Source organism: Nesoenas mayeri (genome assembly GCF_963082525.1).
Source record: "Nesoenas mayeri genome assembly, chromosome: 2".
Classification (NCBI taxonomy): Eukaryota; Metazoa; Chordata; class Aves; order Columbiformes; family Columbidae; genus Nesoenas; species Nesoenas mayeri.
Window position 1 is genome coordinate 147,934,363 of NC_137543.1, and position 144,179 is coordinate 148,078,541.

At 41.3% G+C, this 144,179-nt stretch overlaps 1 protein-coding gene across 1 annotated transcript; it reads left to right on the plus strand.

Moving 5' to 3' along the window:
• Positions 1-31,539: 31,539 nt before the first annotated feature.
• SVIL (supervillin) lies at positions 31,540-104,634 on the plus strand (the record flags this gene model as incomplete). Its single annotated transcript, XM_080340371.1, has 41 exons — positions 31,540-31,600; positions 34,486-34,552; positions 39,610-39,701; positions 46,037-46,094; positions 46,244-46,395; positions 46,811-47,495; positions 52,239-52,322; positions 54,338-55,222; positions 55,555-55,725; positions 56,380-56,414; positions 57,676-57,737; positions 58,109-58,248; positions 59,009-59,104; positions 60,325-60,577; positions 63,158-63,728; positions 64,973-65,186; positions 70,675-70,804; positions 74,329-74,376; positions 74,911-74,988; positions 75,600-75,668; positions 81,608-81,761; positions 84,407-84,496; positions 84,581-84,667; positions 85,724-85,901; positions 86,192-86,364; positions 87,597-87,752; positions 88,502-88,638; positions 89,147-89,294; positions 89,419-89,564; positions 90,963-91,138; positions 91,235-91,376; positions 91,721-91,997; positions 93,884-94,035; positions 95,223-95,328; positions 96,140-96,347; positions 97,004-97,137; positions 97,816-97,971; positions 98,358-98,501; positions 102,676-102,797; positions 103,606-103,761; positions 103,887-104,634. The coding sequence occupies 41 exons, from the start codon at positions 31,540-31,542 to the stop codon at positions 103,971-103,973; spliced, it is 7,080 nt and encodes a 2,359-aa protein (XP_080196497.1). The 3' UTR covers positions 103,974-104,634.
• Positions 104,635-144,179: the final 39,545 nt, after the last annotated feature.

Below are 144,179 nucleotides of genomic sequence, written 5' to 3' on the forward strand. Positions count from 1 at the left end.
CGGCACATGTCCTTGCCAGCCTTGCATGTTGATGTTTGGCAACTTTTGTGAAGTTTGTTTCGTGTTTTCTTAGCGAGTGAGTGTTAGGTCCTTTGGAAAAGAATCTTAGCTGAAGTGAGAAACTTTTCTGAAACAAGAGTTATGAAATTCCTGACTAAAGAGAGCTCCAGGCATTAACTGTAACTATTTTGAGAAGACTTTGACCCCTTCTGCTGCATCCGTACCTTCTTTCCTCTCTTGTGTAAAGGCAGACAAGTGGATTTTTTTACAGGATTCTGAAGTAAGTAGCACCTCACTTGGAGAGTTTGCATGCAGTCACTCGGGCCAGTTGTTTGGGAATATTTGCGGCTTTGTCAGGTTGAAATGTGAGTGGGTTTATTCCAACCTGTGCATGCCAGTCATTCAGCCTTCCTTAAGGCATTTCGTGTTTTTCTTCTTGTGGTTTTGCTTAGAGGATGAGTTCATTCTACCATGAATGGAAAGTCCTATCGCTGGTTGGTTAATGTGTGAGGTGTCTCTCCTTTTTCAATTTTAATACATTACCTTTAGCAAACCAACATTTTTCTGTAGAAATTTTCTCTTGTGTTTAAGAAGTTCTATAAACACGTGTGAATACTGTTGCATTAGGTAAGTCTGTTGTATTTTGAGACTAGGAGCATTCTGAAGAAAGCTTCCTGCAGCTTTCCATTCTCTTATTTTTAACATTACTAGGACACCACAGGTGTTACTGGCACTGCTTTACTTTCCTCTCCTGCAGCATTATCAGCTGTTAAAAGGGGAGAGCATAGGGGGCAGGAGGGGTGGGAAGAGGACGTTCTTTGATTTAAGGATGTTCCAGGTATTGTATTTTAATCTCCAAAAACAGAAGAAATGTGTCCTTGCCAAGGAAATATTTTTTCTGGTTTTCAGTTTCCCTTTCAGGAACTAGCAATTTAAGGCCATTTTCCATTTTATTTGGATTACAAATCTGTATTTCTGTGTCAAATGGATCTAGAATTTTTATTCTGTCTTACATAAACCTGTGTTTTAACCTCGGGAATACCAGACAACAGAACATGCCTGGAGAGTTACTGTTTAAAAACTGCTTTATCAGTTCAAGGATAAGAATATTTTATTGGAATAAAAAACTTCCATATGTTCAATCTTTCCCACACAGACCTTGTTAGATATACATTTAAATGCTCACCTCTATGTACATACTTTATAGAAGATTGAATACTTCTACTTGCAGAGGCAGTGAGGCTTAGTAAGAAACTGTCCAATCAATATCCTCCTTCAGACAGCCTGGTAATTTTTGTCCTGAATTAACAGATATGCGCTTCAGTTTGATACCTGACTTCAAAACTTTTTTACATTGCTTCCAGTAGAAGTAGTATTTTTAGTAGGCATCCTTTTTTATATGATCTGACTTTTTTTCTTTGTTACTTGCATTTTAAAAAGCAAGTTGATATAAATTACTCCACCATTTTAGAATGACTGTGTTTTACTCCTGTAAACCTGTTTATGTCAATGCTTTAAAAGCCTTAAAACAGACCACAAAGACATCAGTTTTGGAAGTTAGGTAGACCAGAGTCTGCACAAGAGCGGGAAGACACTGTTAGAGCTTATAACTTGCATTTTGGGCTCAAATGTGCTAAGGGTGTAATGCAGGAAACATTTGGATTGATAAGAGGTAACAATATCAGTTCCTCTTTGTGCAACAGATGCTTAAACTTGTTGGACCACAGAAACTTTCTTCCCTGCTATCTCTGGGGTGTTAGTCAATTTAAGCGTTAATTCTACCTCTTCCAATGTCGTTTTGTCTTGATTGCATTGCTAAATTACTTTATTGGCAAACATTTCCAGTGGGATAGAAGATTTCAGATTTCTAGGAGGACTATAGCTTCGTACTTGGCATTTCTTCGCTCAAATCCTTGTATTTGATAGTCTGGCATAAAGGCAGTGGGGACAGGCAACCACTTTTAATATAGCTGTGCCACTTTTACTTTCTTTATAGAGAAGAGAGGTGACACTGTATCTGTATACAAAGCTCCCCAAAATTATCTAGTTGAGGAAACATGAAATGGCATTACACATTTCTTCTTCACAGCAAGTCAAGGTAGAATCAGAGATGGTGGAGTTGAGCCATTTGTGACCAAGAAATTTCCAGACAGGTCAGAGGAGTATTTTGCCAGTTTTCTGTGTGGAAATATGGTTTGTGCACTATCCTGCAGGCATTATAACACATTATGAGCCAGGGTTTCTCTCTTGTTTAGATTTATGTTGATGAAGTGGTTCAAAAGCTTTATATAGTGCTAGTATACTAGTTTATGCAAAACATTCTTAATAATGTGTAGAGTTTGTGGGTTTGTTTTTGTTTGTGGGGTTTTATTTTGTTTGTTTTGCATTTTATTTAATGCAACATTGTCATTTTCCTTGCTTAGAACACGTTCACAAGATTGGCTCTTGTCTATAAAGTGTAGACACACAGTGTGAATTTTGGCTTGTGCTGTGCAGGGACATGAGTTGGACTCGATCCTTATGTGTCCCTTCCAACTCAGGACGTTCTATGATTCTGTGATTCTAAACCTTTCATATAATGAACGTAAGTGAAAACTGCACAAGCCATTTAGTTTCAACTGCCATTGTTTGAATTCATGTTTGCTCCCCAATGTGTTAATTGTTGTGCATGGCAATTTCACTATGATTTTAGAGAGGCAAAAGCTCTAGGTTGGTTGTAGTAACTGGGTGACTGAGATTATTCACTTTGCAGAGGCATGGCAGTTTGCAGTGTCTTTTCTTGCTGAATGCATAGGCTCCCGTTTCTCTATGAAAAAGCCTCCATTTGACATAATGGAGAGGAATAGTGAGGTCTCCAAGGAAGCACTGTGCACAGTGGTCTCACATTATTAATTCACTGGTTTCACTGCTTTCCCAACTAGGCACTTCAGAGTTAACAGACATATTGGAAGGTCGTGATTTTTAATGAGCAAAACATGTCCTAGTTGGAATCTGCCTTAAGCAGATAAGAATGCATTGGGTAACTGGTGATAAAAATGCTTCTGATGTCACTTACTCACATGGTGGTATGTTGAAGGGAGTCTTTCAGTAGAGAGGGTACAGCAATTATACATTAAGTCCTTGCTGATTTATTTGGATTTAGTTGATGGGATGGTCTCTCCTTGCCCTAACGATGCCAGTTTTCAGAGTTTAAAAAAGATAATCTGTAAAGTAAGATTTCAAAGACTCAGATTAAAATTATTGAGTTTTCCCAGCATGTGTCTCTTCAGGTATATGCAAAAGCATCGTGATGCACTTGGACACAAAGCATCACGTGTTGTAATAACTAAGGCCAGATACATTTCTAAAACAACTTAGGGCTCCATCAGGCTGTTATGCAGGAACTGTGTGATTTCCCCACAGAACTGAGCTGTTTGATGCCAAAAGCTGCCATGCTGTTACTAGTGGTCTGGTACAAAGGAACTGCATCCAGGTGTTAGCTGAGAGATTGCATGGCAAAGCACTGTGAGAAGTTAATATTACTTCCTTGGAGTTAATGACTGCCAAATGTGCTCCTCATGGCTTATACCTGTAAACTCTTGGCAGTCAGCAAAGACCCACACGATTTCATTCTTGCTCCATCACACAGACACCAAAATAAATCCCTAAAATAAAACAAAGCTAACACTGTCTCCTAATAGCTCACTGTGGAAGGAGGGAGGAGTGTAGATTAGTGTTTAAAAATGGTTGCATCAGATGATCTAGGGAATATGCAAGTCGTATGTGCTTCACATGTGACTTTTTCAACTTACCCTTTCTGACTAGAAGCCCAGTTAAGCCTCAGAGACAGCTAGAATAACTCTTTAACTCTTAGAAAATAAGTGCCCCAGCTGTTTATATTAGAGTCAAAAATGGACAGTATTTCAATGTCATTTTCTATTAAGTGCCAGCTGGCCCCAAACCCAAGGTGAGATCCTACCAGAAGCAACGTTCTGGGCAGCTGTTGGCCCTTCAGCGGTGATTGGGGCTGGTGATGCTAACCCTGTAGCCACAAATCAGGGCTGGGAGTTGGGAGACCTGGGTTCAGTTGGCTTTGGTGTCAGTCATTGTAACATCTGCCTGCCTTCAGTTTCCAGTAAAAAAAATGCCTGATTTTTAACACAGGCAACTGGAGCTGAACAACCGAGGCAGTTGTTGCTCCAGCAGCATTGGATTTCACTTTTTCTTCTTCATTGTCAAGACAAGTAGCTATTTTTTTGCACTAAGCAAAGTTGACCTTCAATGATATGTTTGAAAGAAATAGACTTAAAGGTTCCATGTTGGTAGTTCTAAAAAACATGATAAACTCTTGAAGCTAAGGGAAATTAAGCTTAGTGCATGACTTTAAAAGCCTAATCAAGAGCTAGTTCATACTAAAACTACTTCAAACAAAAATCATATGCCAACTACCTGAGTTGCACTCAGTGAAATATGTATGAATTGCACAAGCTGACTTTGAAAACATAGCTCAATCTCCATCCTTTCAATCTGACCAGATAGTAAGGGTCGTCTTTGCAAGCAAGGAATCTTTACTTTCATAGCTGGAGGATGTGTTTCAGAATGGGCAACTTAATTTTATAACTGTAAAACGAACTCACGTCTTTAAAGACCACATTATAGTTACAGGTTTAAATACTCAATTCTCAGGGTGAGGTTTCTCATGTTTTCTTACTTGCATTTCTTCTTAAATTATTATTGGGGAAACATTACTAGAAAAAACCTATACCTTATAAAATAGCACAGAATACATTTTGGTTATAGAGCTCTACATACTAAAATATTCTGATTATCAGCACACAGATGCATAAAGGTATGGTACAAATTTAGTTGTTGCAGGTTTTATATTTTTTATATTGTCAAAATGCATTTGTTAGTTTATATCTGCAAATATTGAAGTCACAGTTGTCTTGTTAGTATTTGGAGTGGGATGAGTCCTGCCACTCAGACATTTAGAACTGAACTGAGCAATTAACACCAAAATGTTTCTGCACCTTTGCAAAAAATCAAGAATTTTGGACTTTCAGTCAGCCTTAACCAACTGTACTGAGAATGAACAGAACTGTTAGAAGGTTTTTTTGCGTTCAGTTCTGCTTATAAAGTGATCATTTAGAATTGTGCTTCATCTGGTTACAGTCATTTTATACCTGAAACACTAGTGAATCAGAACACCTCTAGAAGAAATGTATTCTGTTTGCAAAAATTGTTTGTATTTGGTGTGTGGACAACTTTGATATTTTTTTCCTAGTTGAAATTTCTAGAAAGGGTAAGGGTCTTTTGTCTTATTCAGAGCAAGAAAGACTAACTGAACTAACTACATATACTGACACAAGTAAGGTCATCTAATTTTATGAAATGCCATGTAAATCTACCCTTGACATCTCCTGAAGATTTTGGAGGAGTATGGATCAGGCAGTCTTAAGGGCACGTATGTACAGGTACATGTGTCTGTAAAGGGTAAATAGACTTATGTGAACATATTGCCACTTTTAGCAGATGCAAGTCATGCAGTGAAGAGCCAGGCAGGCTAACAGTGCTGGTGCTGGCAGCATTGGCATGTAGGAATCTGCACTAAGTCTTCATCTAGCTACTGATTGCCATGAGTATTTGAGGAGTGACCTGTCCAGGTAGACATCTCACAGAGATGGAAATGGGATATTTAAGCTGTAGAAAACCTGGTTTGGTTAGTCTCTTTGAAAGGGTAGCAAAGAATTGGTTGCCTTGAAGTACCTCAGAACAGATTTGATGATCATATGCTGACATGTAGCATGTTGTGCCAGATAAGAGAGTGTTCAGCTCAGAGGAACTCTGGTAACTCAGAGAGCTGCAAAGCCAAATAAGCTCCCATATATGCAAATGGTTGGCGTTTATCTTCTGACCAGAGGCTGGAAGCCTTTGCTGATCAGTCATCAGATGAAATCACTATCTGTTATGTGTAAGGATTCTGTTCAGGTGGGCACAGGGAAAATGGCATCTGTGCCATCCTGGCACTTACTCAGAGCCATAAAGGCTTAGATTTTCCAGTGTTAAGCTGTTTCTGGCTATTTGGATTATGTGTATTTTGCTGTCTGTAAGGATTTGTAATGGTTGAGTCAAAGGAGAAAACATAGCATCAACACACTTCACCCCAACATTTTGTACTATGACCAAGTAATGTGTGTCAGATATATTAATTAGGACGATTTAGAGGAATTACTAATTGCAGAAAAAAACAGAAGATCATCGATAAGACTTTGTGTTCTTCGTAGCTGCCCTGCTTTAAGCAAAGGAGGTCAAGAGCAGCCTTGCTGTTCACTTGCCTGTAGACTGGTGTTTAGGGCTGTCTTGAAGCTGGTTCAGGTTTCAGGCTGTGGTGAGTTTCAAACTGAGGTCTCCTCATGTCTTTTGGAAATACCTAGGCACTTCAGGCACCATTTGGTGAGGCCAGCCACATTCTTTCCTACTGCTGTCAGGAATGATGGTTTTGTCTACCTACGTTAGACACGCACACCTACTGGATCATGTTTCTGCAAATGTTTAAGGCTAGTGTTACCAAGTTTGTTCTTCTGACTGCTTTAGGCAGCTGATGGTTTGGATTGACAGATGAGAATAGTGGAAGTGGCAACATCGCTTTAAAGTACCAGTTTAGGAAAACCTTCCACTTACATCCCTGTTCTGTTTGCTCCTGAACCACTCTCTCCATGTACATCAGTTGGCTGCATGGCTGCATAGATCAGAGAGCTGCTCTGTCTGAGATTTTTTTCCCCTTCCTCTCTAGCCCCGTGGTTCCCCAGTCCTGCTCACCATGGTCATGCCAGTGCAGGCACTGATTCAGTGGGAGTGGGAGAAGTCAGGGTTAGAAAAGAGTGGGAGTGAGAATGAAGGGCAGGTGAGTAGGGAACACTGTTGGCTCTGCTTAGATGGCAGAAGGGACAAAAAATGTGGGCCCTATGAGCTGTAATGTACGTCAGTGCTTTGCATCCACATCGGGTGGAATGTCAGCATCTAAATGTTTGTAACTTGAGGTCTGTCATACTGTATTCACAATAACCTCAGTCTGCTTGATGTAAAGGCTTAAACATACCATGGTAAGGCAGGTAGGACAATGTGCTGTGCACTTGTTCTGCTGATATTCTAATGCCAAAGAGAACTTATCTCATCTCTTATTTTAGGACACCACGTTGATTCTTGGACCAGGCCTACTGCTGTTTCTTCTAGGCCAATGTTGAAATCACCCAGTTATCTAGTTGTCTTTGTGCCATGCTACTGAGAGCGCATCACGGGGACTTACGTCTGAACAGTCTTCTGCTTAAAATTAGCTAGTTCTGCACCTTTCGTATGAAATTTAAGTAAACTTTTGTATTACAAGGCTTATAAGCTGCCTCTGCTGGAATGTTTGGACTTAAGTAAAAATAGATTTAAGTAAAGCCAGGGTGTAATTTTGAAGTGCAGCTACCAAAGACTTATGTTTGATATCACACAAACTTTGCCACTTGATTGAAGCCAGCCCAGAAGTAGCTAATTTCTAGGAAAACCATGAACAGATGTGAATTTCTGAATTAAGCCGAGGGCCAGTAATCGAGTAGACTTTTATGAATGATTCGCTATTGTCTGTGATGGTGCGAGACTGAATGCAGACAATGAAATGTCATGACAACACAACTCGGTGGAAGTTAATTGTCAGGAAAAACAGTGACTCCACACACATCCCTCTCCACAAACACTTAAGATGAATCAAGAACTAGTAGGCTTAGTTGCCCTGGCTTGTCTTTCTGGTGTTGCAAGTAGCCTTCTGCAGCAGGCCAGTTGCTTCCTATGCAAGATTTTGGAGAGAGAGAGAGAGAGGAGCGGAAGCAGGAGTTGAGAGAGATCAAGGATGAGGGACTGGTCTTTGAGATGGAAACCTAGAGCTGGTTTCAAGGACAACCAAGGGAAGTACTTCGAGAAGAGCTCTCTTGGGCTTTTCTTTTTACTGTCTTGATTGGATAAATGGGCTAGTTTAAACAGGATCTTCAGGTCACTTCTCTGCTGGGAACAGACAGGGTTGAAATGCTGGGATAACAGTCTAAGATTTAATCTGAGTATTTCATCATGGGATTACACTCTAGGAGGTATAAATGACTCATTCTCAATGTGACTTCACTTACATATCATGTACCCTGACAATGCCTTGCTCAGTACCTTGGAATATTTTACTCCTTATTCATTTGACTCAGTGGCTGTGGAACACAACCTACTGTTTGACTTTAGAGTCTTACAAATGGTTTGATTTGAAATGAACTCTGGATCAATTAACATTTCTGAATTGTTTCTGTCTTGTGACATGTGACAATCAGTTGAATTACCAAGTAGTTTTCTGGTGTTTGTGTTGCTTCCACAAACCTGGATTTTTGTGTTGAACGCTATTTTCCTGTTAGCAGGGGAGCAAAACTCAAGCATGGCCCTTGCATATTCTAAGACTGGTGGGCTGAAGCCTGAGCATGAAAGCCGATGAAGCTGAGATGTGCCCTTCTGCCTGCAAAGGGATGTTTTATTGCAGCTCCCGCTGGGCAGACATCTGTGAATCTTCCTGACACTGAGGAGTAATTTTGTCAGTTCACTGGGGTTAAGTGTATTCAGTAGAGTACAGTAAAAAACAATGTAGTTGGTGGTACTGTTCCCATGGCCATCAATCTGTACTTTCGGTGGGTGGTCTAGCAAAGCAGACAAGCTCTAAATGTTTAGAAGTATTTACATAATTCGGGACCCTGACCCTGGCCAACATGGCTGTGTATATCCTATTGAGAGTATCAGGTGCCAAAAAAGATTGGGCATTCAGCTTTACCCAGCCTATCATGTTTTCCCTTGTAGCTAGAAGTCCTTCCTACAACCACTTGCCAAGTGTTGTAGCTGTTTAGCTTTAGGTGTTGACAGCTATCCAAACCTGGTTTTGTTGCAGGCTAGAGATTTAGCTTGTAAATCACTAAAAATATATAAATAATTTGGGAGGGCTGGGGTGTGGGGAGCAGAGAGGAGGGAGTAGAGTTTTGTGGGGCAGACCTCAGGTTGGGTGTTGTGTGGGGTTTTGTGTGTGTTTTGGTTTTGCTTTTTCCCCTCCTTTTGGAACTCTTAAAGCAAAAATCGAGCTTTTACCTCGGGGGTTCTTGAAGTAAATTATTTATTATTTTAACGTTCTGTTGTTGTTTAAAAAATAACAACAACAAAACCATTCTGCTTCTAAAGGGGATCTCTTGTAAGTGAAAGGTCCCCCTCCCCCACAAAGGATCTGTCCCTCTTAGGCCAAACAGGCAGCTTGTGACTTTGACAATAGGTCTTTGTGTTCTGAAGACATAGGGTAAATTATTCCCTCCCCAAAGAAGGCTGGGAAAGAAAAAAATAAGGCCAAATAGCCTGGTTTCTCCACAGAAGCAAGCCAGGAAGACTGTAATTTAACCACAGTGATGCTGTGCCTGCTGTACCCTGACCAGTGTCAAGAACTGCCAGTAGTACAAAAGCTTTTCATCAGGTTTTGGTAAGCGTTTACAATTCTGTTCCCAAACACTCTCTCCAGCCAAAGCTATGGCCTGGGATCTAGAGGAATCATCAAGGCAAAAGCTGCAAGTGAAGATGTTCTGTAAAGCCATTTTATTTATGGTACTTCAGACTTTCTGGACTGGCCAATAGATCATTGTATCAGTCCTAACTTTAGCCTTTCACTTTTCAAAACAGGATCATGATTCCATCCTTCAGGACTTCTGACCTTTCTTCTTCCCTGTTTGAGTTGCTGGTCTCTGATTTCCCCTCCCCTTCCCTTTGAGGATTGCACCCTTTTTTATTACCGAAGTCATTCTTTATTTGTATTTCTTTCCTCCTCTTTCCCTGATAACTGTGAGTAGTCTACAGGTTCCTTTTGGAGGCACCTTAAATACTGCATTTGCCAAATGGTAATGCTGGAAATGATTCTTCCAAATTGAGAGGTTTTCATCACTTTTTAAATACTTGGAGCAGAAACAAAAAGCAGAAACTTTGAATGCTTCTTTATGACAGATCAAACCTCTTGCCATGTTTGTTCTGAAGTGGTAGTGGTGAGGGCAAAATCACATAAGTGCATAAACTGTTCTAAGGGAAGGTTTGATGCCTTCAGAATGACCTATTTAAATTCATTTTGTTAGTAGTTCATTTTCATTAGTAGTTCTGAGCTTTTTTGAGCTGTCTCTCTGCTGGCAAAGGAGAAGCATAGTCAAGGAACAGATGAGAGAAACGACAAACACTATTTGGCTTTCTAATTTTGCTTTCCAGTGAGCATGAATATTAGGAAGCTTCTAAATAACTGACTAAAAATAAACATCTGGCTTAATACATTTAATGTACCCTTAAATTTCACATGCCTTACAAACTGTGTTCTAAACATTTGTTGCCTGATGCAAGTTCAATGGGGTTTCTGATTTACCTGCACTATGAACTTTTATTGAGCTCTCCTTTCAGAAGTGGAGATGCTTTACACCTGGGGCTGGTTGGGTCACAGGTCTGTGAAATACAGTGATGTCCAAGCCAGTGGTTCGAAACTGCAGCACCGTCACAGTTCTGAAAAAAATAAACACCTCTCAAACAAGTTATACGTTCTGGTACGGAAGAACTGTTTATGCTTCATGCCTCTTCGTAATGGAATAATGTGTCATAAACTTTATTTAGATGTTGCAGTGTGCCAGTTTCATCTGACTTGTGGCACTTGCTGAAGCAAGTTGACTGTGTGAAATAGTTGTCTGTACACATCTCATAAACCCCTTGTGGTATGGGCGACTGTTCTCTTACAGAGGAGCAGCCTTTGAAGGGCTGGCTGTCACATGCTTGGCTTTTAATTCCAGTGGCATGTAGGAGGAGAGGAGCAGGAGGAGGTAAGGGAGAAAAAGGTTTTATAGGCTAGAACCGATGAGGCCTATGAAGAAGCATCACGTCCAGCGGAGGTATTAATAGGCATCCTTAGCAGTAGCACTCAGATGTCTTCTGTGTCCATTAATCTCTATGAAACAGCCTAGATGGCCGCACCAACTGCAGGCTTGATGCGCTTCCTGACAGCATAAAATTGGCTTGTAATAAATATGCCAGGGAAGCAGCAGGAATAATCGAACCTGTTTGGGAACTGACACACCGTTGGGTTTTCATAAATCCCTGGAAGTATAATGCTGGCAAATTAATATTCATAAACCAGGCTATTAAAATTTTAAGAGAACCTTGAGGGGGTGATGATGTCAGACTCCAGAGTTAATTATAGAGATGGTAAAATTCTTGGCTAACTAGGCTGAACGTGCTCTCACAGTCGTTTTTACACAACACAACAATCAGAGGGAGACACAGTGCTGGATGTAGTTTCTGAATCTCTTGATACATTCCCTGAACTGCAAGTCTTGCAGTGTACAGAAGACGAAGTATTTACATCCAGCTACTGCATAAATAACTCAGCCTCGGGTGGTTGAGTTGCTGATCGTTTCTCTTGTGCTTTTTTTTGTTACCGAATTGGTCACAATTTCTGGCTTGCTTGCTGTAAAGTGCCCTGCTGGGCTGGGAAGTGTGTGGTGGCTCTCTTGAAAACTGCCAGGTGTTAAATGCAGTCTGTAATGTTCACTAACTTAAAGTTACTGCAGTAACTTTATTTACTCAAGGTAGCAATTAGTTTTAAGGATTGTTGCTTTGTTTTAAGATACTCTGTTCCTCTCAAAAGAGTTATGAAAAATATCTGATTTCTGTTTTGTAGGATTAGCAGTGTTTTATAATGCTGTCAGAATTGCTGAGGGGTTGAAGGGGAGCTACAGAGGCCACAGTTCTAGTCCCACTTAGCAGAAATTAATTGAAAAATCTCTAACTCTTGGTAGCAGTCAATGTACTCTTATTTTTCCTATTGCATTTTTTGCAACAGTATTGATTGAAACTTTAGAAGAAATGACAAAGCAAATCCCTCATGTGTCCTTGTCACTTAAGGTTCCTGGTACAATGGGAAAAAGCACTGAAGGGGATTGTAGCTGCCCTGGAATCAGGGTAGTTAGAGTCCTGAATTTTAGTACCTTACTGAAAACAATGTTACTGTTCCTCTTCAATTAATACATACTTCCTTTCATTCTGAAATAGAGTGAAAAGGAAGAATATGTTACTGTGTTTCTTGAATCAAGGTCAGTAAAACAGGGCCCTCTTAACAGCACAACCTGTAGGAGGAAAAGGAACAAAATAGTATTTGGAATTCTTTTTAGATGTGGTGTGAAGTTAAAATCTAAACCAGACTAGTAATTTGTTTTGGTCAAGCAACTGTAACAGCTGATTACCCCCTTTATTTTGCCAGACTACGGAAGAGTAAACACTATAAACATAGCTAAAGCAGTTCTTAAATCCCAACAAATAGCATGGAAACAACTGCAAATCTCAAAACATGCTAAGTAGGATTCTGAAGGTTTGAGAGGATTCAGAAAATCATTCCAGCTTGTTTTGAAATATAAATCTCTCCTCTTAAGAGGCAACTCTTCAGCAGTCAGTAAGTCTAATAGAGGTGATATATGGCCATAACAATGCAAAAAGTCTTACATTTTGAAATTACTTTATCAGAAATAATGTTTTCAAGAGCTCTCACCACTTGGGGGAGTGCAACAGGAAATCGCTGATGTCTGGTGAGACATGCTGCAGTTTTGAGAGAAGGAAAATTCCTTATTAACCCCAGCTTTCAGCAGCCCTTGTTGGAGAGTGACTGCCTTTGGGTGTGAAACATGGGCTGCCTTTTTGACAGAGGCCTTTGGAATCCTCTGAGAGGAAAACTTATTTATCACTTACCTAATCTTGCAGTTTGCATGATTAAGTTAGCATGTATTCTTCTGCACTGACTGCTCGAGTCCTTTTAGTATAAAGGGACTTGTGCTACAGAAACTCTTGCACCCACACTCCTCTTCCTGCTTTAAGCTTACCAAAGATGCTTTAACTGTGTGTCCTCTCTACATGAGATCAGGCAGGAAAAATAAAAATATACATTTGGAAAACCAAGTTCAAGACTGTTCTGGATGAGAGCCTTTTAAATGCCACTTGCAGGCAGGCAAAGTTGTGTTGATCGCATCCCTGCAGGAGACAGCAAGGCTACTTGCCATGGAGGAGGAACTGAGCAGATGCCAAACAATCATCACAAGTCTGTCCTCTGGGAAGAAAAGCCTTGTTTGCTTGAAGTCCAGGCTTTTCCTTAACAAATTAATTTTTTTAGTACGTATTCCCCTTCCTTTCTCCCATAACTGCCTCGTTGTTATGTTGCTATTGTACTTAGTTTTCTTGTCTGTGTTGTTCAGACTTTTTAGATGGAGAATCTGCATCTTCATGCAGATGCAGACCATGTCTGGTTCATTATATTCTTTGGTACCCTCCCAAGGTGCCCAGAATCCACAGTCCTAATGACTGATACCATCAAATCAACTGTCCATCAGAGGATGGATGCAAATGGTTTCTGTCTTTGTGGCCAGGTGTTTCTGTGAACATTGTGGTCTAAAAAGGCTGGAAGTGAGAGGCTGGTGTGGTGGTGATGGTCCGCCCAGCTCCACTGCTGGGCATCTGCAATGCCGTGGACATTTTTCCCCAGATCAACAGCACTGGGCTAACGCTCCAGAAGGAGCACAGGGAATAATCGAAGCTAAAGATTGTGCAGAATGTGAACTTCAACCTCTGGAACAAAAGTTCTTTTTCTGAGGAAGATGAAAGTACCTGTATATAGATAGCTCTGTTTTGCTTTAATGCCTTTTTGTATGGTTCCTGTATCTGACCTTGACAACATCTGAGAGGAAGAAGATGGGGAAGAAAACATGAATAGAACTTGATCAGCTCTTTTTTTCCAAAAGAAAAAAGAAGAGTTATTGAAGATATGGTAACTTTCCTAGCTGGGAGCATTTCTTGGTGTGGGAGAAAGCAAGGTGGAGAAACGAAAAGCAAACAGATTCTGATGTTGCACTCGTGGTCAAGTTATAATTTAAGATTCCTGGGGTCTCCTACTCTCACTTGGTCTCCTCTGCTGCTAATGTTGCAGAGACTCCTGGAAGACAGGAGTATCAGGAAGATGGCTGGCTTCAAGTTTTAGTTCTGTTTATTTTTGTCAAAGTGGGCTGGTCATTGGCTGTGTAAAAATAGTCTGTGCAATGAAGAGGGATGTGATCTCAAGGAACCATCTTGCAGGTATCGCAGTGAACAAATGAGTGCTGACACCGATGTGAGCCACATCTTATTCCTCCATTTTGGTCCATTGATGGTGCCCAATTTGAAGTTTTATGTCCAGTCATTTGTCAGCACTTCAGATGGCTCCCTGCCCCTCCCTCATTGAGAGCCAGTGCTTGCCTGTGCGTTTCATATGACTGTGCCCTCTGATCTGGAGCCAGTCCTTGCTCTCCAGAGCAAACACGCTGCAGGCCTGAAGACAGCACTGTGATACAGGCAATAAATGTCCTAAAAAGTGTAGTTGTGTGAGCTTCAAGTTTAGCAGGATTTATGTGGAGCTCTGGCCCCTGCCTAAAATCTGATACTTTAATTCTCTTTTTTTTAATCACTAATAAGCAATTAGAAAGTTGTTTGTTGGTGGTTTTTTGGTTGGTTGGTTTGTTTGCTTGCTTTGTCAAACCGTAATCTCCGCATTTGTTTTTGTACAGGGTTCGTTAGAGGAGCGTGTGGCTGTGTTGATTGTGTGGAGCTGCCACTCATTTTGCAAAGTTATTGGTTTGCATGTGGCCAGGCAGCATTTATGAAAAAGCCCTGCCCGGCCCTGCCTGCTCCTGCATTGTTTCCAAATAAAGGCATGTCTGTAAGGGGAGTTAAGCCTCCAACTGCCCGACTTTAAAAGAAAAAGAAAGGACCTTTTACCCATGGATTGAAAAGGGGTGATTTATCTGCAAAAAACTGTTCCTTCCCCATCCTCCCCCGCCCCGCTTTCCTTTCTCAGATTAATAGAAAAATTTGCTTTTAAATTTAAATAATGCAAACTGGTTGTTTTACACTCATGCTCTGTAGCAGACAGTTTAGGAACCTGACCGTCAGCCCAGGAGTCACCTCAAACTTCTTAAAATATCCAATCAATATATATTTTTTTTCTACATTTAGAGCAATTTAAACAGAAAATGCTTTTGTTCCTGGTGGGTATTTAATAAGTGAGTCTTTCCTTGCATTTAAACTCTCATCCATGTGATGAGCAGAGAAGTTGAATGGCTGCCTTTATTATGCAAGGTATTACAGCAGTTTGGCTGACTTTGCCTTTTGTTATTTCTTAAGCCAGAAGTACTCCTTATCAGAGTTTAATACAAGTTTGAACTGACATAATGGTGTTTTACTGTGTATGATCTAATGACATAGCTAACGTGAAGTTCTTAGGAAGAAGTAATTTATTAGACCAGCTGGTATGGGGGGAAAAAATGAGACAAGCTTGCAGGCACACCATCGCTTCATCAGGTCTGAAATAGAAGCAGCAGATATGAAGGTTAAACAGAAGTTACAAAAAACTACCCAGTTTAATCAGACACGCGTCGAACTGTCAAGAGCACATTGGTATGATATTCCTTCAGTGAAGGGTGAGAAGATGATCGTTTTATTGGAGAAAGAAATAAGGAGTTTACAGCCTGTTGAACAGGGGGGAGACTGTAAAACCAGTACCTGATGAGGCCATGGCTGTTCTCAGTATCATGGGGAACTGGGAAATTTTAGTTCTTTGTCTTCTCTTTGGAAAGTTTTATTTTTGTAGGTCTTTTTGAGAATCAAGATTGCAAGATTAGTCATTTGTAGACAAATAGTATCAGGTTTATCTAAACTAACTTTATCAGTCAAATCTAGTCTCAGGCATTCTTTGTCAACTGTTTTCCATCCTTATGCTACACTGCTAACTTAAGGAGTTATAGTTGTAAAAGTAATGGCAGAAAAAAAAAAGAACCTCTCTATTGCTTATTCTTAAAATAAACAAACAAACAAACAAACCCCCCAACAACAATACAAAGTATTTACTTCCAAAATCAGATCAAATCTATTCTAACAAGAAGCCCTGAATGCTAGTAGTTTCTTAATCTACTATTTTCCTCAATCAGAAACAAAATTCAGAGTTGAAATATTAAAGAACAATTTTAAGGTTTTGTAGAAGGACAGATTCTTTAGTTGTGCTGCTAATATAGTTGGCATGTGCCGTTTTTAAGCCTTGAATTAGGATGCTTTATCAATATGGATTCAGTTCACCTCTGGTGATGCACCGTCCATACATATTGGACTGTACACTGCGGAGAGCAGAGGAAAACTGCTTGCTGCTCTTTTTCTGAAGTTTTTCACTCTTTTTCTGTAGTGCTGTATTCTAATATAGTTAATATTATAGTTGAAGCATTGTCAGATTAAACATGTTAAAGTAGAAGTCATATTCTAACTTGCTTGTCTGACTTCTTAGTTCCTTTTAATGGGCTGTCTGTACAAATGTGTTCTAAATTAACCTTTGTATATATTAACAGTTGCTTTTAAAGTTCAGGTATCTGGCTCTATTATGCAAAACTGATGTTCAATAGCAATTATAATGCTCCAAACAATTGATACTGTTTGGTGTCAGGAGTCCCAGGAACGAGCCTGGGTTTTTTTGGTTTGTTTCGTACTTTTTTTTCCCTTAGTCTCCCTGCTGTATGTTAAGAGGGCAGAGCTGTTTACTCAGCTGTGTCCTGTTAGTACCAGGGGCTGGATAGGTAACCCTTGCATTTAACCCAGGCTCTGGGGATGTGGAGAAGGTCAGAAAGGCTTAATCTAATTTAGATAAATTACTTGCCAGGAAAGGGGTGTAGCTGTGCTAGCATTTGTCTTCCTCTGCCAGAAGCCAGTTTCCTCCGGCCTACTGAACCAACAATTTAAAAAAAGGTGTCATGTGTTGAGAGCGGTTTAACAGCAAGTGGGATACATTGAGGGAAAGACCACAACATCCTCCATGATCCTTGATATGTAGGATATGGTATATCTGTGTCCCAGCTTCCTTGGAGGCAGTTTCACAGAAACTTTCAAAGATTAAGGTATGTTAAAATATCCCTTTCACTCGGCGCTTCAGTCATGTAAGCTTTCAGTCACGTGGCTAGCATTGGAGCCAAGGTTTTTGTGTTTTGCTTTCAAATTTTTCAAGAAATTACCTGTAATTAGTTGTTAATGCCCTTCACCACAACCACTTCAGTTAGTAGTACCACTACTTTAGTAACTTGTCCAATGGGCCTCAGGAGACTGGCTGGAAACTGAAGCTGGACATCAGGTCACCCTAAGACTGGTCTTGAGGTATTAAGTGGCTTAAGTGTGGCCTCTGTGTAGCAGTTTCACAGAGAAGCTGATGTTAGAAGCTGATTTAATATTTGTCCAAAAAGAAGTAGCAGCACTAGGCATTCAAATAATTTTTGATGTGGAACAAGTTACAGAAAAAAACTGTAATCTAACTGGAGCTTAATGGAGTGGCTCAGTTCTAACAGATAAGGTCTTTTTTGTATATTGGCTGCACATTGCCAAAAATGCAAGGTACTTTTACGAAGGTAGCCAGCGTTCTCTATAAAGGTGGAATAAGAGTATTTACGGGACCCCATCCTGATGCGTTAATACTACTAGTGCTTGGAAAGAGAGAAAATAAACTGGCATAATGACGAGATTAAAAATGCGGAGGGGGAAAAATGGTATTTGTAACAATCCCAGTAGATAAAGATGGGTAGAACTGTATATTATTCTGACATAATGAGATCCAAAGTCTGTTCTGAGTTCTTCTTACCATCTTATTTTCCAAACTCTATCTCTTAGCAAAGAGAACTGAAATGAAGTCAAAGTCCTGCTGCAGTCCCTAAACTTGAAAACTGAACTATCCTGTAAGGAAACCACACTTGTTTATTTTCTTCACAATCTAAGATTGTAAGGGAAAAAAAAAAAAGGTCTACGAACAGGAACAGTTAAATCTTTAGATAAGGGAATAAAAACAAAACCTAAGTTTTATTTTTCTGGGGAGGATAAATTTGTTACAGTATTTAACAACGTGTATTACTGGATGTTCCTTTTAAGGTGTTTGCCACAAAGCAGTGAATGTGGAACACCCTCAGGGTTGGCATGCTTCACCCATGAGAAAAAAAAGGACTGCAGCTAACAGTTCAGCAGAGAGAAACACTGCTTGGCTTTTTAAATAAAGCAAGGCAGTGGTCTACATGGGTGTAGACTTCTGGCATTCCTGGTGCTGATTCACCTCGTCATCCCTTAGTCTCCTCCTTTCTCTTCCCTGCCTTTCTATGTTTGGAGGTCATTTTTCAAGGTTACTTACCAAGCTGCCTGCCTGCCTTCTGCTTCTCTTGCTTCCTGATTACAGGACAAAAAGATAGAATAGGTGAATAAGATTCTTTTATTCAAGAGTTGTGTGTTTATTCTACCGGAAAATTTTCTTGCAGTCAATAAATGAAAACAAATCTTAAAAAAAATCTCAAACCAACCAAACTTTTCCTGTGAACACTTTGTAAAATCCATTTTCTATGCAGATGGTTTTTATATACCCTCAGACCCTTGAAATATCAGAAACTGGATGTTCTCACACTGTTCCTCATAATGACTTGCAAGAAATACATATAACTCTTGGCAAACAAAAAGCTCCCAAAAAAGCAACTAGTTGCAAACTTATGTATGCCAAATTGTTTAATAGAATACTTTCATACACACACACACACACCCTTGAGGGAAGAAAGTGAGAATTTGACTATAAAAATTATTATAAAAATTATGCTTTCCAAGAGAAAACCCTGTATAGTGTCCTCTCTAGGAGCAATCCTCTAGTTTTGTTCAGCCTTCATTAAATAACATTCTAATGCTCCAGATCTCCTTGGATAGGATTTTGTTATTTTACTGCATATTACTGCATATTGTAAGCTAATGCAACTCCTGGACATACTCCAGTCTCTGCTGTCTTGACATCTAGACTTTGGGTATAAGCTGATGATTATGGTTTCAGACTTCCCAGGAAAGGAAAATAAGAGCTGAAGAAAATGCTGCAGCTTTTCACAGTGATCTCATGCGTGGCCACATGCTGTCAGGATGTTTAAGTTTCTTGTACTGGGTTTTAATGCAGGCATACTTTCCATGGGAGTTTAAAACACTGCTATATTTTGACTTAAAGCCATTGGCAAACAATACACTTACAATATGGTCTAAATGTCTTGAATTGTAGCCTTGACTGAGCTTTTTTCTGTTTACTTGACTATTTAAGAATTTGATTTTTTAAGTCAAAGCAAAGTATGTTTATGCCGAAGTGCCATGCAAATTGTTCAGTCATTTATTTAGGGAAGCTGCTGGATTACGTAGCTCTTGTACTGATTTATTTTATTCAGTTTTTCCATTAGCACTTAGAAAAATCAAACCAGATGTAGGAAGGCAGTGAGGAAAACAAGCATCTTGCTTGGACTTCAAAATCCTTTCTGTGGGGTGTTGATATAGAACTTAATAATAAATGTGCCAGTAGTGCTGGTGTGCTGAAATAAAGTTCCCAAGTGGCTCTTGGGGGCTCCCCGCTGTAGGAAGGAGGACTGTTTTCATGCCATAAGAATACCTTTTGCAGACTCTGTGAGCAGGTCACTGTGCTGGCAATGGAATAAGTGCATTTCAGTGAATTTCTTGTGTACCTGTCCTGTATATTCTCTGATAAGGTGCTGAAGTTATTTATGGCTTGGATCATGAGCTGTGACTATGGTGCCTGTGTGGATGATGGGCCATTTTAACGATGAAGCTTCTCAGGGTCCATGCACTCCGAAATTCCCCAAGGCATGTGACATCTCATTGCTCCTGAGAACTAGAAGTTCCTTGATTTGGAGAGCGTGGCAAAGAGAAGTCTTGCTGCAGAACTTGCTCCGTTTCCCTGCTGGGTTTTGTGCCCACCCTGAGCCCTGTCCTGCAGCAGCTAAGCGTGGTGTGGTGCCTGGGCTGAGCTGGCTGAGCGTGTTACTCAGCACTAGGCTGTGTTCACTTGTGACAGGCCCCTGGTCGCTGAGGATTTGGTAGCATCACCTGGCACAGGGCTGTGTCCCACTGTGTCCTGCTGGCTAAGAAGCACTACACTGTGCGTGTCCATGACTTCAACGGTAATGTGCTATTCCTCAGCAGTGGTTTCGCCTCACTTTTAAGGAAATACTACTGTAGGTGTATTTTCAAAACCTGGGTTGGAAGGCCTGCCTTGCAAGGACCTAGTCTGGCACCCTTTCTGTAACTTGCTGTTAGTGTAATATATTACTATGTTAACCAATGACCATCAAGAGATCTAGGGAGTCCTTCATTCTTTCCAGCTCTAATTTGTTCAAGCTGCCTGCCTTTTCTCTTTTAAGGGATGTCTCTTTTTTCCATTACACACACTCACTGCTTCTCTTCAAACAGCATAGCATTCCTTTAGTGCTCTGCATGGGACAAACAAGTTGATGGATGAAGGGAGTTTACCTGCAAAAGAAAAGTGTCCAAGACCATCAGCATGCTTACACCATCACCCTTCGGTTGTTGGCGTGCTCTGTAGTGTGGTGCTGAAGTTCAGCTTTGTGTGCTCTGGGTTGGTTCAGCTCTCACAAATGCACATCCTCAGTTTCCCATGTGCAGATCTCACCTAGTGAAGGAGGGAGTATGTATTGAGTGCTAGATTGGACAGCCCTTTATGGAAACCTCCTGGAGAAGGAAAACAAAGCCTGGCTCAGAAAGGTGGCCTGGTTTGGGGAAGGAGTGGAGTGGGCAAAGAAAGCCATTGGAATGGGACTGGATCTCTAATGGGAGTCTGCAGTGGGAGCTGGAGAAGAGCCAGTGGAGAGTGTAAGTAGATTTGGGAACACTGAAGAGTACAAGTGTGGTGGGATTTCCCATAGGGTGGGGTACAGGAGGAAGGTGGAAGTATGTAGAAGGCAGCAGAAATTAAATTAGAGAAGGTTTGGTAAAGATGAGAGCTAGGACAGAAGAAGAAGTGGAGCTGGGAATGGCAGTTGTAGTCTCAGCAAGATGTGTGAACTTTGGGCCAAGTACATCTGAGCTCCTCCCGTGTGGCAGCAAAAGCTGTGGTGTGGCAGAGCACTCCTTCCCACCCATCACCCAGGCAGTAAGGTTGCACCAGCCTTGAAGGCTGTCCTCTCTATGTCCCCAAGGTGGCTCAGGGAGGCTGGACTATAACAAACCTCCCAGCTCCCCAGGCGACTGCCCTTGTTCTTTCATTTGTAGGCTGTTTGCTCACTACATTTCATTTGAACAAAGTCATGATGTTTTGCTTTTGAGCTTGAACTGGCCCTCTGTACCACCAGGGGAAGAACACCTCCCAGTTACCTCACTGAAACCCCATCTGTCTTCTGGGCGGTGCGTGCCTGCAGCACATTATTGTTGATTACGTGGTAGCTGTGTTTCCTCCTGTGTGACCGAGGCCTGGGGTGGTAGTTGACTCTTGTAAGGTCACCAGAGGAAGTGGCCTATTTGGCAGAGTGTGCGGGGAAAATATTCTTCAGCCTTGATTTAAAGTAGAGGTCTTACACGAGCCATTACTCTGTTCTTTCAGCATCGCCTTTGACATGCGTAGATTTTGCTGAATTTACTTTTCCACCCTGTTCTTGAAGAATTCAGTGAGAACTTTACTCTCTATCTCTGTACCAGTCGGGTAGACCCGAGTCCAATAACTGTACTTTGTCCTGAGCAATGAAAAAGCCATGCTTCTTTGTGAGAGTGACTTTGTACCACTTACGTGTCCTTGTGCATTTAGGATATTCAGAAGACAGATTAAAAATGTTAATTCTTTTTTCATTTTTTTTCCATCTTTAGCACAGTGGATAAGATACTGCTGTATTTCTAAACTGTCCCAAAAATTCCTTCCTGAAGCCTGTCTTTTTGGAATTCTTAACGTCTGTGAGTGAAGATGGAAAATGGGAGTGTTACAATGGACAGAAGTCAGCTGTTACTTTACCTCCCATTTAAAATTAAAACTGCAGAAGCATAAAAGCATTTGAAAGCATTTGCTAGCATGCAGTTACACAAACGGTCCTAAATTAACTGGTGTCAAATAGGCAGTAACCTGTGAGGGTGTCACAGTGTTTTTTCTGAGTGTCCCTGAGTTTATTGAGATTCTCTTTTTTAACCAAGAGGAGAGACATTGTTCCCCCTGGTCCTTTGAGTTTGTCAGTGTGTATTCTGAGAGACTAGAACTGAATGGGTGGACCCGTGTCCTCTAGCAAGTAGTGCAGACCTGTTAAGATTTTTGTTGTCCCATGCTGGATGCCTGTGAAGTGTGACTGACTTCCATAGTTCAGGGCTATCCTGACTTCTGTTAACAGAGTTTTAGGAAGATCTAAAGTGCACAAACCAGTCCACCTCATTCGTAGTGTGTTGCTTAGTTTCCTACAGCATTCATTATTAATATTAGTCAGAAGAGCATACTGCTGATCTAAGCAAATTGGACACAAAGTGAGTTAGCTTAATTTAGAACGACTTGTGTGTAATCGTGTCTGACTGGCTCTTTTTTGGATGTGTATGCCCCATTTCTTTCTATTAGTGGAGAATATATTGGGTGAGAATCGATTTTTAGCAGAAAATCAGCAGTTCTGAGCCAAGATCTGTGTGTGCATCTGAGCGCAGCTTTGGCTCAATATGATAATGACTGAGCTTACAAACTCTAGCATGATTCTCAGCTGCAATTTTTTAACATGCACTATTTAAAGAGTGAGTCGCCCATATATGCTATCACTTTTTAATTATAATAGTGTGAACCCTGGGTTCATTGCAGGAACTGGACATCACTGTTGTAGTTTGGTTTCGAGTGGGCTGATAATGATGGTTTCGTTTTACTCCCAGTGTGTTAGAGATTTTGAGAGCTCTGAGAATTGTTTGGCAAATGTATTGTTGCATCTGGTAGTACTAAGTAGGTATTTAAGCCTTACAGGGTGGTGTTATTTTTTGAAGGTGCTGTGACATGGAGTTGACAAAACACAGGATCTGAAAGTCTTCAGGGCAGTGTGCAGGATCCTCCATTTGCTCTCCAGTGCTCTCCTGCAGAGCTGTGCCCGCTGTGCCTGTCCCTGCTGCCTGGGGACAGTCCCTGCCAGCCCTCCGGCAGCGAGCTCGCTGGGATGCTTCATTCAGGGCAGCAAAGCGCTTAGAAGACTAGATGCTGATTTTAGAAATATGAGGGTACAAATAACATCTGAACCATCCTGGTATTTTACTGTTCAGTGCCGGACATGGGGGAATGAAGGAGAGGATTGCACCGTGTGTACTCACCTGTAGGAAACAGGCCCCCCTGCGTGGCCATGTGCAGGGGCTCGGGGCAGTGCTGCTGGAGGGGTGGCCTGTGCTGTTCTCTGCTGTCTGCAGCTCTGACCGCAGAGAGGTCTCGTGGCTTTCCTTGCAGACTCTCTGCTGGGAAAGAGGATAGGATGGTGTCCAGATCTGGCATCTCGAAATTGCCTTTGGAGAGGCAATAAAGGAAAAACTAGTCTCAATCACAGGAGAGGCAGCAAGCAGCAGAAGCAGGGCTTTTTTGCCAGATAGCTATTTTGGGGAGAGTAAATAATTACTTTTGAAGCCATCTGTCTGAATTGCCGTGAATCTCGCCATAATTGATCAAGAGTGTTAAATAATTGAATAGTAGTGTTCAAATGAGTATCTGTACCTAGCTTTCATCTAGTTCACTTGGTTCTAGTATGTGACAAGTACCTGTCTGCTGTCTTGGAGCTGTGAAGGTGGCTGTTTATCCCTGCGCTGCTGGCCTACTTTCAAGCAATTCATACAGTGAGAAACCTGATTATTTTTTCAGTTTGGTGGTCCTAAAACGTGCTGTGGCGAAAACTGTACCTGAACTTGCTGCAGTGGTAAAACGGAAGCGTGATCTCCCTCAGCTGTGAGCTGCTGGCTGAGCTTAACCTCTGGTGTAGGAGCAGCAAGAGCTCCTGACCAGCGCGGATCTGCCGAGATTCCCGTGGCTCAGCCAGGCCGGGGGCGGCAGAGCGGTGGCACGGCAGTAGAGGAGGGCTGGCCGAACCCCCTCCGCCTGCCCAAGGGGAGGTCGGCTCCAGCTGCCGCTGCGCTGCCGGCTCGCAAGGTAAACACTGGGTGACCTATAAGCCAGCCAGTCAACTCGCGTGTGGCCTTATTAGGCAAGTTGCTGCGGCGGCGTCTGGGGACGGAACATGCTGGATGGCGGCAGAGAGTGCGCAGCCCAGAACGGATCCAGCCCAGACCCCTCGAGATACGACCCAGTACTGCGACGCTGACAGGGAGCTGCTGCTGCTGAGTGCAGCTGTCAGACTGAACTCTGCTTGGCAAATATCAAGTATTATGCTAGACATAGCTTTAAAAAAATACATATCCTTCCATGTAAATGTTAATAACTGTAGTTCTTTTTCCTGACATATTTTTCATGTGCTTGGTTATAACCTTAGGATGCCAGTTCACACTGTCATTCCATATACGGGAACACTTTGTGGTCGCCTTTGTGAAGTATGTTTTCATTCCTTGTGCTGCCTGCTTTCAGAGGCACACCTGAACTAAAAGGAATGATTTTTTGTGTGTGAGAGACTTCAGGACTTGTTTCTTCTCTCTCTCTTGTGCAGTTTTATGCCCTTTATTGGAAGACTGTTACTAGCTAAAGGAATGACCCTGCTCCCAGGAGAAGGGGAATACTGACATGTGTTACCTATGTGCAAACCAGTACTTGACTAGCTTGCTTTATACCCACCTCATAATAAACAACGTTAACATGGAATAAGACTTCAAAAAAAAAAAAAGGTCTGTGTTTTTCCCTTAGTAAAATCTCCATATTTTTAGACAAGTACAGTACAGGCAGGTGCTGTACAAGCTTTCATGTGCAGCTCTAGAGAAGCTCTTCAGATCTGACTTGTGATTAACTGTTATTAGTGATGCGTACCCTCCTGAGCACTGGGCACATCTGTGATTTTTGCAGGGGACTATGGAATCTATGAGGGCAATAAAGAGTAAAGGCTGTCGCTGCTATGAATTTAAACCTGCTCTCTAGAGAACAGGCTCCAGAACTGCAGCATCACTGTGCTAACCAGGCTTGCTTTTCTTATGAATTTTTGCTTAGCCATGCTGGTTGCAAATGGAGCCTGATATGTGTGCTTATCTGTGGTGATGTTATTTTCAGTGACAGTACTTGTAGTTGAGCTGTCCTACCTTGACCATCAGCTCTTGAATAAAGCACATGCTTTTTCTTTATTTCTTTCACTAAATAGTTACTTTTCTGAGAAAGCATTGCAACATGCTATAAACAGGATGAGAGCTGGGGTCATGGGGTTTTTTTGTCTGCCTGAGGCTTGAAAATGCAGTTATATTTCAAGGTAAGTATGCAGGGTTGTGATGTAGCCTGCAAAATGTCACATCACAGTGGTAAACAAAATTGGTGTTTTCCTTAGATGACTATCGAGAAGAGCTAAAGAATTTTGTTATAAATTCTTCCTTGTGGTATGCGTGCCTCTCTCCGCTCCCTTATTGGGCTCTTATGAGCACTGATAGCAGCGCAGAGGTGTTCAAGAGCCGCCGGGTGAAAGCTCAGGAGCTCTGTACTTTTTGTGTCCTTAACTGCAGGGGGCCACTTGCTACTCCAGGCAAGGAGGCAGCTTTGTGTTGTTTTTATTGCACTCTGTCAGAAACTTTTCCACAAACTGAAAAGACTAAAATTATCTAGAAATGGGGAAGTCTGTCCTAGAAACCCTGGCCACTTGTTTGGCAGACAGTTTTGCAGTCTCTCCCAGCGATGGCTTATGCCATCAGTCGCTGCAGCGGCAAAGCTCTTGTTCACTGCAGCAGGAAAGAAGAAGCTGCTGCTTGTGTCGTGACTTCAGTGCCGGATGTCCACAGAGCTGTGCCTGACCCTGTGCCTTCATGTTCTGAACTGCAGCTGCTTTACAGTGAGCCATGGTGGGAATGCTCTCAGATGCTGTTTCGCTAGGTAAAAACCTGTCTTTCCCTGGACTGTTTAATCATTTAGATTGTACATACTGCAGGGATGTGTTCCTGCGTTATTCCTCTTTCCCAGCCATTTGCTCAGTCCATGCCTAATCCTGGCCCTGTGCACACCTGACATCTTCTGTTATTGTTTCAGGCCTGCAGACAAATAGATCTGACTCAATTCAGATAATGTGCCTCAATGGTATATCTGATTACCGTATGTGAGAGGGTTATGTGGCCTTTGAACTTCCTTTAAGGAGCTAGTCTAGACTGATGCTACTCCTAAAGAGGAAAACCTTGAAGATCTTTAATTATGCTACAGTCTTGCCATATGGTTTTGTGAACAGTGATATGAGATGTAGTCATGCAGAGGGACATTGCCTTCATGTTCCTTATTCTGAAATGTGTTGCAAGATTGAAAGGTACCCAAATCTCCTTTCAGGAGACTTTGAGTGCTGTAATTAATGACTTGAGTGAGATTTTTTGAAATCTGAAATAGTGATCCAGAGACAGTATGCATGGAAAAATAGCTGTTATTCTCCCTTTTCCCAGAGCACATGAGTACATATTCAGTACAAAAAGACCATCCATATTCTTCTAACACATCTGTCACCTTCTCCTAAAAAAGCTTTGTCCCCTGTATGATGCTTACTAATAATCTTTTTTAATCTCTTTGCACATGACCTGTTTTAAAGTACACCACACAGGTAACACAGCGCTGAAGTTTATCTGAAAACTTGTCCAAAACATGATCACTACCCAAAAAGCAGAAATCTTCTTGCCAGGATCATTATTCAAAAAAGTGGAAGTGGAGAAAAAAAGCAAAGTAAAAAGGATTAAACTTGCTTTTCACTGGAGAAATGATACCATGTTATGAAACTATTCTAGCTTAAAAGTCTGTACAAGTGACCTCCATTTAGAAAGGAGAATATCACTTTGCCCACATATATGGAGTTTGCATAGAAAAGAGAAAACAGAGAATATCACTTTGCCCACATATATGGAGTTTGCATAGAAAAGAGAAAACAGACTGGCATTGGCAACCAAGAACATATATTATTTTTGCAAGCTAGGACTCTTGAACATGACTTGAGACAATAACTTCCTGTTAAGTGATTATGCTACTGAAGTAATCTGTTAGATTTTTGACCTATCCTTTAGCTTTAGGCTAAATGATTTCTTGAACACTTTGGCAGAATTTGCTGGAGGGTGGGGGAAAGAGAAAATAAGGAAAGGAATGGTCTTCTAGTGCCTTACCACTTACTTCTGGAAATACATTACCATGTGCTAAAACCTGACAGGGTGGCTTGTGGTGGGCAAAGAGGTCAGATGGAGCGATGGAAGAGAGCGGTCAGGTTTAGCTCTTTCTTCTGACCTTCATTCCTGAGATCATTCACAGCATCTCAAGTCTCGGCACAGCTCTCTGACTTGCTCTTTCAAGTGCCCTCTCTCCTCGTCCAGGAGCAGAGCAGCGAAATAAAATTCATGAGCTCCTTTAGACCTCTACCTATGAAGTGTGGATGTAAATATGATTTCATCATCATGTTTATACAGATCATCTCAGTTTTCCGTGCTGCTCAGATTCCTGTTTACCTAACTAGCATATTTGCTGAAAGTTTCTTTGCAGTCACTGTTGGTTTTCTTTCCTCTGCATTCTTGATTTTTAATTTTTTAGGCTTTCTTCAAACAGCTGTCACAGGCTTCTTTGATTTTTTGTTTTTATAATAAGTGCAAGCCACAACAAAGTATCTAGTTCTCCTTATCACAGAGGAGCACTTCTAAATATAAATTCATAAGCAATCAAAATTCAGAAAGAAAAAAGACTTGATCTTGGTGGGACGCTGATTCATAACTCTTCAGTGCTTTGGGGCTGACAGCCCTGTAAGTTGGGAACAGCTTTGCAAGCTGTTTAAACTCCAGTTTTGATTACAGTGATTAGTTTTGCCAGACAAAAGGAAGATATTTTCCTTTTCTTCCTATGGGAAGCTTCAGAACGACATTTAGCTGCCAGCTGGTCTTTCATGAGCAGTCTCAGATTTGAAATGTATGCATGCTTAACCTCTAGCTCTTTGCCCAGATGACTGCAAACTTAGCTTCCAGCTGGGCTGCTCCCCTTTCTAACGGCTGAACTGTTGTTCTCTTTTTGTTTGCTTATGTTGGAGGCTGCTAATACTCAAGAATTAATGATGGCAGAGGAGGACAAGAACATTACTACTGATTTGTAACACAACTGTGATAACATAGTTTGGCTGAGCATACTTCTAGGTCCTGGAGAGTGGATCACTTTGAAGGGCAAAATCCTCTTCCTTCATCCCTCATCAAGTATTTGTAGTTGAATTTATTTTCTTCTGGGAAAGACTTGTTCTTAAACCTAAAATTTCCGAACAAGCAGCAAAAAGCTAAATCTAAGACTTCATTTCTTTATACCATTGCTTGACCCTGGTGTCTATTTTTATCAAGGTGTCTTTTCCAGTGCCAGAACTGGAAGGGAGAGAGGGAAGTTGTCAGTTACATACAATCATCTTCCCAATGGGCTGTGCGAAGTGATTAGCATTGGTGAAATACCCTAGGACTCCAGCATCTCTTGGCTTCAAGAGTTTTAATGTTGGAAGCAGTGTTGGCATCTACCTCTCGTCTTGAAGTGAAGCAGAACAAGCTCTGAGGTCACAGATTCTGCACAGTAGCACAGTTTTAGTATTAATGGCAGTGGCATTAATGTGAATTCATAGATACCATGCACAGAGCCATAACCAGTGATCACCTTCCACCCTAACATGAAGAGAGCTTGAAACAAGACTTTACACTGTGTCTGGGATTTTTTGTGAAGACCTTGATACAGGTGTTCCTTTTATTGCATATTTTACTTTCATCTATAATAATTCCCTTTGTTCCCATGAGTAGGCCCCTGTAATCTTGACCTGGCAGCCGTAAATAGTAGGGAAAGGAGTCCTACTTGTACCAAAGCCTGTCACAAGTATTCCTCCCCAGGTGGTAGCCAGAGCTGTTGGAGAAGCTGTCCTCTTTCTGTGTCCTGTGAGTAGAATTTGAACAGCACAAGCAAGAACCTGTTTAAAATATACACATTTGTGAAAAGCACTCTATAGAGCGTTTCTGTGTTTGTGCAGTTCTATGTGCTTTACCTTCTGTACCTTGTTCAGCAGAAGGAGGTTGAGGACAAAATGTTGGAGATGATTACAGCAGAAGAATGTGGGAGCCTGTTCCCTTCCCCCACAAATACAAACACACCTCTCCTTCTCTGTCATATGGGACATCGCCAGACATGGAGATGAAAACCAAGCTAAGGTCACCTCTTTTGTTAGCTTGAAGGATTGGTGCTTTTCCTGGTCATAAGATCCTGTGCCTTTCTCTTCGTTCTGGCACCTCCTGAAAAGCATACCCAGCAAAAATAAAAGGGAATATTTACTAGCAGTTCAGTCATATGACTGAGTCAGTAGGGGAGCAGGAGGTCCTGCAGGGTGGAATGGGTAGGACTGTCTGTCTTGGCAGCTGTGAGCTGTTGCATTGGCTCAGCTGTCAAGTCCAGCTTCTCCTTCAACCTTGCTAGACTGCCACCACGAGATTTATCAAATTAGTGTTATTTATCTGCACTTTATCCAAACTGTTCCCTTAGTGTGCACCAGGATGTGTTATGGGTGCTTAAAAATGCTCCAGGTAATACCTGTATTTACAAGATCAAGTAAACGCTCTTCCCACAAGCAGGGTTCAGGAAGAGGGGACCTTTTTAGAACTGCATTTCTCTTATTGATATACCCACACAGATACTGGTCCAGAATGTCCCCATTAGCTGTTACCAGCAGCTTGTTATTTTTGCACTGTCTCATTTTTGTGTTTTAAGCACACCTGCACTTATGTCTAGGCCATAAAGCGGATTTTCAGGTTAATGGCAAGTTTGGACCGCTGTCAACAGATTTCATTTTTTGTTAGTGCTTTTGTGTGTACTAGACTCAAGTACATGGAGACCTTCACAGCTGGTCAAGAGAGCACTGCTGTGTTCAGTTTGTGTTCAATGGGTAGTGCTGTGAAGTGGCTAGAAATAAACACAAGAGCTAGTAAGCTTACAGGCAAAGAAAAAAATGTGGTACGTCCCATCAAGTGTTTCTGAGCAGGGGATATTACTTGATGAGTCAGGCTTCAATGCCATATTCCATGTGTTGGGTGACTCTCGTTCTAGGGAGCTCTGGGCTGTTGAAAGATTGGTTAATAAAAGGTGCTTCGGTTAAGGTCTCCCACATTATTCACATTTTAAAATAAATTAAAAAATAATACAAATAGCAGGGGCATTACACAAGGTGGAGTACGTATTCTTCTATGCACTGCAAGAACTTGTTGGCATGAAAAGCTATGTTTTGATGACCTAGACAGGCTAAATACAACTTCATGGTAAGCCAAAAGAAATTAACAGGTTTTTGCTAGATTATATTTTTCACTTGTGGTTAAGCAGTCTCTTTCAGAGCATCATCGCTTGTATTTTGCCTGTACATAGAGGTTCCCAGCATGGATCAGGGTCTTGTTGTGCCAACTACCATAAAAGCAGGCAAGAAAAGCCAAGAACTTCTGTCTTGGGTTGCTAAGCTGCCTTTTCATGGTCCTGACAACCCCAGCCTTGTGATGAGTTTTCTACTGGTACTAGTTTAAATCTCTTTGTAGGCAGGAAACCTGTTGGAGGGAAGCTAGTGGGCTTTGGTTCAATGGGGTTGAATGCGTGGACCTGTTTCAGTCACATATTTAATGCTTCTTTGTGTTAGACAATCAGGTACTTCAGTGTAGAAGGCTGAGCCAGGGTTATTTGCACCATTTTGAGCAAATACTTCCAGACTTTCAAATTTAACTATAAAGGTTTCTGAGTCTTCAATCCAAAATCCATCAAATATACTTAATAAAAAAATATGGTAGCTAGACAATACTTCTGTGCAATTTTTCACCTTCTGTCTTGAATTAAAATATTTGAAGCTGTGGTATCTGTTCTTAAATCTCCACCCCCACCAGTAATTTTGCTCATATGTTATCCACAGATCTTGTCTGTTTAAAATGTTCCAACTAATAGTTAGGCAAAATATTTAGCATAATGATATGATTAACAGAGTCACTTTTTTTTTTATGGCAGCCTGGATGCTGCTTTTCTCAAGCAAGCATTGCAGTTTATCCTGATTAGAGATAGGAACTAATTATTCCTCTTCTTGGAGGTGTGGTGTTCTGTTTTGGGGGTTTTTTTGTGTGTTTTGGTTTGGCTTTTTTTGTTGTTGTTTTGGTTTTTTTGTTTTTTTTTTTAGTATGAGGATTTAGGGCTTCTGCATTCATTTTGCAGGAATATTATGTGTGATTTGGCTGGATCTTTGAAGTGGTAATATTATAAATCTCCCAATCACCATTGCCCAATCTGTTTTAGCATTCATGTGCCTAATTTCTGTTTGTAATCTGATTACTGGCTTGAGCTGCTCCAGCTTGCAGCCTATTGCTATGCATTTACTATACTCCCTGGGACGCGATAGCCTGACAGCTCCGGTCCTGTGCTATGAAAAATCTCTACATGATATTGCTAAGACAGGCCTAGGGCTGTGGCTGCTTGAGAATTAGCTGCTATTGTAGTTTCTCTTTGCTGAATCCTTTGTTTGTGCAACCATGTTCAGAAATCCTTGGATCTCCAGCTATTTGGGAAATGTTAAATACTCTGAGGAGCAAGGTAAGAGTTGCAAGTAGACAGAAAAAAATGCAATTAATTTGTGTGTGTTTCATTTCTCTTATATATATGTATGCATCTGTAAATATTGTTTGACTGGATCCTCTGCAGCTATGTTAGCTACTTTAGCAATCGGTATGCAGTTAGTCACCTAGGCTATTTCATTATTTCCTAAAGGACACTTTTGAAAGATCCGATTAGATGGATCTTTTAATTAGCTTAGCTTGCCACCGACTTAGGGCCTTTAAATATACTAAGTAACACTGCAAGGTTGCATCTACTTTTTTTTCATATATTCAGCATTTTAAAATTTCCTATGTATTAAACTGTGAATAGTGGTTTTCTCTGGTAGTTTGTACCTAAGAGGGAGGGGGACTATAAACTGAACAAATGGTTAAACTTGTGAGCAACTGTGATTTAGACCTCAGTAAATATACTCTTAATTTTAAATACAAATATTTAAAATTGTTTTAATGTGAATATGAGCATGTTTAGAATTCTTCAGTGAAAGCAGGAACAAAATGCTGTTGCAAAGATTTTCCTTCTGTGTATCAGGTTCTGTGAGGGTGGGTTTTTTCCTTTAAATTAACCATTGAATTAAGACTGCATTAAACTGATGTTCTCTCGTGGGCATATTTATTTACTTTTGAAGCAGAGTTGTTTTACTTTTTCTCCTGTGTTTGCATTTAATTGTAAGACTTCCATATTGTACTAAGTAAGTTTTATTGGACTTTAATCCCCACTCATGGGGTTTAATTTGAACAGGAGGAAATACATAAAATATCAAAACTGTATAACAGAATGTAATTTTCTGGTTGGGTTTTCTGTGTCGGAGTGGGGGGCAGGGAAGAGAGGAGCTTGCACCTATGAAATACAGTGAAGTTTTAAGATGTTTTTGAGGCATTTTAGATGTGGTGTGTATAAATATTACTGAATATGTTTAATGGGCAGCAAGAGTCAAACCAGCTTGTGTCCCTCTCTTAGCAGCCCTTCTCCCTCCCTTCTCCCCGCACAGCCATGGAAGCTGCTTTCTTCCCTTCTCACGTCCCCTCTCCAGTTTTGGCCGGGCTAGGGAGAATTTCTCTGTGGTCTACTTGTGGTTTTCATAGCGGACAGCTGTTTTAGTGCCAAAAACTATAGGATGGGTTGTATCCTGTTAGAACGGCTATAAATTTCAGATATGCCTGGTTCTGATTAGCTAAGCTGATTCTGAGATGGGCTTTTTAAGTTATTGCATACTCTTCTCACAGTAATGTAAATCTGGCCTTTTTAGAGGATACTTATGGCATATGGACTATTCTTTTTATTGTTGTAGTGTAAAATATAATGATTTATATACCATTCACACTGTTTTTCTTTTAATACTCTGTTTTGGTCTAACAAGATGTTTCTGTGTAATCTGTGTGCTTTATTCTCCATTTACTTGGAAAGAGAAAATGAATGTTAACAAAAACAGGAAAAAGTTGCCTATTAAAGTTGAAGAATGCTGTTAGTAAAGCTGCTTGAAATCTGCAGTGACTTGTAGCAGATGCCTAAAAATGCTTTTTTGCACATTTTAAACATCTTTATCAAGCCATTAAAATGGTCTTTTTTCTTTTACTTTTTTAGAAAATATTTTTATTTTGATTATTTTGTTTACCTGGAGAGGTGTCAGATAGAAGTGGAAGAGCAGAGAGGGCTAAAAAGTTTTGAAAAGCATAGACAGAAGATATTCTATAAATTAAGACCCATGTTGTCAGCTATAGTAAGTTTCATTAAACTCTTTTTGCAAAAATAAGAAACATACTAACTACATTTAAAAATATTTTGTATAAGCAAATAATATTCTTTTTGCCAGTTAGCTTTTCTTTGAAATAGTTAAATCTCAGTTCTGAGGTAGAGTAAAAGGGATATTGCTGCTTTTGAATCGTTCTAAAGTCCAGGTTGTGTAATAGTGGTCTGTCTTTGAAAAATAAAGTGAACAATGTGTCAGTGACCAATTGTTTTTTAATTTAGGGTCTGGGGGTAGTTGATGTAATACAGATGGAGATGGAAGGCAATTTTCCCATTGGGAGTAAATTATTAGTAGCTTCATGTGTTTTTCAACAGCACTCACAGACCAGGTGCTCTTCTGCTTCCTGCTCGCAGTTCTCCAAGGTCTCTTAATAGTATGTGCAATGTTGAATGGAGGCAGCTGGTCCTTGCAGCACTGGTCCCACCTTAACACTTGGTCATCGTTTAGACCGTCTCATGATGCTCATGACTGCAGAAATGAAAAAGTTGAATCTGGGCCTGGGAGAGAGAGGAGATTGCCCATTGCCCTCTCTGAGAAGTAAGCATGTTCTAAGGCTATTCAGGAAAAAAAAAATAGAGCTCCCAAATAATAGACAACCTGTAGAAATATTTCTGTCATAGGTGGTGTAATACTGTTGTTGCAACAGATCCTCAGCTGGGCATATCCGACTTCTGCAGTGAATATGCAGTTTTTATGGTATTGCTAAACTGCAGCCAAAAAGGCTCTTGGTGCTTGCAGCATTTCTCATTTGCGGAGTGCTTCTGAATGTGTCTTCCACCCATTTAATAAGCTGGGAAATGGACTCAAGGAGTTTAAACGATAGCACCAGACTGCAGTGCTACACTGTGAATACTGAGATTAGAGCATGGCAGTTCCATAAAGTGTTGACACTTTTGATATGTTTACTGTCTATATGTGTTTTTGTAAGGCTTTGGTTTATCACCATCTTGAGTATTCCAGCTTATTCTACTTTGACTAGAGGGGAGGCCTTTGTACAGTCTTTTCCAGTGGAAAAGGACTGTGATTGGAGGCCATAAACCTAATTTCCTAAATGTTCCCCATTTATTAGAGCAAATTTACTATGGTGTTGTGTTTGTTTGTTTTTTCCCCACAGATTTTGACAAAGAAAACTCAGTCAGATTCAAACCTTCACGACTGCTCCATAGGAAGAGAGCTCTAAGGTAAGGTGAAGTTTTTCTTGTCCAGTGAAGATGACTGGTTGCATGATTGTAAGTTGCAGTCATTCCTTGAATCTATGTTCATTCTTTCGTCAGGGAAAATGGTTATTGGTTCTCTAGCAGGTCCAAGCTTTGGCCTATAGGAGATGCTCTGAACATACATTGAAAACACCAACTGCCTCCTAAGTAATATGGAAATTTGTAGCTGGCATTGCTTAGGGAAGAGTCCCACCCTGCACTGAGCCTCCTGCTGCTGCAATGCCAATTTTTCCTTGCGTGGCACAGAAACAGTGCAGATATTTAGTGCGTCAGCTTGGAAAACTGATGTCTGAAAAAGAAGGTGCCTGAAGTGGGTGAATTAATTATACAGCCATGCAGAGAGCTTCATCAGCACATGGGAGGGGACATGATGGAGATGAATGAAGAGGTGACGTTGCTGCATCCTTGCAGGGTCATGCTGCCTCACGCCTGCAATCTTAGGGCACAGTTCCACAAGGCTGAGTAAGGGGATACAGTTCTCAGTTGGGCAAGGTGACAAGTCACGTCCCCTCTGTCTTCCCATCCTCACTCCAATCGTTCTTGGTGTCCACCTTTGCACTTACTGGACTTATTCATAATGGTGCAGAGAGGAGGCCAGGGGGCTGCAACCAACTCTTTCCCCAGCAACCAGCTGTTTTGTTGGTTCAGCTGCACAGGAATGCACTGGCCTTAGCCACTCAGGCTCAGCTTTGCAAGCGTCTTTTCAGTCAACACACCCTGATTCTCTGCCATGTTGAGAGATGACAGAGGTACTGCTGAGAGATGGAGGGAACAGGTGTACAAGACACATTGTGTTATGGAAGGCAGGTAGGGGAAAGGAGGAAAGAGAAGAGAAGAATGTGACTGTAGAATATAAGAGCCCAGGGAAGGAGATTCTCCTGAAGGCAGAGAAGAGAAAAATGAACATCAAGCACCTAGCTTGAAGTGGATTTTCATGCCTATATTTCAATCACAACATCTCAGTATATCTCATAGCTTTAATCCAGATGGCAGGGCAGTGTTTACAGTGGCATTTGGATCAAACTTCTGCCTCTTTTGGGCATTTAACTAGGTTAGTGGGACAGCTATTTAGAAACTGTATGCTGCTGCTGCAGCAGCAGATGAAGTTTTCAGCCTGGAATCCCTGATGTATAGAAGCAGCCCACACTTACTTTGGATGTTGCAAGAGCAGTGTAACTGCTGAGACTGTCAAATAACTCTACTAGTGCCACATTATACATTGTTTTCAAAGAAAGAAATGTGGAGGCTGTGAAATATTGTCGCCTGTGTTTTAACAGGATGATTTCCTGAACATTGGCCAGTATTATGAGTTAGTTAGGAGCCTGAGACCAAACCACACACAAATCCTGTGTGAAACAAACTTGTGGAACCTCATGCTGTTGATTGCATTTCGTGAACCATGATCAGAGGCTGCATTTCAGGCAAACAAAACAAAAGTTCCTCTTTCAGTATCCAGATTTGACAGGGAATTTAGGAAGAAAGAATTTTTGCAAACTTCTACTTTTTTTTTTTCATTTGGAGAAACTCAAGTATGCCTTAAATTATTTTAATAATAACTGTGCATAGCCTAACTGTTAAGTGCAGAAACTGCTGGTGATGCTTCTCAAAATCTGCACATAAATTTATAGCATAACCTGAGAAATTAAGAAAAGCAAAGATGAGTGGATCTAGTTGTGATACTTCTAGGATAGTTCTAAATTATTGTTGCAGCTGCTTCATTAGCAGAGAAACTAATAAAGCAGGGAGATATCTGGATAGATCCCTTTGAGAAAAATGGGAAGTTTAGTGAGGAATTCCTTATAAATGTATTGTTTTAAAAGCCTTATAAGTAGTGTCCCGTCTTTTTTTTTTTAAACTATTTGGAATTGCTCTAGCATCATTCTGATTCAATGTAGAGTCCTAATGAATGTTCTTATTGAATACTGTGACATGTCCTAAATATGCCTACTTTCATTTTTAGAATTAATTCTATGTATGTATCTATAAATACCTAATTGTTTGGCTTGCCTGTATCATCCTCAGAGCAGTTCTGTCTCTGAATTCTCTGTGCAAGTGAAAGCAATGTAATTGATACATCAGTTTAAAACATCGTGTGTCTGTAATGTCTAAGTATTCAAAACAAGCAATACAAACTGCAGCTTCACAAGAGAGAGCAAAAATGCCTCTGAAGAGAAAAGAAAAAAACCTTAATCAGCATATGAAAATACTTAATCATCTAAAAATAAACAAGTACATAGAAGCTGCCAGTCTGTCCAGAGGGAAGTGGAAAATTAAGGCAGAAGGGAGACTGTGAAGGGACTTTCGGAAAGCAGATAACCTGTGGTGCTGTATAGCCCAGCAAGGGTTAAGCTTAAGAAGCTTGTTATTAAAAGAATTTTAATGAAATCTGCCAGTGAGCAAAGGTTGGAAGCCACCCTTGGTACTAAGGAGGAGGGAGCTCACATGCAGGAAGGACTGGATGTAATGGAAGAAAAGGGTTGTAATGTAATGTAATAATGCTGAGTGCACAGTTGTGCATTGGGGGCTGATAAATTTTTGTCACTTGCAGCTGATGAAAGCAAAGCCTTGGCAAATCAGTTCCTCATGCAGGACTGAGCAACTAATATAGTGTAGATATAAAAAGGGAAATGTATTGTAGATCCCGATGTTCATCTGGCTAGTCATATTATAATGCTTTCTCTATCAAAATTCCTATTTTTATAAGACACTGATAAGACCCATTTCTGGAATCAAGACTATCCAGTCCTGTTTGCCATATACAAAAAAAAAAGATAACATAGAACTGGAATAGACAACTATTTACAGGTAGTCAGTGAAACTGAGAGCCTGTCTTGAAGTTGAGTAGAGGAGGAAAACTTCTGTTAATAAAAGTAAGGTGACTAACACTGGCACAAGAACAAACAGAAGAAAACGCAGTGAAAGACATTTATACTGGATTTAGAGGGTCCCTGGAACTCCCTGGAGTTTGGAGGAATGGGCAGGACTGAAGCTAACTAGTTAACAGGATTTATAAGTTTGTTGAGGCTCCACAAGCAATCCAATAATACAATGCTTTTTAGAACCAATGGGCTAGTGCTAGTCCTGATTCTGTATGATTTTACCCTTGGAAATTTGTGTGGGACTGGAATGTGGTTACGGATGTTAGTGCACAGTTAAATTAAACAAGGGTCTTGCTGTATGAGTGAATGCTTTTCTGTACAGAGTCCCATGTTTATGGAAACTAAAGGTGTTACACTGTCACAAGCATTATGAAACTAATTGGAGATGCTGCTAAATAAAGCCCAAACGTTAAAAATTCATGAGCTTGGTCCCTCAGCACTTTTGAGACAAGTTTTAAGTAATCAAATTGATTTGACAAATTTTGGTTTTGCTTTATAGCCTTCAGCCAATATTCACATTTTTCAAACTCATCCTCAGCCAAAAGGAGTAGAAACTGCTTTCAAATGGAAACTGTGGAATCACCTAAGCATTCTCTAGAATCTGTGTCTGTAAGAAAATAACATATTGTGAGGCTAATAAGAATCACAAGCCTTGGCAATGTGAGGTTAAGCATATAGAAACATGCAGTTAACTGTCTGAGTCTGCCCAGCCTCAGATGACACATGCACCCATTTACCTGTGGCTGCTGTGGGCTGTTTTTTAGTTTATTTTTGTTTTAATTTAGTTCCATTAAAGTGATTTTGCCTTGTTAGGATACAGAGTTTTCTGTAATGGACAGCTTATTGCAGCTCTTCTGTTTGCTCTTTTCTGTAGTGGCTAACGTTGTTTTTCTTGGCAGTACCTGGAACAATTTCTGTAAGTGCAGTTGTTGGAGAGGATTTGCAGCAGGTGGCACAGTGCCTGAATGTGACATACCCCAGTTTCTTGTCATTTCAAGGGTTTCATTGTCATTTCAAGGGTCTTGTTCTGTCCTCAATGTCTTACAAAGGAATACTGTTTATAAATGATAAAGAATCAAATACTTCTTGGAGTTAATGTAAAATTTTACTTTTCAATGAGAAATGTTCTTCTGGAATAGTACGTGTAATAGTAAGTGCAGAATAGTTATATATATTTGGTGTTTTTACTATTTTTTTATTTTCTAACCAAATACCCTTAATGAAAAGGTATTCAGTTCTTTAAAAAGCCAATTAGAAATTGTCCTAAGGAAGGATTTTCCAAGAGCAAGGCTGTGCAATTTGTCTTATTGCAATCATGGCACTACCATGGCCAAATGAAGACCCTAGGATCACTGTGGAGATTTGTATCTGTTACACCTGTCTACACAGTTTACTGAAGGTTTTAAGACTAGTTTAAGTTTTCTTATGCCTGACTTGGATAGTTTAGAAGTTGTAATGACAGAAAAGAGTAGTTGTCTCTCAGTATTTAATCTCTGGAGAGAAAAATCTCACTTTGTATACCTACAAGATAATAATCTTCCTCCAAAAAGTCTCTGTAGACAGTATCTACTTTAAACCATTATGACATCTACATTTTACAGTTAAAATTTGTATATTTAATGAGTATATTTGAAGAAATATTTTGTCTCATCTAAATGGGCATTTTTGCCGTTTTGAAAAGACAAGGTATAAAACTAGATGATCTGCTGCTTGTATCACCGTATTATTTTATAAGCCACATAAGATCCAGAGCTCAGTGCAGTAACAACAGAGCAGTCATCCAGAAAGCTTCTAGGTGGTGTGTACAATACAGTACTGCATTTGATGAAATATGTTTTAATATTTATGGAGAACTGTTTGATACGGGTTATTTCAAATGTAATTGCTAGTGAAGCATTTTGAAGACAGTCTCTGGTCAGTAATTTAATGCAAAAATGTGTCACAGTCAGTTCTAAACAAGTTTCAAATTATGTTAGGTTTGGCTTTGTGAATTTCTTGGGGTTATTTCTTATTTCATTCTTCTGGAAAATATTTTCTTTGGTATCTCTGTTTGACTATCTTGCAATAAATTGGTTACATCTTGGCTTTATTTGATTTGTAGCAGAAACATCCACAGTTCTGTAAACCAGATGTTGCTTTCAGTTTTCAGAAGGAGTTCTCATTTGAAGATAAAGAAGAACTTGCAAATAGCACAAAGGATATCGATGCTAATCTCTTAGCAGTACTTCCAAAAGGTAGGTAAGGGGGACATGTTATGAACACAAGTGGTAATTTAACAGCATGTGAAGTTTAGTCTGTGCAACTGCAAGGCACAGTTAAAATCACATAGGCAGAGATATTTTGTAAATGAGTTTTCTTTTCCCTGTGAAGCACACATAGGGGATGGAAGAGAGGACGAACCACAGTGCTCTTTTACAAGGCCTTGTTGCGTCCCTGCTTCAGCTTTGTTTACCTAGTTTTCGATAGGTTAAGAAGTAGTTGAAACTCAAAACTTCAGAGAAGAGTTTTTGTACAGTTAGATTAATACTGAAGTCAAAGGTATTAACTTGGCTGATAATCACAGACCAGTCCCCTTCAGTAGTTGGTATAATCAGTGTGCTTCCATGACCAACTGACTACACACTGAATTTTAGTCTTGCATACTAAAGGACCTGCATTACGTATCAGGTTGGGGATTATTTCTTTAGAACTTCTGTCTTAGTCTGATTAATTTATGGAGGAAACAGCAGTTCCATCTTTGTCTTTTAACACAGTTGAGGTGGAGGCAAGAATTAATTCTCTTGAATTATTTAGAGGAAATGACAATCTGCTTTGAAATAGTTCTTGTCCAGGATGACAAGGGTGACATTTGACTGAAGAACTACATGTAACTGGCATCCCTTCATTCAGGGATGTTTTGGATCTCAGAACTTTGATTAAAACTGTGTGTGTCTTCTGATGTTATTTTTACCCTTTTCAGAAATACTGCAAGGCTAGATGCACTAATCCCAACATAAAGGAACTGGTTTGTTCTTTTAATGTCATTTGTTGCAGAGTTCCTTCAGAAAGGAGCACTTCTTCTCAGCATAACATTTAAGTGATATATAAGTGATGTGCTTGCTTTTATAATGTAGTCATTACAGACATTCAGAAAGAGACTTCATTGACACAGTGATGCAATAGAGTGATATACAGTTATGCATTACAGACTTCCTGAGAGCACTAGTCAGCAAGAACACATGGACCCTCATTATTCCATATACTTAGCCTTACAGTCATGCTAGCCAACAAATTAATTGTGAGACTCTTCAACTGAGAAACCTTCTTTGTATGTTGCTTCTCAGTGAACTCAGTTTCTACTTTCTAATAAATTATTATTATTATTATTATTATTATTATTATTATTATTATTATATCTCATAATAAAAGCATCAGATTTGGTGTATATCAGACTTAAGAAAAAGTTAGCAGTGAGAGCTGATGGTTACATTCTGAGGGGACTACTTGAGGCAAAACACTTTCTGAAAATTCAGATTATTCGTCCCATCTAGGGCCTGCTTTTGATCCAGATTTGCACATGTTGGAAAATTGAAGGAATATATTTAATTTTCAACTGATACTGACTGAGCTGAGGTTCAAAGAGTCTATCTGAAGTCTCACATGCTGCTTCACAGTATCACAGTATGTTTGGGATTGGAAGTGACCTCAAAAGATCATCTAGTCCAATCCCCCTGCTGGAGCAGGAACGCCTAGGTGAGGTCGCACAGGAACATGTCCAGGCGGGTTTTGAATGTCTCCAGAGAAGGAGACTCCACAACCCCCCTGGGCAGCCTGTTCCAATGTTCTGTCACCTTCACTGAAAAGAAGTTTTTTCTCAAATTTAAGTGGAACCTCTTGTGTTCCAGCTTGATCCCATTACCCCTTGTCCTATCATTGTTTGCCACCGAGAAGAGCCTGGCTCCATTCTCAAAGGGCACTCACCCTGTATATATTTATAAACATTAATAAGGCCACCCCTCAGTCTCCTCTTCTCCAAACTAAAGAGACCCAGCTCCCTCAGCCTTTCTTCATAAGGGAGGTGCTCAACTCCCTTAATCATCTTTGTTGCCCTACGCTGGACCCTCTCCAGCAGTTCCCTGTCCTTCTGGAACTGAGGGGCCCAGAACTGGACACAATATTCCAGATGTGGTCTCACCAGGGCAGAGTAGAGGGGAAGGAGGACCTCTCTCTATCTACTAACCACCCCCCTTGTAATACACCCCAGGATGCCATTGGCCTTCCTGGCCACAAGGGCACAGTGCTGGCTCATGGTCATCCTGTTGTCCACCAGGACTCCCAGGTCCCTTTCCCCTACACTGCTCTCTAATATGTAATTTCCCAACCTATACTGGAACCTGGAGTTGTTCCTGCCCAGATGCAGGTCTCTACCCTTTCCCTTGTTAAATTTCATTAGGTTATTCCCTGCCCAACTCTCCAGCCTGTCCAGGTCTCTGGATGGCAGCACAGCCTTCTGGCGTGTCAGCCACTCCTCCCAGCTTAGTGTCATCAGCAAACTTGCTGATAGTGCACTCTATTCCCTCGTCTAAATCGTTAATGAATATATTGAATAATATTGGCCCCAGTACTGACCCCTGAGGCACTCCACTAGATACTGGCCTCCAACTAGACTCCGCTCCATTGACTACCACTCTCTGGCTTCTCTCCTTAAGCCAGTTTGCAACTGCTTCCTGCAGTTAAGCATTGAACATGTTAGTATGCCTCTGTTAGCATAAACAGAAGATAAATGCTTCTCCAACCTGGTTTGTAGACCATCATCTTTGCAGCTGAGGAGAGGAGGTAGGGATCAGGCTGGTAGGCTTCACTGTTGTGTTAAATTTTCCTCAAAATGAAAATGTGTATACCTGCATTGCAATGGTTATTTACTGTCTCTGAGAAGTTAATCCTCTGGCAGGTAAGCCTTTGATCAGTGTCTGCTCAGGTTTTGCAGATGTGTGTGCTCACTCTCTGCTGAGGACTTTTGGAAGGCTTGATTTAGTTTTTACAGCTTCTGTATTTTAAAAATAAAACTTCTGTCACATGTCTGCAACTTTATTCTCACGTTTAGTCCTCTGCTGTTATCAAAGAGTGCTTTCAGCAAAAATGTTCATATTCTGTAACAAATGTTTCTGAAAGATTTCCGAATTCTATAAGAAATTTTTCACCTTAATGGGTTTTTTGAACATTTTTATAAGACGCACTCTGAATGTACTTTTAATTTTTTTATTCTGGGACAAGACATGGAAAAATACTGCTTTTACTAAATGCTGGTATTATAAAGTAAATGCTGCTCAGAAGGTCTACAGTTACCAAAATTAATGTGTCTCCTGACAGTCTGCCTTAGAGGGTATCCTACCATGGCATCCTGCTCAACATCCTAAAATAAAGCCTTGAAGTTTAGGGCTGTTCCTGAACTGTGATTGTTCTTCCTGTTTCCCTTTACTGACCAACACAGTGCTTACAAAGTGTGTTGGCATGAAGTAACTTAGATAAGGAGCTTTTACTGTGAAATTAATTATTTTAAGCTTCTTAGTCTCTTCCTGTGTGCTGAATCAGATCTCTGTGCTACCTTTTAGGTAGAAGTGTTGTTATTCTTTAATGCTGGTGTGGGTGTCTTTGAAATGGTGTAGTTTCTGATGGTCATGTGGAAAAACACCCCATGAACAGATGGGAAATCAGCACAAACTTATTCAAGTTGCAAACTGAAGAAGATAAAACTGATCACCCAAGCTTGCAAGGTCCAACCAGTGTCCTTGGGAGTGAAATTTCTCCAACTGGGTTTCATGTTTTGGCATCAAATACTTTATTTAGCAAAAAGCAATCACTAGAGGAGAAGACTTCCTGCATTTTATCTTTTCTTTTTTTTCTCTTTTTTGTACTTCTTTTCCCTGCCTCCCCAGAGGAAGAATACTGCTGAAACTACTTCCACAAAAACCTCTCCAGGTGTTGGCCAACCTAGCTGAAATTACTGTCTGGAATCTCAAGTGTGGAAAAAGTGTAAGGCAGCATAGAGTAGTCCCATGCTATTTTCGTCCCATCTTGTTTGGGAAGGTGTTGGAGAGATGCTTCATGAGACCAGTGCTCTTTTTAGGACTGCGAAGCAGTAGTAGAATCTCTGGAACTTCAGCTAACACGTAGCATGAGGGTGTTGAGCTGCTGGGAGTTCTTTGGATGTTCCACATTTCTTGTATGCAGATGACTTATAGTCAAGTTTCCTTTTTTGGGGGCAAGAAATAAAAAGACAACTTTAGTATGTGAAGCTATGCTTTAGAGCTGTGTAAAAGACCTGTTCTCCAATGATGGTTTTAGGGACTGTATAAATTGGTGACTAGGGAAGAAAAATGATCAGGATTTGGATGGAATGTGGTTTTATTAAGTGTGAACTGTGGAGGCCTTTGACTTGTCTGAAGTGGCAGAACAATTATGGGGTTTGTTTTGACCATTTTATGTATGTATAGCCAACAGATGGAACAGAAATCTGTAAAAGTCAGAGGGAACAAACTTAAACAGAAGTAGATTTGGCAGAGGTGAGAGCGAACTATTTATGAGAAATCATTTCCTTTGGTGTGACTGTGAGACGAAGGCTGGTTTCATATGGATATGTTCTCTGTTTAATAGAGTTCCACTGTTAGCACAGCTTGAGTAGACAGGACAGCAGCAGGAACTGCTCATGTACTGAGAGAAAAGTCTATAAAACCAAGACATAATGGCTCATCTCTGCTTTGGTGTTGGTTGGGGATGCAAATTTTGCATTGCCCAGGTCCAGTTCCCACCCATCTCCAGAGGTCAACCTGGTCAACAGCATAGGCTTCCATCTGCTTTGCTGCAGATGCTGGAGCGACGCATGAATGAGGTGTCCCTTGAGTTAGCACTGTTAAGTAGCTGTATATTTAGCTACTCTGGATTGCTAGTTGAATCAGATGTGTATTATTCGATTTTTTTTTTTTTTTTTTTTTTTTTTCATGGCATGATCACAATCCGAGCTAAATTGGCTTGAGAAATTGAAGCAGATAGCTTGAGTCTCTGTAAAAATGTAGACTAAAGGAGATGTTTTGGAGAGTGGCCAAGTTGATTTCTTTCCCCTGTTCATTGCTCATTCTCAGTAGGCCGTCATCAGACACTGTATTCATACCTCGTTCATTTGCTTCTCTGAGTAGTCACAATTCATACATTCATTCCTACTGATCCAAGACATTTTACCTGAAGTCCTAGTGGCATTTCAGCACATAAGGCTGATGTGACAGCCAATGTCAGTAGTGTCTCTCTGTATCTGAGGTACAAGCACTGGTACTGGCTACAGCAAACTTCCTGGGTATGTGTCAGATAAGCTGAAAACCTGACTTAGCTATGCATGTATGTTCTTGCAGTAGAGGAAAGGGAGAGAAGGAGAAGGTGAATCTGACTTTTGAAAGGGTAGTGTTTCAATAATGTCTGCCTTGTAAGTAGAGTGATAAAGTCTGGTAGGGAAAAGGTTGATAGATTTACTTCTGCAGTGATGTGGAACAGTGTCTCGTAGACACCCCTGACTCATCAGCTGTTTCTAATGGCAATTAAGGGCTGATTTAGCAGGCTGTAGATTGTAGCTTGCTTTAACTGTTGATCCCTGGGTCAATAGGATCAGAACACCAGAGGTATGCTGCATCAGAATAGGTGCACACAGCTTTTTGCACCACATCTTTGCCAAGGAATGATACAGAGGAGGTGCAGGGGGTGCTAGTGTTAGCACACACACACATTCCCTCCTGTCTGCTGCGTCCTTTGACAGCCTGGATGGGTTCTCTTCCTGGCGGTAAGAAGTCACACCACACTTGTTTATGTAGCAGTCGCTGCTCTAGTGTGGTTTGCAAATAACACTGATAACTGTGTACATATGTGTATATATAGGGATTACTTAATCTGTCATGCCTCCTGTTAGTTCACTACTATTTTGTGGACTGACTGATGTCTGCTAGCAGATGCCACCACCAAACAATTCAGAGGGAGAGAAGAAAAGTATGTCCAATTAAAACTACAAGGGAAAACTAGTGAAGTAGAAAGTGATTAACCATGCAGGAATATCATGAGGGCATACAGTAATTTTCACTCCAATCATAAGTCACTAGGATTCTTGGGATTTTCTTAATGGAAGGGAGAGGGGGAAAGTAAGAAATGTTTCTCTTTAGACCTGGTAAGCAATGTAAGCAGTAATTCTGTACTATCTGCTTTTGAAACAGATTATTATGGTGTGTAAGCTTGACCTCACCTAATCAAAATGCAGTTTTGCCCAGTTTATATGAGATCTTGGAAACTGCTGGGATGCAGAGTGGATTCTAAGTTAGACTGGAAGTACCTGGAGGGGAGGGCTCCTTGGTGTGTACACCCATGTGCCTAGTGCACTTTTGACAACACAAGCTTAATAAACTAGGAAAACAAGAGGGAAATGCTTGTTTCCTGAAAAAAAAAGCTGATTTAAACCTCTTTGACTGTTCTTTCTTATTCTAAAGCACTTTAGCAAGTTTCTGTGAGTTTCTGAAACTTAGTGGCTTATAAACTGTATAATCTTTTGTTGTCTCAGTTTCAGAATTAAGAAAACTGTTTGAACCAAACAACCAAGATTTTTTGGAAATGAAAAGGTAAAAATAAAAAAAGTCTTTGGCCTGTAAAACAAAACACACAGGTTGTTTTGTTACCTCCTCTTAGAAACTCTCCCCTCTAATCTTCAAAGATGCTCGATTTCACATTTTTCACCTTTTTTTTTCTTTTTTTTCTTTTTTTCTCCCAGAAAAGAGAGAATAGCCAGACGCTTAGAGGGAATTGAAAATGATGCACAACCTATGCTTCTCCAAAACTGTCCTGGATCGGTCACACACCGTTTACTAGAGGAAGATACACCGAGATATATGCGTGCAACTGATCCATACAGTCCCCACTTAGGTAAGTAGTATGTATCAGTCAACCTTGCACTGCTGCATTACTTTGTGTTTACTGGCCTATCATTTGTGCAGTACATGGAGAGGACTTTTATAGAAAAGCTGTGGTCAAGGTTTTTTTGACTTACCTTTTAAATTCTCTAGTTGTTGTATTTGGAAAAGGTTGATTATGCATATTGTTCTAGAAGAACAATAATTTGATAACGATTCTTAACAAATTATAACTTATACACATTTCTTAATCATTTGTATGTGCTTTTGGAGACAGAAGTACAAAAATGTAATGTATGGTAAGTGTACAGTCCCTAGTACACTTTGTTTTGTAAGAAAATGGGAAGCTTTTAGTTCATTGGATGCAAATGCTGGGTAGGGTCCTTTGGTTTTGGGGATGGACTTGCTCATACTTGTACTTTTGACAGGAAGATCAAATGAAGAGGAGGAAACTTCAGATTCTTCTGTAGAAAAACAACCCAGATCATCCAGATACCGAGCAGAAATCACAGGAGGTAATACAGAGTCTTTGTATAATACAGGAAACATGGATGTCCAGGAACTAGAGTCAAAAGCAGAAAGAATAGCTAGGTACAAGGCAGAGAGGCGGCGCCAGCTGGCAGAAAAATACGGATTATCTCTTGATTCTGATTTGGATTCTGACTACTCATCCAGATATACACGGGCAAGGAAAGACCCCGACAGTGTGGAAAGAAAGGGAGTGAAAAGTGAAAGGCAAGACGATGAGAACAAGGACTGTGGCTCTCTGTATTTGTCCAGGACTGAGACAAAGGAGTCAAAGAGTGTGCTTTCTGAATCCAAAGAGTACTCCAGCCATGAAAAAGATGGTGTTCCAGGTAAAGAAGACCTTTCAATTGAAAAGAGTGATAGAAAAGCAGATGACAACAGTGCCATTAGACAGGTTTCTGACCCTTCAGCAGCCTTGGATAGTTCTGTCTCCCTTTCACTTTCTGGACGAGAATCTTCCTCCCATAATGAAGTGCCAATATCACCAAAGCAAACCCGCAGAGAGTCCCGTTCTTCACCGAAGCGGGCAGCCTCACCAATCCATTTGCAGAATGACCAGCCCTTGCATAGTAACATCAGACAAAGGTAAGCATGAATTTTAATTGTTTTTTTTATACAGTAGATTCCTTATTCACCTTCTGCAGCAGCGTCTACAGTATTTGTGAGAATGTATTTATTACCCTTAAGAATATATTTAGTGGCTTTGGATGTCTCAGGCTGAATTGATCTGGTTTATTGAATCACAGTGTGTTTCTGATACAGGGAAGTGGGTATCTATTTCTATGATTAGGTATGCCCTTGGATGCACTTCATATTTGTAGAATTTATGCTAAAATTAGGCCCTTTGGGAAGGGAGTGCAATAACTGATGTTAATATATTTACACAAAGTAGAAATTGAAGCAGTTATGGTTCTAAATCTGCTTTTTTTTTCATAATTTGTTAGAGCAAGCCTTTAACTTTTTTCCTCTGTATCCTGTAATTGCTTGGGTTCAGGCTTCCAAGTAAAGATTTGGGTAGCTTAATGACAGCTTCTGCCAAAATAGAACAAGTCTCAGAGTTAAAAGCTGAAAAGCATCTTGGGTCAGTTCAAATAATAGTTCATTTATTTTCCTGCTGTGAAAGGGTAAAAACCCGTTTGAACTGTGATAGTTAATCTTTCAGATAATATCAGGGTATGTGTGTGAAGGGGCAGAGGAGAGAGCTTAAATTTTGTGCTGAATTTGGAAAACGTAGCCTCCCTCATGGTGTGCTGAATTATTTCAGTTTTGACAAATTTACTCCAGAGACACGGTAACCAGATTCTTCCAGAAGGAAAAAAAAATAGCTTTCCCTAGTTTCATATTGTAATTTCACACTGTAGTGCAAAACCAGACCATCAAACTTTTATGGTACTGAAAACAACACATGACTAAGAATTTTTTTTAAACTCCGATTTTTCTCCAAGTGTGATTATTTAATTTCTAGGTAGGTGGATAAATGGAAAATAATAACTGTAAAAAGTTAAAATGTTACAGCTGAAAATGATGTAAATTGTAAAGTGAACTTATTCATAAACACATCTTCACCATGCTGAGCAGTGCTGACTGTTTCTAAAAACCTGAGATGAACTGTCATAAACTGAACCATTTACACTTTTTGGTATTTTTCGCAGTAGGTTCAGAAACAAGCTACCTTGACTGGACTTCTTTATCCTTCCCATCAAAATCACAAAACTTGATTCTTATTTGTTGTGGCCTTTCTTATTAACTCACATAAACCTACCTTAAAGTTTGAATGAGGAACCAATCCTCCATGTCAAAGGTTAACCACCTGGTGGATTAATTAAGTCATAAATTTACAGTGCCTGTGAACTGCTCAAATGTACTTAGTTACCTTTTTTGTTTCATTGTGTTGCATAGGACACAACCAGTAGTTGCCCCTGAATATTTTTTTAACAGCTTTCCATTATTCAGGTGACTTCTCATCCTGCCGACCTTTTTTTGTGTGGTTACCTGGCTATTTTTGCTGCCATTGGACTCTCCCAATTAAGCCAAAAGTTTAAAGGAATATTGTCATTTCAAACAAGCCATCAGAGGGGAAAGTAAGTTGACATACGTAGGAAGTACTAAATTATATTTAGCTTATGCTTTAAGCTTACAATTCTGCTGCTACATTAAGGAAAATAGTCATCTCAGGGTCATACATACAACTGAGATCAGGGTTGTACTGAAACTCCTTGAGCGGACTAGGTTTATTCCAGGCTCCAAAATCCTTGTCTCTGAAGCAGTCTCAACTCAAATGCTACAAAATATTATCCCCTATCTTCACATGGTCAATTTGAGATAAACCTCTTGACTAATCCAATTACTGATAGGAAGGGATATTGGAGCAATGAACCTTTGGCAGGTTGTTTTCTTCTTTTTTGAGGTGAAGGAAGGGACGAAGTTTTCAGCCTTAGGAAAGCAAAGAGAATAGCCCATCAAACTATATAACCAAGAATGTGGCTGCTGCAGTGCTAAAACAACTTTTATTTTCTTTACTCTCATAAAGCAATCCCAGTCCCTGTTTCTGTGAGAGGAAACCAATGAAACACTGGACTATGAAATTCCTTCTAGGCTCTTCCAACTCAGGAGAAGCTGAACTGCACAAAGCAGTTGCTCTGGTGAAACAACATCCTGGCTATAGAGAGACACCTGAATCTGCTCATTCACAGATTAGCCTTTCGTGTGGAGAAATCAAATCTCCTTGTAGCTGGCAAATGTGTGTTTTTTCTAAAGCAGCTCTGTAAACCAGTTACAAGTTCAGACTCAGCAGGCGGAAGGCATTACCAAACATTCACAAATTCCAGCTGTTTCTTTAAAGCCACCACTTCTGGCACTACCTACTTTTTTTTTTATAATAGAAGATGGTGTAAAATTTGGGCAGAAGTGAAATATTTAAGGAAACTGGTTTTAATAGGGGCATACTTTTTCATTTGTTGATAATTATATATCCCTATGGGATCTAATGCTATGTGAAACAGTAAGGGATCAGCTGTATTTGGCAAGCACTGGAGACACACCTCTTCTGCAAGGTCTTCATTTTTTTTGAGACTTAGTTGCTGTTCATTTCCAGATAATAAAATGGATAAGATCCATTTTCAGGTGGGTTCTGATGTTAGGACAGTTCCAGAGTGTAAGCTCCATCCTATTTGTGTTACTTCTCTGCTTTGCAGTAGTGCCTTACTAACAAACGAGATTGGGGCAAAAGCAGCAGGAATAAGTCATAACTTAATACAAATTGCTGGCTGCATTATCATGAATTTCAGATTCTTTCTGGATGAGGTTTGGGTCAGTATTTGTGCAAAGACAGGTTTTTCACAATTACTGTCTGATCCTAGAGAAGGAAATCATTTGAACCCACCAAGATGTGGTATAGCTCTTAGAGCAGCAAAGAGTTTAAATGTAGGATTTGATCTCATTTGGATATGTCTGTAGGCAATAGGTGGTATTTTAAAGGCCAAGTTGTGAAGAACCTGTTCTTCATTTTAATATCCCTGACAACTTCCAGTGTGTACTCACTACTGTGACATTCAGAGATTTAAGAATAACCTCTCTGAAACTCTTGTCCCTGTTTCTGAATGGTAAAGAAGTCATTGCCTGTTTCCATGCAGTCTGAAGTTACTGTGTGGTAGTCTCCTAAAAGCATTTGCACAAGCAATATAAGGGCTAATGCAGCTTAAGTGGCTGCTGGCTTGAAGTCAGTTCCACATTAGATAGGTTGCAAAATCGTTTTTGTTAAATTTAAATTTGCTGAGTTCACATTGGAAAATAAATGCAGCTTGCTTTGGAATACATATGAAAGCTTTGTGCATTCAGTACTAAGAAGATTTAATAATTAATCCTAGTATTCATCACTGAGAGGACAACAAGGTGCTGTGAAGGTATCATTTGACATCGTCTGCATTTGCATGCTGAAGTAGCTGATTAACTCAAATTCAAAACATGGCTTGCATTCTTCTGACTGCTCTCTTCAAAGGATGAATGATCAAGTACAAATAATTGCAATTTGGGCCATGCCCATTATAAACATGTGCCAAAGTACACATTGAGAGCTGAGAAGGAAGTTTGCTTCGAAGCAATTCCAGCTACTGTGTCAGCTCTTGTGAAAGGTTTTTAGCTCCTATTTGGTCAGTTCCTTTAGGAATTCAAAATGTGGAAAAACAAAAGGTGTTTTAACAGTTGGTGTTTGACTTTGTTCTAAGCTTGATTTGGATAAGGTGACAACTGTAGGTGAGTTCTGAAATTTAAACTTATTTGCAGTAGATCCACTGTTATCTTAAGAGCAGTTGTTGATTTGACTGTTTTCAACTATTTCTGTTAGAAGACTAGCTAAGAAAAATTGAAGTAGATGACCTGGAGCTTAATTGGGGATTTTCATCCCAAATAGCTCTACTGCAATGTGAAGAGCTCTCTCAGATGTACGTGTAGGTAATGGAAAGCAACCTGGCTGCTTGTCACCTCCGGGGCAGTTGTAGATGTTGGTGTGGCTGGACAGTCTGTGCTGGCAAGGTTAAAAGTATTTGATGTGATCTACTGTTGCTGAGGGACTGTAGATGAAGGCAGGCATTAGGAAAACATTTGAGAAACTGTACATCGATGGTCTGCAAATACCTTTTCCTTCAGGGCTTTTAAAAGTTTGCAGTGCTCTTGTTTCTTTTTATGCTTTCATCCCCAAAATGGAAATAGAATAAAGTCAAAACAAGATCAAATTGGGGGATTACTTTGTTTTTTGAGCTTTTCCTTTCCCCTGTCACACAGTGGCACAGCAAGTTTTATTTGAGCTAACTGGGTTTGCGTTTCTGAAGCTTTTGTGATACAGGGATACAAGAGGATCCTGAGAATTTCTTAGGAAGTATGATTATAGCCACCTGAATTTCTAACTTTGTTAAATTCATATTACTACTTTATTTTGGACCCAGCGGTCTTTACCACTTTAAACTACAAATTAAAGGAACATTTTTAGCAACTTTTCCAGGTGTCCTTACATAAACCCTGCAATTGCAAATAGAAAAAAAAAGTAGTTGCTTCCACTTCAAATTCTGGACAATGCACACTTGGTGAAGTTGTCTTTGAAGAATACTTAACATTCAGAGCACTCTTTAGATGTTTATGGAATTAATATGATAGCTTGTTTCACAGTTCATCACCTTTCAATTTAACTGATGTGCTGTACTTTTATTTTCATGAACAGTCATTTGTAATTGAGTAATTAGAAAACAAAAGGGGAGTTGGGGAGGGAAGATTGGGTGAAGCAATGGGAGCATGTGTTGAGATCTCAAAAGTTACCTGAAGTTCTGTTTTCTGTAGTAGTGCAGGGAAAGCAAAACCTGAATGGTTTCTTCAGAAAGATTCAGAAGGGGACACACCTTCACTTATCAGCTGGCCCTCCAGGTATCATAAAATGTAGCTGTGTGGCTAACAATCAGACTACAAACCTCCCCTTTCTTTCCCTTTACTCTGTCTTCATTTAACACTTGCCTTTAATTTTCTTTTAACAGCAGCAAGTTAGGAAGTGTTGTTTCTTGCGGATAAACAGCTGTTGAAGCTTTTCTGACGCATCTGCTTTTATTATAATTTATGACCAACTAGTATTTTCATGAAGAAATACAAATGCCTTTAGCTTCTTCCACAGCTACTTTCATTCTGGCTTCCACTGTTTTTTATAATTTCTTATTTTATCCTACTTTGTACTCTGCAAACCAGCAGATTTTCACACCATCCACCTTAGCATTCCCTACAATTAATTCCTTGAATTCCAAAGGAGATGGTACAAGAGGGGAAAAAAAAAAAAATATATATATATATCTTTAAGTAAAGCAAGATCTTGATCTGAGCTACAAGCAGCTGATTTCTCCCGGTTTGGTAACATATATAGCTAGACCACCATGACAAGCATTGCAGGAAGAATCTTTTCCATGTTCCTGATTAAAATAATTGTTATAACCCAGTACTAACATCAATGTGGATGTTCTGGAGAATGCTTGGTACGTGTAGTTTAAAGAATCGCTTTTTCAGACTGAACACACTTTCTGTGCTTAAGTAACTTAGAGAAGTTTCCCTGCTAAGTGCACCAGTCCTCAGAGAGAAGAAACACCAAAGTATTAGAAGGGTTGGTGTTTCAGAAAATTTTGGATATCCTGAATTATTCTCTCGGATATTCATTTGCCTTTTTTTCTAAATCTCGCTTTTTAAAATAATGTAAACTCCAGAAAGTCTGTTGGTAACAAGCCTGGAATTGCACATACTTTGAGCTGGATTACTTATTTTCAAATGAAGAGCGAGTCTCCTACTGTGCTTGAGTTTCTCTCCTTCCTCAGAATTAAAATAATGTTTATACCCATTTGGGAGGGAAGGAGGCACAGAGCTTTGGTTTTTAATGTTCTGTATGCAGTGTTTACAAACACTTGCCCTGTAAACTGTCGGAACACTCGGCGTGGCTGTAAAACTGCTGCAGATTTATGTGCAGTTGTAGTCCTGGAGCAAAGGCTGCCTGGGGCTGTGCCTGCCTGCCCTCAGCGGGGCTGTCTAAAGGTAGAACACAGCTCTGGTTTGCATGGATGTCACATGGGTCTAGATGTGTTTCTAGAAAATACACTGAAGTAAGGTAACTTTGGGGAACATTCCTGTAAGTTTTGCATGTATGTAACAAAACATTTTAAAACAGAATGCCTGTTTTTGTTTTGTTTTGTGTCCCCCTCCCCTTTTTTTTTTTTTAATTAATTCTCTTCTTCCCAGCAAGCCCTCTGAAGAGCAACAGCCATACCATAGTTTCATTTTGGGCTTCAACATTATTTTTTCTCATTTACTGAAACAGGTTACAGTACATGTAACATTTTAGATGTCTTATATGATACGCAAAAGCACAAGTAAAAAAGCCTCTGGCAAAACATTTGAAAGGATAGATAGAGATAACGTGTCTTTTCATGCCTTTCCCCACTGCAACAGCATCTTCATATGACATGAGCTGCCCAGTGTTCAGACACCTTCGAAAATCTGACTATATACACAATTGCTGGTGGAATTTGCAATTTCAGGCTGAACCCAACACTTTGATAGTATAAAAAGCAGTTTTGATCATCTTGTTTGTTTGAGACTATTGGTATGTGCTGTTTGACGAACACAGTTGTGACCTCATGGGAACAAGCTGTATGTTTTCAGAGCTTGCTCAGTTACCTTCTCAGGATTCGTGCATGTTCCAGGGCCTGTAAATCAGCTGAATGTTTTTAAGCAATGTTACAGCTAAGATTCACGAGGGAGGAACGGGTTGCATCATAAGTTTGCTTTCTTTCGTGCTTTTGCTTTTTAGTTTAGTATGATATTGCTGTCTATACCCACAGTAGGTGACTGTGTTCCTTCCCAGATTGGGTATTGCTGTTCACAGGTTTAATCCTTTTTCTTTCTTAAAGAGTAAAAGTTAGAGAAAAACTGGTGAAAGAGGAAAGTGCTCGTGGAAGCCCTGAACTTGCCACAGACACAGTATCTCAGAGAAAATCCCATCCAGTGCCAGCCCGCTACATGCCTCTTCAGACAGAAACATCTGCCTTTGATAGGGTTATAAATCAGCCCGTCAGTTCAGTCCGCCAACCAATACATGGCTATATTCAGCCTGCTGGCATTGCTCACACAGCTCAGCTGATGGCAACAGAAGAACAAGCAAACATCTCTGTTGGCAACCACCTCCCCCCAGACACCGTTAGCCTCTTGACAAAATCGTCAGCTGCCACCACATCAGAGAGTGAAAAGAAAGAGGCACTTGGTTATGGAGCAAAGCCCGATGAAGATTCCTTGGAGGGCGAGCAGGCTTCCAAAGGCAGAAGACCAATTTTGCCATCCGAGATCCGCAAGCAGGGGAAGAACCATGAAGGCCTCTTCGGGGGAGGAGACCTGGATACCGCGGTGGGGAGTTCCTCTTTCGCAAGCAAGCTGAAAGTTAACTCCGAAGTTCAGAGAGAGCTGGAGAGCAGCAAGAGGCAGGCTCCTGAGCAGCAGCTCAAGACCCCTGAGAACGTAGAAAGGAGTGAAGCTGTTATGTACATACAGAGTGGGTCTGTATCACAGCCGGCCAAGGGCAAAGCTCCTGTTTGGAAAGTGTCGACAGCAAAGCATAAAGTCCTGACTCGCTCAATGTCTGACTATACTGTGGCTACTAAGTCAGAAGGTTTTAAAAGTAAGGAGAGCATGGAAGAAAATGCACCCAACGGTGAGATTGGCACGGTTGACACAAAAGTCTCTGTTGCCCAGCTCCGTAATGTCTTTCTGGAGACTGCTAATGCCAACAAGAAAACGGAACTGTAGGTGACATTTCAGACATATTTTCGTGTGAAACTTGCACGTCCTTGGCAAAAATTACACACACTCAACATCAGTTGTGTTCGGCAATTAAAGCACACAGCTTAGCTCTCACCAGTGTGCATTGGAGGCTGAGATGGTTTGAATCCTGCTTCTGTGCTTCTGCTCGCTAGTGCAAGTTGTGATGTGGGGTGGCTGGAATGTGTACGTCTGCGCATGTTACTGGAGGAGCATGCAGAGTGGTCTCTAGTGAATTGTTGAGATGCTTACATCTATGCTTTACTTCTCTCTTCTATTTTATTTTCTTTATGCTTTCTATCATGTGGCTTAAAAGTGAATCTCGGTTTGAGATGTCAACGGCAGGTAGCGCTTTGTCTGCCAATGGTGACCGTGAAAGAGGGACACGAAAGCCAAGGCGCTATTTTTCTCCTGGTGAAAATAGAAAGACTTCTGAGAGATTTAAAACCCAACCTATAACATCAGCAGAACGAAAGGAGACAGATAGGTAGGCACGTGCTTAGCTCTGTGTAGCATTCTGGTGCAGGTGGACATGAAACAGCTTGTGAAGAGACTTTGTTCATTTATTAACATAAATATTTTGCAAGGTTATTGTTTCTCTTTAAAAACAAGCGTTTGTTATAGCTTCTTGTAAAATAAAAACTAAACCAGTACCAATTTGTTGTAAATCAATTGTTGTAAACCAATTTGTTGTAAATGAAAAATGTAAAATGATGAACAGTGAATCATCACAAGGTATTATAGTTGACTAGTTCTGTCTAATGATAAATGCTTTTGTCTGGTTTTGTATAAACAGTTTCCTTTCCATCTACTCTGCTTTATCATTTACATTTTTTTTTTTTGTAAACAACCAAAGCTACATATTTTATGTTAAAAGAGCTGGCAGCAAATCTTAGGCTTTTACCTTCTGCAAGATGAATTGGAAATGCTTTTCCTTTACTGTATTTAAATTTGGCTGTATTTGCTTGCCTTTCTGCCTTATTGGAGGATGTCAGAGTAGAAACTGTTGAAACTTGAAAAATAGATAAAGTTTCCCCATTCTTAAGACTTTTGAGGTCCGGCTACTTCAGATGCAGTTTGAATTTAATTTTTGATATCTTGTTTCCAACTAATTTCTTTCTCTTTGATAATTTTTCACTAGGTCGATTTTGAGTGCAGAAATACCAACTGCTGAAGGTATGTTACTAAACTACTTTCTAAGGAAGAAATGGGACCAAGTGTGTTTTAGTTTATTTTAACTGAAAAGCTATTTGATAAAGCAAACAAAATCCAACTGAAAATACCTATCTTTACCTGTAATGTGTTGAAGTACCACTTTTCCATGAGCCATGTCTACTACAGATTTGATTTCAAATTCATTTATGTGAAAATGTCTGAGTATGGATACCTAACTCCATATGGGAGGCAAAGGGGGGAATGGCTTGACATTTTTCAACATAGATTGGTTTTGGTTTTGTTTAGTTTTGGTTGGTTGGGGTTTGTCTTTGTTTTTGTTTGTTTGTTTTGTTTGTTTGATTGTTGTTTGGGTTTTTTTTTGTTGGGGGGGAGTTGTTTTTTGTTTGGTTTTGGTGGTGGTGTATTTTCTTTTTCTGTTTTATACAATAAATAAGCTACTTGGTGGAAAAAAATACACATTTTAGTGGGTGATCTAGGACTAATAACTAAAAAAGCCTTTACTATAGTGTGGAACTGATGTTGGTGACATTTTGTAGCTAAGGAAGGCGCAAGATGCTGGTTATTAAATTATATAATTCAGCCTGCCATCTTGCTTCTCTTTCCCTCTTGTCAAGTCTGGCACAAATTAAGTAGGTAATCTCATGAGTACCTAAATTTAGATTTAATGCTTATGCTATTTAAAAGCTGGATATTCTCTGCAGCTTTGAGATGCCGGCTCTTGGATCATGAGGATACTGATTTCAGCTCCTAAGGATACCAGCTGAGCCTCTGAAAAATGGGGCCAGAAGGTGGCAATCAGAATGAGGAGCTTCCAGGAGAGACCATCTTATATGATCAACTAGTAGAAAATAGATGTTCTATACATCAGGATGAATACCGAGCTTTGAAACAGTCTTTTGGTCTAATTATTTTCTTAGCCTATGTGTTATCTAGTATAATAAGTTTGATTTTTCATGGAAGGTTGTTTGCATAACTTGAAAGCATATGAACTGTCCAGAAGACAAGTCTTTTGTTTTCACATCCTCTTAAGAATTTTCCTCTGATGCAATACATGTAAATACAAGTGACGTTTACCCAGTTGGCTTCATGGTAAGTCTTTTGTTAAAAGGGAGTAAGAGCCATCTTATTTGCTGGTGATGCTTCTTGTCTTAGTAAAACATAATTTTTGAAGAGTTCAGAAATAATTTAGTCAAAAAAACCCCAAACCTTGCACTTAAGCTTAATTCGTTATGTTCAGCCTCCATTTTTTTCCTTTGCATAGACGAAGAAAAATTGGATGACCGAGCCAAACTAAGCGTAGCTGCAAAGAGGCTGCTTTTTAGAGTAAGTATTGCATTTTCTTAATAGAAAGTTGAGTGAAACATTTCATATACAAGATGCTGAAGAACCCAAAGCGCATTAGAATGAAATGTAATGCAGTTAACCAAGTCCAAGCTACATAACTTTTTCTTTTTACTTTCTCTTACCTGCTTATACAGTAGACCTGTTGCTGTAAGACCTTCTTTAAGGAGGTCATTTGGAGAGATGTGTAGTTAGTTTTAATTCCATCGTACCTACTGTGCAATTACACCTAGCTCCTAATTCAAAGATGGCTATTTGCAAAATTTACTACTTTGCATTCAAGAAAACTAGAAAGAAAGTAGTGGTTTAGAACTTTTCTTCCATGATTTTAATCATGACATATATCCTCCTAGGAAATGGAAAAATCATTTGAAATGAAAAATATTCCTAAGCCACCTACAAGAAGTTCAGCAGTAGAGAGACGACTGCGGCGTTTGCAGGATAGATCGCACACACAACCAATTACCAGTGAGGAAGTGGTCATTGCAGCTACGTAAGTCTTGTACATGTGTTGGCTCTAACTTTGGTTCCAGCTTTTAAATCTGGGAATAAGTTCCATATATGTGGTGTTTACAACTTTGTAGCATGGAAAACATTTATAGTTAAGAGCCAACTTCCTTGAGAACCACAGGGGAAGCTGTATTGAAATTCACTTTGAGAAGTAGAGGGACTAGTAAAGCATAATTTGTATGAACTGTAATTTGATAGAAGGCTTATGAACCTGTAGATTAGGTAAATGGGGTTAGTCACAGCATTGTTTTGTAACTCAAATGAAAAAGATAATTTGCGCTGGGGGAAATCTGCACCATTTCTTATGGAATGTATTTGTGTTGGGGAAAACCTTTTGCACTCTTAAATCTCAAACGGACTTTTTGGAAATTCATTTCTTTCACTCTGGTCATACATCATGAAATTTTCCTGAAAAAATTGAAGTAATTTGGGGGGAAAATTAAACAAAGGTGAATGGGCGTTCATCTAATGATCTACTAAAAGATAGCTTATGTTATGGGTAACAAGTAACCTTGAGACAACTTGTTTGTTCCTCTAGGTGTTTAGTTCATTCAAAGTGTTTGAGGCTATTTTGCAAAGGTCACAGCAGATAACTCAGTGAATTAAAAATCATTGCTGTTTGTTTTTTTCTGTTTTGTTTTGGTTTTGGTCTTTTCTGTAGTTAACACTTCATGTATTGCTTTTCTTAATGCTTTTTTCTTCTCTCTCCCTGTGAATTTTCCCTCCTTGGCAATTCTTTAAAGTGAAACTACCCCTGCTTCACGTTCTGTGAATAGCCACACAGTAGTGACAAGAGTACCTAGTCCCACTCTAGTTAAGAGCACTGTACAACCTACCAGGTACTGGGGGGGATAAACATGCATGTTACATGGAGCACAAGATTCCTCAATAGCAGATGCGTCTGTAAAGTCTTGAATGCCCTTTCAATGTGTCAAGTCAAGAATATTTAAAACATTCGTCAACTTCATTTATGTTTGCATGACAAAACACTGCAGCTTTTTTTTTGTCAAGCATCTGTTTTCAGGACCTTTCTAACCACACTTACCCATTCTAGAAGTGTATTCTTCTCTGTGAAATAAAGTAATTGCATGTGAGCGAACCTAACAGAACCCTCTTTGCTTTTGTACTTTTTTTTTTAATACAGTAATGTCATCTTGAGATGAAAATAGCGAAGCTGGGTGCTTGATTTCACAAGCAGTACATACGCTCTTTGTCTGTCTCTACATACATTTTTTTTAGCTTCCAAAATTAAAGGAAAGATAAGAAATTGCACCACCTATAGGTAAAGTTGCAGAATACTGTTTGCCTGTTGTGAATGACAGGATTTTAGCAGACACCACGACAGATTTAAAACAAACAAACGAACAAACATACAAATTCAATGAATGTAGTTGAATCTAGCTATATTGTTGTAGAGACAAATGCAGTTACAGCTTTTATGAATGAATATGGCTACCTTCAGCATTGGTCAATCAGTCTTCAAAATTAATGGAGTATATTTCAAAACTATTTGTTGTTCTTGAGTTACTCCAGATAAAAGAAAAGACAGTCTGAATTCTGTTCCACTTCTAATTATAAGAGGCATTACAATTTATGCTAACCTAAAAACAACACTAACTTGAAATTTAAATCCATCTTTAAAATGTTTTTATCATTTCTGCTACACAAATGATTTCTAATAAAATTGAATTTCATGTAAATTGCACTGTAGGACCCACGTTTGTTCTACAGGAGGCATCTTAAATGTCTCTCCATAGCTCTGGATTCTGTGTGAAGAGATTGGTCTGAAAAGTTTCTCTTCAGTCTTGAGTTCCCCTTTTAAAAAAACTGTTGCATCCAAATCAAATGAAATTGTGAATGAAAATTTAACTTATTTTTAATTCTTCAGCTGTTGAATTAGAATTCATCATGCCAATGTTGAACCACTGCATAACCACTTAGGCTGCTATATTACATTGGCTATTGTGCTTCACGTGCAGTTCTTCTGCTTCTATCAGGTTGAGATTTTAAAACTTCATGATGGCTCCTTCAAAACTCATTTCCAGTTCTCTTTCTTCAGCTTGCAGGCATCAGCACACCAAAAAATTTTAGCAAAAGAGGAGATAAGAGCAGCCAAAGAGGCAATGGGGCAAGATCAGTCGGATGAACCAGATTCTTCCACCTTAAGTTTGGCAGAAAAAATGGCTTTGTTTAACAAACTGTCTCAACCAGTATCCAGGGCCATCTCCACAAGGAGTCGAGGAGATATTAGGCACAGGAGAATGAATGCTCGTTACCAAACTCAGCCAGTCACTCTTGGGGAAGTTGAGCAGGTAAGTACAATCTCAGCTCTTTTTCATTTATTTCTTTTTATTGGAGAAAACAGCTTCAGTGTAAGATGCCATAACAGCTGGCCTTCTCTTTGCTCTGAGCTGCACACTGTGGTCATGACATATTCACAGGAAAAAACTTGTCAGGAAACTGTCATCTGACATTGAGGAACAACATCCTCTAAAATGTTCAACTTCATTGGTGTGTTTTTCTTTTTTAAGTAATTCAAGAGTATATCATCGTCCTGACTGGTGCATGCTGTACCTTTCACAGTGTCTGTCTTTTCCGGTAGAATATTACGTGTTTTCTAAAAATAAATTCCTGACCGAAGGGGTAAAACCTGTGACATATATATCATTGTGCTTTAGATGTATTTTCAGGGAATCTTGGAGCTTTGTCATGTGCAACTTTCAGACTCTTTCCCGAAAGCACTATGTATTTCCATTTTTAGTCAGGACATATTCTGTCTTTTCCTCTGGGAGGGGGAATTGATTTTTATTTTTTTTCCCTAGAAGCAGGATACTTTTTAAATTCGGGAAGCCATGATCAAAATGAAATTATTTAATATGTGCAGTGGAATTGGGCTTCCTGTTCTGGAATCCTTCATATAATTGGAACTGCAAAGGAATGCCTTTTTAGTCAAGTCTGAGCATAAAATGGGCCAGCAGTGGTCTTTCAGAGCTGATGTTCACAATAGCAGAAACATCAGTCCCTTAGTATTACAGCTTTAAAAGAAATCACTTTAACAGTGAAGCACAACTGCTATACACGTATTTCTAGGGATTTGTATCAATCTGAGTGTTAGAAAGTTCCTACCCTTCTCTTTCTGTATGTTTCACTTGTGATTATACATTTTCCATATTATAATAATAGAATAATGAGAAGGCAGGATTCCCCTAACCGTATTGATGCAAAACTGTGCAGATATATAATTGTACTTTATGCCTACTTTGCTTAGGCATGAAGAAGTAGTAAATATTTGGCAAATTTATTTTAGCAAGTTTTCAACACTTCACATAGTCCTCTTTCCATTCATTTTCCACATGCCAACCACTGTCACAGCCTGGCCTTTTAAATGGTTGTGTCACTAACTTGATGGGGTCCAGAAAGGTGATCCACAGAAGTGGGCTGAAGCAGGTAGGGAAGAAGCCAGTGACAGTCACATTGGTTTGTCAGACTTTTACAGAACAAACTTACTCTTCAAGCAGGGAAATGCAGAGTAAAGACATTTTGTCATCTCTTTCTGAACCTTGCAAAAGAAATCAGAGTTGACTCTGAACCAAGTTGAATGGGAGTGTGTTTTCAAAAAGCCTTTCTATAGTAAACTGTTCATTTGGAGTGTTGGGATGGTTTGAGATGCACTTACAGTTTTTCTAGGAAGAAATAAAAGAAAGGTATCAAAATAGATAACTACAAGTGTTGTTACCAAAATACATAATTGTAAACATCTTGTAATTAAAGCTGAAATCCCTTTGCTGATCTCTTCTAATTTTCTAATTCTGATAGATGCAATGGAAAAAGAGTAATCTGGTAACTATTTTCTTATCTTTCTTTGGAATCTTTGAACTAGTGTAGTAGTCTTAGCTCTGCTTTTCGATTTGTTTAATGAATGACTCTGATGTCCATGCTTTATGGGATTTGCATGTGCATTTTAAGTTTTCCATTGATTTCCTCCTACTGGTGTGATTTTGTCCATTCCTTTTGCATGCGGTTCACTAACCCTGCAGTTTAAGAAAACAACAAAAAAGCCAAACAAAAAACCTCTTGTGATGTGTGTGCAGGCATGTTTGTCAGTCTCTTTCATAGCTTTTGTCTCCTTTGAGGAATACAAAGCCCAGTTCTAAATGTCAGAAAAGTTTTGCATCTTAACTGTCTCTAGGAAAACTTCATAAAATTATTATGTTAGAAGAATAGAAAAGATAACTCTTCCACTGTAGAGGCAGGCAAAGCAAACTTGGAGTGGTTTTTTTAATATGCTTCTTAGATTCAAATACTTTGCTCAGAGTTGTACATGAGAGCCAACGTTAGTATTTGAAAAAGTCACAGACTGACAGTCCTGCGTGAAGGTGATTTATGTGGCAGAAGCATCAGGAATGCCTGCGCTGTGCAGGACAGCACGGAGCAGAGTTTCTGGCACTGAGCTACCTCCAGAGCTGGCAGCTGCGTAACCATATCAGAGCAGAGCTGTGCCAAAGCTAATTAGCCCTGCTGAGATGCAGAGTTGATTAGCTTGGGCACATGGCATGTCACCCAGCATCTGGAACCTGAACTGATTTCTTTCCCCAGTGCTGCACAGTACCACGTCAGTATGGAGCTCTGACACAACGTCATGTTGCATGCTACACATACACCTTTTCTTACTAAAGATGCTGCTGTTCACATGCAGTTGTTTATTCCCTGAGTGGAATAATCCATTTGCAGACAAATTATGGGGGCATTGTTGCTCTCCTCATCTGTTTCTAGTCTACGCTTACAGAACACTATATTCATATGGAAGCACATCTCTGAAGAGCTGATGTGACTAGACTCTTCAGGAATTGATGATTTCAGAGCTTTTAAGTCTTCTCTTTTGTTGTTCATAGGTACAAAGTGAAAGTGAAAAAATTACTCCCCTGCCAGCTGCAGTTGCAACGTCAGTTTCAACGATGGCATCTGCCCTTTCTCCGCTGCGTGCTGGAGACCTGCACATGAAGCCAGCTGGTGATGGAAGCGTGAGTGCTGCCGCTAGAGCTGATTTGAGATTCCACTCTCCAGCAGAAAAGTCAGACTCTTCAGGAAAACGGACACAGAAGTCAGAGCAGTGGCAGCCCTCAGTGGAAGCACTAGAAAGCAACAGAACATCAAAGAAGCATGAAGAAGAGAGAAAGAGGTTTCTAGCACATGAAGGTAATGAAATTACAAAGTACAGCTGCTTTGAGGAAGAAACCACACATCCTGCTCCTGAAAAAACAGGAGACTACCATAAAGAGGCAACATACAGCTTCCTGAGGAAGGGCAGCGTGGAACTGTTTAGTTCACAAGCACTTTTTCAGCCTCTTGAACAAAAGGAAATCAATACTCACATGCAAGGGAAATGGGAAGTCAAAGAAGGCCAGTCCTTTGAAGAAAAGATGGATTTTGAAAGTGTTACGAAAAGCAAGACTTTGCAAAGAGGTGCAGCGTATACTTGCTTTTGGTGTAGTCTTGTTCAGCAAACAAAGGTGTTTCTCTAGTTTTAAACATATTCATTTCCAGCATTATCAAGGCTGGTTATTTTTCCTCTTTTTAACACAACTTAAAAGTAGAGAAATAGCTGTGAAATCTTAAGTTTTACAACCACAGTTTTCTCTTTGTTATTCTTTCATTTTGCAGCCTTTAAAAAGTCTCAATTTTATTCAGATTTTATTTACTTTGAAAGAAGTGGTATTATATGTTGAAGCTAAGATTTATCCTTTCCTCTTTTGCCCCTACCTCCAAAATGCTGAACAAGCTGAACTTCCTTCTCTGAGTCAAGTGTCTGCTCTTAATTGTTGCCTTCTTGTGCATATATAGTTATGGATTAACTACAAATGTACATATACAGCTAGTAGTGGATAATTTTGAGACAACTAGTTTTGCAAAACTGCTCTTATTTTCTCTTGAATGTGGTCATGAAATGCGGTCAGGTAATTCCCAAAGCAATTAGGTTTGTTTATGCACAGCATAATTCAAACATAATAAGTGAACTCACCCATCTTTAAGTGAAGTGCTTTGGAAATAATCAGTCAATTTGATCATTGCATAAAGCCTTCTACTCTGTTGAATTTAGAAGGATGATATATTAGTTTTCTGTTTTACTATGATGGGGTAGATGAACACATTACTCTGTAATGGTAGAAGCACTTTTGTCTTCATCCTGTGAAGTTAACTTATTTTGAATCTGATGGTCTTTGAACAGACGTAAGGAGGAAGGTATAGTTCTGCCTGTATTCCTGAAAAGCAGTGTCCATTCTATCCATTTAACTCTCAGTGACTGCAGGGCAGATAGAGTGGGATAAAACAGAAGCAGTTGTGTATCAGAAAGGTGTTGTGATTGTAAAATTTCAAAATGAAAAATGAAGATGGCTTCTGTTTTTTTAAAGATAACTGTAATGGTGCATTTATCTTTCATCAAGGGAGTTTTGCCTCTGATGTAATTGCTGCTTGAAAAAAAAAAAATGGGTATTGAATATGTGAACTTCAGTCACAAATGGCCAGTCTAAGCAGCAGATAATATTGCTTAATTAATCTTTGTACTCTAACTCAGCCAGAAGTTTTTTCTCTGTTGGGATGGCATGTCATTTGGATGTTAAAACATTTGCTGCTTCAGTATTAGTAATGTAAAATATGTTTGAGAATAGCGCTAACTCTAATTCAGCACTTCTCTTTTCAATGGGCAGACCACGCTGAACCTACTTCTGAACTCACCAGCACGTCAGCAATGAGGACAGCTTCACAAAGTGCAGCTGTGGCATCCTCTAGACTGCAGGACCTCTCCGAACAATTGGAAGGCAAATTTTATAAGAATTCCTGTGAAATGTTTTCCATCGGAGACAACAAAGCACAAACAACTGAGGATGATAATTCAAGCAAAACAATGTCAATTAAGGAAAGGTACTTAAATTTCACTTTTTAAAAAATCTCTATAAATACACTTGTTAGACTGATAGTATAAAAAGTTTTAAACCTGTTTCTTAAAACGCTAAGCAGTGATTATTGGGCTTTATTAGATGTCAAAAACTAACAGCAGAAACTTGCAGCTAATCTGCCTGACATGCTTTTAAAGCCGATGGTGGTGAATGAGAATTACTGTTCAAGTGAACGTGATAATCTGATTTTGAAAGAGCCACCTGAAAAACCAATAAGTAGATCAGAAAACAAAAGTTGTAAAAATACTTTTTCTAGTTACGTTAATACTGATATACTCAATACAATTCTCCAGGTTCTGTTTTCAGTTACAACAGATATAATGGAATATATTTTTTTTGATAGCTAGTTTTCAGTTCGTCTATGGGAGTAGTCTCTTTTAAATGAACCACGTACAGGGAGTTGGGGCTAGACTATGTTCTTTCCCTCTTTCCTTCAGAAATACATGATCGCCATTTTGACTTCTGAGAACCTACGGTAGGGATTTTAAAAGGGTTGGACAGGTTTGTGGCAGTATCAGAAATATTTTTTCCAACCCAAGATCATTCTGATCTGAACCAAAATGTTAAGTCTTCTGCACTTGTGCAGACAGCAGGAGTTCACAGTTAGAGCTGCAATAGCTGCTGTAATGCTTGTAAAAGTCATCATAATTTAGTTATAACTTTGAGAGTATAAACTCAGATGTGAACTGTAAAATGATCTGGTAGCAGTCCAGTGAGTGAAATTGCGATTATTTGCTCTGGGTTGACAAATGGGCCTTTTTTTACTTCAGTTTTCTGCAGTGAAAGCAGAACCAATATATAAAATAGCTGCTTAATTAAACTTTCACTATGTAAAGTATTCCCACAATTTGTGAAATGGGTGTGATATTAGGAACTCAAACCTTTTTGTTTTTAAACATGGTTCCAAAGCGTAGTTACTAAATTCATGTATTTCTAGGACCTATGTAAGTCATCCTCATTTATAGAGCATCCCCACTCCCTGTTATTCCCTGAACATAAAGACGGGGCGCAGGGGCAGCTACAACAGCTGTGCAGTCTTAGTCCCCCTTCTGAAGGACGCGTTTACTTGTTCAGTTTATTGTTGTTACTTTCCTTAAAGCAGCCTTCTTCACCCCTACATCCCGCTTCTGTAAATATGTCAGCTGTCTGGACAGATAAGGTATAAGACGAGTAACTTCTCGTTTATAGGTGGTAAATGATCCTGGTGAGGAAAAAGAGGTTGGAAGGAAGATCCAAGTATTAGCGGCTGTTTTGGTCCTAAATTTAATGTTTCAGTTGAGTTGATCTCTTGAGGAACTCATTTTAAAGACTGTTGGTCACACTCAAAATTTGGAATAGCTTTCGTTAGGCCTCCAAGACTGCCCAGTCAGTCCCAAAGCTGACAAAGGAAAATACCTGCTGTCTTGTCAGGAATTTGTACATTCTGATTCTGCAAACATCTGTAAATTGCAGAGCTGGTATCAAACTGTTTAGCCTTCAAAAATACCACAGTAGTCTACTTCTTGGCTCAGAATTAAAAAACTACAACCAGTCATTTTCTTTTACTTGGCTATATCTGATGCCAAGTTTTCATAAACCTCAAAGAACGTTTCTGCTAAAGATTAACTACTACACTTTGGGGTTTTTTTTCTTTCCTTTTGCATTCATTAACTTCATCTTCCCATCCAGTGCATTTTTCTGGCTGTGTCAGACATTCTTTCACCTTATGGAAGAACAGCTTTTCCACAGATGTGATGATATTTGGGCAGGATGCGTGCATGCTGATCAGGATGAAAGTGATTTTCCACAAAGACTTAATTCACTGAACTAGTATTATCCTTGTGAGTGCATACTTGGCATTTTCAGAATTACCTGTATTATACAAAAGAATGAAAATAATTATTTTTGAAGCAAGAAAAGACATGTATCCTCTCTTCTTCTGCAAACATGCAGCTTGGAGGCTCATATCTGTGAGTAGTTTTGGCTGTGTGTTGTTTCAGGCAGCCAGGGCCAATCCACTGATGTGTTGCATATGAGCGGTGGAAACCTTTTCTAATTGTCTTGCCTTCAGGAAGAGGAATGTCTTGGAAGACTTCACATAGAGCATCAGTTGCGTGTACCTACCTTTGTGCATTTATGGAGACCAAAGTCGCCAGGAGGCCACCCTGTCAGCTCCACGTTAGAAGTCAGCTGCATGCCACGATTACCATTTAAAAAAACTACCAATAACTAATTTCTGGTGGAGGTCTTACCATCACTCATTCCTTCTCAGATAGAGCCCAGCCTAAACTTAATTTTCAACCTTTTTTATGTATGGATGCCAGAGCAAGACTTACGCAGACCAGTCCCCACTATAGTGAATTTATGAACTCTTTAACAGTTGGCTTCCTTTCTCTAATTACTTATCTCATATTTACCTGCAGGATTTATGATTTAGCTGAAATGAACTGGTCAAGCGTAGCCAGTGGAGTACTTGTGAAAGCCAAGCCTGTGTCCAGTTTAATCTGTCTCAAGGATAACACTAGCAGCTAAGATACTGAAATATTGCTGCAGAAGAAAGATGTGTCATTTTTGACATTTTTTGCCAGGGCTTTTTCCAAGACCTTTCATAAAATGCTCCTTGTTTAGACAAAACCATTGTTGAAATTTTTTTTTTTTTAAATTTCTCTTCATTATTAATCCAACATTTTGCCTTAAGTTGTGAAATATTTTGCTTTGAACCCATCCTGACTCCTCTGGGATGGTGATCATTCTGTCTTGATGGCAGACATTCTGTCTCAGTAGCAGGTGAAAGACGTGGAGCAAGCTGTCCAAGATGGGCAGATACTTAAAAAGCTTTTTTCTTTCAAGAAGAGTAACACAGATATTTTTCAGGTTGGAAAATGAACTTATGGAGGCAGAAGCAGTATGAATAGAACTGTGAAAGTGAATAATGAATGATTATTCATTATATTTCAAAAATGGCAAACTAGAGATATGCAATGAAACTACTAGGCAGCAAGCCTTTAACAAATCCAAGGATTATACCAAATAATTGCCTTATTTTTGCAGACTTTCCAAAGAATCCACTGCTGTCTACTTTAAGCTACTGAGCTGGTGGGCTTGCTTGTGTGAACCAATTCAGTAGTGCTTACATCTTTATTCAAACAAAAAGGTTCCAAGTCAGGATAGTCCAAGTTTGCTGCTGTTTCAATCATTTGAAGCAAATGCATGGCTTTACGTTTTATACAGCAGTGAAGTTTTCAATGGTATACAGATTTCTGTAAGTGGTGATTTCATTGCTCAAAACAGACAAATGTGTGTTCCCAGTCTAGGAATGAGTTGTTTTGTTAGTTACACAAGTGAAGAGTGGAGGGCTAGAATCCATTGTTACAACAGAGGAGAAAAGAGTCTCCAGAGGCACAGAAGCATTCTCAGAATTACAGATTTTCTCTTCCTGATCAACAAAGCTGTTTGGAGCAAAGGTCTGGGGCAGATACCCTGCAGGAATGTCAGGTTTAAAAAGAAAAAACAAAAAGGGTTTTCTGCCTTCTGCCTCCTATGCTGGGCAGCCATAGACATTTTTAAAAACAAACTCATCTTAGGCCAAAGCTGACCAAAGTGCCTTGCAGCTTCAGTTATCGCAGATCATTTCTAAGCAAAGCTGACCGGAGACAACATAACTACTGAAGATTATTTAACTGTATGGTGGCAATTCAGTCCCGTCTTGGTCTCCTCCACAGTTTCACACATGCATGGATGCACTCCAGAGGATTAGTTCTGGGCTGTGAAATCTTGTATACATTCTGGAAACAATGACCGTGGCCTCAACTCCTTATTGTGAGTCCTTCTCACCCTTACACATCCCATGCTGTGAGGTATGAAACAACCAGGCAATGTGAAGTCTGCCAGCGCTGCCTGCCTGGGCAGGAGGAGAGGAAATAACTGCTTTCTTGAATACTAACATTCTTATTGCCATTGTATTCTGTGGATTTGCTGTTTTCTGCATTCTCAGTTTTTCTCAAATGGCTGCCTTAGGACCAATTGGCCATCCTTGAGTAGGTCAGCAGCATGGTTGCACCCCCTGCATTTTTGCAGGAAGCAGCTGCCTGATACTTGTCTTCTGGCTAGACCTATTTGGTCCTACCTGTTCCTTCTCCTCAGCATTTCAAGACAAAACTTACTGTGAGGGTAACAGTAATCACATCTCTAAAAAGGAATCTCTGTATCCTGTGGTCAAAATAGTTTAACGACTGAACCTGTTCAAAGATTAATAGGGTTAAGGGTTTTGTATAATCCTTATTGAAATGACCTGGATTAAAGAAAGTTATGTAGTAAAACTTAATTCAACTAAAATAAAGTTTAGTGCAAACAGTTGCATCAGTCCACAAGCAAGTATACATTTTATGGATTACTAAGAAGGATTTCTGAAAGCTAGAAAATTCATACAAATACTGATTTCTGAGGAAGGTAAGTTGAAGATCTTGCCTGTGTAGCCCTCGTATTCCTAACTGACCTCCCCTACCCCCAAAACTAATCACCTCAGGGTTCGTGTGGACAAACAGGTTATAATTCTAGGAGAATTAATCTACATGCTGTCCCCACCAGCCCCATTTAGAGTCCCTTTGTGCAATTTTCAGAGTTTTGCTCAAGATTAGGAAATAGCACTTTTAAAAGATCCCACTTACCTGAGATTAATGGCAATCCACATTTTAAATGTAAGTCATCCTTTAAACAAGTTGAATCTTGCAGATAGATTTCACAGCTGTAGTTTAGTTAGCACCAAGTTACTAGTGCATTGGTACTACTGATTTGTGTCACAGCAATGCCTGAGCTCTGCAAGGAGATAACTGAGTGATCGCTGGGAGTCTGGTAGTAAACTCAGTCACTGGAGTTGTAGCAAAAGCAGTAACTGCAGAGTTGTCATTTGATGTGCCTGATGAGACCTAATTGGTGGGTGCCTACTGAACAGACCTCTTCTTGAGTTTTAAAGAAAATATTTTTTAATTTTATTTTTTTTTTTAATGAGTACAATAAAGACCAAAGGTAGGATTTGTCTTATTAACTTCAAAGATCTAGAGCACAAGCATCCATAGCTGAGCTAGTCACTCTCTGTGCCTTACTGAGAGACAGGCAGGAAAAAGAATAGTGATTACTCTATTTATATGTCTACTCTAGGATGATCTGCATTGTACTTTGGTCTCCCTTGACTGTGTTGGCAATTTCCACCAACTATACGAATTAACTGGAATGCCTGTCTGAGATCTAGATGTCTGTGTTTTGACAGATGATTCCCATTCAACATGTTCAGTAAAGGCTTGATGTTTGTTTGTGAGCTTTGTATATGTGTATGAAACATAAATAACTATAGTTAATGGTAGAAAAACTAATTTCAAATTCCCTTTAATGCAGCAGTAGTGAAACAGTAAGGATGACTTTTGAGGATAATGGGAAGTACAGTGTTTAAAGACCTGTTGGCATGGTTTTTCTTGTAGATTGGCATTGCTGAAGAAGAGTGGTGAAGAAGATTGGAAGAGCAGGCTAAGCAAAAAGCAGGAGTATGCGAAAGTGTCTGTTACTGACCGTAGCGCGCAGATACAAGAAGTTGAGCAGCTGTTGAAGAAGGTAACTCTATCCTTGTTTGGAAAAAAAATCTTGCTCGAAATGCTTCAGCTTTTTGAAGATGCATCCAACTAGACAGGCATGCCTAATATTAGCTACTAGCTCCTGCTATTCCTCTTTCTGGTTTAACAAACAATTCTCCCAACATGAGAGCTCTTTAAATGAGAATGTCCTCACTGTCTTGGGACATATAATATTGATTACAGTATCTTTTCATCAGCAGATTATGAACCAGTAAGTGGACCTGTTAGGCTTCTGGAACATTTACAGGTATAATTATTTGAGCCTTTTTCCCCCCAGTGAAATTGGCTTAAAACTTTGTTAAGGTGTTTTCTTTAGTATGGTTGAGCTTGTACAAATTTCAGGTTCCTAAAGCTGTGTTTTCTCTGTGCATATACTTTTTTTATGAGCAGTAATTTTGCATCCTAGAAACACTGAGGAAATGCAGGTACCAGAGCATTCATGAGCCATTTGGCTTTCAGTTATCTTGCATCATCTTTGGTGTTTGTAAACAGACAAAACCATTTGGACAAAGATTTTATCTGTCTTGTCAGTGTTAGTGAATAGAGCAGGAAATGGTAGAAAGATGTAGCGGAAAGGGAAGTCTGCATTGTTAGCACGCTCTGGCTATGTCTATAAATGAGTAAATGATGTTGCCCAGCAGGGGTGGGTCTGAAAAGCAGAATAATTACTGATGAGGACCTGTTATCTGTGTTGTACTTGCTTGTTTTGCTTCAGTGAAGCTTTCTATCAGGCTAAATTTAGCCTGCTCCTGTGGCCTGACTGCCGTTAGCCACCGTGGCGGTGCATGGGAATCCAGGAGCGTGCTTCAGGGTTTAGTTTCAGACGAAAGTGTGTGCATTCTGCAATGCAAACCAAAGCACAGAAAGTGAGGATGACTGGGAGATTTGCTGGTTCAAACTGCAGGATTAATGTAGACTTGCTTCCCTTCTGAGTCTAGTATTTTAAAAACGACAGTGTTTTGAAATAGACATTTCAAAAGTTTCAAAAACAATTTCAACAAAGACATTTCAAAAAATTTCAAAAGTCTTTCATTTTTGAAGGAGTTATTTTCACAGAGGACAAGTGAAGATAAAATTTGTGTTACAAGTTTTACTAGTGGGGACAGTAATTTTGGGATCCAGTTATTTAGTTGTGAAGATGCAGCTTCTATCAATTACTGTAGGCAAATAACCAAGTCTTCTGTTCCATCAGTATAAGTAAGGAGTTGTTACACAGTCTGTTATCACCGAGGAAAAATCTGTGCCTGAACATGTGACTCATCAAAGGTTGTGTATTAAGTGGACAGAGAAAGAAGCATGCTGATTTTTGCAGTTTGGTTTAGGGGTTTTGTTTTCGTTTTGCCCTGTGGACTGGCTCAAAAATCCAGTTGCTAGTTTGAAAGATGGCCTAAAGCAAAAATAGTTTCAGTGAGGAAAGCAAAATTGTGGTCACATTTTTAACAGACTAGTCTCCCAGATGACAACTGTTGAGGTCAGATAACAAATGTGCTCCAGCTGAAGACAATGGGGTTGAGAAAAAGCTTAAAGCAGCTGCCAAGATTTAGGCAGAGACAAAACCTTTGTTCTCTCTGCTCGCTCCCCAGCACCCGTATCCTCCCTGCTGTGTTACCATACGCAGCAACTTCACTCAGCATAGCACAAGTTAGGCTTTTAAAGCAAGTAAGAGACCATGAAGTGCTTAAAAGGTACAAGCTTTGAAGTGACAATGCTAGCAGTGGGAGTTTCAGTGACACTGGGTCACCCACTCTGTTGGTTCATGTTAGCTCTTGGCTATTTAAAGCTTAAATTAAAGGATTTGCATGTCTGTCAATGGGTGAAATCTCAGATGTATAAGAAAAAATGTTAGTCTTATTAGATACACAGTTCCATGGACTGTATTGATATTTGTGATGCTGGTTCATTGTGTGATACAAGATAAATAATGTAAAGCTTCACTAAGTTGACAACACTGCTTCCAACGCACCCTGTCAGCTGCCCTTAGATCTGGAATACTATTACTGATAATTAATCAATGTGATGGCTATTATCCTTTAAGAACCACGAAGCAATGTGCCACTGAAATCTCTATGTGTATAAAAGCTTTGAGATTATGATGTACTTAAGAATCTTAGTGCTTTCTTTTGCCGGATTGCAATAGAAGTGCAGGAATTATATTGATTACTGTGTTTTGAGCTAGTTAAAATACAATTTGCACGCATGGCAGTCATGCATTGACAGCAAGGGTGTGTAAACTTCTGTCACGGCCTGCTGGTTCAAAATAATGCCTGAAGCTTTTCATTACAGTATGTCACTCTTGTTAATGTCGTCAGATATCTTTCTTAGGTTTTCTTTTGTGCGTATGTCTCTTTTAAAAGGTTATGTAACTTGTTCTGGAGATTTGATTATCGAAGCATAGCTGTATAGACTAGAAGCTATTAGAGTATTAAATTTCTAATAACAAAAGAAGATTCATACTTTTAATAAAATAGTTACATTAAATAGTGCTGTTTGATCACTTCTAGTCAAAATGCTTCTGCACAGTGAAATATTTCTTACGTGCCTCTGTATGGTGAGATATTTCTCCAAATGTGTTATTGTCATTTATATGTAGGCTAAGGTGTAGGAAAACAAACAAACAAACAAACAAACCAAAAACACCCCATAAAATCAATGGAAAAGGTAACAGAGCAACCTCAAAGGGGGAAAAAAGGGAAGAAGAAATTAATTCAAAGCATTACAGATGAGAAGGGAAGATGATATTTACTTGAAGATTCAGCCTCTGATTTGATGATTGCGGCACACAGGTGGAAAGTTTGTTGGAAGCTGTGAGACTTCTTAAATTATTTATATGTACGGTAAAACATACTCGGACAATTCAAAGAATAGCTCTAACGTCAGGGGAACAACTGTACGCTGAGGAATATCTAACTTGAAAAAAAATCCCTTTTATTTGGGAAAAATATTTTGGATTTAGTATATTTATATTCATCATCTTAGACTGGATGGAAGACTTCCAGTTTGGGTTTTTTCATGGGTAGAAAAATTAATTAATTTCAAAATCTTTCTTTAATATTAAAATAGCAAGATTTACTGGAATGAAAGTTCCTATTTTGTGGTCATCCATTTTTAACAGAGTCCCTGAGTAATGTGATTACCAGCTGTATTGCAGTCATATTGAAGCAGTGAATGGCATTTGAAATGCACTTAATTCTTACAGCAAGTTCAAATTGCAGCTCAGCACTGGTGTTAAGGGCCAGGGCTGAACAGTCAATTCAGAATCACTCAGAGATGAAGTGTGTAAAAATCTTGAAGTGGGTAAGCCTTTAAAAAGGGACCTTTAGGCAAAATGTTCATCTCTTGCTGTGGTAATAGTCTTATCCATTTCAAACATGGCATCCACCAAGTGCTCATATCCAGTTCTAATCAAAGCTGAAACTCTAATGAGAAGGCTTTATTTTGAGCCATTCCAACAAGCTGCATTTACCCATATTCTGTGCAATGTTCCACATTTGCTTTAACCTACAGAAAGGGAGAAGAATTATAGATGATAAAGCCATGTCTAATGAGCTTTGGGTAAGCCCAGCTCTGAGGCAGGGGTTATTTGTAGGCTTTGTTTAGAATGGTGAACTCACCTTTGCAGAGTGCCGAGGGCTTAGCAATTCCCTCCAGATGGCTTTTGAGTATCCCAGCTTTAGTAAGCGTTCTTTCCCTTCATCCAGAAAATTGATGGCTTGTTGTTTAGCAGGGTCTGATTAAACTTGCAGCAGAATTATTCATATTGTGGTTGACATGGTTCATCAATTTAATGGTGCTTTATGTGAAAAGTGTATCTTCTGGCTGTACTGTTTTGTTCCGTGTTGAGTTGTAGTGATGCTGTTACTAACTTGTTTAATTCCTGCATGGAATGGCTTTGGTAAACATGCTGTTGTATTATGGCAACGTTTTTGATCTCTGGCTTTCCAATAAGCAAAATATTTCTAGAAGATTAAAAGATTCAGATTTACTTCATTTTAAGAAATTAGGGGAAGATGAGTTATTGCCCCATCTCAATTTCTGATAGTCCAGTTCTTTTCTAATTCCTTTGCTTTGCTTCTGTCCTTGTCATAGGAACCTGTATATGCTTCTACTTACTCTCCCGTTATACCTGCTCTCCATAAATTTCATCCTTTTCTACCTATTAATCAGGTGAGCAAATTCTGCAAAATGTAAATGCTCAACAATTTCAAGTAAGCACATTTTGACAGGTGGTTTTGGTTTTTATTGTGGTTTGGTTTTGTTTGTTTGTTTTTACATAGGAAATTAATAATCCGCTTAACTGATTAGCCAGCTTAGTAAATGCTGCTTTAAAGAAACACAGTATTATGCTACTGTGCTGTGTACTCTTCTTCAATATACATTTTGCTAGTGTTTCTTTTATGGTTGCTTTTCTGAACATTCTCTGTTAGACTGTACAGATGAGAAAGTGAATGAAGGAGGCATTATTGCATTCGTTATAACACTGAAAACTTTCAAGTTGTTAAAAAGGGTGTATAAAAGGAACAATATGTAACTGCATAGCATTTATTTTAGAATAAAATGCTGTGAACTCTGACTTCTCTGTAAGTAATGCACATGTACAATGTAAGACATAAAATCATATAGTTTATTGACTGTAAAAAGACAAGCTGCTTTTGTTCAGAGGTGACTTTCCTGTAGTCCTTTTCCCTAGTCCCTGTCTAAAGGTTTTTTGCCTTGGCACATCCTGCTTCTATTCTCTGACTGTCCCATCTTCCTGCTTCTCTCTCTCTTCCTTTAAGGTCTGTAGTACTAGTTTGAAAGAATCGAGCTCTCTGATTTCTGATGAACGTCATCCGTGGAGATGGAAGGTGAAATGCTGTATAAACTTTCTATGTCAGTATTGGAGGGAGGAGTAAGACAGAAAATTACATTCAGATCTAAGATGCACATTCCCAAAGCACCTTGTGGCAACAGAGTTAACTTTGTGTTTCCGTGGGAATAGAGTTCTGTGGTTTCAGTAAATGTTGAAGAAGCTTCATGTGAAGTACTTAAAATCATGTCCATACCTCTGCAACTCTATCATAAACCCTTTTTGAAACTTACTTACGAAGAATTCTTAGATAACGAGAAATATGAACTTCCTTCAGCTAGAGCTACATAACAAAGTTGTCTTCAAGCAGAAGTAGAACACTGGATCTGAGCAAAGGGTCCCTGTTTCGCATAATCAGAGGTAAAAAAATCAAAGGCAGGAGCAGGCAAAGAAAGAAGTTGAATTAGAACACAAGAAAACAAGGAGAGTTCACTGGAAAGTCCCTATAGATCTATGCAAATTAATTCTGCTTAATTACACCTCCTTATCCATTGCCTTCTGTCTCAGATCTGTTTCTAGTACTACACGGACTCTCCTGGGTTCTTCATTCCCACATAAAATACAGTGTATGTCACATGTGGGGAGCAAGCATTCTCACCAGCATGTGTAATGGCAGTGAATCCAAGGGGCAGATACTCACTGCTAAAACAAGGGTAGTGGTTATGGCAGAGGCTACTGGATCGATATTAAAATTTTGGACTACTAATACTTACCATTTCCACATTCACTTTCATAGCTGGTTTTGAAGATTGTCTTTTACTCTGATTTTTTTTTTTTAAATAAATAATTAATTTGTGGGCTAGTAATTGAAATGTGTTGGTGTTACCTCTTCTCTGCAAGCTGTGGATTTAATATAGGTTTATTACTATTTACTTCAGAAAACCTATTCATTTTGTTGTGACATAGTTCAAAACTCTAGAAGGTAAATATATAATCTAACTTAATAATGTAGTATCCCTCTGGTAGTGAGAGGACATCCTTCAGTGGGGTGTTCATCCCATCTGTTGTAAGAGGAGAACACCCAAAAAGTGTTTCTCTTTCCATTGATCGCGGTGAGCTACATCCTGCCCTCTTAGAAAGCTTCTAAGCATAGAAAATATATATATGCATACATATATATATATATATACCTTTCTAGCATAGTGGAAGGGTGCATACAGATTTGTTTGTTTGTTTTTCTGGAACAATTCTTTTGTTGTTTGCACCAAACAGGAGTTGATTTTGTTCTATTTTGCTCAAACCACATTTGAAGAGAAAATCATACATTTGCATTTGAGTTTTTCCCTTATAACAAGACCTTTATAAAGTTGCAGAGGAAAACAATGCAGGAGCTTTTCCATACTTGTACAACTGTGGATGATTTTTGTGCTTTTTTGGTCTTAGGAGCCTGAACTAGAGGAGTTACTTGTATTAAAAAGCAAATAGATAGTTTATGGATTTTTCTTGTGTTTAATTTATACCATTGGTTTTAAATAGATCCTACTTTTGAAAAATACATTTTTTATGCTTTTTCTTGGTTTGAACTCCCCCAGGTAGGGGCAGTCTTATCTTCAATGTTGAAAGCCATGAATTCTCTTATTCCTTGCATTAAAAAAAAGAACCCCCAAAAAACAAACGATCATGCTAACAGACCACTCTCAGTTGTGCTCTTGTGAGCTAAATGGGGACAGAGCTTGGACTGGAAAAGTGTAGGGTGTGAAATGGAGCATTGCCTCGATGTGGGCCCTTCCGTAGCATGAACTGGTGCTGCAGGAGCGATGGAGTGGCTGTGGCTACCCTCCAGAAACATGCTCCAGTGCTAGAAAACACCAAGATCATCATCCAACCTAGTCAAGCATTGGGAGAAAAGTAATCCCTGTTGCTAACTTTTCTTGCATTGAGTCTGTAACTGCTTCTCAGACTTAAAACACATCTCTTAGAAGAATATAGTCTTTATTCTAAACTGTCAAATACAGAAAATTCACTGCAATATTACATAATTTTTCATGTGTAATTACCGTTGCTGGGTAAAACTGAACTTTTAACCCTCTCTGGTAAAAATAAGTACTCACTTAATATGAGGTAGATTTTTTCAAATCTTGAAGAAATATTTTATCCCTTTCCTGAAACCTTTCAAAATTTTCAAAATTTTCAGCATCCTGCATGCGAAGTGTAGAAGCTAGAAATGGATAAGCTATTGCAGTACAGATGATCTGTTCAGAACAACTGTTCCATGGGAATTTTCCTCTTTTTCTGTCTTCCTAATTGGCTGGTTTTCACTTGTTTCCCTTTTCAAGTAACATTTTTCTTAGAAGCCTTGTTTACCAGATTTTTCTGATAACCTTTTTTTTTTGCCCACCTATGTGATTATTTCTTCCTTATCGTCAACGTTCTTCTGTATGTTGTCGTCATCCTGAGGATCTTCTCAGCAGAACTGTGTCTTTTTTTTCCACGTGCATTAAAACATTTTGCTCAAAGTTGGGATGAATCAGATCACTTCATGATTCTTTTCTCTCTCGAAATATTTTTTCAGTCAGTTAACTAGTTTGCAGCCTGTAAGCTGCACAGATATTTTTACATTGCTCAAAAAAACCTCAATGTCATCTGTGATTAAGTCAAATATATTAAAGAAATCAGGTAACTCTTAACATATTTAATCATCCTTGATCTCATCAAACTTACCGTTTTGATTAAACCTGTTTTCCATAATGCCATGTGGAATGGCATTAATTATGCGCCTGTGCTTTGATTTTTTATTGATTGTCTTACAGCCGTCTTCCCATGAGTGACTGGAACCAACACACAGCTTGTGTGACCTGTACCTGTATGCCTTACTTCTGCTTGTTCTAAACATTGTCCCTATCTGAGCTTTTATCAGTCCTACACATTTTCTCATTTTCAAAGGCTTTTTTTTTTTTTTCTAAATCAATACTTGCGTTTGGGGCCTTTCCTTTTCCAGATATTTCGTGTTGTTGGATGTCCATTAGTCTGATCCTCTCTCTGTTTAATCTCCTTTTAGGAATTTATCCTTTGTCTGAAACAAGAGATATCAGTGAACACATGGATATATTTTTCATGGAAAATTTAGGATATTTAATTGAATGTAACAGCCTTTTTTGTTTAATGAAAAGATAGCGTTGGAGCTGTTGTCTTCTTAAGCTTTTATTTATTCCCGATACACTACAATAATTCTTGTTTTGTCTTTTTATTGAGGTTTTTAGCTGTCCTTATCAAAATAGCATAGTTACAAATTAGAGATTTATTCTTCTTTCATACCTTAATTTTTTTTTTTTTAGTTGGAAGTAAAATTTGCATTTAAAAGCTTCTCAAGTTTTACCTTTCTTGCCATGTTTTCTCCCAACCAGAATGTGCTTTGACCAACCCATTCCTTCATAAATGCTGTTAATTGGCAATTGTGAAGGCTTTCTAAACAACTCTCAATTGCCAAGTGAATTTGTTCTGAAATTTCTTTTGACAGTGGCATTGGCACATGTTAGTTTTCCAGCTTTAGAGAATTATAATTTCTTTTAAGCATCACATATACTTTTGGTTTTCACCAGGACTATTAGAGCAAATTAAATGGGTTAGGGATTGCTTGGTGTCTATTCAGCTTATCTTTTTTTTTAGTTAACTTGTTTATTAATAGAGGAAGGTAGGAGTCATCATGCATTAGGAAATCTTCTTGCATTAGGTAGAGATCTAATATGGAATTGCTCCAGTCCGATTCATTTTTTTTAGGAACTTCATGGATTATTTACCTAATGGAGCAGCTTGAAATCTTCTATTTCAAAAAAGTTTGTTTCTGCCCTTAGACAACTACTTAACTCTCTTGTCCTTTGATGAGGCTCGAGAATTACTCATGATTTTTCTTAACATTTACATATGCAGTGATTAACACGAATGCATTAGAGGTCTGTGTCTTCAGAATTTCCAGTAGATCTGCAGACTCTGGGTCTTCCAAGTATTTGCTGGAGACTAAATTCAAAGTTAAGCCCCCCGTTACTTAAAAAAATTATAAATAACACACATGAAATAATCCATATGGCTCTACTTCATCCTGCCTCTCCCTCACTTCCCCTCGTATTGTAATCAAAGTCAGCATCCTCACTAAGTTAAAAGTATTTAGTTTGTGTATGAAATTTCACTTGTGGTTTCATTAGGTATATATTAATTTCCTACCAAGAACTCCTTTAGTATGTTGCTGTGGTTTTTGTTTGTGGGGGTTTTGTGTGTTTATTTGTGGTGTGTGGGGTTTTGTCATTTTTTTTGGTTGTTGTTTTGTTAGTTTGATTTGGTTTTGTGATTTTCTGGTTGTTGGTTGGTTGGGTTTTTGTTTGGTTATATTTAGTAGTTGTTTTCCTACCAGCTCTTCATCCCAGAGGTGCCTGTGCTTCGGATGTGGGAATGGATGGAGATTGAGGGAGGTGAACAGAAATTACTTCCAGTGTTTTTATGTAAAGTATTCAGATACTTTTGCAAAAGAGGAAGCAATATCGAATAGACTTGCATCTTGTTATTTCTACTGAACATTTCAGAGTTCCAGGGAAAAATCCGAGGTTTTTATCTTGATTATCATGACTTGCACTCATAGTGTCTGGCTGCCCAGCTATCTTTCCTAATAAACTGGGAGCAAGCATTACTGCAGAAGGCTGCAGAGGTTCCCAGAACCAGGGCAAGCAGTGAAGGGCTCTCGTGTCCTAGTCCTTGTTCAAGCCATTTCTTGGCTTGTCTTTGCTCTTCTGGCTGGTGGATACTGTTCCTGGTAAACGTGGAAAGCTACAGCATCTCTATTTTGGTGTGTTCTCTGCAGTCACAAGAGTTTTTATATAAAGTGACTGATTTATTTAGTCTGTTGCATTTTAAGAAAATAAATAAACAAGAATATCTGGATTTATATCTGTTCCTTCTATTTTAAAATGGAGCATAGAGTTTATGTTAGCAAGCTTTTGGGTCCTTTTTTATTTCCCTTCTGTGGCTGTATGAGCTAGGGCTGTGATAAAGCTTTAGATTTTCATGCGTTTTTTCAGTTCTAGCAGCTAGGTTGTGAAGAAAAATGCCAAAGGGCACACAACTTGGAAGTAATTCTAGAGTTTACAGTTCCATGCACTAAAAATACTTTTATACTTGATTTCTATGCAGTGTAATCCATGAAATGTTGCTACTTTTTAAGATAAGTGCATTGAAGCCGTATTTTTTGGCCTGACTTAGGTACACTGGAGCATATAAATTCAGTTTCTTCCCTATTTAATGTACTGTCATCAATCCTTTGTGTTAGGAGGGCACTAAGATACTTAGTGCTCCTACCTGCTTCTAATCACTCAAGCTGTTGGCTGCTACCCTCTAAAGCAAGCAAGGAAAGCTGAGGGTGACCTTAAAAAAACAAAAAGGAGAGATGGTCACAGTCATTGGAAAAATACTCAGTAGAGCAAGCTGACATAGGAACTACAATGAGCAGGCTCTGGAGAGATAAGTCTGCTAACTCTGCTTGTAGAATTGAGTTACTGTCAGAGAGTGATTCAGAAGTCACAAGCTGAAGTTACATTTCTTCATTGTTATTCCCCGTGGCACCCACAGATTTGCACCCTTGAAAACATCTGCTGAAAGTCAGTTTAGTAATCTCACTAGTGTAGCAAGTCATGCTTCAAAAGAACAAGGTCTCGAAAATTATATCATTTGTGGAGTAAATTGTTTGCTTTGCTCAGAGGGATGCCATTTGCCTGGGCTGGTAGTTTGAGTAAAAGGTCAAAGAGCATAGACCAAAACCTTATCTTCACAGTGTAATGGGGCAGCAAGACAATGAAGCTTGTCAGGGTCACTGAGCTGTTTCTGTGACTTTCCTTTTGTTCCCCTGTTCTCTTCCCTCTCGAGCTAGCAGTTGAAATGTTCAACTAGTCCTTTGCTATATCCTGGTCAGTTTATCAGTTTTTAAAAAATATCTATTTCGCTTTTTCCCCAAAAAAGCAGAGAATGGCAGATAACCAGGAGAGTCAGATGACCATTGAAGAAAGGAAACACCTAATTACAGCTCGAGAAGAAGCCTGGAAGTCCAAGGGTAAAGGAGCAGCCAATGACTCCACACAATTCACTGTAGCTGGCCGAATGGTAAAAAAAGGTCAGTGATTAAATGATCCTAATATAAATAAGCCACAGCTTATCTGTCTAGTCAAAATAAAGTCAAGCTAAAGCTATGCAGCAACAGTATCCGTGTTTAGCAAGAGGAGGACTGTTTATCTTCAACTGAGTATCTAGCTTCTTGTGGCCATTGGTCCATTTTGCTCTGCGCAGTTGCACTGCCATCCAGTTATTACTGGATTCAGTCTGACTGGTGGTAGTCAATCGCTTGAACACTCATTTCATTTTTACGTCTTGTATGACCCACAGGACACAACTGGGTTATTCTTTGTTATTTATTCCTTCTTTGAAAAACCCAGGTGCACTGTCCAGAGAAAAGTTGTGAAATTTAATTGTTACTATTACTGGCACTTCCCCCATTCCTAGGATCACTGGGAATATTTAGCAAACACGTGTTATTTTTATGGATGCTGTTTTGGACAACAACTTGAAGTGTTGTGTTTGGCTGAAGAAATCACGGAACAGATTTCTGCATAGAACCAGGGAGTAGAAATGACAAGGGAGCAGTCTTCACATTTTTGAGATCTCTTGAGCTGAGTCACTGTTTCCAGATGCAGTCATTCTTCTGACATGGACAGGACTCTCCGAAGCCTGTAGAAATATTAATACCTGTAGAACGGTAGAAATATAGCTGTTCATGCAGTGTGCCCGGGAAAATGATAGCTTTGGGAAGAAGGCACCTAAACTGATCTCTTGTGGTTAATGAATACTAAATTTTGTTTTGTTACAAGAACTTGGTGATTAAACACAACAATAATGAACCTTGAGTTAAATTACAACACCAAAAAAAAATATCAACACTATGGGGTGAGGGCAGTGTTGCAACAGGGAGTAATCTACTTGCAGTTCAAGCCACGTTCTGTTGGCAGATAAACAGAGGCATGGTATTAAGAATTACATCTGTTAGTAACATATTTTAGCTGCTGCTTACATTGTTTTTCTGCTAGAAACACTACTGGTTGGTGTTTAAAGACTAAGAAAGTGTCTAGTTGTCCACACTGCTTTTTGGGATTTTTGGTTTTTGCTGAATAGATTGGTCTTTGAAAAGGAGTAGAAGGTGATAGCATTTGCTCTTCTTCATGGGAACAGAAAAATACCTTGAAAGGATCTCTTTAGGTGCTATGATCATTCCTTTGGAGAAGCAAGGTAATTCAGTGACAGTGGCATCAATAAAAGTAACCCAAGTGGGATTTTTATTAGGATGTGTGCTATTTTTATTGCCTAAAAGAATAAATTATCGTGATGAGTTTTTAATTTAAGAGATCAGGTTTTTAATTTAAGAGATGATGAGAAAGCAATGCGAAATTAAATCTTTGTTATATATATGTGCACAGATGCTGTATCTTAATTGCTTCTTGTGGCTGAAAATTTTTCAGTCCTAATTGGTAGGTGATCCTTTACTAACTTCTGAAGCAGTTCTCAATGTAGTCTTGTGGATTAAGTCCTGGGAGAGTTGCTTAATAGCCGTCTCAGTGAAGGCTTTACTGGTTGACTTAAAACCTGCTGGAATTTTGAGTCTGTTGGGCAACTGGGAGAAAAATAGTTTGTGGAAAGCTACTCAATTGTATTCTAAATCTGTCTTCGTGTTTGACAATTATGACTTGCTCAGATTGCAGTAAAGGTAGTAGAAATGTGGTTAGTATACATTCTCCTAGTACAATATCAGCTTAATCTTATCAAAACAACTAAAGGCTTAAACTTATGTGGCTTTCCAGGAAGCTATGGCTAAATGGAAAATAGATATTGGAGGAAAGTTTAAATGTCAGTTTCCTCATTTACTGAAAGTCTAGGTAACAAGAGGTAATAGATGCAAATCAGTGTTTCAGAATGCTTTTCTACCTAATAAATCACACAAAACCCATAGAGTTCCCTTTCTCTTACTGGAGCAACCTAGATTCACATGAAAGGAACTAAACAAAAATCACCTTATTCTATCCACTGAGTCCAGAATGAATTGATTTACGTTAGTTACTAAAAAAAAGGGAGGAGACTACAACAAAAGGAGGGAGTAGTGCTTGATATGGTAGAGACTCTGACTTGCATTTCTACTTCCATTTCCACTTGTTCTTAAAAATACAACAGGACCCAAGAATTACAGCTTAATCCAGGGACAGCATTCTCAGGTCAGATGCCTCCTGCTATGTGTATTGATAGAGAGGGTTTTAAATTTAAAAAGGGGGATGAGAGAGTGGTGGTGGTGGTGAAGGTGCCAAGCAAGATCTTGGTTGTGTCCCTTCAGAAAAGTTGCATGTTTTTAAAATGTGCTTGTGGTAGTACTGGAATCCAAAATTCAGACCAAACGAACATCTGCTAACTTGAAAACAAGCAAAATGACTGCATTCAAGAGAAAGCATGTATCTTGTGTCAGCTTGCTTACAGACACTTAGAAACAGAGCTTTGTTCTTGTGAATGGGACAGTTTCTGAGGCTGCTGTTGATTTAAGGAGCAGGCAGGGCAGCACACGCTGCTGTCCCTAATACAGCATTTGTGGAGGTTGGTGACGTACGAGGGACTGTAGGAAGTAGCCAGACTCATCTGCTTTCCCTAAATGGCTTCCCCGTCATCACTGGTGGAAATACGGGCTGACACAGGACTGCATTTCCTTTGTTCTCTGTTCTGACACAGGCCTGGCTTCTCCAAGTGCGCTAACGCCAGTAGCATCCCCTTTCAGTAACCGGCAGAAGTCTACCACTCCAGTGACGAAGCCCTTGGAAGGTAAGGAATAAAAATGGCTGAAACATGTTCAGGCTTTTTTTTACTTCCTTTCAATTAACAAGTTTTACTTCCTGTTTTTCTTAGAAATTGAAGCCAGGCCTGATATGCAATTGGAATCAGATATGAAGCTTGACAAGTTGGAGTCATTCTTGGGAAGGCTGAATAACAAAGGTTGGTAGATTTACCAAAGGTGCCAATGTATCTGCCCTCCAACTTCTGTAAATTGCTTAAAGTACCTCTTAGTTAAAATATCTGGTAACAGAAACTGAATATTTCTGTGTTCTGACTGCACTTACTGATCATACAGTTTGTTTTTGTGATTCAGTCTTTGCTGAATTTCAACAAAAAAGCCTTTTGCTATCGTGTTACTAATGCACAGTAAAATAAATCACAAATGCTAAAATAACTTTCTTCTTTCTCTAAGCACTATGTACACATTCTTCTCATGAGCAAAGTGTCTTAAAAGCACACATCCAGTCTGAAACATAGTGCTATATACAGTGAAAAAGCTTAAATTTAGTTTAATCTCGTTAAAATCAAGACACTAAGGTGCTTCCAAGCACAATTCATTCACCTTCCTGCTTTTTTCAGAACTCACTCTCTGTAGCAACTCGTATAGCGTGTTGGCTCCCTATGAAGCTATCTAGAGTTCTCTGTTTTTTCCATCTCGTGTGTCTGTCCTCCAGTTGTAAGACAAAAATCCTTTTGTAATTCGTAAGGTATCAAAACCATAAACAAACATTCACATTTCAACAGAGGAGACACTAGCATAGGATAATGATTGTGCCATACTCATGAGTCCAAAGTAGTGACTCTTCCACTAGTAGTTCTAGTAGATCTTTTCAAAAGAAGGAATTATGTGGTTGGAGGATAGGTGGAATATACAAGACCACAAAATGCGTGTATCATCCTACCAAAACAAATAATTTTTGATAGTGCCTTTTCATTTGGCCATATTTCCCAACCATTTTCTAATAAAGTTTATTGCATATGAGTAGCAGTTACACTCCATTTTTATCATTCTTTTTCAACAGACTTTTCTACCATCTCTCCTTCAAATTCCATCAATTAAAACCAACCAACCAAACAAACAAAAAATCCAAAACAAATAAAAAAACACTCCACAAAAACACACCCCAACAACTACCAAACAAGCCATATTTACCTTTTCTAGGGTTAGAAACTCTAGTATGATTATTTATTGGGTGAGGTGTTTTTTTCCTACAGTTTCTGGGATGCAGGAGACAGTGCTGACAGTCACAGGAAAATCTGTGAAAGAAGTGATGAAGCTGGATGACGATGAAACATTTTCCAAATTTTATCGCCATGTGGATTTCCCTTCCTCCTCTGTGCCTTTGGACCTTGATGAGGACTTTGATGCCATCTTTGATCCTTATGCACCAAAGTAAGAATTGGGTTTTGGTTGGTTTTAGTTTGTTTTTTTTTACATTGTTTTAAATGCAGACATAGGGGTGGTGGTCAAAATGTTCAGCTTTAAGTCATCTTGTAGGTATCTTAGTACTGGGCACATCCATTTCTTCTACACATTCCTGAAATCACTCTTCTGCCTGAATCAAGGAACTGATCCTGATTTTCTAACAAGTGTCACACCCAAAATCAAAGCAAATCTCTTGTCATTAGATGATTCTGACTAGGTAGATTAACTGATGGTTGTAAACACTGCTTGTCTTTCAGGCTAATATCTTCTGTAGCAGAGCACAAACGCGCAGTTAGGCCTGTGCGCAGAGTCCAGTCCTCAAGAAACCCCCTGAAAATGCTAGCAGCAAGAGAAGATATTCTTCATGAATATACTGAACAAAGACTGAATGTTGCCTTCATGGAGTCAAAGCGGATGAAAGTAGAAAAAAGTAAGCTAACAGGATGTTTTGCACAAGACACCATCTTGCTATTTTAATTGAAAACAAAACAATCTCAACACAAAAACATAACTGAAGAAATGGAACATTCTCTCTGAGAAGCAATACATTGAGCTGCAAGATTGAAGGTAGACTGTCTAGGAGATCTGTATAGAAGGCCATAATGACATCGTCAGGGAAAGCTACCTACAGCCTCCTAAGGTTAATTATTTACCTTTAGTGCAGTCACCTTGTGCAGAGAGAGAGAGTGCCACTGTGCCTGCAGGGTGAGGACAGGAGATCAAGGCAAGTCGATCTAGCGTTATGTGATGCTGGGAGGGGAGAGCTGGCAAGAACAAATAAACTTTTGTTCAGGTATACTGGCCTCAGTTTTGAATGCTAGTTTTCTCTCAGCAGCTGGAATTAGCCTTCTTGACTTGGAAAGATTAATTTCCGTAAAGGATCAGTGCTCTGTCGCAGCGCTTTGTGTTTTACTTGTGACATGACATTGCTTTCTCCTGACAACAAAACGGATAGCAAGAGACTTTATCGTAAATTTTATTCAAAGGTTTATCTAGCCACTTTTACCATTTTGGATACAAATTTTCCTTATTACATTCAAATAAAGAGAGATCATCTTTAAACATTGCCTGTATTGATGGAAACACTGATTATATGTGTAATACTTCGTTCTTTTTTGATGGAAAAGCATTTCCCTGAGCTATAAATTCATAAAGTGCTTTGTATTTGGTTGAGAAATAAGCAAATGTAACCAAGAATTTAGACTTTAAGTTTACAGTAAAATGTGACTAAGACTCGAAAATGTAAGTGGCTATTGGATCACACTGGCTGAGACAAATCTGAAGGGAATTTCAGTTAATTAGTCTTGGATACTCTGCTTTATTTTATCTCTAATAAATTATTAGGCATTGAAGATCTACATGGTACTTCACAAAACAATGGGTAAGACATGTTTCCTAGCAAAGTTCATATATTTCCCAAAAAACAGAACCCTAACACTGACAGTTTACCCTTGGATAATATCTAGAAACATAGGTACTGCTAAACCCACAAAGCTTTTGGGCTAGCAGTTAATCTGAGTCCAACCTGGTTTTGCCATTGCCTTTCAGGAAGAGAAAAATTGAGAATAATGGGGGGAAATATTTTTTTCAAATGCAGCAACCACTTTTTAATAATTTTATCCTTTTTTGTGTTTTATTCTCCAACTTTTTTTTATGTACAAGTGTCTACAAACTCAAATTTCTCAGAAGTAGCACTTGCTGGCTTGGCAAGCAAAGAGAACTTCAGCAACGTTAGCCTGCGGAGTGTTAATCTAACAGAGCAGAACTCTAACAACAGCGCTGTGCCATACAAGAAGCTAATGCTGCTGCAAATTAAAGGTATGCTGCAACTGCTTTTACTTTCCATACATAACAGACTGATTGTAACATATGGGAGTTGCCACCACAGATGGATGCTTGACTTGTTGTAGATCTCGAGCTCAAGATTTATGTCCAAAACCTGAAAGAATAAGTGAGAACTTTGTGACAAATGCAAAACTTTACAAATAGGTTTGCGTTGTGGCTACTGCTGTGTGTTTTCCAAGGAGAAAACAGAATATTTCAGGAATTATAGCCATCTCCTGTGGAAATTTTTGAACTGTCCCGTTCTTCCAGTGCTTAGTATTGCTTGGAAGTGATACAGCAGTCTTCTTGCTCCATTTCTCCTTGCAGTGCATGGTAATGTTTCTGATTCTCCAAAATAATAGTTACTTTTTTGGCAACGTAAAATTCTTGAAACTTTTTACTGTCAACAGAAACTGTGCCATAGCTTCACTTAAGCAAACATAGAGGAACCTGGAATCTGGCTGCTATCTGCCATTTATTTAATTTATTTTTTTTGCCAGAAGGACACAAAGTTGTTAAAGCAAGAACAGGAAATAATAGTAGTTGATAGGAGGCAACATTTTTGTTTCCTGTGAGTAAACCCTTTTTCCACTGTAGTGGTCTTTTAATTCTTCTTTAGCAGTCTGTTTCCATATATTTTGCTACATGTGCTGGGATTGTTTGTATTTCATTCAAAACAAATTAGATCTTGACATTTGATAGCAGTAGTCAGAGGAATATAATTAGCTTTGTTTTCTCTTTAGGAAGAAGACATGTTCAAACAAGATTAGTTGAACCAAGGGCCTCGTCACTGAACAGCGGAGACTGTTTCCTGTTGTTAACTCCACATTTCTGTTTCTTATGGGTAGGAGAGTTTGCAAATGTCATAGAAAAAGCAAAGGTTAGTACTAGTTGGGTCTGTTATTATTTATTTTTAGAACTGTCACAGTGTATGTCTCTTTGTGATTGAGCCTTAGCATCACTTGTCTCAAAAAGTGACATGTAACTGATAGTCAGTGACAGGTAGATATGCAGGATTCCTGTAAATATGTTTTAGCTTGTGCACTGAATGAAAGCCGACAGCAGAATGTGTAGGTTGTGAAGCTGCAAGAAGAAAGAGGATATCCTCAGGAAACAGATTTGCACTCAAAGAAAAAATAGCCTGAATAGCAGGATGTCCTTTTTGTTCCCATGTTCATTAAGATCAAGTCTTGTTTTAAGGCAAATGAATGAATGTATTTCTGTAACATTTTCTCTAGAGTCTGTTTATTTAGTGCATTAACAAATAACCATTTCTTCTGCTCTTTGCTCTGTTATATCCTATCTACTTTTGCCTTCTCCTTGAACAAGATATGCAGAAGTATTCCAAAGGCTTAGGTAATCTGTTCAGTTAACTGTTAATCTCTTAGGCTTCAGAACTTGCAACTTTAATTCAGACAAAGAGGGAACTTGGCTGTAGAGCTTCTTATATACAGACTATAGAAGAAGGAATAAATACCCATACCCATGCAGCCAAAGACTTCTGGAAACTCCTTGGTGGACAGACAAATTACCAGTGTAAGCATTCCTAAAGTTACAGTATCTGATGTTTTATCACAGTAAAATAGTTGAGTCAGTTCTCTTTGGTGAAGATAGTTGGATGTTAAAAATTTGTATTATTTTTGACAATCTTCTCCTTAAGCTGCTGGCAGTCCTGAAGAAGATGAAATGTATGAATCTGCAATAATAGAAACAAATTGCATTTACCGCCTCGTAGAAGATAAACTCATTCCTGAGGATGACTACTGGGGGAAGGTGCCAAAATGTACCCTGCTACAACCAAAAGAGGTATCGTGTGCCACTTACTGCTCCTGTGCTAAGTGCAGGAACATACAGCTGATCACGACTTCTAGTAACTGCAAATGCTCTTGGAGAGGTTCACTGAAAACTGGGTCCTCTGTGTTTCTGAAAAGCTTCTGAACACTTGGCTGTCTAGAGCATGCTGCAGGTCTCAAGAAACTAGCTTGTGTTATCTTTAAAGTGAAATACTATTTCAGGAAGTGTACATCTTTTTGTCAACCGTGGCTCACTCCAAAGTCATGGAGTGTGAAACAGGTAGCACTTGGCAAAAACAAAATAAAATAAAAACCTGTTTTCCCTTTCAAGCATTTTTATTTCTATCCTTAGCAGACTTTTTCCTTTTAAGCAACCATTTCATCCATCTAAGTAGGAATGAGAGACGATTTTCAAAATAAAGACACGATGCATTTTCTTGAAAGTTTTCAAGTTGCTGCCTGTTTGCTGGGCCAGTTACCCATGCTGTATGTTCTGTCAGCCTTTCCTGGCTGCAGGACGAAGCATAGGTCTAAATGTCGGTGGAAGCTGTTGTAACTGGACAGCAATCAGTCATGCAACACAATCAGGTTTTTAGAAATAAGAGCGCTCTAATCTGTTGGTGACTTAGCTGCCACCTAAAGATACACCTCATAGCATTCCCTGTACATGCTTCCAGTCTTCCTCAGCAATTAGACATCACAGTGCAGACCACTACCCTGGTCTTACTTGCATTATCATAGAATCACAGCATAGTTTGGGTTGAAAGGGACCTTCAAAGGTCACCTAGTCCAACCCCCCTGTAATGAGCAGGGACATCTTCAACTAGATCAGGTTGCTCAGAGCCCTGTCCAGCCTTGGCTTGAATGTCTCCAGGGATGGAGCATCTACCACCTCTCTGGGCACCCTGGGCCAGTATTCCTCATGTCTAGCCTGAATTGCCTCTCTTTTAGTTTAAAACCATTATCCCTTGTCCTGTTGTAACAGACCTTGCTAAAATGTCTGTCCCCATCTCTTGTAGGCCCCTTTTAAGTACTGAAAGGCCACCATAAGGTCTCCCTGGAGCCTCCTCTTCTCCAGGTTGAACAACCCCAACTCTCTCAGCCTGTCCTCATAAGAGAGCTGTTCCAGCCCTCTGATCATCTTGTTGACCTCCTCTGGACCGTCTCCAACAGGTCCATGTCTTTCCTATACTGAGTGAGGGCTCCAGAGCTGGATGCAGCACTGCAGGTGGGGTCTCACCAGCGTGGAGCAGAGGGGCAATTGCAGTGCTAGTTGTTAGTGTCACTGCAGAAACTCGGATATTTGGAGGAGTTCATGTTCAATGCACTGTCAGCTTGCAGCACAAGGGAACTGGAGGACCAAGGTACACCTAACCTAATGGTAGGCTGGGTTTTTTTGTTTGTTTTTTAGGTGCTGGTATTCGATTTTGGCAGTGAAGTGTATGTTTGGCATGGAAAGGAAGTTACTTTAGCACAAAGAAAAGTGGCATTCCAGCTGGCAAAGCACTTGTGGAATGGCACCTTTGACTACTCCAATTGTGACATAAATCCTCTGGACCCAGGGGAATGCAATCCTCTCATACCCAGGTATCAAAACTTGAGTTTAGTCTCATTGCAGAAACTTAGGTTTTTTGCCCTTACTCAATTTAATATGTTTGATTTTATTTTTGTTCCCTTCTACAGAAAGGGACAAGGACGTCCAGACTGGGCTGTGTTTGGCAGACTCACAGAACATAACGAGACCATACTGTTCAAAGAAAAATTTCTTGATTGGACAGAGCTGAAGAAACTCGAGAAAAGTTCTAGTGAATCCCTTCATCAGAAGGTGCATATAATAAGCATGCTAGGTATTTCAAACTAGATGACCTAGTTGGGTTGGAAGCCAGGGAAGCTTGCTCTAAAGGATCCAGAGCGCTTTATTTTGTGGGCTTTGACCAGGGGGTCAGAACGCCACCGTAGGTCAGCCTATGGTCAGTCAGCCCACAGAGCTGCTTTATATTAGTGCCAGGCAGCTCAATGAATACTGCCAAGGTGGCTCTGACAAGGCATTAAATGTTGACAAGATATTAAAGTCCTGAAATATGCAGGAATCAAACTGTTTGACTGGAACTGTGGGGTAAGAAGAAAAAAAACTATGCTGAAAGAAACCTCTTCTCTGTTTTTTGACAGGAAGATTCCAGATCTGACTCTAAACCATATGATGTCATGCTAATGGTAGCTGTGCCCCAAACGACTGTAGGCACAGTCTTAGATGGAATGAATATTGGCCGGGGCTATGGACTTGTAGAAGGAGAAGATGGGAGGCAGTTTGAAATTATCACTGCGTCTGTGGATGTCTGGCACATCCTGGAATTCGATTATAGCAGACTGCCGAAGCAAAGCATAGGGCAGTTCCATGAGGGAGACACATATGTGGTGAAGTGGAAGTACATGGTGAGCACTACAGGTTAGTGAGCAATTCCATTTCGTCCTGCTGAAATATGGAGCCCAAAAAGGGCTGCTGTTAGTGGTGACATACAGACCTAGACGTCCTTGCATGTGAAACTGTTTTAAGGGTTAGAAATGCTAATTTAGCCTTCCTAGGCCACTAAGAAGCAGAGCTTATTATTTTATTTTGTTTAAAGCATTAAAAAAACTGTAGTTATTTTTAATACATCAAATGTAATACTGTCCATCTCTGCTTTTACCCAACAGTGGTGTTGTACGTGTTCACAGGACAGCTCATTATTGTACCCACAGCTTAACACCAAAATAACTAGTCAGCTGGACTAATTGCAGTGGTCTGAATGTCTTGCAAGAGAGGTAGGCTTAGCAACGAGGAAAGCCTTTGCTGAGTAATGGAGAGCAGTAACAATGACAGGAAAAGCCCTTGCCAGCTCAATGCCCATGCTGTCCTTTTTGGTCTTTCTGGAAACCCTCTGCTATGGGTTTCAGTCTCAAGTGGAAAATTTTAGCAGTACTCTGGCAAAGAGGCTGCGGCCAGCAGGTAAATGCTGAGAATCAGTCAACGTATGATCATTGGAACTCTCCCTTCTGGCACTAAATTAAGAATAGTTGGCTTTTGTGGTATGTAACATAGAAATAGTCTAAAAAAGATTGTTCCAAATAGGAAAATATTCAAACTGGTTGAAAACAATATAACAGCTATGAAGCTGCAGGCTTTTAGCCAAAAAATGTAGGTAGGTCTTATTCAGGATTGTTGAGTTCAGATACTGGCAAATCCAAGAAAAATACAAAAGCTTGTAAGTCTTGGGAGAAGTGGGTGATGCTAATACTGAACTGTAAACAGACTCCTAATCCAAATGGATGAAACTCTATTCTATCCTTCCAAAACAGAATAAATTTTTATGTAGGAGGCAGTACTTTTATGGGCTGAATGCACAGATAAGGGTGGAAACTGTAATTTTTAAAAGTGACTAGTGGTTTGAGTATTCTCAGATTGAAAGAAACAGGATGTTTTCTCCTAAGTACTTCAGCTGGACGCTGCTCAGCACTGCTGATAGCAAGGCAGAAATTTTAATGGGTTTTTTTGAGAGTCTGGTTTAAAGTTTTTGGTTGGGTTGTGGGTTTTTTTAAATCTTTGATTTAATCATATCTGTTTATCCAGTATTCACTGGAAAGAAGAAAATATTCCATAACTGGTGGTATTGTTGAAGTTCTCTTGCTGTAAACATGATTTGCTTATCATAACAAATAAATACCAATCCTTTAAAAATATATATATATATTTGCTGCTAAGTCACTCAGCACAGACCAACATAAAATAATGAGTTAATTTTTAAAACTAAATAAAAAAAAAACACAACACATAATCCTAACTTTTTTTTTATAATTGCAAAATATTGCTTTGGCATAGTTTTCCTTTCGTATATCACTTTACCAAGAAAGATTTTTCTTTTATGCCTGTAGCTTTCTCAGCTGTTGCTGTTTCCAGTATCCCTCAGCAGCCAGCTACTCTCCTGCTGCCAAAGAACAGTGTGTAATGTGGAAAATGGGCCGTAATGCACTCGTCTGGTAACATGACTGGACGTACCATTTCATATGCAGATTGGCTCAAGTGATGTCAGTTATTTTTCTCTAGATAGTACCAATTCTTCCTACACCTCTTTCTCTGGCCAGCACAGGCATCTGTGGGCTTACATCCACCTGATGAGACAACGCCAACTTTGCATGGGGACATACTGGCTTGGAGACCTAATGTTCCTCCAATTGGACATTTTATCTTTCCTGTTCTGGACGGAATAGTGCTGAGCTGGCAGATAAGATTAAACCATGTGCTGTTTAAACCTATAGCCAGAGTACTTTCTTCAGCATGTGCTTTTTGTTTTGCAGTTGGAAGCAGGCAAAAAGGAGAGCAACAAGTAAGGGCTGTTGGAAAAGAGAAATGTGTGTATTTCTTTTGGCAAGGAAGGCACTCCACAGTGAGTGAGAAAGGGACATCAGCACTGATGACAGTGGAACTTGATGAAGAGAGAGGAGCACAGGTGAGCTTCCTGCAGACCTGGGTGGCAGACCTGCTAAGACTTGCATGCCCAAGTAGCCACTAATGGTAAATGCAGATTATTGTTTTTTGCCTCTTCTCTATAGAGGTGTTCTTGCCAGTACAAATGTCCAGAGCTTAAAATTACTTTTGGCTTTATTTCAACTTCTAGAGACACATAAGCCCCTTTATAGGTTGTCATTCTCAAATCCTACTTCTAAAGATGGTATTTTTGAGGATATCTGAATGAGAATGTCTCCTCTCCCTGCAGGAATAGGTAAAGCACAGTTAAATTAGTGCCTTCACTTCAAGTAAACGTTCAGATAACAGGACTGTCTTCATAGTGCTGAGAACAGGAGAAGCACCTTCTGCCAGGCCAAGGCATGAAAATCCATTTGAAATTTTCAGTTTGTGTGGTCTGTAATTACATATTAGATTGCCTTGTTTTGCAGAGATTCTAGCACAGATTCAGCTAGTCTGAGGCTCAAACAGAGAGGCCGGCTTGCTTAGTCTTTAGATAGAGTTGGGGTTTTCTTGATTGTTACCATCACATAAGACGGGAAGTTTAAAGTTAGTTTCTGTACCTTGATAATGCTGTAATTAGTTTTTTAACAGGAGCATAAACATGACCAGTAAGACAGGAATTTACAAAGGGGAGATACATAAACAAGCTTGATCCAGAGTATGGGATTTTGTGCAACATAGCTGAGTTAGCAGTTGGCTGTATCAGTTCCATAATCAAAATGTTGCATTTAATGAACAAAGAGACATGCATGTTGTTACGTAAACCACTTTTACAACAAATTTGGAACCTACTTCAGTTCCTAATTTTTATCCATAATAGTTTCAAAGAACATCAGGCAAGATGGCCCAGTCCTGTAAAGGATTTGAGTAATGGTTAGTGTAAACTAATTGAAATTCAAGTTTATTTGGTATTCCATATCCTCTGAAACTCTTCGTTGTTGGATTCCAGTTAGAGGTTTCTTTTTATATGCAGGTCACATACGAAACCCATTGCATGCTGATATATGTAGTAATTTAAACAATAGTCAGCAGCTGTAAAGTAGAAGGAAAGCCATCTTCGTGGGTGGCTGTAGCTATATAATTTTTAATAATCCGTAGAGACTAGTTTTCCTGAGTCTGTATACTTGCTTCATTTTTTCATTGAAGAGTGTTGCTTTCAATTTCCAGGTCCAAGTGCTTCAAGGGAAAGAACCGCCATGCTTCCTGCAGTGCTTCCAAGGAGGGATGATTGTGCATGCTGGAAGAAGGGAAGAGGAAGAAGAAAATGCACAAAGTAAATTACTGTTAGTTAAGAGCTTCCACCCCAAAATCCTTTTTATGTGTTGTGAAGGGCTTCGAATTTAGTCTCAACTACCATACTCTGTAGAAAAGGGAAATGAATGCCATGAAAGCCATGAGACAGCTTTGCAATGCTTTGTTTCAAGGTAGTTTGTTTCTTCTTTGTGCATAGCATGGATTTTGTCACCGTAGAGCAAGCTAACCTTATTGTATTGATACGTATATTAATCGTTCTTGTTTTTTAATTAAGCAATGTGCCCATTTAGTTTAAAATATGTTATTTTCTATATAGTCTGGGCGAAAGAATATTTTTATGAGCAGTCCTCTTGCTCCAAGGAGAGCTCTAAGTTTTTGTTACCCATTCATTATTTTTTGCAACATATTCCTTGATTGCTGCAGTTGAGGTAGGAGAATTTCAATGCAAGTGTAGTTGGGACATTTTCCAGTTTGCATCTGAATGTGACCTCCAGTGCCTAAGGTGCACAGGGGAAGAGGAGCTGAATAGATGGACTGCTGTATTTGTTTTCCTTTTTTCCCTGTATGAAACAAAGCAGAAACTTGACTCTTCTGCTCTAAGCTCTTCAACACTTAATACTTGTACCCTTGTAGCAAGGTTTCAGAAAGCATCTTTCCTGCAAGAGCATTTCTTGAGTAGTTTGATGCTTAGCCAGTTTATTCTGTGTCAATATAGGCATGCAATGTGTGAAATTCATCCGGTATGAGAACAGCTGTTCCAGAGCAGAGGTCTTGAATTTTCAGTCCCATGTAACTGTGTAATACTGCTGCACTGTTCCTGTCTGCTCCAGGTGACTGGAGGCTATATTGCGTGCGAGGAGAAGTTCCCAATGAAGGAAATTTACTTGAAGTAGCATGTCACTGCAGCAGCCTGCGTTCCCGGACATCCATGATTGTCCTCAATATAAATAAAGCTCTTATCTACCTGTGGCATGGCTGCAAAGCACAATCTCACACCAAGGATGTAGGAAGAACAGCAGCCAATAAAATAAAAGAACAGTGAGTGTCTGACTTATGTTTTGGAGATGTTTATACAGGCTACCAATTTACTTGAAATAGTCTGCCTCAAAGAAAAGTTGAAATAAATAAAGCTGTCCTCTGAGTAGAACTGCAGCATGTGCATGCTTAGTAAGACATAGGAATGACAGGTAGTTGATTCAGTGGAGTGGGACACGTTCTTTAATCACTGAATGTCAAATGCACTTATTCTTCATACTGTACTAATTAAGGTTGCAAAAAGATAATCTTTGTGCATTTGGAGGGAGATGCTCAATATCAGAATAGTAAACTAACCCCAAGTTGATAGGAAAATTAGAGTCAAGTCTTGTGAATAAGGAAATGAATTTGGGAAAGCATGCAAGGAGGATAGCAGTAGTTACAAAAACAAGCAGTGAGAATCCCTACTGAGACCTCATGTGAGCATCTCCTCCACCTGGGAATGTGATCAGAAATGGTATGAGAATGGTTGCTGGCATTCCATGTCTTGTTTATTGATAATTTTTGTCATCATTTTCAAAAAGCTAATGTCAATATGAAGTGTGCAACAAGCCTGCAGGGTGCCTTTGGGTTCTAATAGTGCAGGTGGCCAGCAGGTTTGTGTTAGTTGTGTTTGGGGCGGGAAAGCTGGGTTCAGTCTCTTTCTTTGTGTTTTGTAGATGTCCGCTGGAGGCAGGGCTGCACAGCAGCAGCAAGGTGACGATTCATGAATGTGATGAAGGATCAGAGCCCTTGGGATTCTGGGACGCACTAGGAAGGAGAGATCGAAAGGCCTATGATTGCATGTTGCAAGGTAGACCTGCATTCCTGTATTTGGCACTTGCATTTTACTTTATTGGTCTGTGGCACTGTGAGATTTAATGTAAAGCTTTTGAAGAACTTCTTGGTAGTTGAGATGATTCCTTCAGGTGCTTCCAAAAATCCCACTGAGTTAAGTAATACTGTTCTAGAAGGAAGGTGCTGGAAAACCACGTGTTTAATTTTGTTCTCTCCCCCTTCTGCAGGCCCTCTGTATTCATGCAGCACAGAGCAACAGTTAATGCTGTTACCAACACATTTTGCTTTTCTTCTGAAGGGACTTAGGAGGCAGTTCTGCACACATTCTTGTGCAGTCTTTGCTTTGACACTGCCAACAAAGGTAGCAGGGGAATTAATTTACCAAGTGGAAATTTTGTCAGTTAAAAAGTGAAGTCTGGGATGAGCTTGCCTCACATAAGCTGCAAAACAACCAGTTATGAAATGTCTGATAGTAACTCGCGAGGATCAGATTCAAGCTGATGGCAGCCAGCCTTTTCAATGAAGTTCTTCACAGCTGTTGCTAGTCCCCGAAGACTTTTGGTCATTTTTCTTGATTTTCCGAAAAACAGAGAATTTGCAGTCACCCTAAAAGTCGATTTTTTTGCTGTTGTTATTCTTACATTAATCTCTGGCATTTTCTATTGGAAATCTTCTCGATTTTTGTTCTTTAAAGATCCTGGAAAGTTTAATTTCACGCCCCGCCTGTTCAGCCTCAGTAGTTCATCAGGAGAGTTCTCAGCCACTGAGTACGTTTACCCTTCAAGAGACCCTGCTGTCATCAATTCCATGCCATTCCTGCAAGAGGATCTTTACACTGCCCCACAGCCAGGTATATGCTTTACAATAATTAAGTAACAAGAAAACAGATAATTATATCCTGTCTTGGGCAGTGATTCAGGAGGTAATCAGTTTTATCTTCATTTATCACTGAAAGTGTGCATGCGATGCTTATACATCATTTAGCAATATCGCTAATTTTTCCATGATAAAGATGCTGAGAACTACTCAAACATACATGTATCCCAAAAGCTTGCTATAAAAATACATTGTTTATATTGGAGAATCTGAGTTCAGCTGGCTGAAAAACCAAAGGGATTGGTAAGCTTCAAAATGGTCCTGTTGTGATGCTGACAAGCATATAAGGTGGGTTGTTTAGGGGATTCTGAGAACTAGTAAGTGGCTAGTGATGGATTTATTGTTTTTTTGGCTGCGTAGCACTGTTCCTTGTTGACAATCACCATGAAGTGTACCTGTGGCAAGGCTGGTGGCCTGTGGAAAACAAAATAGCCGGATCAGCTCGAATCAGGTGGGCCACGGACAGGAAATGCGCCATGGAGACAGTGCTCCGGTACTGCAAAGGTAACAGATTGCTGTTCTGAGTGTGTCACACCTTCCCATGCCCTGCCGTCCCGAGTTGAAAGGCACTCAGGTGCTCCCCAAACATTATTGATAAGCATCAGTGTATTTGAAGATTCATTCACTACTCTTTCTTAGCAACCTGTTTCTCTAGTAATGGCATTGTTCCCAAATTGACAAGGTGCTCTGCTGACTCAGTTCTCAGAGTAAAGGCTTTATTTCTCTTTTGTGCCCCCATTGTGGGAGAACAATTCAGACATCAGATCCTTAAAATTCTGAGAACACAGCCTTTTAAACCTGAATGATTTCTATCTTAGCTCCACTTAGATTTCATAAGCTTCTGTGTATCTGAAAACTGAATGAAGATGCTGTTTGATGATGTAACTGGGTTTTGATTTAGTGGGGGATTTGGAAAGACTTTGAAGATCAAGAACAAGTCTCACATGGAGACAGGTGGCCACTGGAAAGGCTGGAGCACAGAGCTGAGGCTCGTGCTCATTTCTACCAGACAATTATTGTCACTCAGATGCCGTGATTCAGGCTGCAATTGATGGTCATGTAAGAGTACACGGACTAGATTATTTTCTGCACTAGTAGAGTCTCCTTGAGATACCATAATGCTTTCCTCTCACTTCATCTAAGGCTGGGTGAGGCTGGGAACAGACCTTGCGTATTCTGATGGAGGATGAATAGAAAAAGGTGTGGCATTGCCATCCAGGAGAGGGCATAAGTAACAACCGTGTTCTGTTAATTCAGAGCAATTTCTCACTGTGAATAAGTCACTAGGGCTTAATTGGTGTGAACTATGTCCTCTTGCAAGGAAAGCCTGCTCACTTATAGTCTTTGAGACCTCATGGTGCCACTGATTTCTTCTGTAGCAAATAAACTTTAGAACTTGTGACACAGCTGGTGGTAACTGTCATCTTCTCCCATAGACATTTGCATATTTGAAGATGGAAGGTGATACCCTTGTTGGATTCCACCCTTAAGAACATAAGCCAGTCTCTCCTTCCCCACCTGCAGGTCAATTAGGAGTAGGAGCAAGTGTTGTGTTTCTACTCAGTTGTCTCATGTCACTGAGGGGAGGTGGTAACACCTGGCAGTAGACAGCTGAAAACCAGTATTGGAGACACTGAAATGTGACCTTTATTGGACTGCAGTACTGCTCTGCATGGTTCAACCCCTGGTGCCCCTGGCACTGCCCTGCCAAACAGCAGCATTTGTTTAGGAATGGGGTGCTAAAAACAGGGCAGTAATTGGAGGAGTCTTTGGCAGTGACTGCTGAATTTCTAAAGAAGAGGCCAGTTACTTGTCCTTCGCTATCCTCACCCCCAGTTTTTGCAAGTCAGAAGTGATAAGATGCATTTCTTTGAAATGACCACATAAATGTACTTCACAGCAGAACTGAATGTCAGCGCAGAGGAAAGTGCTAAGAAGGGCCCAGAGTTGCTCAGCAGGCTAGCAAGAGAGACGGAAGTAAGATCCCCATCTTAGTGTTCCTGATGCTATCCTGTGTAATCTTCTGGTAATGAAAATCATGTTTTCTGGCCCCAGCAGAGATGGAATCAGATACACATGCTGAGGTTTGGATGCTCTTCCAGATTTCTTGAACTTCATCGAGTTTGGTGATGGGAAAAGAGATTAATACCTTCTGCACTGGATTGAATTTGCGACATCCAAGTTTGATACGCAGTAGAAAGCTCTTTAGTGAATCCTCAGTGGTCTGAAGTTTAGCATATGTATCACAGGACAAGGGTTTTTGCTGAGCGCTCGCTTCATTACCTCTGGCTGTGACTTTACGGCAGTTATGGCTTTATCCTCTTTGCCGTGGGATAGTTCTCAACAGCTTTGGGCTGTGTGGTTGGATAGGTACAGAACACATTTGTTACTGTTAAAGACCAATTCTGCTTGTACTATTTCATTACTAAAGCTGACATGAACTTGCTTAGTAGATTTTACTGTTTAAACTGTGCTGTTCTGGTGGTCTGTCACTTTCACAATCTAGGATTCTGTCAACCACCTCAAAATTTCATTGCATCAAGCTATCAGGGCTGACTAGCTCTTACGCGTTGTTACTTATCAGGATGGAGAAATTGAATTTCAGGAGAAGCCAATGCTGCTGCAATTATTTTGCCTATCAGAATATAGCTGAGTGATCAGAAGCATTAAAATGCTTTTCTCTTCTTTTTCTCTCTCAATTTCTTTCTTCATCTGTATCCCTTTCCCCTCTCTTTCCCTCCCCACTTCCTTTTTTTCCTGGCTTGCAGTGTTTAGCTACATAATGATATGAAAAAGATTGATTATCAACTTTGGATATCCCTTTAATATACCTAGGAGTTCTTCCTTTGCATAAATCTTATTTATCTTGTCAAAATGTCTTTAAGGTTTTTCTGTGGTTTTATCTGCTAAATCAGCAGTCTGGAGAGCTGAGCTGCAGCCCACTAGGAGAGAGAAGAGTCTGGTTTGCCCTTCAGTGATTCTTGTGAGATCAGCTTATGCCAAGGCCAGAGTTCATGCAAGGAAAATGCTTCACCTCTCACATACATTTTCATCTTACCTATACTGAAACATTAGCAAATGTCACTCTCCTTTTATTTCTTGGCTGAATTAGTGAGAGTGGAGCAGTGCAACTGGAGCAAGTTTACACATTTTTTTTCAATGCAAAGTTTTTAAGCTCTTGTTGTATTGTTCATGGTAGACTGAGCAATTAAACCACAGTGAAAATATGTGGAAAAGAAGGCTTAAAATCAAGTATTCAAATGATAGATCTCCTGTCTAAATAGTATAGTTAAAACACTCACCTTTTAATACATTTGGTAGACTACTTCACAGAGCTTTTATCTCCAGTATTCACTTTCATGTCAACATACTCTCTCAAATCAGTTTGCTCCCAACACCTCATGTAAAGCCAAACCTGTAATGCGCAGGTTTGCAAAGCTAGTGGAACAAGGACGTCCTGCCAGGCTCTCCCTTCGCATTGAGCACAGGGCTTGCACCGGCTCCCTGGGTGCTGCTCGGCCGTGGGCAGGAGGGGGCTGAGTTCTTTTCGACCCTTCTGCCTGACAGCCCACATGCATCAAGTGCAGGTGGGGACTACAGGAAAAGACAGGATCATCTGTAATGGATTTATATGTTCTGGAGGAAATATTAGTGCATTAAAGTTGCTCTGAGATTGAATGTAGGGAATGATAGAATTTTGCAATACATAGTTTTTAGGGAAGCCACAGCCCTAAGAAGTGAGGTACTGTCATGTTGCTCTCTTAGTTTCACCTGATTATGAACTCTGCAACATCTTCAGCTTTTCTGTTGCTTATCTGGAAGAAAGATTTTATTAGACTGAGTTATTTGAATCCAAGTAAGACGCAGGTACAATATTTTTTTGAAAGATAGCTCTTCCCAGTCCCTGACTGCTTGTCTACCTCTTTCCAGTAATATCAGGAGTTCATCAGTGCTTTTGAATCTTTGGAGAATTAAGTCATTCAACCAACAGGGCCTTTTTTCACCAGTCCTTGGCATAATGACTTTAACCACTTAATCTGACACAGCATGACTCCTGGGCAGGGTTCTGTCCTATATAGTGTGCATATATACATCTTTTAAAGAAGCAGGACTGTCTTTGAAAATCATCACTAATTACCTTTGTTAACTTTTAGATGCTATTCTTTTGAATTTGTAATATCCAAATGATGGTGTTAGACCTCAGTATCCCAAGTTAAGAATAGTTTAAACGTTATCACTTAAGCCCCCAAGCTTAAGCTTTATTTGCTGCTGGCAGGACACTTCTTCTGAGCCTACCAGAAGGTTTCATTTACCTGAATCTGCCTAATTTCAGACCATCACATTCTGTTTACCCAGATTCTAACTCAGTTTTGTAAACTGAGGAATACGTTGGGATAGGAATGAACTGTGGGGGATTTTCAGCATGCATGGTTTGATCTTTGTGGTCAGATACAGTAAAAGGCAGATTTAAGAACCATGAAAAGCACATTAAAAAGTGTCCTACTACATTAAAAAAATCCTGGTGACATTTATTCCTACTTCCTTAAATTACTTCAGCTTTTCGGGAAAGTACCAATTAAACATGCTTATGAGGGAGCTTTGGATCATGGGTGACATTGCAAAATATGGTACTGTTTGTAATTTCTCCTTTTTTATTATTTATTTTGACTGTTTTTAGGAAAAAATGTAAAGAAGCCCCCCAAATCTTATCTGATTCATGCTGGCCTAGAGCCTCTGACCTTCACTAACATGTTCCCAAGTTGGGAACACAGGGAAGACATCGCAGAGATCACAGAAATGGTAAATCTTTTCTTTGCAGAAACTGTTTCCGGTTGCTACTAATTGTGTTTTGTGTTGTCAGTAACGTTGCTTGTTTGTGCTGTCAAGCCCCAAAATCCAGAAGATGAACTTAGAAAGTTCAGGAGTCCCCATGGGGAAAAAAGTAACAACATAGCTAAATTCTGACTGGGAGTGTGGATATTGGAGGCATTCCTGCTTGTTTTTTCATTTAACTTCTCATATTCTTTTTTTGTTTAGAACAGGAGGAAAGTGTTAGCTGAATCATCTCTTAGAAGGAGATGTGCTAGAGTTTAGCAAAACCACTGTTTCCATCAGGTGAAACAGGCAGCAACCTGCAGTTCTGGTCTGTCCTGCGGACTTGAAGTGCAGGGGAGCAGAATGCCCCGCAAAGGACCCGCTGGCCCCAGACCCCAGCACGGACTTCCCCACCCGGGAAGTGGAGTCACAGCTGAATTCCATGTGGCTGCTTTAAAAGCCTTCAGTGAAGGGGCACCTCAGGGCAGATGATGTTTTCTGCTTTGTAAGTCTCCTGCAGCCATCCTTGGGTGGAAGATGCTGGCTTCATGACTGAACATAGATTTGAGCCTTAAACTGAGATTCTGAGAGTACAGGATATCCTTCTGCTAAGTGCAGACCTTTTTTTAGCTGTGAAATTGTTATAGGGCAGGACTGTCCGCCTCTGTACGGACCTGGACATGTGACTTTGTGCTCCGTGGCCCAGGGTGGATCCCATGACACCTGCAAATAGTAGGAGCAGTTGGTGGCTTCAGCATCGTGATCCTCTTCTGTTTTCCTTCTCTCCCTACAGGATGCTGATGTTTCTAATCAGATAATCCTTGTGGAGGATGTGCTCGCCAAGCTGTGTAAAACGGTGTATCCGCTCGCAGATCTCTTAGCCAGGCCTCTACCTGAGGGAGTTGATCCACTGAAGCTTGAAATTTACCTTTCAGATGAGGACTTTGAGGTAAGGAGAGAATAGGTGCACTGTTAATCTCTGCATGTGTATCCAGTTGTGCCGCAAAGTCATTTGTCAGCTTTGCTACGTACAAGTGTTTTTACTCATGGCATATCCTCTCATTTTAAATGCAGGCTGCATTGGAGATGACAAGAGAAGAGTACAACGCACTGCCGTCTTGGAAGCAGGTTAATCTGAAGAAGGCAAAAGGACTTTTCTAACTTGTGTTTATTGGAGTGAGCACTAAAGGGATGTCTGTTTTCACTTGCTACGCCCTTTACAAGAATTGTACCCCACATTTACAGAATAAATAGAAATAATCTGAAGTTATTAGTGACTACCTATCTGGAGGTGTGTAATATTATAAAAAGCCAAGAGAACTCTTTGGAAATGGAATTCAATTTTGACTCTTAAAGGTTATGTGTTCAAGCTCTGCTCTCCTATGCACTTAAACAGTAGTTTCTTGAGCTACTGCTGCAGGTGTCCTTTGGCTATATACAATACTTGCCATTTTTGTTTTTGAAGAAGTTCTCTTTGTAAAGTGTTATTTTGTTAGTTTGTGGATTACAAAGAATTTATATTTATATAAACACATAGAACAAGTATGTATTTAACAATGCAATATATATTCACTTTCAAGACTTTCATGTCAAAACTACAGAAAAGTAGCTGGATGGCAGTTGCTCGTACTGAACTAGCTATACCACCAACATGTATCTCCTACGCATTCTGAAAAGTTTCTCTCTGCAATAGGTAATGAATTGTTCTCAGTGCTGCTTCAGGTGCTAAACCGAACAAAGCATTTGTATTTATAGCATGGATTTCTTGAGAAACTATGCGAATCAACCTTTATACTTTATTATCCAAAAAATGTATAGTGCCTTGTTTTTTGTGTACAGTTTATATACAAAAAAAATAAGATTGGTCTGCTTTTTGAAGATGGCTTAGAATGGTCTCCTATGTTACTTTTATAATAGTAGAAATAAAAACATCTCAGTTTCTAATACTTGTTGTAAACATTAAACGTCTTTTGTGATATAAGAACCAAAAGTAAAAGCTTCTGAATAAACTCGTAGCAACGCTCTGACTTGTCATTATTTTGTACTGTAATCTATGCCAAGTCATTGGAACCTTCCATAATGTGGTATTTTATCAAGATATTTTAACCTTAGGTATCTGCAGGTGTTGTACAGAGTTATCATTTGAGAAGCAGATATGTAGAAAAAAAATCAATGTATGAAATAAAAGGTTGTACAACACTTTATTGCTGATCATTGGAACAGTCACACAACTCCTGTATGCTTCAGGCTGCCCTGTTTTATACATGAAACCAAAATTATTATGCCGGTTTTCAAACTTTGAAAAAGTCTTTTCAACCATTGTGCGACTGAGAGTAAAACTTGAACTGAAAACAAGTATGGCATCGTGTCCATTCTTTCAATATACACCAGAGTCAAAATTGTTTTCGTCCACCTAATTAGCACATTGAATAGACTACTCGAGTAAAAATTTGCTGTTGTTTGAAATGATTTTCTGGCATCTCTGTAACAACTTGTGTGGTTCCTCTCTGGTGGCTTTAGTGGATTTCACATTTTCATTCCTGCTCGTGTGAGTTGCCTCTGCCCTGCAGCCCTTCAGCGCTGCTCCTGCCTTGGTGGAAAGGGATCACCCACAGGGCTGCCTGTGCCATTCTCCTAGGCCCAGGGAAATTGAGTAGGATATTTGAACATGTGAGGTGTGGATTTCACCAAGATCTGCACTAAGTATTGCCCCACAGTTAGAATTAGTCCTGTTTTGACAGATCAGGTAGTAAGTTGTAAGGTGCCTTTAACTAAATAAACCAAGTCTAGAAGTAGACAAGTACTCTTCACCTGACTTGAGATATTACCGGTGAATTTTCAGCACCGATGTTATTTCCGTTCATTACTGGTTTCTGTCAAGAACTGAAAATAAAGAACCCAAGAAAAGGGTAGCAACAGTATTCAGAGTCAGGATGTTTCTTCTATAGCCTCCAGCCAAATGCAGGGTGTTTAAATGTCTGACAGTTCCTGAGAGGTTCTCAGCTCTGTCTTCTGCAAGGGGGCTGCTCTTGGTTTGAAAAGGCACGGCTTTATAGGGACACATTTCTTTTTTAAGCACTGAGAGGTTTCCAAAGTCACTCCTGTATTCATCTAAGTATTTTTGCACCCGTATATTTTCCTCTTTCACCCTCTCTAGTGATAAAATCAAGCAGGAATGAAGTTTTGTTTATTCATGTTCAATCTGTGCTGTGGGGGTGCAGATTCCAGTGTTTTGAATCTTCTCTCAGCAGAGAGCTGATTTGCATAGCATGATTGACCTTGTTTTTCCCTCTGCCAGGGTGGTATCATTTGCTTTTGTTTTTTTGAAAACACTGTCAGTCCTCTAAGTGCTGCTGAAGGGCAACATCCACCCACCCTTAAAGCCTTTAGAATCTCAGCTAGAAGACAAGACAAGCCGGCATGGGGACCTGCAAGCAGTGGAACATAACCCACTGTTGTCAGCTTTCAGAGTTACCGTCATTTATATACAATTTGATATCTCGTGTCTCAGTTCCAGGAACCGGGACACAGAACCCAGCTTCCTATTTAAGTGTTTTGCTCCTAACATTGTGTAAGAAATCTTCAAGGTTTTGCAGAAAATAAAGTGTTTTTATTGTCCTTAATATACTTGCAACTTATCAAAATGCTGTCCTGAAATGTGAAGCGGACAACAGAAAACAAGTCATTGTAACGGCTCAGACACAACTGTGGGTAATGTTTTAATTTGCTGCACGTCTCCACTGTGGGGATGCCATTTATGGTCAGAAATGGGAAAGGGCCATTAAAATCATCTTGAACTGTTTTTATAGCCCTGCTTGGGGAATACAGCTCAAACGGGACCAGTCTGGGCAATGAGGAGAGGGGTTGTTTGCTTGCATAAAAGAAACCCCCAAGAACACACTTGGTATCTTGGGGGAATTCAAAGTGTCTCTGGTACAGGAACCCAAGTACCTCAAACACAGCATTCTGTGTTTTCTGCCAGCCTCGCGGTTTCCAGGCTTTGAGCTGTGATTCTTATCTCCTATGGTTTTAAACTGCTCAGTCCTGACTCTTAAAAATATTGCTCTTCGATTACACAAACATTCCTGCACACGTAAGGATTTGTTAGCAGTGAAATGGGCTGGAAACACGGATAAATTTGTATGCCAAACCAGCAAATCAAACATGATGTCTGAAAAATCTGCAACCCATATGCTTCAGCCAGAAGAGGAGGGAAAAGGGAAGGTAGGTTGGGTAAGAAAAAACAAAATTAATCATTACCAGTTTGGGGGAGCTTGTTTCAGTCCACTGGCATCCCATCAGTCTCCCAAACGGGTGTTTAGCTGAGCAGGAGCTGTTGGACCCACATGCACAACTGGTGGAAGCTGATTCTGAGCTTGTCTGAAAGCCCGGGGTGCGTTCATGGGAGAGGGCAGGGGGGTGCAGAGTGACCCCCTGGAGCCGCCGGGGCAGAGGCTTTGGCTGGCCAAGACCGTTCCTGGGAGCTGCTCCCCATGGGGCAGCATTGAACCTGCTTGGCTGGAGCGGCAGAAGGAGCAATGTGCCCAGTTCCTGCTGCTAACCCTCGAAGGGAATTTCCCTTTTGGATCAAGTAGCAGATGAGAAATAATAATATTCTCCGAAGTGCCCACTTTCCACATTGCCTTGGGTTGAAACTAAAGGCTTGCAATAATAGGTCATTGCTGCCTAGAAGTAGGAGAAAGCAGCTTGTACACCCAAATCACGGCTCAAATCTATGAGCCCTGTTCAGCTGATGCACTCTCCCAGTGTGACGCTGGAGCCGACAGCTGATGCTGTGGGGAAATAAATCCCTTCTGGGCACAGGGCGAGGATCATGCTCAGCCAGTCAGTGCTGCCTCTGGGGCACATGGTCCCCTTTGCTTCTCATTGGACAACAGCATGGGGGTGATCACACAAACCTGAGATGCTCCCATAATTAGAAGAGCACTTTTAACCTTCGTCCTGAGATAGAGTGTATGACTTGGTCTTTGATGGGGATGAAGGAGGTTGGGGTACAGTGCTTGATGCACCAGGTTGGTTCTCCCTCCTCTGGTCTCATGTGAGATCAGTGCTGATTCTGTGGTGTTTTCCTGTGATTTGATCACTGAAATAAGACAAGAACCTGGAAGAACAGCTAATTCTGAGTAACTCCTCTTTTTGCTGCTTTCCTGGGGAAATAGTAGCTAAAGCTGCCTGGAGAACAGTCTGGAGAGCCAGCGCAGTTTCTTCATTCATGCTGGCTCTGTGGCTAAGTTTTGTTAAACCTTGTGACTGTGTCAGTGTTAGTTTTTCTCTATCAAATCCAACTATTCTGCACCTATAATAATAATAATACAAAAAAAAAAAAAAAGAGCTAAAATATTTTACTAATATTTTCCCTTCATATGAAGCCTTAGCATGTGAGCTGGACTGGCTTCTTGCTAGCAGTGTTTTTCTGGGCACCGACTTCTAAACTTGGAGGTGAACAAGTGCAAAACCTCCTCAGACAGAGGCATGGCCCAAATATACAAGCAGTAAAAAGGGGCAAGGCTAGAATGAAGAGGATGAAGCAGCAGCCAAGTGGCAGTATTTCACCAGCCACGCTGCACCTTGCAGGGAGGACAGCCCTCCCCCGGGTTCCTCTGCACTTTAGGGGTCAGCATGGACGGGGAGAGAGTCATGCAGGGACGACTGCTGGCGCTGGAGAGCTGCTGAAGCAGCAGTGCCCGTCATCCCATAAGGCTGCATGCTCTGGAGCCGAAGCAAAGAAAATCTTTACACCTGACTTGTGCTTCTCCTGAAGTTCAGCGTATTTCAGAGGAATGGTGAACAAGAGGGAGCGCCTCATGCTGTGCGCACACCGTCATCTTTCTTGAAGCTGAGCTGCTTTGCCTTCAGGTGCTCCCTACCCTTTATTCCTTAGAGAATCAGCACAATGTGCCCTACTGGTGAGGCAGCAGGCACACGAGATCAGCAGCAGGGACGGCATCTTCACACTCTTTCAAGCCAAATCTTGTGCTCTCCGTAAGGATGTGCAGCCCAAGGGGCAAAGATGGCCCCATCCTGTTTCTACAGTCACAGCCATACAGTAAGGGCAGCCCTGTGACTTGGTGTCCATGTGCAGTCCTGATGTGCTGACAAAGCAGAAAGCACCAGTTGCTTTTTTGGCAGGACCGTAAAGTGCCACTCACATAAAGCTTTGTAAATCATTCCTGCTCAGTGTCACCCCTTAGACTAGCGCAGGGATGTATTTTCACAGTAAGTACCAGACTCCGGATAAATTTCTTACACTCTGTGGCTAAAAGATCCAATATTTACACAAAAAGAAACACAGCTTTGTTTCCTGCCCTTTAATCACAATAAACAACCGGGGCATTTGAAGAAAACTTTCCTCAAATAAAAGGTAGAGTTGTTTGTAGATTTTAATGGTAAAAGCTATTGACTCTCTGTCTCAGGTCCCTGGCTCTGCTACATGTGTCTGCGTGCACACAGTCCAGCCCTGTGCTGCCAAACCCTGGCACTCCCGCGTTCCTGTGCTTGTGAATCTACCAATACAACTAAGCTGGATGGGTCCTTGAAGGCTCATCTCTCCTGGCTGCCTGCACCATGGCTGCAAACATCACCTAAACCACCCCAAACCTCTGCTCTGTCCCCTGCAGGGACCTGTCCACGGAACAATCCACCAGGTTACTGAACCAAAGCAAAGTCCCAGAGCACACGCACTGCTGGAAGAGCAAGGAGAGGTAGAAACAGGCAACCTCTATTGTCTCCATTTTCCATATTACTGCCTGATACTGGTTCAACCTCAGTTTTACGCTCCCTAAAGGGTGGTGTTTGCTCAGCCTCCCCCTCTGCAGCCTGAGGGTTCCAGGTTATGCCAACCAGCACATTCATTTTCCAGTGGCAACTGCTGAGCCACTGGTGCTGTGATAGCAGCACTCTGATATTTAATCCCTCTAATTTTGAAATATGCTGTATAAACTGATAACTGTTTACACGCGGGGCTATTAATTGTCTTTATGCAGCCAGTAAACATATATTAGCCTCAATACAATCTCTACTCTTGGTAATGGCAACATGCTATGGAGAAAGGCACCTGCTTCCTAGCTCCAGAAATTGGATGCTGTATATAATAATGTTGTTGAAGTGGTAACACTTTATTATGAGTGCTTCTGTTCATTCACACTATGCTTTATAAATTGCTCATGATTTATAGAAAGAAAAGTAATTGATTTAACTTGGCTTATTTATGTGGACCCAGGCAATATTTCATCATTTCACTTCTATAGCTCTTTTTGAACTTGTCATTTATGCAAGTAGTTTCCAAGTAAAATCTCAGCTAGTTCTAATGCTTTTTCTAACTCTGTCTGCTACCTTCATTTCACTGAAGTCTTACAATTTAAATATGTGCTTTGGTTTGGTTTTTAAACAATTCTAACTTTTGTATTTCAGGAACACAATTGCTGGTGCTTTGCTGCACAGCTGGGGGAAAGTATTTCCCCCTTCACACCCAGTTCTTTCCAAGTGGTTTATTAGTGATCTGGGGAAGATGATTCTCTATTTCAGAAAAGATTTCCAACATTTGGCTGCAGACCAGAAGCAGAACCACGCTGCACCCTACCACTCCGCACCAGTGGAATAAACACTAAGGAACGCAGCACACCTCACAAGAGGAAAACTACCAGAAATAGTCCAAGGTTTTTACTTTGTCCAGAAGTCTCTGGTTTACTTCAGTATCAAAATTCTCAACAAAACAGATCTAATTTTTGCAATGCTTTTTGATTTAGATAGAGCCATGTGTTCTGCCAACACATGACTGCTGGATGAGAAAAGAAGCGCAAGACAGGCCCTGCAGAGGCAGATGCAGCACTCAAGGCTGGGGTAACGTGAAGCACAGAAGGACCGGCCAAAATTGCACAAAGCAGCAACAGGAATGAGTTTTGAGAGCCCAGAGTCTGAGCAACAGAAGGACAAGTTGGAGGCCTTCAGAAATGTCCTGTGGAGATCCTCTGGAACCACCACCGGTCTTGGTATCAGTTTGGACAGAGTAGATACTGCAGAAGATCTACTGTTTGACCTTAAAATACATACAAAGACTCCATATAGTAGGGTTTTGGGGAAGCCCATATTAGTTGGACAAATAAGATACCACCTTATCCAACACACCTCACTTGCTGATGTCCATAGACCATAAGAACAAGTGCTAAAAGAATATGTGGGTTTGTATTTGAGGATCTTGCTGCAGCTGCCTGATTTCTGATGACACAGAACAGGCAGTGGTCTGTGAGGGCCTGGGAACAGCAGATTCACTCCCAGGTTGTATCTCTAGAATGAGATGGACCTTATCAGACACAAGCGAGTGTGAAAGTGGAGCTTCTGGAAACACACAGATGCAGCCTCCTCGCTCTGTCGCCTGAGGGATCTCTTGTGGGTGTGTTTCTTCCCGAAGGAGACACACCAAACCATCCCCTTTCTTAGCCAAACTCATTAAGAAAAGTTAAAAAAACCTTAATGCAGTATTTTTCAAAGAAGCAACTGAGCCGTGCGTGGGGAGCCAGGCAGAGCCCAGCGAAGGCAGGTGGAGGATGTTTGCTAATGAGAAAGCACTCCTGGTAGATAGGATAATGATTGAGCCTTCTTGGAAGGGAAGAGATGAGGAAAAAACATTGGAAAAATGCCAGCACAAGGTGATTAAAAGGTGTTTTCATTCTATATTAAGAAGTGGCTGAAGGCTGTCAGCCTTGCTTGAATTTAATAGCAGCTTGTCCTTGCTCCATGTTCACGCCACATCATGTGAGCCATGGCCAGAGGATCTTGTGAAGGCAGATGACCGGACAGATGACTGGCTGCTGCACCACACAGAGCACAGCTGGTGAACTCTGTTCATTCTGTTCCCCGTGGGTGACATCGGTAACACGGACACATCACTGTGCTCCTGCTCTGCTCCCACCTGTGCTGGCTGGGCCGGCTGTTCACAGCGATCACCTCCTGCCCCTCACCTGCCCTGAGAGCATCATCCCGTGGAGGCTGAACCTGGGCTGGACACAAGCTGCTGTATCACCTCGGGGGACTTCACCAGGTGCCCTTCAGCGCGGCAGGTGTTTAAGAATCCCGGGGTGCAGAGGTGACACAGGGGACATAAGAGCTGCCCGTCCCTGGGGCAGACGCGGCTCTTCTCCCCGCAGCGCTGCCGGGGGCTCCGTGCTTCGGGGCTGGGCAGCAGCCAGCCGGCACCTCCCCAGGCGCCGGGAACCAAGGGCTGGGCGAGCGCTCAGCCATGGCCGCGGGGAAAGCGCCTGCAGAAGGCAGCAGCGCCTCGCTGCCTGGCTGTCACCTCCTTGTCACCTCCTTCCTCGCACCGCCGGGTTCGGCGTCAACCCGCTGCCGCCTGGTGCCTAGGGCCAGGGTGTCCCAGGACAGACCTGCAGCCGGGGCTAGGGGCACGGGGCGCCTCGTCCGCCGGGTACCCAGGACAGCCTTCGGGAGCCTCCGCACAGCTCCCGGCGAGGCGGCGCTGGGCACCCGAACGCTCCCATCCTGGCGGCCTCCCCACCGCCGCAGCTCGGGGATACACCCCCGGGCCCCTGGCCCGCCCGCTCCGCCGCAGGGCCCGGCCCGCTCCCTCCCGCCGCCGGCAGGTGGCACCGCCGGCCCGGCACGGTGACCCCGCCGCAGCCTTTGCTTTCCTCGGTCCACGTCGGCGGGGGCGGGCAGTCCGGGCTCCCGTGTGCCCCGGCGGAGGCTGTGCCGTTTCGCCGTGCAGCTCCGGGTGGGTTATTGCGATCAGGGACGCTGGGCTGTGCCCTGCGGAGCGGCTCCCGGCAGGGCTGCGCAGCCGGCAGGTTCGGTACCGAGCGCTCAGCCTGCAGACAGTCGGTCCTTGAGAGTGTCCGGTAAATGCCCCCGGGGCCACCGGCTGCTGCTGCTTTCCCAAGGGGTCACCCTGCTGTGCCAGCTCATCTCCGCTGGCCCTGGGCTGCGCTGCCTGGCTCACATCCCCGGGCTGATGGGGTTACAGACAAGTCCATGGGCCGACGCTGGCTGCCGTGTGCCCATGATGCTCCGCTATGGAACAGCAGTGCTGGGCTGCCCGAGCCCCTCTGCAAAAGCCTTTAGCAGCCGTGTCCATGTCATCCTCCCCAGCATCCCGCCGTGGGTGTTAGAGCTGTCCTGACCCAACCTGTCCAACCCTCTGCCCACACAGGCGGTGCTAATCCCAGTTTGGGGACAGAAGCTGTGGTTGACATGAACCACATTCCTCCACCCAGAAGCACATGAAAAGGACAAAGCCATCTTCTGTTTGTGCGAACAGGACTGCCCCTTGGGGACTGTGCCCCAGGTGACAGAGGGGAAAGGACTGCCCAACTGCCTTCTTTGCTGACCCTGGGGCTTCAGCTTTGCGCAGCCTCAGCTCAGGGGCAGTTTTGGGACCAAACTTTTTCCCTGCCAGTTGATTGTTTGGCAGCTGGTATAAACAAGCTGGTGCTGAGGTCCCGTCCCGTGCAGCAGCTCAGGACATGGCTCCCAGGCAGACACAGGTTTGGTTTTGTGGTGTTCTCTGCTCTGGGATAGGCATGTGGAGCATGGCCACCCTTTCTCTCTCCCTCAGGACCCAGAAGTTTGAGATGGCCAGGCGGTGGCTGTGCATGGAGCACACCTCGAATGCCAGGAGTTAGGGAACTTGTGATGGCTGTGAATCAGTGGGGTGTGTATGGGTGAGTTACTGCCATAGATACACCCTGCCTTCCTCCAGCCCCATCAGCCACAAGTGCGCACACACATCTAGCAGCTCTTTCTTCCCTACTCCAGCAAAATAATTGGCACATTTTCTAGAGGAGCAGTGGATGGCAGCTGGCACCGATCAGCCACGGCTCGCTGGCCCCAGGCGCTTCACTTTGAATTCTCTCCCTCGCTGTCGTCTCCTCCTTCCCCCTTTCCTCCCAGAGCCGCACCAATAGCTGGCAGGGCCGCCCGTCAGCCCGGCAGGCACCGCTCACCTTGCCAAGCAGGGCCCCCTCCGTGCCCCCTCCCTGCCGCCCCCCCAGCTGCTTCGTCCCCCGTCACCATTGTGCGCGCTCGCCTTTGAAATTGGCAAGAGACATCAGCTACGCTCAGATGATGAAAAGAGAGGGAGCAGCACCTGCTAGCATGTGGAACTTGGGTTTAGAGGACTGCTTGTGCTGAATACACACACCCTTATTTGGATGCTCGGGGACAGAAGAGTTTGAGAGCGGCTTTTATTCCACTGCTTAAATATTTAGCCAGATCACAGTGCAGCAGTTTGCAGAGAAACCACCCCCCACCCCCTTGCACACACACTAAACTATTATTTTTAAACACTTCAAGTGCTGAATACTGAAGTGTTTTTTATCTTGGAATGGGAACACTGTTAGAAAGGGCTTAATGGACTAACCAAGAGCAGCCTTTTTGCCCCAGTGCACTGGTGACAGTTTGTGTTGTCACCTGCATACATCATGTCTCTTGAAAGCATTTTGGGACCACAACAATTTCAACATGTAAGACACACTTTAATACCTATGATGAGACAGGAGGTCTCTGACACCAAGTGAGAAGTGAAGGACATTTGTCCTGGACATGGGAACTAGCAGAGCGAGGGTAAACTACTTGTGATGGATGGTTGTCAGCAGTTTGCTCATTTCCAAGGCATAGATCCAAATGGGTGACCAAAACTAGGCTTGGACTTTCTTCCATCTCACTTGTTATGACATTTTCATGGGGTTTATTGCTGTGTATATAGAAGAGAGAGGGAGGTGGGTCTTTCAGATTTGGCCTGAAGCAAGAGTGGTTACGAGCCCCTTGCACTCAGAACCAGGCAGCAGCCCAGGGCTGCCCATGCACAGAGCTGCTAATGGCTTGAGATGCAGCCCGGTGTCACACAGATGTAGCAGTGGGTATGATGGCAGTTCTCACACATTTGCCTGGCACTGCACCTGAGCTAATAAGCCTTGGGTTTGTTAGCTTGGGCACAGTACTGCACTGACATCAGGGGACCTACGCTGGCTCCCAGCCCACCAGCCGGGATGCCTCTGGGCTGTTTTGCCTGATTTTGGTGCTGGGTAGGCATGGACAACTCGAGGGCCAAGATAACTATGCCACTTAAAGTCTCCCTCACTTTTTGTGGCACTTACTAAAGCTGAAGGCCAAATAGTTCCTCAGCTTTTGCTCCTGCTTACAGAGGAGGAGATGGCCAGGAATGGATAAGCTAAGGAATGGCATGGAGGCAGCTATAAATGGCTTCGTCACTGCAGCCACTGTTATGCTTTGCCTGCCTACTCTTCCTTTTGTCCATTTTCAGCCTTCAGACTTGCAGAGGAACTTGCATGAAATGGACCTCATGTCTCCACACAAGAGCTAAGAGGAAATCTTGGGGAAAAAATCACCACTGTCACTCTATAGTCAGCAGAGCTCTACTCAGTTCAGCTGCTGGGTTCTAGGATTGGTGTGAACTCATACAAAAGAAAGAAGGTATGTGGAGTCAGGTGAATTGTATCCAGAAGGTTTTTTCCTCTACACACTGACTGCAAAGAAGCTCGGAATGTATGGCTCCACTATAGATGTCTGAGTGAGGAGAAAGGAACCCCACTGTTGCACTCTGGAGGTGCTTAAGTTTTCCCAGTAACCTCAGGCTCTGCATGGGAGGTCTGCCCTGGGCCCTTGGCACTGCAGCAAGTCTCCTCACCTCCCCACCTAGAGCTGTGCAGGAGCTCGGGGTCCTCTTCCCCAACTTGAGGGACTGCAAGGCACATGATCTCTGTGCAAGGCACACCAGCCCTGGCTGCTCTTAGGCTGGCAGAGGCAGCACTAGCTTGTATTTACCCCATAGCACTGTAACTGGAGCTATGGAGAGATTTGGGGTTGATGTCTGGCTTGAGGGGCTGCAGAGCCTTTACCTTCCAGGTCATCATCCTGACTATCTGATGTCAGAGTGTAGGGGGAGAGCAGAGGGGACCGGGCTCATATAGGGGGAGCTTGGGCAGATGACTTCTGTGTCACCTACCAGGCACTTCAGCACTGGGTATTAAGGGTCTGGGGACCACATCATATCACCTCTGTGGAGCTGGCCCTGCCTGCCCATGTGTCAGGCAGCTGGATACCTGGAATACTCCACAGATTGAGTCTGGCTTAGTAAATATTAGTTTGCAGAATTGCTTGCAGTCTGGCAAAATGTAAGCTGTTTCGTGCTAAAGAGCTGTTTTTCTAAAAGCTGAAGGCAGCAGAGTTAGGAACACTCACTTTGCATCGGCAGACGCGATGCCTCAGTCTCCAAGTGGGAAAAAGCCCCGAGGAAGTGAGAGGTGCAATGATGAAAGGTCATGAACAGCTGCTGAAAGTGCTCGTGAACCAGGAGTAACATCACATAAAGAACTAAAATAAAAATAAAGCCCAGTTTGATTAAATGGTTGATTGAGGAAAACAGGTCACCTCCTGGAAAGCAGCTTATGTAGGTGTGAGGTGATTCAGGCTGTTTCTGAGGAGGGAAAATATGCAACAGCTTGCTAGTTAAAGCACAGGCCACCCCAGCCCCAAGTGAGGCCACAGACTTCCAGTGACCCTTGTCATCGCCTCTTCAGTCTCTGTGCTCTCAGGGAGTGATAATGAGCTTCTGCCTTTTCTCTCCCTCCAAAACCAGAACACAAACACGTGCAGAAATGTACACACGGGCATGCAAACAACTCCAGAATTGCTGAAATTCAGTCACCTCCATGAAAGTGAAATTTCAAAAGTGAAATTCAAAGGTGGTGAACTTCTCTGCTCTCAGTCAAATCATGCCCAGAGCTTCATTCTTTAGGTAGCACGATGACCAAAATTGCCAATGGAAACTATCAGTACTTGGGATCTGAAAATCAGGACTTGTTCATTTTTGTGTCTGACCTCGAATAACTGCTTGGAAATAATACCTGAGGACCCAGAGACACCTTGCAGGTCACTACAGGAGCTGGAAACCTTCAGGCCCCTGTGACCATGTGGGTCAGCTGGTGATCCTGCCCCTGTAACCAGGTTGGCTGGAAAAAGCAGGTCCATTTGCTAACCCAGTTTGTCGCTGTGACTTGTGAGAGGTGGAATCTCATGGCCTGACTGATCTCTTTGCAAAATGGCTGGCAGAGAGCCTGGATACACATCCTGGCTCACCTCTGCTTTCTCTCTGATTTGGCCCAAGCAGTCGAAAGCAAATGAGGGAGGATGTAGTAATAATATGGGGGAAGCTGGAGAGGCTAGAAATATGAGAAGGAAATAACCAGATTAGACTGTGCCTGGGAAAACCAAAGTTAATACATTTGGGGGAAATAATCTGAAACGCTGCTTATCAACAGGAGAGAGAAACCTGGAAAGCAGACGACTGGCAGCAGCCATTGGGACAGGACAAGCCTGTGTGATTTGGGGCTGCCTGCCGAGGCATCACATTGCAGAGTGGGGCTGTGCTGGGGCTACCCAAGCGGCCCCTGGGCTGTTGCAATCATTGCTGTGCACCTCGGGCCCAGGGTGATGCAGGGAGCCTGGAGGACTTTCAAAGAGCATCACCACAGATGAGAGGTGGGAGGGAACAGCTGGATGAGGAAAGCCTGAAAGAATTTAGCATAAACAACTTTTCCAAGTGATGACTAAAGGGGGAGGATATGATAACCCTCTGCAAGTATTTGAAGGATATAAAAACCAAGGGTGGCTCATTTGGGATAAGATTAAATGTAATGGGATGAAATTAGAGACAGGAAAAACTATGTTTTGTGCAAGAACACAGGTACAACCTAGCAAAAGTTGGTAGTTTCCCAAAGCAGGGGTGGAAATCCCCTTGGCATATACAAAACTCCGGGTATGAGAAGAAAATAAGGCCATGTCCTGTTGGAGCAGTCCAGCACAGGAGAAGCAGATGAGCTAGCTCCTCTGCCTTCAGGTCTGTTGCTGTGAGGCTTGATGTTCTGTAGAATAGCGAAACTACTTTCTCTAAAATTCCCGCCAGAAGCAAGCTGCGTACAAGATTCTTTTCCCATGTTGGTGAAGGACATTGCTTATCCCCAGCTGGAACTTCTACTGCTTGTACAACAAGGAGATCCAACGTCCTGCTTTGTGTGGATTTTGCAGAGGGTAGCCACGAGGACATAAAAAGGGATAGTTATGCAACCAGTTATCACCCGCGTCACTGGCAGCACACCGGCAATGGCAAGGCGATTTCATCACACACTGCATTCTTCCTGGAAATTAAATTCAAATTAAGTCAGGGTGATAGAGACAAAATGTTTCTCCTGTGCCATGGCTGTTGATTAGCCTCTGGGAAATGAGGCGAATAGGCCTTGCACATTTCCAAAAGGAACTTCCGTAGTGGGGTCAGTGGCATAAAAATTGAGTTTGCAGCCCTGTTCCTGCAGACAGCAAGGAAATTTCCCTCTTCTTATCAATAGAGGGAAAGAGATCCTTATACTGACACTTTTCCCAGCATGGCTGGAACATACACCGTTCTGTGGAGAGGTCCATCCTCCATGGCTGTCAGCCCACCTTGCACGCTGCTGTCAGATGTAAGATGATGTAGCACTGCAGGTCCCTCTGGCCAGCACAGTGAATAAAAAGAAAAAAAAAAAGAAAAAAAAAGAAAAAGGGGGTTTCAGAGAGAGTATCATCGGTCCCTTCACCTCCCACCTGAATTGATACAGAAGGTGAAGTCACACCTCCTGCCTTTCAACACCTGTCTTGGGTCATGCTTTGGGTGTCATTTGTGGTCCCGTGACCACACATGCAACTCAGGTGCTTGGTTTCAGGTGCCCAAGCTGCACTGCAATGTGACTGTCTAACAGATATAGTACAAACAAACATTATCTGAATAAAACCAATGGCCAGGCACTCTGTGATTTAAGTGGAGCAAGTACTTTTGCTAGGAAAAGATGTTTTGAGACAGCTAAACAAATCTAGAAATAATTTTTCCATACAACATACTGGGAGTGTTTGTTGGCCAGGGACGCAGTGTCCAGGCAGTAATTAATTTCTCAGATTGCAGGAACAATCAAACCGGGGAAGGGGTGCTACTGTTCCGCTGCTACTTTTTCTTCACAGTAGAAGTCAGGCACAATCTTTCACCTCATATTTTATTCAAACTCTTTGCAGGCTTTGGCTTTTACAAGCATTTTGAAGGAGAAAATCAAGACTTGGATCCAATCCTGTCACCTGCTGATGGCTCTTTCCACTCCAGTCAGTGTAAAGCCAGGCAGAAAAGTTAGGGGTTTTTTATGTCTCTGTCTCTCTCTTATTCTCCCACTCCTCTAATTCTGCATAATCTATAGAGGGATATTCAGTGCTGCTCAGGTCCTGCATTGTGGCTCATTAAAATGTCAGACTCACCACGGCAGACCCAGGGCGCTCGTTCCTGTTGACATCAATGGACAATGGAGCCGGTGGGAGCTGGGCAAGTGGAAAAAGCCCGCAACTTTCTTTATTATAAGATTAGTGATCAGAGTAGCTTTAAATTACGTTAAACTCCTCTCGTGTCATTAAGCAGGGGTTTCAGGCTGCCCCGTCCAACACAAGCATGCAAACATTTCAACAGGTTTTCCCTTCTTTTGTGACTCGGGAACTGAACGTGTGTCTGACACCGACCTGTGCGGTGGTGACAGGCTGTGCCAGGGCTTCCACAGCGCTGGTGATCAGCAGTACACGAGGAAAATGGATTTTGCTGCTGTGTTTCCAGCTATTACAATGCATCACACAAACTGTTTAATAAACACAGAGTAAAGTGAAAAATAAATCATTCCGAGAGAAGCCCGAGGTGCTCTGAAAGCCGAGTACAAAGCTGTCACTCTGTGTCTCTGGGACAAAACCCTTCTGTCCCTTATTTTCAGACTACAGAATTGAGTTAGCAGCTGCTACAAACTCAGTTGTTGTTTATCTAGTTGCTTCCAGACCTTATCTAGCATATTTCTTAATGGGAAAACAAGAATGCTCACAGAAATAATGAAGAACCTGAGAATAAGCATTGACTAGAGCTAAAATTTCAGTTTGGAAAATTGAACTGTTGCTCTGTCACCTTCCTCACATTTAAAAGGATTTTTGTGCTTTCACATTCAGACAAATACATGCCTTTCCCATAGATGAGACTTTTATATCCCCAAATATGTCTAGTAATGCTTTCAGTTTAATTCTGGAAATTATTTTAATGGGGACCGTCTCTCTTCTAATAAACCAATATAATGGAAGCTCATTAAATACAATCAAAAGGTTTCTCATGTAAGAAATCATTGTAATATTTTTTTGTGTATGAAAGCGTGGGTGATTCTCAGCGCTGATGAACATCCTATACATGAACCACTCTTCCAGGATATTACTGAGGAATATTTTTCTCCCCAGAGAAAAACAAAGAGTTAATGCTTTTGGTTCAGTTTTCATTTTCTCCTGCACCCAGAAGTGTTTCAGAGAAGCCCAGGGGACCTGGCAGTGGCCGGGACGTATTGTCCCCAGGCTGGGTCCCAGTCCTGCTCCGGCCGGGCACCAGCACCGGCTCCTCAGGGAATTTTCAACTAAGTGCTAAAAGAGGCCAGTGCCTGTGTGGCACCAGGCATTTAATTAGCATGTTAAATACTCACATGTAAGTGTCAAAAAAGTGCCAGCTAAGCAGGAAAGCAGCGTTAACTCACAGTTTGAAGGAAACAATCATATTTGCAAACATCATTTTTTCCCCTCCCTAGGTTGATTGTTGCCTTTTGAATAGTAAAGGAGAATCTGGCTTTTTGAAAGCAGAACATACATTGAAGTCCCTTATTGAATCAGTTGGCTGAACCGCAACTGCTGAAGGCAATGATGAGAATTTGCCAGCTTCTTTTGAAAAGCATCCTCTTGTTCTGGGCATGGTTTAGGCTACGCAAGTTTATTGCAGATGCTGAACTCTCCACGTAGGGGCATGCACTTCAGCATACATCATGACACGTTTCTGGGACACTGAAAGTCTGCCAGAACAAGTTATCTTACTCCACCTGGAACCAAGTGAAAAGGAAATTTCTTTCTCTCAGATTCCTCAGTGTCTTGGCCAGATGAACTTGGAAACTCAACCTGCCAAATTCACATGGTTTGAGAGGCTTCAGATTAAACCTATGGGACCTTACTGTACTTTCCAGAGCTTTCACCTCACGTTCCTCCTCTAGCAGTCCCTTCCAGCTCTATCAGCCTGAGGGCCGGACACAAAAACTCCTAAGGAAAATGTGTTAGTCCCAGTCCTTTCTGCCACCTGGCACGAAGCTAGCCCAGCACACACACTCATTTCTCCTGTTTGGGACATGTCCACTGGAGGGCTGAGCAGCAGTGTCCTCTGCAGGAGCAGAGGGCAAGCAGGTCTCTCCACGCGGCTCCGGTTAGAAATGGGCATGGTCGCACCACGGCCTTTGTTGCCCTGCAAACACTTGTACCTGGGGCATAAAGCACTCACACTTCAAAACCCCACCTCACACACACACGTGTGCACACACAAAAAAGTGCCCAAGGCTTTAGCCCCTCATCAAGATCTATTTTAGAGACACTATGAGTTGTACAAAGTGTAAGGAGCAGCACCAACATTCAAACCATGGACTAGGAATTACGAATTGCTGCTGCTTCGGCCCTGCTCCAGTTAAAGCATTGGTGGGCAGGAAGAGCAGGAGAGCACAGCATTGCCAGAAGGTGCTCCAGGACCCATAGGAAGGAATTAATGCTCCTTTGGGCATTATGTCCTGCCACACTCCCTGACCCATGAATGAGGCAGCCAAATGAAAGCTGCTGCCAGTGGAGAACAGGGGCTTGTAGCGACAGGGCAAGGGACAACCCTTTCAAACTGAAAGCAGGTAGGTTTAAAATGGACATAAGGATGGAATTTTTCACAGTGGGTGTCGTGGGACACTGGAACAGGTTGCCCAGAGAAGCTTTTTGTTCCCAGTTCCTAGAAATGTTCAAGGTCAGGCTGGACAGGGCTTTGAGCAACCTGATCAAGTGAAAGAAGTTCCGGCCCACGGCTACATGATCTTCAAAGCTCTCTTCCAACCCAAACCATGCTATGATTCTGAGCCACCTGCAGCAGAGCACCAGCTGAGGGTGCTGGGCTCATTGCAGGATCAGGCCAGGCATAGAGGCAAGAACCTGCAAGGCAGCCTTGACCAGCCATGTTTCAGTCATTGAGTATTAGACATTTGAATGCAATACACTCTAAAAATACATTAGATGACAAGGTTCCTGGCTGCTGGGAGCTGTTGAAAATGAGAAGGCACCTGGGGAGATCTGGGAGCGGCAAAAAACCAGGAGGTTGGAGGCAAAAACTGCAATTTTTAAATCCCGTTCTCCTCTAGAGTTTCACAGTTGACTAGGTTTGGCCTGAGATGACAGGAAAGATCTGGTGTGTTTCCTGTTACATGTGAAAATGACACACACACACCAGTAACATCAATATTATTATAATTTTTTAAAATTGGACTTCACACGTAATTTTTACTAAGAATATGTATTTTGAGATTTATAGTTCATCTTAATCTGGCTTTCCTCATTGAGCTTGACCAGAGTTTTGGGAAGAGTGATGAGATACTGCATCTCTCAGGCAATGCCCATCGCTGCCCAAAGCTGAGTCAATGGTGCCAATGTGCCACCTGCATCTTTAATAATGTCAAACAGATTCAAAACACTGACATCTGCTCATGAAGTTGGAAGTTTAAGTGATTTCTCAGATACGCAAGTCAACACTCTACCTGGAACCTTGCTTGGAAAATGTTTGACATTTCTATAGCAGGCTTTTGCTCAGTTAGGAAAAAATTATGCAGACAAAATAAGGGCTTTGCTGCTCAGCCAATTCTTACGCACACCACAAGTGAGCTCCCCTACCCTTTCCTTCCTCTACGTTGTCATCTTTCTACAGCAGAAAGACACACCACAGATATCCATCTGCTTGCAGGCTTTTCCCCTCCTGCAGGAACTCGGCTTCACTGTTCATACATTGGCATATCTTGTTTTAGTTTTACTTGACACTTAAATAACAGAAGATCAGTAAAACTGTTTGTTGGGCTTTTTTGGTTTTGGTTGGTTGGTTGGTTTTGGTTTTGGTTTGGTTTTGATTTATTTTTTTCACTATTTAACTAGAGATACTTGTAATTGCTCAATAATGTAACAAATCTTGTAAGGGGATTTCAGTTTTCACCCAAATGCCAAAATCTCTGGCAGAAGTTCAGTATTTCTTACAATTTAAGCAGGCCTTCTTGAAGCCATACAGTATTTTAAAATGTCTCTTTTTTTCTTTTTTATAGCTTTGTGTACATACTGTGGGGATTGGACTGTATAATCACATAAAGACTTGGTTACAATTCATCCCAGATCAGCTGCTATTACAGGAACAAATCAAACAGAGTTGGGTTTTTTTTCTCTCTTCTCAAAACAAGAAACAGAGCTGGAGCTTCAACAGCTGCCAGCAAGTTGGAGGTTAACCCCAGCACACCGAATCTGCGGTTGGGTTCATCTTTTACCCCCAGGCATATTGGCCATAAGGGTGTGCATGTTGCAGCCATGCACACACATCTGTACAGGGAGGGAGGAGTCGAACAGCATGATGCACATGCATGGACATATACCAAAAAAATCACCCCAAAGCCAGCCCCGCACACCAAAATGGGGCTGTTTGATGCTGAGGTGGTTATAAAGCCAGGCTGGAGGCAGCACCCTGCTCGCTCAGCAACTCCTGAGGCATTTGGCAACTTGCCGAATCAGGCCCTGATGCTTCAGTAAATCGCAGCAGCAGCGACAACCCCAGTGCAGATGTGGGGGGTGCCCCCATTCGGGCTCTCCCCACCAAAGCTTTCCCAGCCCCCCTACAGCAGCACTGGGGAGAAGAGCCTGATGACACAGCATGGTCCAAACACATATTTCTTCCTTATAAAACCACAGAACTAGACGTTTGGCTTCTGTTACCAGAGACCTGGGGTAGAACTAAACCACCCTATCTTACGTTTTTAATTACATCTCCACTTAAGTATCTGAGTCTTTCACAATCTCAATACTTTTAAGATGGCAGAAAAAATATTACAGCCCTGTTTTCACAGGGAGAGAGGCTGCAGTGTAGAGAGCCTGAGTAAGTATGGCAAACTTCAGAGAAAACCCGGAGCACAACTGAGAACATAACCCAGATGTACCCAGGGCTCATGGTTTGCTTTAAATACAGCACTAGGATCCCTCTCATTCATGATGCCAGTATAATGGTATTTCCTCTCCTGGAATGGTGTATTCAGCTTTGGCCAGCACCCCTTTCCCTCTCTCTCTCTCTCTCCCTCTCTCTCTCTCTCTCTCTCTCAGAAAATTCAGAGGGAGAAAAAGGCCAGAGAAGCACAAACAAAACAATGTTCATTGTGCAGAGGACCTCCATACAAGGTGAGGAAGAGATGCAGGAGTGCAGGAGGACCACAAGGCACCCAGTGCCCGTGGGAGCCCTGGGCAGGCCAGTGGCACAGGGCTGGGCTCCAGCCAGCCACAGCCACACTCAGGGACTTCGGGCTCAGCCCTGGACCTGAATCTTTTTTTTTCACCATGTCCTGGAATGAGCCATTTAAAACTTTGAGGTTTATCTACTCCAAGGCATTAACTCCTCCAAATGCATTCTTGGACCTCTTGCATGCCAAGCACTTTGTGCAAAGTATTGTACGCATACGTGTCCTGATGAATGTGCTGTGAAGTAACACCTTAGCACTGTATATAATGTTCCTGGCAGAGGTAAGCCCTTAGTCAAGAAGAGCAAAGCTCAGCTTTGTCAAACCTGAAGACACTCAGATGCACCATGGTGGTAGAAATGCAAAGTGTTCTCTTTTTAAGCCTTTATTTTTCCAGCATGACCTGTCTCATGTACCCCCACACTTTTAACTATGCAATAGTAAAACAATATTTACCAAAAGGAAATAGAAAAAAAAAAAACGTTCAAAGAATTGAAAAATAGACAAGAAAATAAGTTAATGGGGCCAAAATAGACTCTTCAGTGTGTTAGGGAAACACCTCCTGGAAAGATTAAAAAAGAAAATCTTCTTTCTTTAGCAGAGCTTTTGACACAGTATAATTACTTTGTGGAGCTATTCCAGTTTATCCTTGCAACCTACAGAAGAGGGCATCTTGTTTAACAACAGTCTTGATATTTAGGATGTCACCTGTCTCAGTATTAGAATTGGAAAAATGCACAGTTTTACTGAGTACACTGTTTTTGACTCCAGGCCTGTGTAAGAGCCACTGAAATGCAGGTGCCTTGAATGCTGTATGTAAAGTATCTGGGTAAAGCTCACATCTCAGGTTTGGAGGATGAAGACTGCTTCTACAGCCCAGGAAAGGACCTGGTGGGCCCTCTCACCTGAGCTGGCTGCAGGGCTGTGTCCTCCAGCCAGCGGTGAGCCTGTGGAGGAGCAGGCAGTGTACTGGCCGTGCCACTGCTGCGTTGCCAGCAGTGTACCTGACATCCTCCTCTTCCTCCTGCCCACCTTCCGAAGTTTCATGACCACTGCCTTCAGCTGTACATGAGGAATTAAATGAAGAAGCCACAGCTGATGTCCCAACAGAGATTCTGCTGTGCTCCATGTGGAGCTGACAGACTGTGATGTGATGGCAATTGTGAAATAAATAGCCTTAATCCAGCAGGCACACATACAGGCATCAGTGAAGATGTGCAATGGCCATCAAGCTACCCAGGATCATTCCTAGCATGCCCAGGGGGTTGCAGATACACATGCCAAAACAGATGCTGCCACACCATCAGCATTTTTGCTCACTCAGGCATGCCTGCCTGTGCCAGTCCTGACTGCCTGTGCCAGTCCTGCCAGACTGCTAAGCTGTTGGACCATGAAGGAGGACAGAAATGAAGTGTGGGCTCTTTGGCTCAAACACAGGCTAGGAAACATAATTCCCCACTTTCCAGGTATTTTTTCTAGGCAGCTCTCCTAGTATTCCTGTGCCATCCCATGAGAGTCTAATGAACTTGGCAGTGGGGACAGTCATTAGACAGAAAGGTTGAGTACCTTAGGCACAAGGCCATCAGCAATGGTTCAGGCCTCCATCAGTAGAGCATCTCAAAGCTGTCAGCACCTGCCTTTACCTTGGAGATGAGGGAGGCCAGGAGACCCCAGAGCTGCATCAGAGCCCAAGGCTGCTTCAGCTCTTTGATCCCAAACACCACAAATCCCAAAGGCATCCTCTCCTCCACCACATCCAGATTCTTTATCGCTTCTGGAGGCCAAAGTGATCTCCCCTTCCTGACAGCACTTCCTCTGACTTGTACCTTCATCTCTGAGAAGTCCTGTCTTCCATCTAGGCATACACAGTGGTCTCAGCAATTTGTTCTCCTTAAAGCCCACAGCCCTTTGTGAGAAAACATTTTTTCCCACATCTGTAGGTCTCGTACTCACTTTGAAATCTGAGATATACTTATGGTTCTGTTCCATTGCTCTGTGCACATGTTAATGTGAATGTGGGATTTCCATGCAACTTGAGACAGAGATTTCCTTTGGTAACCACATCCATGATCTGCCTGAACCCTGTTGCTCAGGATCCCTTGGCAGCCTATGTCACCCATTTTCAGTTTGCAGAGCTCTCTTCTCTACCATTTACCCTCTCATGCTCAAGAAGAACCTCCTATAATCATTTGTCAATTGTCTGTAAAAAAACTCTTCTGTCATGATGTCTATGAAAAGCTTTCCAAAGACAAGCGTTTGCTGTTTATGATGCTAACACTGTCTTCATGTTCCTCAGCTCTGGGCCTGCCTGTACTGTAAGCTGCCTGGGCAGGACCAACACTTGTCCTTTCTTTGGAACATGGGGATAATGGTCCAGGATGACTGATGATACTTTGTGACACAACAATAAACGTGGTAAACAAATAATCAGACAAATGCAGGGAAAGTACTTACTGGAATACTGGTAGGAGAGATCAAGCAATTCCTCTAAAAAGCAAATTATTCCAAATACCATCTTCCTTCATCCAAATCAAGCAATCAGGACCTGCACTGGTTTGTCTGACCACATGTGCCCTCATCAGAACCTGCTTCCCCGCTAACTCTTAACTTCTAATATTCTTCACTTTGAGAGCCCACAAATGTAAATCAATTGGATATAAAATTTAATTTACAGCATCAAAACCAGTCACATTTGGAAACAGTCTAATTCCCTAATGCTCAAAAGCACATCACATTATAATTTATCAACCATCACATTTTTAATGATGTCAGACATTTGTCATAAAATCACCATTAAATTGGAATCTAATGGCTTCTAATAAATGTCAAAATGAGCTTGCAGATGCCTATTTGAAATATATTAGAAGTCATTAAACAGCAATTAAAAGGAAGCTTCACAAATAATGTTTTATGTTAGACATCATATGTCACAGAGCCACACAAGGAAGGGAACACGACATTTTGAGGAACCTCTGAAAGTGCTCCCCTCTATGGGATGAGGTCCCGGCTACTCGTGATGTGGATGCTGTGGTCAGTGCTTCAAGGTCCAGCATGGATGGTATGTGGCGTAAAGGCATTATCCCCTCTCTGTCTCATCCCCCTCTGCTCCAGAGGCAGAAAGGTGGACCAGATCCTTTCCCAGCATTGCCCTTTGTGAGGTGCTGGGCAGGCAGGGAGGTGAGAGGGGAGAGCTGCCAGTCTGGGAAGAGGTAAATGGGACAGTGGTACTTGTTGGTGTTTAGATGTGATAGACAGGGGAAGATCTCCAAGGGAGGGGTGCAGAAGATTTTGGGGAGGATAAGTGGAGGATGGGATACAAACAGCCACTGTCCCTCTGCAAATGTGACATGAATGTGAAAGAGGGGTACGAAGTTGGGTGGAGGGACAACCACCGGCCACCTAGTACTGAACTTTCCATATGCCCTAAACCCTGAAGTATGCACAGTTTACTACCGACTTGAAGAGCCCACACCACTGGTGTCACCTTTTGCTCCAGCCCCCATAATAACCAACCTCACCCTGTGTGGTTGGCAGTGTTGATACGAGCACACCCCAGGCTCTCTCAGGAGGACACTCAAGACCACCTTTGCCTTCTGGCTCAAAGCTCTCCTGAATGCTCATGAATCCATGCTCCTTCTGTTCTGGAGATGCGGTTTAAAAGGTGCATCTTACACACATGTTAAGTACATGTACACATGTATGTATGATTTATATAAAATATACATAACCTCATTAAAAATATGACCAGGAATGATGCACCTGGTTTCTCTTGCAACACAAAGCTTATTTTCATCTGCTGTACCTTGAAAATGTCTGACAAACATTTAACTTTTAAACATTAACAGGAGTTTCATACCATTCACATGCCTGCATCATTCCAGCCACAACTTAGAAATAGTTAAGAAGAACAACTTAATCCCAGCTTGCTCCTTTCCAATGTCAGGTTGCCTTAAAAGAGCAGCTTGCTTTCTCCCATTGCTTTTTTTCACATTAGCCCTCACAAACAGGAGGGAGGGATGGGACTAGATGTGACCATTAATCCTGCTGGGGCTCAGGCCAGCGCTGTGAGCATTAGGTAAGCAGGAGGCTGTGGGCCCGATGGGGACAGCACGTTCTGGCGTGGTCAGGAGAGCGAGCAAAAACCGGCGCCTTGCACAAGTAAAAGGTCCATTGTGTCAGTACACAAATATGTTGTTATGCTCCACCTTCCATCCTATTTGTTTCTTACAGTTCTATGGCTACTTTCTTCTCCCATCTACGTATCCAAGAATTGGTTCTGACACAGAAAACTGAGTTAAAAAAAAAAAAGATCCTTTTCCCTCCACCCTCTGTGTTGCTCGTGCTGTGAAGTACCTGTTCGTACAACTGTGGAAGAGGTGTGCATTTGCATATTAAATGGAAGCAAAAAAATATGTAACATATGTTGCAAACAGCACTAACGTCTAAACACACATGTAAACCTGGGCTAACGGGTCCTGCCAAAATATTTTAACCATCTGTTTTTACTTAGATGTTTTTGAACAAATTATGTTTATCATGTTAATTTATTTTACTGTCAACAACACCAAATGACAGAGTTGCCGCTAAACAACATCATTATATATCACATTCTGGCATAATACCAGTAGGGTTGTTTTTTTTTTAATGTGACAGGAATAAATGCATATTAAATTGTCAATTTGTTTGAAATGTAGTTCAGGATGGTAAATACATCTGCACAAATTCATCGTGTTCCAAAAGACACTGTTTGCATGGACACAACTTCAAGATAAGGCACTTGGAGCAGAGGCAGGAGCACAGATGTCCTGCCTGGACTCCTGGCTCCAGCTTTGAGGTTGATCCCAAGAGGAGGGGAAGGGAGGGAACGAAGGGGAGGCTAATTCACATTTTAAGAAGTTATGATTAAACTTCCCGCGAGTTTATCTTCATTTGCAGCATCCAGGAAATCTCTCTTAGACAAAAAACAAATGAAACTGAGATCAACCACAAAATAATATTGATCTTCATCCCAGGTCCGTGTCCTATTCCCTAGCATACACTGTTCGTGTCTAGGGAGTATTCTCTGCCCCTGGGGTGAGTAAGGGCAGGGGCACCCAGTGCCACAGGCAGCTGCTGCTGCAAGCCCATGTCTGGCAGGTGAGGACAGTGAGGAATGCTCTGGAGGACCCAACATCCTCTCAGAAATCCCCCAGCAATTAAGCTGTGTGGTATCTTCTGGATTGGATCCTCTCTCTTGCTCAAAAAATTCTCTGTTTGGTTCTCAAAAGCAAATCTTTGTTTTAGCAGGATTTTTCTGCTGATCACCCTAAGGAGAGAGGTGCCCTCTCTGGAAGGGGAGGGTTCACCAGTGGCTTCCTTGCCCTCCTGGCTGCCCCACTTCCCTGTCCACAAGTACTGCCCAGGCAAAATCATCTCTCTTCCCATTTCCAAAGTCAGTATCTGTTCTCCTAAATCAGTCTGCTTCCCCCAGTCCTGCTCTCATCTTCCCTAACAAAAACATGTTCTTCAAATAAGTAGTGCTAAACCCCATGTTCTTCTCCCACACTCTCCTCTGGACATGTTTCTGTTCTAGCACTATTCATGGGAGTGCACAGGCTGCTTTTGTTGCCAGGTAATAAAACAGCAGCTAGGACATGGTAGGACAGGCTATGGCATTTTCCTTTTTCTACAAGGACATCCGTAAGAGAGGAGAGCGGAAAGTGAGCCTGGAGTCTTCAGAAACACTGAAGAACCAGAACAGAACAAGAGATGTCCCTGCTCATGGCAGGGGGGTTGGACTAGATGACCTTTGAAGGTCCCTTCCAACCCAAACCATCCTATGATTCTGTGAAAGTGGAACAAGTTGAAAAGCCAAAGACGAGACCACAAGCACAAGGAGTGCTCTCTGGCTATTGTGAAACACCGTGTTCCCAACAGATTGCTCCAGGAGCTGGAGAAACTCGTGACATATAAGTCAGCGGCAATGTGATATATTACAGGATACGGTACAACATAAAACACGATCAGACCACGCTCCTGAAAAGACCCATGCATGTGCATAACAATACACTTGAATGGTACTGCTGAGGCCTGAGGAATTGCTCCAGCACAGATGGTTGAACACATGCACAAAACCTTGCAGAATCTGAGTCCGGGAGAGGTATGGTCAAGGAGGAACTCTCCCACCCTGAGAAATCCTAACACAGCGTAACACTGCCTCTGATACTGAATCAATTAGCTGAGAAGCCATCAGTAAGGAAATACGATATTGCTTTCTGGGGATTAAGGAGCAGGCATCTTGGAATAAGATTTTGTTTAAGGAACAGGCTCCTTTTGATTAACCTCAGTCTTTTGAGAAGCATAGCAAAGAAATATTGTGCACGTAAATATTTTGATATCTTGCTAACAAATATTATAAGCCATGCCACCTTTGTTTAAATACCCTTCCCTGTCATGACAAGGGCTATTCATGCAGGATGGTAAAGAAACAATTGTTTATAACGTCCCCTATAACACCAGATTTTGTCAAGTGCAGCAACATGTGAGAGGTAACGCCACCCGGTGTAAATCTGGGGGGAATTCCCCCTCCCCTCTCTACATTCTGGCTTTATGAAGAGAAAGGTTACATGGTTTATATTTCAGGAGTTGAAGTCCTGAGAAAATAAACCTCAGTCCAAGTACTTGTCCAGCATACAACAGATACTCCATAAAATCTATGGGCTGATTTCACGCATATGGCTGCTCATTTTACAAGGGGATGATTAAGATGGTCATGGTTATGTTGGCTTTTAGTCCACAAATGCCTCAGCTGTTCTGGATTCATTTAAAATCATAATGTACCTCTGTGTGCAAAAAGCAAGCAGCCAGCACTCCTCTGCTCTCACCGTCCTGCAAATCCAGCTCTTTGCTTTTGACAGCATTTCCAACATGGTTCATTCGTCCTTATTGACTTAGCAGTCCATCTCTTTCCTCTCACGGCCTGCCATCTCCCTCTGCTCTGGCACCAAAGATACCCAGGGAGTGGGCAGGGCTCTTTGGGAAGAGATGCATTTTTATTGCAGTTTCCTGGCTTCCACCCCCTTCCTGCTGCCTTTCTTGCTCTTTGATATCTCCCAATGGGCACTTCGCAGCCTGCCTCCCGAGGGATGCCAGCCCACCCTGCCCTGGCCTTCCAGCCAGACCTTGCCCAGCCGCTCTGCTGGCACTTTTAGAGGAGCAATTTGTTATGAAACAGTGTTACCAGTGGGAGTGCAGTTCAAAAGTACTCTTTGCCCCCCAAGACTGAAACTTCAGCACTTGCACCCAAACCCAAAGGAGAAATGTGCCTGGCACTGTTGGAAGAAACAGCTTTTCACCCCTGGGAATGGAGAAGGCTTTTGTGGCGAGGTCTGGGTGGTGCAGCATCATGCGGTGTTAGTACTGACATACCCCATCCCCTCCGCAGGAGTCATGCAGAGAGTGATTAAAATGGCAGGCTGTGACTCAAAAAACATAACCACCTTTTCCCATCTTAATCGAATTTGATCATCTCAGGCTTTTCATGCACACTCTATTTGATACTTCCTGCTCCAGAGGTTTCTCTTGCTGCAGCTGCCCAGCATCCCTTCCCCTCACCCTCTTCTACATCTTTTCCTGCACTTGGTTTATCTCTTCACTGTAAAAAGGAAAGGCATTTATTGCTTCATTCACATTAAGTGATTATCATGTAACAGAAATAAACTGCTTGTTCCTATATAATCATAGCTCGCTTTGCAGAAGAGAGGCTTCAGACAGTAGAGGTAGAAGTCTGCAATGTTTTCCTCTGAAGCAATCTTCATTTCTTAAAAAAACTCCAGCTAAACAAACCCTAAAACCCCTAAGTCAGTATCTTCCCACAACTGCATCTGATTTCCTGTGTAAACTAAAACCATGTGATATTCCATAAATGCTTCCAGCTCTAAATTACAGGAAATGAAAACCATCATGGAAAAGGAAAGCTTTGGACTAAATTCCCAGATCAGATATCATTATAACTCCATTTCAGCCTGATTACAATTTGGATGCTTTCTAACATACCTGTTAGTAATTGAAGGGGCTGATAACAGCTGATAGAGCGCAATGTCACCCAGAGCCCTGCTGCAGGACAGAGACACCTTCCACACCCAGGGCAATGCCTCAGAGGTGCCGCAGCTGAAATCAGGAACTGAGGTTGATCAAGGGAAGCATTTTTATGTAGCCTCTGTGAAGGTCAGGCTCTGAACTCCCAACTGTATTAAATTGCATGTGCTATACACAGTCACAGTTTGCAATTAGCTGGCCACACACCCACATCTGCACATGTACATGCTGTTTCACCATCAAGGGCTCAATGGCTTTGCAGCTCGTCATTGCTCAGTAACATTTTTTGCAATAAGAAAGAAAGAGTTGTTCAAGGAAACATGAGGCAGTGCTGGTACACAGCATATACATTACAAAAACATAGGAAAAGAGAGGAACCGACCTCACCCCATCCCATCTGAATTTGGGAAGTATGCTTGGTCCTTTGGGAGTGGTGCTGCCTACTGCTATGCAGAGCCTGAGGGCTGCCCTAGTACCATGTAAGGCTGTGGATAAGAGATTTAAGCCATGTTTGCATGCCACTGTGATCTGCACCACGCAGTCTGAATGTACAGGAGATCTCCAAGTTTTCCCCATAGGTCCCTTGGCAGAGACACCCACAACCCCTCATAGCTGCGGTGAAGGCACCGCATGGTTAACAGCCTCCCTGCCTTTCAGGTAGATTCTTCATAGCCCTGGCTGGCTGGCAAGAAAATTGGCCAAGCTGAGATTTATGGACACTTGTCCCAGTGTTCTCATCCCGTAAATGACTGCAGAAAGGGGATTTTCATTCCTGTGACCTGCACATTCTCTTCATTTCTGCAGAGTATCTGTGTCCTTCAAGGCACTGAATCAGCCTGGCACTGCTAAGAAATAAAGACTTCAATTAGACAAATTAATTGCAATGCTCTTATGCAATTTGTTAATTGACACACTAGGAGATTTTTTAGTTTGTACAGCCAAGATCAGGATAATTTTCCTTTTGAACCGATGCAGTGAATAATTGTAAGACTAAAAAGAATTTGAGGCAAAGTACTCATTTTAAGGACAGTTCTTGGGTACTGTATCATGCATTTCATATTTCAAATGTTACAGGAGCAAAGCATCACTCTTACTATGGAAGGGAATCTTGTTGGATGGCAGACAAAGGCTTGTATGCCACAGTCACCTTTTCAGATGTTTTAATCATTTCTGTTACCTGTTCACACACAAAACATTTAGGGAAGTCCCTAGCACCTCTGGATATTACATTCTAGGCTGTCCTGTCCCTGGTATTATGAAAGCATTTCTATAAAAAAAGAGTATCTTAGCCATCCATATATCATTCACGGTTAGGCCTGCATTGATTTCTGTCTTGTTGCCAGAATGAGGCAGATGCTCCAATGGGGCAGAGGGTCACACGTCCAGTGCTAAAGAAACTGAGACAATTTGCACAAATGGAGGACTTCAGCCAATACTTGTTATAAGCTGTTCTTGCTGAGTGTCCCAAATGAGAGGCTTCAATGCCAGCAAAATCATTAAAGCGAACAGCTTCGCCTTGTTCCCTACCCAGCAGACATTTCTGTTAGGGTAGGTCATTAGTTATTCCTGAGGCTGTTAGGTTATCACATTGAATCTTAATCCATCTAATTCATCCCAGTACACTCCCATTTGTTTCTAGTGCTTGCCTTCTCAAACACCATTAAATCATGTCAAAGGCCTTCTCCACACCTGCCAAGAAAGCTGCATGCCTTCTCCCATTTTCTTTGCCAGGTGAATTGTATTTAGTATATTCCTGGAGAAGACGGTCCATTGCAAATCCTGTTTCTCTTTCTCCGATTTCTCCTTTCCAAGCAGACTTCCTTACATGCACTGGGGGATTTTAACTTTAAGATACCCAGCTCAGCCTGGGCTCAAGTCAATCAGTGTTGTCCTGAATGGATGCTGGCAGCTTTCCATTGCCTCGAGCTAGCCTGGGTGTCCCACTTTCTCTTGCTGAGATAAGAAGTTAGCAGGGGGAAGAAAGAGGAAACTATTTGCCTTTGATAGTGTAATGCAAAAATAAAGAAATCCCAGCAAAACCTGCTCTTGTACATAAAACCCTTTGGTTAAAAATTCTTAGCAGGATGCTAAAAATAGAGGAACTCCACTGAGATCAGTGCACAGCTTTAAACTAAACATATAAATTAGTAAAGAAATGGAATTCTCAGTCCTAGATAGCTTGTAGTGTACTAGACCAAAGCTTTTACAGAACAAAGGAACCTAAAAAAATGTAATCTCACTTTGAAGGAAAAAAGTCTCTGATCACTCCACCTGCCACTTCTCTCTGTGCCAAGAAAAACTCAAGTATACACCAAAAATACCGAAGGAGAGTTGAGTGTTGCGTTAAATTTATGTACCACTAGAGACGAGGGTTGAATGTGCTGACTGAACTTATTCTAATAACTTAGATGGGAAAAATCCATACTGCAAATCACCTTACTTAGATTGGTTTAACAAGAACTATTTACTCATGAAAGAAAAAAACCCTGAGCGCTGATTGCTTTCTTTCTCACCCAAGAAGCAAGAGATACACATGGACAGATCCTTGGATTGTTTTTCTAGCTGCAAAATGCAAAAGAAGAGGAAGTGGAGTAGTTTGTTAGGCTGGGTAAAGGATTTTCCACAGAAAATAAGGAGGATTTGCAGAGAGCATGTATTTGTGCATGTATCATTCATTAAATATTTACAATTGGTGTGAGATTTGAAGGCACATAGAAAACTAGGACATCTTAGGGTTGTGCTAGTGTCACCTTAGTCATCATGGTGAACCTTAAGGGGTGTATTGAAAATGGTAATTTTTGAGGCCACATCATTGGGCCAGACCTCTCTGCTCTCGGGCCATGATGTGTCTGTTCCCTTATGGCAGTGCTTGTTTGCAGGCTCTCATCTCATGGATATGCTTACACTATGAATTTTGATTTGGGGAAGTGGACAGGGCCCATGGGCTGGAGGTGGATGACGTACACAAATGCAGGGGGTAAATGGGTTGCTACAGCTGCATTCACTGCCAGTGATCATAGAGTAAAAGTCACCTCCACCCTAAATTGTATTAGTTGAAGAGGACAGATCCCTAATCTCACATGGCCAGGCCATGTCCTCAGACTTTGTCCAGTGAGACCCATGCATGAAGGTCATGTCCTGTGTGTGGGGACAAGGAGTTAGGGACCACCCATGAGAGGACCTGAGGGGTGTGGGGCAAAGGGCCCTGGGTAGACTCAGCACCAAAGATGGGGCAAATCCTCTCTAATAAAAAAATCAGAACTCAGAAACCTTGTTGGGAAGCCAGAGCATCTAAGGGTGGCCTTTGTTGCAGCCATGGTTTGTAGCACCTTTTTTGGTGCCCATGCCCTCGCAGGGTTCTCTGCTGAAATTGCCAGGGAGGTTCCCAACTAGCACCAGTTGAGGCAAGTTATTTTGGGGTTTTAATTGTACAGACATGCCTCCCCTGGGAAGCAGTGTGGGACCACCCACTCACATTGTGTAGGCCACCAAAAAAACATTAAACTTATAGTAACCACTCTCAATCACTACCAACCCACACTAGATTTGAACCATTCACTGAAAGGTGAAAGGTTAATGTGAGCTAATTTTTTTAATCATTGCTGTAACATTAGGAAGAAGCTCTGTTAACCTTTTGGGGACTGCTGACTTACTGCCTGGTGTTCATTTGGCTGATCCTACAGGCTACAATCATGATAGGGTAGTTTCCCAAGAGAGCAAATAAAATCCAAGAGGTACATTTTTCTTCTCAGAGCTTGCCTGCTATAACATTGAAACCCTTCATTAAAAATGTGATAAGCCATGCAATATATTTTCCCGTATATTATAGCCTTTAATCTTTAATGTTAATGACAGAAAAGTTACCATTAGCATGACCATATTTTGCTCCACACTTTAGACATTCTTTTGTAACCACGTTTTCCTGTCCTCTTTCAGGCAGATGGTAACTATTTCAGCTTGAATTCCTTTTTATATTAACATAAAGAGAATTTGAAAAACAAGCTAAGCTATAATATAACTAAAATAGAAGAAATTACGGCAGTGAAATGTCAAATACTTTTTTCCTAGACATGACCACCCTTTGACTTCACTGTTACTAGGTGTGTGCCTTGAAACTAAAGTCAGTTTTGTAAATACTGCTAGTGAGGAGGAATCAATCCACCTCAATCACCAAGTCCCACTCACTTGAGTTGTGCCCTGCACAGACTTTAAAGGACAAATTATTGGCTGATCAATTGGAAAATTCATGTGTTCACGAAGCATGTGAAAGCCATATTGGAGAGTAGGGCTTGGTCCAACAATTATTAATAAGGCTGGTAAAGAAGGAATTCCTGAAATCTAATCCCAGCTACTTTTCTCTGTGTCCTTCACACAATTCTTTGCACCTTCCTTTTTAGCTTTGACCTTTGCAGCTGTTAAATGTTGACAATAGCACTGATACCCATACGTCACACCAGGTTTGTGAGGAGTCATTAACTGTGTTGCATCTGCTTGCAAGGTTTGCATCACATTTCCAATACAGTTACAGCCAACACCCCAGAAATGCTTTTGGATTAACCAAAACAAGGTAGGAAAGCAATCATTAAGAAATATGTCAAATCTGAGGTGAGTACCAGGTGGGGGCACAACAAAAATCTTACTTATTTGCATGGTGCCAAAAGCATAAGGGAGTCCAACCTGCTGCATGTGATTGCTGTGCCCATAGGGACATGGAAGGAATAAGGAAAGATTTCAATCTTCACCTCAATCCCAAGAGGGTTTCCTTTAAAAATGATGTTTCTGGCACAAGGCCTGGGGGTGTGAGATACCCTGCCAATACCACTAGCCCTTACTGCAGGTGGTTCCTTGTTGGTGGCCAAGGGACACCTGGGACACCAAGGTGTGTGCTGGCCAGGAGGCACCCATAGACTTGAACAGCCAGTCTGGAGGTGGCCAGGGAACAGCCATCTGCATGACAGGCAGTGGTATTCCCAGCTCGCGAGCTTCCAGGAGGTGTCAGAGCAGGGACAGCTTTTATGGAAGAATATGGACATTTGGGTACTATGGCTTCCAGTGACTTCTGCTCCTTCACTACGGCTGAAGAAGGGGATGGGGCACCCATGCGGGGACAGACATGAATGACACAATCACAGGCCGGGACAAGTGATAAATGGCTGATAGCAGAGCAGAGGGGAATGGTCTGCTCCTGCAGTAGCCCGACTTCTTCTCTGGACACTGGGCCCATGGCCTGATACATCTCCTTGCTGTGCTGATCTGCAGGAGGACGGCAAGCGCAGTTCTTCCTGATTTGAAAAATAATTTAATCCTGTTGGCATGGATCTATATCTTATCCTTGAAAATCATCACATCTTAGCAATAAAACCTTTCTCCAGGCACCTCATCTCCCTGGAGCAACACTCCTCCATGCTGGGGCTGTAACGTTAGCTTGAACAATGGCATGCTGGGGAGCAGTGGGGCTGTGTGAGAAGCCTGAAGCTGTGTACTGCTCAGCATGAAGCTGAGAGGATGGGAACCTGGGGTGTGAGAGCATCTCTTGCCTGGTCAGCATGTGCCTGGTGAACCACAGGCCCTGTGTCAAGGGGAACACTCTCCCCAGCAAGGTGCAGGTAAGCTGGTTACTGGTGAGCCACTGTCAGAGAGCCTTTGTCCTTCTGATGGCACGTTTGAGTGACAGGGACAGGACAAAGACTTTCCTGAGTGAACAGCAGAGGCAAAACTTAGTGAAAGTCCTGAACACAGGAAGGCACGAGGTCACGTCTGCTTGAGGAAAGCCCAGCTGCTTTCCAAACCCTTGGCTGGCAGCAGGAGCAGGAACAGGACTGCCTTGCCCAGCTGGGGGAATACAGAGAAATGGAGATGTTGCTGAAAAGCACATCAGTCCCCAGGATCAGAAACCACTGACCCCTGCTGAGCTGCATAAACCTGAGCCCAGGACATTTACACTCACAAAAGCAGGGAAGAGCTCTGGCTTGTGGGCTCCACCTGAGCTGCTGCGAGATATTTTGCAGACTCAGGGGCCTGAAGGCTAATGCAGCCATCTGTTGGGAACAAGAACCACCAAGGAAAACAATCCTCCTTACCCTGAATAAACAGAAAAGTGCATCTTTCACAAGCTGGAGTAATCCAAAACTAATGGAGGGTGTCCAGCTCTTTCTCAATACTTTAAGTCTTCAGAAATGTTTCACCTTAATTTTACTGATGACATTTTACTGAGCTGGGTCACAACACCCACATTTTACTAGTTTTTATGTCTTAAGTGTGAGCTTCACTTTTCATGTCTCTGCTAATAGGTATGTGCATGTATGCTTAGCTATAGAGATGTATCCATTTTATGTCTACATGCTTTTGGAGTGAATGAAAAATTAGGTAGACAAGATTCTTAGTTTGAGAAACTGCATGTATGCACACATACTCTGCTTAATATATGTAATGAATTCTGGGGAAAGAGGTAGACAGGTGTATTTATTTATGACTACTTATGATTAGACACTCAAAACCAAGACGCCTTCCCTAGTTACCAGCCTTTGACATTGGGAATATGGTGTTTCAAATTAAAAACAAAGAAACAAACAAACAAACAAACAAAACAACACACACCAGTCCCCCCAAAAAACAACAACAACAACAAAAACTAAAACACAAACAAAACCACACACACACACAAAACACAACAAAAACCAACCAAATTAAACAAAAACTAACCAACCAAAAGAACAAAACCAAAACCAAACCCCAGCTCCTCAGAGTATCAGGTTATGCTGAGAATTCTTTTCAGGAATTTTGAGGGTTTTTTCAAAAAGTGCAGGGTCCTGCACAGGGGTCAGAGCACTCCCAAGCACAATACAGAGAGAGGAGAATGGATTGAAAGCAGCCCTTCGGAGAAGACCTTGGGGGTGCTGGCTGATGAGAAGCTCAACGTGACCCTGCAATGTGAGCTTGCAGCCCAGAAAGCCAGCCCTATCCTGGGCTGCATCAAAAGAAGTGTTGCCAGCAGGTGGAGGGAGGTGATTCTGCCCCTCTACTCTGCTCTGGTGAGACCCCACCTGCACTACTACACCAGCTCTGGGGCCCCCAATGTAAGGAGGACATGGACCCATTGGACTAAGTCCAGAGGAGGCCATAAAGATGGTAAGAGGGCTGGAGCACCTCTCCTGTGAGGACAGGCTGAGAGAGTTGGAGTTGTTAAGCCTCAAGAAGGCTCTGGGGAGACTTTCCAGTACCTAAAGGGGACCTACAAGAAAGCTGGAAAAGGACTTTTTACAAGGGCATGTAGTGACAGGACAAGGCATAATGGCTTTAAATTGAAAGAGGGTATATTTAGATTAGATATAAGGAAGCAATTCTTCATTATGAGGATGGTGAGGCCCTGGCTCAGACTGCACAGAGAAGCTGTGAATACCCCATCTCTGGAAGTGTTCAAGGCCAGGCTGGATGGGGCTTTGAGCAACTTGGTCTAGTGGAAGGTGTCCCTGCCCATGGCAGGAGGTTGGAACTAGGTGATCTTTAAGATCCCTTCCAGCCCAAACCATTCTATGAGTCTGTGATTCTTTGAAAATGGTCACAAACACTCGCTCTGCCTTGTCCCTTCAGTGAGGGCATGTGAGCCACGAGGGCAGCAAGGAAAAGGTGTCTCCCTCTGTTGGGGATTTTTTCTGGTTTTTGGCATTTTTTTTAAGGCAGACACAATTACTACTCTACCCAATTTAATGTTGGCAGTGAGTGCAAATGATGTCTGAATATTAAATCAAACCTTTCTTGAATTAAGGTCAGCCAAGATGAGACAGATCTCTGGTTGTGCAATAGAGGATTTCAGAGGCCTGAGTATCACTACTTTCAGAAGATATAAGCACCTACAACTTGCCAGGCTTCTGCATAGTTAGATGATTTTCCCCCCATTTTTTTCTATGCTAAATTTGCTCCTGAACACCACCTATTTTAGCCATTAATGGACTTTTTCTGCCTCTTATCTGTAATTTTTGCTATTAATTTTAAGTGCACAAAGGTAGTATTTGAAGATCAGAAGCTTCATATTCAGTCCTTTTTGAAGGAAAACCTAAACTTTTCTAAAATCCATTCTAGTAGTGGCAATGCATAAAGGCTGTGGCTACCGAGGGTCCTGCAGTACTGGGACAGCCCCAAGTAGCCATTCAATAGGAAGATGCTCTCATTAAAGCCTTCATGTGCCTGACCCAATAAATCAGTATTGTTTCAATCTTCTGTTTTCATTAACAGCTCTATATTATAGGGTTGGCATCATAAATCTTAACTGCTACTGAACATCCTTGTCATCACCAGTTTTGTTACAATTTATTTTGTTACATAAAGTTTCTGTCTGGGGGATTTTATCTGTATATTTCCCTGTAAATCAGTACTTACTTTAGCATGCTTAGTAAATAACAACAATAAATGTTAATTATAGGCAATTCTGGTTTTATCACACCATACCTGTCATAAGTCAAAACTTTACCTCATCCTTTACTGTGATAGTATAAAGTAATTACTCAGTTTTCTAATTATTTTTTTTTTACCAGGCAGGTAAATATAAATAATCTCCCATTTTTGCTTCTTGGACTCTCAACAGCTTTATCCCTGCTACTAACGTCTTCATATGTCTCCAGAGGGAATAAAGCAGAAGAAAGAAGATAATGATTTAATCAAAGACAACTCAAATGATAGTTCTGCTGTGCAGACATAGACAGTTATTGGTTCTCTCAGGATTCCTTTCTCAGAATCATAAAAAATCTCCCACTTAAGAAAAAAGAGTTAATACACAATTTTAAGAAGTTTTTTTCTGTTTGAGGAATGGATTGAAGTCTAATAAGTTATTGGCTGAATCTTAAAAAAATCATGATGTTGTGGACAAGGTTTTATTATACATTTTATCTTCACTTCTTCCTTTATTCCTTACAGTAAAATCAAATAATCAGTAATAGTCTGATATTTCGCTACCGTAAAATGGAACCTAAAGCCCCCATGAATGAAGAAAATTGTTCAAGGAATGTATGAACTTTTAGTGATTGAACCTTAACTAGGTAATGGATTACAGGAGTTACTGATCAGGCATTTTTTGTTACTCCACGGTTTTTTACTCTCATTTTAAAGTGCTAGTGGCATAAACAAGTATGGAGAAGTCTTCACATTATTAGCATTGTTGGACAGTAGCATTTTCAAAATAGGTTTCCCACAAATCTTCTTTTCTACTTGGGAGAATATGATACTATCAAAGCTATCATAAGAGGGATATCAGATACTACAAGCGAAGTATCTGCTTGCTATCCAGCAGCAAAAATATATACATTACTGAGACAATTTATTTCAAAACTTCTTTATCACTTTTTTAACGGTGTTAACTGGAAATTACTAGGGAACTTCCAAGTGTAAATTTAGTCTGAATTGCTGGAGACTAACCAAATGAAAGGTGAATTTAGAGTAAAAATAGTATAAGCAGATTAAAGGCTTATAACTATAGATGAAAGATTATATTCTGCATGGGAGTTTTGCAGGCAACTCAGGCAAAAGTGTTCAATGTCACTAAGCAGTTTGTCTCTTCCCATCACAAAAAATGGGTATTTGAGGATGAGAAACCTCAGCAAATAAAGATGGAAATGTTACAAGCTGCTGGAATACCTCATTTTCTCTTAACCATGTACCATTTTGCAAGTACTTTTTTAGTTCCTTTTCCGAAAAACAGATAAATGCAGACTGTGCTACTTAATAGCATTAAGAGCATCAGTCTTCTCTGCTGGCTGGATCTGAATCAAACACTGGAGATCAAAAAGAATATAAATATACCTGATATTTCATCATATTCAGAAATAAACTGCTGCCATAGAAGGACTAAAAAGAAGAAGAATATAAGTTGAGTATTCTTATTTCCAACGTTCCTTCACAGTTACAGCAGTAACTCACCCTTCATCCCTTCTTTACTCATTCACATCTTGACTCTTTTATCCTCTGATGGCAAATTGAAGGTCTGCCTTGTGGTCAGAGGTCACTGAATTAATCACTTTAAACAAGAGCTTTGCTGAGGTTTCAGAATTTCGAGTGTGACCTATTTCTCCTTTCTGTTTTCCACAGCTTTCCCAGCTTTTCCCCTGTTGTTTGTAAAGGAAAAAATCAGTGGAGTAAGATCAAGAGTCAGAAAGTGCCAGGAAACGAGCGGTCTTGTGGCCAGCTTACAGGAAAGTGAGTGGCTCGCATTCCCGAGCCGGGAGGGCTGGCGTGGTTGCCGGCATCTCTCCGGTGCAGGCTCAGGATGCAGCAGTAGCAGGAGGTGGCAATGTGGGCTCTGTGGCAAAGGCCTAGATGACAAGTTTCCTCCTAATGTTAACATCAACATCCACCCTTTAGTCCCAGCAGCTACAGGGAGAAGAGCCCTGCTCAGTTACATGGCTGAACCAACTGGAAATGCAACATTCTTAATCTTACACCCAATATAGTTTTCAAATTACCGTTACAGAAGCATTGGAGTTGCTTAGCATCTGGTGGTTTCCTTTATTAGGTACCAACAATCAGCTGTGCAGGGAGCAAATCTCCAAAGTAAAGTAAATCCATGGCCCAAAATGTTTTGGAACCCAGAACTGTGACCAGACAAAATGAATCAAGAGGAATTTCTTCCTGTGCTGCTGCAGAAATGGAGCTGTGGGGACCATGCTTGTGCAGCGGTGCTGTTTGGGGAGGGGTCTGGTCTCTCCAGCGCAGACACAGCAGCGGCAGTGGGTGTGCACAGGGACAAGTGTGAGCTCAACTATCACCAGGCTCTTCTGTACAGCATAGATGTGTCCCTTTTCATGCACTGTACATATAATCTCTTTTAGCTAAGTAGTAACTCCTGTGACAAAAATTGCCATCCTGCATGTCTATACCTGTGTGTCTATAGGTGGTGGAGTTGCTCTTTACATGAGAGAGTAACTACAATGTACTGAGTACTGTCTAGGAGCAGATGAAGAGCTAATTGAAAGTCTGTGGGTGAGAATTAAGGGGCAGGCTGGCAGGAGTGATATTGTTGTGGGTGTCTATTACAGGCCACCAGATCACGATGAGGGAGTTGATGAGGCAGATAAGGCAGATGGGCAGATGAGAGCAGCCTCACAGTCACAGGCCCTGGTTGTCGTGGTGGTTTTTAACTACCCTGATGTTTGCTGGAAGGACTACTCAGCCAGCCAGCCACAGTCCAGGAGGTTCCTCCTGTGTATTGATGATAACTTTCTCATGCAAAGGATGGAGGAGCTGACTAGGAGAGGTGCACTGCTGGACCTCATCCTCACTAACAAGGAGGGGCTGGTTGAAGCAGTAAAGGTTGAGGGCTGCCTTGACTGCAGAGACCATGAGATGGTGGAGTTCAGGATCTCCTGTGGCAGAAACAGAATAGCAAGCAGAATTACAACCCTGGACTTCAGTAGGGCCAACTTTGGCCTTTTCAAGCAATTGCTAGGGGAATTGCTGTGAGCAAGGGTACTTGAAAGTAAAGGGGCCCAAGGTAGTTGGTTAGCATTCAGGGACTGCTTCTTCCAAGCTCAAGATCAGAGCATCCTGACACGTAGGAAGTCAAGGAAGGGAGCCAGGAGACCTCCGTGGTTAGTAGATCGAGAGAGGTCCTCCTTCTCCTCTACTCTGACCTGGTGAGACCACACCTGGAATATTGTGTCCAGTTCTGGGCCCCTCAGTTCCAGAAGAACAGGGAACTGCTGGAGAGAGTCCAGCACAGGGCAACAAAGATGATTAAGGGAGTGGAGCATCTCCCTTATGAGGAAAGGCTGGGGGAGCTGGGTCTCTTTAGTTTGGAGGAGACTGAGGGGTGACCTCATTAATGTTCACAGATATCTAAAGGGGGAGTGTCAGGAGGATGGAGCCAGGCTCTTCTCAGTGACAACCAATGATAGGACAA